This window comes from Ptychodera flava, chromosome 10, assembly GCF_041260155.1.
Source record: "Ptychodera flava strain L36383 chromosome 10, AS_Pfla_20210202, whole genome shotgun sequence".
NCBI lineage: Eukaryota > Metazoa > Hemichordata > Enteropneusta > Ptychoderidae > Ptychodera > Ptychodera flava.
The window spans coordinates 8,937,301-9,081,479 of record NC_091937.1 but is presented as its reverse complement, the minus strand read 5'-3'; the positions used below and the strand labels follow the sequence as shown (position 1 = coordinate 9,081,479).

The 144,179-nt window shown below is 37.9% G+C and overlaps 5 protein-coding genes across 6 annotated transcripts; 2 read left to right on the top strand and 3 right to left on the bottom strand.

Annotated features, from left to right (window-relative positions):
• The first annotated feature begins 8,727 nt into the window (after positions 1-8,727).
• On the top strand, positions 8,728-15,537 carry LOC139141924 (D-beta-hydroxybutyrate dehydrogenase, mitochondrial-like). Of its 2 annotated transcripts, XR_011554272.1 has the most exons (4): positions 8,728-9,251; positions 12,092-12,244; positions 13,810-14,960; positions 15,171-15,537. XR_011554272.1 is itself a non-coding variant. In XM_070711688.1 (3 exons), exons 1-3 carry the CDS (start codon positions 8,846-8,848, stop codon positions 14,295-14,297), a joined length of 1,047 nt encoding a protein of 348 aa, XP_070567789.1. In that variant the 5' UTR covers positions 8,728-8,845; the 3' UTR covers positions 14,298-14,980. The 2 variants fall into 2 exon arrangements, 1 of the variants encoding a protein (XP_070567789.1); XM_070711688.1 differs by lacking the exon at positions 15,171-15,537 and having other exon boundaries at positions 13,810-14,980.
• A 10,953-nt stretch (positions 15,538-26,490) lies between these two features.
• Positions 26,491-52,862, bottom strand: LOC139141410 (gamma-aminobutyric acid type B receptor subunit 2-like). The gene is made up of 11 exons (XM_070711033.1): positions 52,648-52,862; positions 47,594-47,657; positions 43,751-43,828; positions 42,824-42,974; positions 41,679-41,799; positions 39,739-39,846; positions 39,152-39,274; positions 36,391-36,537; positions 33,789-33,980; positions 32,336-32,503; positions 26,491-27,259 (listed from the first exon to the last, which is right to left on the bottom strand). Exons 1-11 carry the CDS (start codon positions 52,831-52,833, stop codon positions 27,113-27,115), a joined length of 1,485 nt encoding a protein of 494 aa, XP_070567134.1. The 5' UTR covers positions 52,834-52,862; the 3' UTR covers positions 26,491-27,112.
• Positions 52,863-60,270: 7,408 nt separating this feature from the next.
• On the bottom strand, positions 60,271-82,150 carry LOC139142986 (gamma-aminobutyric acid type B receptor subunit 1-like). The gene is made up of 8 exons (XM_070713178.1): positions 81,734-82,150; positions 72,312-72,478; positions 68,576-68,722; positions 66,626-66,796; positions 66,352-66,453; positions 61,656-61,724; positions 60,705-60,950; positions 60,271-60,276 (listed from the first exon to the last, which is right to left on the bottom strand). Exons 1-8 carry the CDS (start codon positions 81,792-81,794, stop codon positions 60,271-60,273), a joined length of 969 nt encoding a protein of 322 aa, XP_070569279.1. The 5' UTR covers positions 81,795-82,150.
• Positions 82,151-84,760: 2,610 nt separating this feature from the next.
• Positions 84,761-124,260, bottom strand: LOC139141922 (pre-mRNA-processing factor 17-like). Its single transcript, XM_070711686.1, has 12 exons — positions 123,990-124,260; positions 120,928-121,014; positions 120,081-120,210; positions 103,798-103,884; positions 101,159-101,301; positions 92,303-92,399; positions 89,603-89,817; positions 88,520-88,667; positions 87,556-87,671; positions 87,135-87,345; positions 86,516-86,660; positions 84,761-85,458 (listed from the first exon to the last, which is right to left on the bottom strand). The coding sequence occupies exons 1-12, from the start codon at positions 124,173-124,175 to the stop codon at positions 85,281-85,283; spliced, it is 1,743 nt and encodes a 580-aa protein (XP_070567787.1). The 5' UTR covers positions 124,176-124,260; the 3' UTR covers positions 84,761-85,280.
• Positions 124,237-142,875, top strand: LOC139141923 (actin-binding protein WASF3-like). Its single transcript, XM_070711687.1, is given in 7 exon segments — positions 124,237-124,370; positions 126,405-126,694; positions 127,296-127,449; positions 133,377-133,491; positions 137,415-137,903; positions 137,906-138,155; positions 138,776-142,875. Coding segments are annotated over 6 exon segments (1,440 nt in total). The 5' UTR covers positions 124,237-124,370; positions 126,405-126,426; the 3' UTR covers positions 138,940-142,875.
• The last annotated feature ends 1,304 nt before the right edge of the window (positions 142,876-144,179 follow it).

Below are 144,179 nucleotides of genomic sequence, written 5' to 3'. Positions count from 1 at the left end.
TATTGTTAATACAGTTTTGTTTTTTGTCTGTTTGTTATTTTCCCAAGGCTGGCTTGTAGGTTTTTCAAAAATCCAATTTGTCTTCAACGTGTCGGAATGAGTTTCAACTCTTTGCTGCAGTTCCGTGTTTTTAGGCTACACACTGGGAGGTCCCTGCCAGAGGAAACGTCGCGAGGCAATTTGTATCGGAGTTTGGATCGGTGTGCTAGTTTTGTCATAAGCTGTTCCCAAGGCATCCCCACTACCTCCATGACTGTAACAAGTACCATCATGATGATTGATGCAGAATTGTATACAGTAAACTACTGATATATCTACGGTCTCTCCGCAAACGGACCGTGATATATCACTGTGGCCCTAATCCTGGGGTTCGTGATGTGAGCAACTTTCTCTTTTTCACATCCATGAAACTGACGAAATATATTGCTAACCAGAACTCGGCCACTAAATTTGAAGATAGAGAAAAGAATGTCATGTCCCCACCAAATTTCTGTGACAACAACCCACTGTATATGAATGGAGCACGGTATGGCGATAGTATGGAACGTAATGGCAGATACATCCATGCATAGTGGTACTTGCTAATTGTGCAGATAAAGAAGGCCAAAACTACGGCATCTCCACCTTCTGGCTTGGACGCATAAAAGTGTCGTTCATCTATAGTTTGTGGCTGGAACATGAAAGCTCGAGACGAAAAGTGGCCTATCTAGCTTCCCGTCTGCAATGAAGCATGGAGGTACAAGCTTGTGGCTCCATTAATAATGAGACAATGATTTGATAAAGCGCATAGATAGTACCGAAAAGACCGTCTCTGATCAAAACCATCATTGTCGCCACATGACACTTAACGAACAAGTTTACATCATGCACAGACAATCGTTCACAAACAACAGGAAAATAACAATCCGACGCAGTCCCTGCATCGCCGCCTGTCTTGAAACACCATTTGTTTAAGGTGTGAATTACCCAGCCTGGATGGACAAGGCGTGATATTGATTTGTCTTCCCTTACAGGGCCGAAATTAACTTTTTTCCCTAGTAGTCCATTGGGCTACTATTTTCTGAAGTTGGTAGCCCTGTGACAAGGTCTGGTAGCCCATGCAAGAATGAAGATTTTTTGTGAAGGGTCCTTTTATTTATATCTAGACAATGAAATATTTATTATGCATGATTCTATCAAGGAAGTGAAGTTTCCACGAATGTGAGCGAACCGGATTTTAGCTGACTTTGCGCGACTCCAATTAAGGGTCTCATACACATTTCTGCGATTTACTCCGTTCCGTTTTTGGCAATGTATCGCAACTTCTGGAGAGTGTAACGTGTGGTGCCAAGTTGACGGATTAGCCTTATCTTTACACAGGTGGTAGTTAGTGACTGTTTCTACAAAACTGTATGCCAGAAATCCGATAATAAATATCTTGACAAACGTGGACAAAAGTCGTTATTTTATTCAGAATCCACCACTTCTCACTTTCATGGCTAATTGTGCAAAAACAAATCGGAGTATCAAACATCCACCAATGGCCATCACCCCCTCATACTTACACTTTTTAAGTGAAAAACTCAAACACACGCACGCAGATTTTGAAATATTCTTACAGTTTTCTTAATCTTCAATTGTCGAGTGACCAAAATACATATTACATGTCGGGCTTAAGATTCATTTTAATGGTGAAAAATCAAGTTAAAGATAAGTGTCTGCGAAGGCGGGTCTCCCCTTAACTGTGATTATACTTTGTGAGTAAATAATTATATAAATGAGTTTCCATTGGCCATCATTTCCCGAGCCTGTCATCTAAGTACATCAGTTCAGATAATGATATTTTAGTGATAGTTTGTCGCAACAAATTCGACTGCACTGTCGCCTTTTAACTTGCATAACAAAGTCATAGTCTCGCCTTTCTGTGTCCAGCTGGGTTACCTGTATGGGCGTCGATCATCTCACAGCGATCAACATCATGTCGCCTACCAAGTAATTTCATGTCCCAGGCTTTGGTAGTCCGTATGGACTACCATTTCATGGGTTTTGGTAGCCCAAGGGAAAAGTTGGTAGTCTGTGGACGCGGGACTACCGCTAATTTCGAGCTTTTCCTTATTCTCATCATCCAGGAGTTAACAACTCGATAAACTTGGATAAATTGGTCTTTGAAATTCACAGTTTAAAAAAAACATGAATGAAGTATTCTTTTACATGCCAAGTCAAAATTAACAACTTCGAAAAGGAGAAACTTTTGAATACTCTTTTCCTGATTCATGTAACATATTTGTACAGGGTGATTATAATCTTTAATATCTCCATTATACAATGCAGCAATTTTGTCACCTCTTTTACGTGATATATGCAAGTGGTGTATACACAAAACTTAAAAAAATTATGGCACGTTTGAAGTCTTCTGAAGGTAACACGGCCTCACGTTTTGCGATGTTTAACACCAACATCACGGAAAACGTGAAAAAGTTTAGATTAAAGAGGTGAAAATGACATGTAACCATAAACAGTAAATACAGTTTTACTGTCTCTTTTTACATCCACATAATATGCACAACCACCAATTAATGTGTTCGCTGTTGTCTATCCACACCAAGCTCTGTCACAGTCCTCGGGTCGTTAACAGACCTGTGATGAAGCATGGATGTACACAAAAAAATTTTACAACCATGGATGGGGTCCGAGACAGACTAGCCCGGTACAAACACTATCCATGACTACGTATATTTCCAAATTCAGAATAATCATTGACCCATGCTGTATTCTCAATACTTCGGTAAATTGTCAACAAATTCAAAGCTAAAAAGATTTAGAGAGCGGCGATGAAATCGTGTGCATCGTCATTTTCTTTCACCTTAAAAAAATATATTCATACTTTCATCATAGGCTGCAATGCATAGTGAATGGACATTTCAGTGAAATTCCAAAACAAATTTCTTGCACAACCATAGACTTGAAACCACTGTAGTCTAGTCATGAACATTAATACTAATAATTAGGTGTACATAAATGCACAGATTTACTAGTTGTATTTAAAAAATAATATTCACAGTTTCATCATAGGCTGCCATGCACAGTGAAGGGACATTTCAGTGAAATTCCAAAATCAAATTTCTTGCACAACCATTGACTTGAAACCACTGTAGTCTAGTCATGAACATTAATACTAATAATTAGGTGTACATAAATGCACAGATTTACCTAGTTTTGTACTGAGAAAAAATATTCATAGTTTCATCATAGCCCTGCCATGCATAGCGGATGGTCATTTCAGTGAAATTCCAAAAACAAATTTATTGCACAACCATAGACTTGAAACCACTGTAATCTAGTCATGAACATTAATACTAATAATTAGGTGTACATAAATGCACAGATTTACCTAGTTTTGTACTGGGAAAAAATATTCATAGTTTCATCATAGCCCTGCCATGCATAGCGAATGGACATTTCAGTGAAATTCAAAAAAAAATTTCTTGCACAACCATTGACTTGAAACCACTGTAGTCTAGTCATGAACATTAATACTAATATAAGGCTCAGCCCTTGGTGTCGCGCCAGGCGTTTAAATTAAACATGTTATTTGTATAGATTCATGATTAATGATCATAAAGGATAAAATAAAATTAATCGTTACTTTCTATATACGTTTGTACAAGTATGACCGGTTTACCCTCTGATGACAGATCACGTACACGATGTCAGACCATGTAGGTATAGATTTTCTGTTATGTGGAAAAAAGTTTTACATAAATTGCAATTTTACCATGATTACTATCTATTGTGTTTAACAAGGGACGTATTGTGCCATCATTAACTTTGCAATAGTAACTGCACCGCCCAACTTCCAATATTGTAAGCTGAAAATCAGCGTAACTTCTAAAACCGGGTAAATTTTGCACATAGTTATTGACACAGAGGGCGCCTTTCTAAGATTCAATCCCAGCATTCTTTGCGAATGTTCTCGTTCATATTCACGACAGTTTTCTCTCTTCTTGTAATTTTTAGGCGTGATAAGAAATTTTGTATCAGCGACAGCGTGGATTAGAATAATTACTCGCTAATAAAAATATATATCTTATTAATGGCATGTTATAAAATAATAGAGAGCACGTTTCGAATTTGTTTATTTACGAGCACTCAAAAAACATGGCGGCGCCCACAAAAGAAGGGTACACTTCCGGTTACTCGCATAGTATATTATAAGGTCACTATATACAAGCTTGTTTGAAATTCATAGTTTTGAAAAATTGAATGATTTTCTTTTACACGCCAAGTCAAAATTATCAACTTCGAAACGGACCTTGTATATTATGAATACGCGCGTGCGTAGTCAGTAAGCCGCTGGCGCGACTAATAATTAGGTGTACATAAATGCACAGATTTACCTAGTTTTGTATTGGGAAAAAAATATTCATAGTTTCATCATAGGCTGCCATGCATAGTGAATCGACATTATTGATGAAATCTAAAAATTACATTTTTGTAAATGCATGCACTTTTATCTGCCACTTCAAGCAAAGTATATTTACATGAATTATCACACACATATGATTTGATACTTTTTGGACAAAGCGTTATATCGGCCGCATTTTGCCTTCCTTTTGGGAGGGGACTTCAAAAGTATAGCAAGTAAGAAGGAGGTCTTGAACGCATTGCGGGTTTGTTTGGGGGGTTGTGAGTAACAGAGGAGGGTCACTTATTTTCATGCACGGATAAGGGGGAGGGTCACTAATTTTTGTGCATGAACTTTTGAAGGGTCATTATTTTGACGCAGCGGTGTTTCGAAAAACACCGGCCCACCCCCCCCCTGTAATTTATGTCCAGTCCCTAATAACCTGAAAGAGCGGTTGTTGCCTTGCCCCGTATGTACACAGTCCTGTGCAAACGCCAAAGCGTTTCCAGTCGAAACTTGCAAGATGACAAGCTGTTGTATCATGTCGATAAAGGAGGTTTGCTCCTACATGGTTGTATCTTGCAAAGTGTTTCTGCGAGTTTTGCTTTACGTTCTAGAATCAATTCTATGACTCGGTAATTTTTTTGTCCGATGATTTATCCCTGGTCTGCTCGGATACAAAGCAAATAAAAACACTTTTCAAGTCCATCATATGTTGCCAATAGTTTGTGTAAACAGAGGGAGCGAGACTTCTATTTGCAACAAAGTCAGAGTTTCGAGTAATTTAACTGGAAACTGGAAACACTGCAGCGTTCGTACAGACGCGTTCGGTACCTTGGTACAGGGAAGGCAAACCTCATTTAAATTCGGAGATTTTTCAAATTTACCGTCGCATGATCCTTAAGTAAAATGATAACGAAGAACAGACCACAGCATCTGCTATCGCTTTCAGAAAATACATGTACGTTAATGAGACTAAGAATTCAGTTGTGTTTGCAGGGATGTTCATTGTTTGAAGGGACCAGAGTATCATAAATCTTACAACAATTGAAGCCGTTCGGGGAAGTGAAGTCTTGCCCCTGTAGTGTGTAATGAAGACAGGAACAATATCCCGATCTTCGTTTTCCTATACAGTCTATAGTTCCTAGATCCATCACGACCACTCCACAAATTTATAGATGAGATGCCGCTTCGTCTAACAGTTGAGAACTCCCAAATTACAACATAATTAAGAAAAGGTCAGACTAGTGTAAGAACGATCAGTATGTGCCTGAATAGCGATACAATCGTAGAAAATCTGAAGTACATGAATATCGCAAAGCTCCCGCCATCGGCGGCGCCCTTGCGATAATAGCCGCTAGTAACCGGAAAACACAAAATACAGTCATGGTGTCAACATTCATTGAGCTACCGCAACTTCTAGGAGTCACTCCTTACATTTGCTATAGCACACCCAAGGTTAGAAATCGAGATTTTTCAGGAGTTTCTGATAAGGGTAACGACATTCTTTAATGTTGTGCGACGCAACCATATCGTAACTTATCTTTTCAGCCAAACACTTTGTATTTTCTGTCGTGATGTATGATCACAAAAGTATCAAGCGAAGTCAATATTGCAAACCAACATATGCAAATTGACCTCCGGTTTCCAATAACGTTAACGTTTCAACATAGGTGTCAGATCGTCAAATCATTGACTTTAAAAACGTTTTTAAAGTCTATGGTCAAATTGGACAAATAAAAGCACACGTATTGTAAAAGCATCGTTTATGTCGCTGAGTTATTCAACCATGGCGTCTCTTTTTTACACCCATCATTCAACTTTCTGGTATTTGTTACCGCTTTCAATTGTTACATAATTTGTTTGATAACGTCTTCATGCCGATAAGGGACCGTCTCGGATTGTCGCAGAAGTTCAAGAAACGAAATTTCTTCGTTTAGATCAAAACCCCCTCCCCCCTCCCCCTAAACGAAACTTCAAAAGTGCGAAATGTTCATGTCTGCCTGGGACTACAATGTTGCATTTTGCTATAGCTGCTAAAGACGTATGCCACAATCGATCAGATTTGAGTACTAACAGGGCATTTTACAGCATAAAAGTTTCATTTTATTTTATTTCCCCTTTTTGAATCTCTTGTGCTGTTCTTTGTCTTTGTGAACACGCAATTTGTACTTGGTAGGGGCGGTAATAAGCGAGAAACTTTGACAACGTGGCCCAGGCATGTTCAATAATATTAAAATGACTATGATCAGGTGCATTACAAGTGAGAATAAAGAAATCTAGGGGTTAGAGCAGACGCTTATAAATAGCACATTTAAAAAAATGATACTTTTGTCTTTGTATAATTTGATGAATGAAAGGTTTAGGGCCGGATACGATGTTACTATCGGTAAATTGTGTTTGTGGCACAAACGAGATGGAAACAGTTACAAATTTGTTGGCAAGAGTGTGCAGTTTTTCTTTAATTTAAAATAAACACACGAAAACTTGTGATCACAAAATACTAAAAGTGCGAAAGTGAAGTTCACTAATTGAATGGAGGTCAAACCCCCTCCCCCCCTAAACGAATGAATTTCGCTTTTTGAACTTCTGCGACAATCTGAGACGGTCCCTAACAAGACGTTGTTCTGTCGATTATGTCACTCCATGAATAAACAGTCGGTAAAGCCATACAGACGCTTGAGGGTCGAAGGAAAAGCGAAAACTTCCCTCATCCCGCGCGATCTGTGACAAAAAGTAAATGGTCGTCTGATGTTTAGTCAATGGCGGCGTAGAAAGCCAAATGGTTTATTTTACAAAGCCAGTTATTTTTAACCAGATCGCAACAAAATTTGCCGCCTTGAAGATACATGTAGATGCACCCTTTCTTCGGACTTTGAGGGCGCACATTTTTATGACCGGCTAGCGGCTATACATTGATTTGCCGACTGAATTTACTAGTAGTGCTTATGGTACTGCTTCGATGGCATAGCGTAACCAATGGAGGGATCCGGGGTCCAGACTACGGTCATACATCAACATTAAATAAAATCTGGAAGTGGGTTCTCTTATTATATTGAGAGATTTTGTGCCCTTTTCGTATACAGCTCTGAAAGTTCTTGCCCTGTGTATATGACACATATTTTATTCCTAGGTAATTTTTCGTTCTGCAGAGAAATATCCTCAACAGACCCTCCATGATCCAACCGTTTAGGCACAGACAAAAAGAAAAAAAACGGTGAGACTTCCTCAAAGATTGGGCCCTATTGTACCTGCGACTGTTGCGATCGCTGTAATCGGGGGCTTTCTTCGAAAGAAGCAAATTAAATGCAACTTTGCATTGGTTAAGGTTTTATTTTAGGGTTAGTTTTGGGATTTGTCTCAATTAAACGGACAAGCGAGAGGGAAGAGGAGGGCCTAAAGAAGTCTCCCCATAACCGCTGTTGTTGTCTCACAGACGCCAGCATGCTCCCCCAAGAAATTCCGGGGTTCCGTCGCGTTGAGGAAGGGTAGCGCGCCCTCACCCTGTTCTGACAAGACACAATCGTCTCAACGTTTTCGACTCAGATGCGTTGTGGACAAGTGCACGTGCGGGATTTTCCTCAAGGTTTTCCTGCCAAATTTTGTCCAAAAATGACAAAAAATCTCTCAAACGTTACAAATGGGCCATTTGTCATACTCTGAACAAAATCTACATGCAATCATCCCTCACAAGTGTACCAAGATTCTAAGCAATTAGGAAAGTGGTCCTTTCTAATGACTAAAAAGGTTGGTACTTAGACAGAATGGTGGACACACATGAGTGCTTACTCCTCATGGCAAAGGCATGCTTTATTTCATAAGTGGGATTGTATTAGAAACTTTTTAAAGTATCATTTATTGACTGTATTTGTAAACAAACAAACAAACACCGTTCTTTATTGACAAATATGAAAATACAACTCTATTGTTTCTTTATTGTATATGGAAATAATCATACGTAACAAATAAACAAACTCGCACAAACAAACTAACAAACGAACAAACAAACTGTGCACGGATGCAGCAACTTCTCCGACTCCACGCTGGCACCATACAGCCGAACGTTTCTATCTTGCAAACTTGGTTTCAGCAGCCCTGCTGATATTTATTGAAAAACAAACTTTTTTACAAATGTTATCATCACAACCAGCAAACCCTCCTCCCACTGTCAACAATATGCGACTTCCAATAAGTGTCATTTCGTAATTGCCAGTTGCGAACAAAATCGCCTCGTGCGAGAACACTGGAGAAAATATGATATTGCGCTATAGCCGAGGAAACCTGTTCCACGAAGAGCTTGGTTGCCCGCTGACCTTTTTGAACTTTGGCCTGACACGACTCAACTGTTTACTCGCACAGCTGACAGATTACAAAGATTACGGCAGCACATCGCATGGTAGCTTGTGACGACGTTCGTCAAAAACGGCAGCATTTTGCCTCGCATAGACGTTCCATCACGAAATGATTCCGATGAAGATTGCTGCGTTCTTAGCTTTCTGCTTGCTGTCCACAGCAATGCTTCCCACAAGTCTGGCTGCAAAACTAGGACTGGGTTTGCTGGCTGTCGTCGTTGCAATCGTGTTCAAACACTTCTCTCCCAGGGAACGTCTACCAATAGACAACAAATCAGTTTTAGTGACAGGTTGTGATACCGGGTTCGGACTGGCACTGGCAAAACATCTCCATTCTCTCGGGTTCTTCGTCTATGCCGGCTGTTTGTTGAAGAATGCTGGCGGAAACGGAGCGAAGGAGTTAGAAGACATCGACCCCGACCGACTTGTTGTTCTGCAGTTGGATGTCACCTCCGATCAACAAGTCCAAGAGGCTGTAAAGTTTATTTTGGAAACTCTGTCCGATAGGAAGCAAGGTAATTTCCGTTGCAACCCAGCCTCATTCCGTATCATACCTATATAGAATCGGTAATTACGTGGTTAAAATTATACAGTGTTTTCAATCGGGTTCGAACCCACAACATCATCAGCATCCATTGACCTAGTGGAGAACAACAGACAGAAATACTCGACCAAATCCACTACTGGTACACGCCAAACAGTATAGCACGATATTTTGCGATGCAGTTAAACGTGGAGCGAGATGATGATATGAAAACATGTAGTGCGATTTTTGTGCACGGTAATCGAAATACAGCCAAACCCTCTCCCCTAAACGCGGAAGTTACGTTTGCCGAGCGAGTGTTTTAATTATCCAAGATCCCTAATACAATACTGATACAGACAGACACAAGGTCATCAACTGTTTACACGTTGACCGGCTATAAGCCAATTCCCGACACCATAGGCATATCAAGACACATATTCTATAGCCAATACAAGGGGAAAATCAAAAGCTAGTGTAGGGAGGGAGGCTTGGGAATGCTCGAAGGTAGAAGAAAATTATGTTTATTAACTATGATGTGGCCTCGTCTCATGTCCGTCTCACATACAACCCGGAGTCTGGCCCTATACAATAAAACATAGACGGTAGAGGGGACTGCCTATGAATTCAACAAGTATTATTGTTCAGAACAACTTGGCTAGCCATATCTCGTGTCAGGATGACGTAATCTAAAGAGCGCTTTATAATGGAACCTCGGCCCGTTCAGTGGGCGTATCTTTACCACAATCACAGAGCATGTTCCCTCAAACGTGTTTTGGAGGGTCACTGCGCAAATTGGATCATCCTGCTCCGAGCGCACTCCTTTAGAAAGGTGTAAGGGTATGTGCCACCCGAATGGATCTCTCTTTCCTGAAAAAAATCCCTCAAGACACATGGGTCGACTTTCGTCAGGAAAACACCGAAACTTGGTGTAGACTCCCCATAGGACATATCCGCTTTCCACGAATTCGTCGCACAGAATACTGGTCTACTATTTGTAGAAGCACGTGACATGAAAGTACAAAGTACGTGTCCATTGTCCACTAAGCTTTGCAGATAAACGACTGTTTCACTACACCTGTATCACATATCTCTCATTGAAAGTGTTATCGGCTGTATCAAGTTTCTTATCTTAAAATACCTACATGTGACGTTAATGATAAATGATGCTGTCATAACTGTTAAGAATTGTTTGTACACAGTGTTTATATGTTGCTCGTGAACCATCTGCAACGTGCGCAGGTATGCTGTGTATCTAAGGCGTTATATTATGTTGAAACCAAGGCGAGATGTAGCATTACAAAGGAGACCACGGTTCACGGTTACTCTATCTCACTATGGGGTAGGGTAAAATGATCCACATCTATTGTCCCTTTTGCTACTTCTTATCCTTAAAAGGGCCAGTAATGCTAACTTTTGATGATTTTTCACTATTTGGTTTTCAGTGTCAACCATAATTTCTTATTTTACTGCCCAAAGCACGTGATATACACAGTATTCAGCTTGTCAACTCAGTCAATACAGGAATAAACTGCACTGGTATTTTCGACAAGTGAATTCTGGTCCTTACTAGTAGGCCTATTCAAATGTAAACAATAACAATGTTTTTTACACATATAAGCGCTATGTTCACAAGCTAAATAACGAGCGTTTCCAAATTCTATTGGAAGTATAATAAGAACTTGCTATCGATACACAAAATAAAAATGATGAGAAATCATCAAAAATTAGCATTACTGGCACTTTAATTTCTCCAATAATGGCCCTACAGCCGAGGTCCTTGTGCCAAATAACCACAGTTACTGTTGACCCTCTTTTGAAAGGAAAGTAGTGAAATTTATTAAAAAATAATAACTTTAATTTCTTTAATTTTAATAATAACGTCATGGCTTGATAACTGTAAATAGTTAAAGCAAAGACAAATGCACAAACGATGTTTTAAAAAAATGGAGTGAAAAAAACCATAATATCAATAATGCAGTTTAACCGTCAAAATTAGTTCAAGGTTCATCCGTTACCACCAAGTCTCACCAGACCCGAAAATTTGCCTGTAAGTTCTGTTGCATCATATTTTCAACATGTTTAATCACTTTTACTCCAAAGCTTATTTCTCAACTTTGGTAGGGATGTCTTATATGTTACGTAGATGTATTAGCTTTTGAACTTAAATAACCTTTTGCAACTTACTCATTCGACTCTCTCGAATAACCATTCACATAACTATTCATCCCATTCGGTCCTTTAAACAGCGCCCTCTTCGTTCAAATCACAGACGTTGTTGCCAGTGGAATCAACAGGTTTTCTAAATTTTGTGTATTGTATCCTTGTAGTGGTCACGAACGATAATGAGTACATTTCTATAATAACCATCCGTATATGATCATCCATAACATCGCACCGTACCTGGTCAGCTATGTGCACAAACACGCTGGTTATATTGACAAGCTGAATATTTGACACTCAAATTTGATTTGGCGGATGAGAGTTGGTGGCGATTAGAGCAGTATAATTTTCTAGCCCTGTTCCATTTAAAGGCCGGGACATTATACCCGGGATCAAGTTTGTTCTTATCTGCTTGTGGATTTTGGAGGTGTCACAGCCTTTTGCTTTCCATTGAAATTGTAATCTAGTAAGTAACTTTCATGGCAAGACAATATGACGTCTGACACAGGCCTTTAATCAGAATGGCACGTAATTTATTTGAAGTTCTTTATATTTTTAGTCTGTACAGCATGTAACTATTCAAATTTTCCCAGGAGTAGTGTCTATCCCCTAACATAGCCAATATTTGAACTTCACGTATTAAATTGTGCTATCTCTGTTTTATGTCAGGGCTATGGGCCGTTGTGAATAATGCAGGAGTATCGTCCTTCGGTGAAGTGGAATGGTGCACCATGGACAAATACAAGTTCATCTATGACGTCAACGTACACGGAATGATACGAGTGACCAAAGCGGTGTTGCCTCTTATCAGAAAGGCAAAGGGTGAGTGCATCGTCTTTCTTGAGAACCATTCTGATCCAACATCGATAAAGACAATTGAACAGACTCAACTAGCTTTTCAAATTTTGTACTTGGGTCATTTTACCCTCGTGTGTTTTGATTGGTTTTTAATACTGTGTGCTGCCTGGATTTTGATATATGTATTTTAAATTGCCATTTTCTTAAATTGATGTATAGATGTTTGGCACTGCCGCAATGCTTATTGCCCAAATGGTGAAAATACAGACTGTTGATTGATTGATTGATTGATTGATTGATTGATTGATTTATTGATCGATCGATCGATTGATCGATCGATCGATTGATTGATTGATTGATTGATTGATTGATTGATTGATTGATTGATTGATAAAGTGACGGTATCTGTAACTTTTGATAATTTGTAGTTGTATTTGTATTCTAAAACACCCATTTTCTTTCACTTTAGAAAATATCTTAAAGGCAAATAATCAGTAATATGATGTTGTTGTAACCTCCACAAATGTAATATCAACCACAATTGTAATAAAATGCACCCATAAATGTAATATCGCCCATAAATGTAACAAAAATCAATCATAAATGTAATAAAAACACCAACCACACATGTAATAAATGGTAACCATAAATGTAATAACAAAATCACCCATAAATGTAATACTTGTCAACCATAAATGTAATAAATCTATTTTGTCGTTGCAATTGAGGAATTAGCCCTTAAATATTGATCTATGTAATAAGGAAAGCAACTCCACACATTATTCATTTCTTAATGTTGGCCTTTAGTGTGTTTTGCATATTTGAAAGTGTGTTTTACGTTTCCCTGTTTCGTGTACAGAACTGACTGGCCATGGCTAGACACAGCTGTAATCTGAGTGTCAGTGCAGTCTTCATAACGGAAATTACACGCATAGAGAGCTCTGTTGATAAATTTAAGCTAGGTGTATATGTGTTTCTATATGATTTTCAGAGTCGAACAAAAATAATGTGAAATGCGTAAACAGTTACAGCTAACACAATTTCACGTAACGGTATACGTACATGTCTGTCTGTCTGTCTGTCTGTCTGTCTGTCTGTCTGTCTGTCTGTGTGACAGTGTCTCCATGGAGAGGACATGTTCAATATTATGTTGCTTACTCTAATGTTAAGTTTCTTTCTTTGATAACGATTATATAAAAGTCTATCGAATAGTCAATTATTAAGTGCTGATGAACTTACTTCAAGTATGTGATTTACACAGTTTCTCGTTCACGTGAAAATCAAGAGTGGAGTTAAGTCGATACAGGGGCAGCGTGGTCGCGATCAGCCCTACCGTATTGAGTCCGTTCCGAATCGTTCGTCATAACTTAATGATGAACTTGTACTTACTCACCCTCACAAAAATCAAATAGCTTTGGATGAAAAAATAAAGTATTTCAGATAGACCGTCTAATATACTTGTATTTTATTCACAATGTTTATACAAGTGGGTTTTTGCATTTCTTTTGGCCTTTTACATTATTTTGTCTGTCATTGTAAACAATACTAATTTCCAAAACGTTTGTGTCTCGGTCAATGCTACCATACAGGTCGTGTCATAAACATGGCGAGCGGCATCTCCCGTCATGGCGCACCATCAAGGTCTCTCTACTGCACTTCAAAATTTGCTGTTCAGGGATTTTCCGACTGCCTTCGCTACGAAATGCACCGATGGGGCGTCCACGTCAGCATCATAGAACCGGGGAATTTTGTCGCTGCCACTGGGATCTTGACGGAAGCCTTTATCGACAAAACAGCCAGGGAACTGTGGGATGGAATGCCGTCAAATGTACAATCAGAATATGGTAGAGAGTACTTTGACACGGCGATGCACACTATTAGATCGTATTGCTCAGCCGCTGACGGGAAGACAGAAATGGCGCCGGTCATCGACGCCTACACCGACGCAATTATTTCGAAAAGACCGAAGATTCGCTACTATGCAATGGACTTGTACTGGAATATCAGAAGACTTGCGTTCACTCATCTGCCGGAAAGAATATCCGACAGGCTCTATTACGGAATAAAGTACCAATGACTGTACTGTTCAAAACTTAACATCGTTCAATACAACTTTTATCAATATAAATAGACACAGAGTTAAATCGACCGCCTAAAAGATTATTTCGATCTTGACTGGCCGCTTCAGCAACTGTGTCTTTTTTCGCACGCTTGAAAAGAATAAATTTCAAAAATGACAGTGCGCTAGGCACGGCAGAAACTTAACGGTCATATATTTCCACTGAACAGATCTGAAAAGCGAAATTTTCGTCGTCATCTCTGGCAAGGAAATACTTCTGTTTTTCATATTCTGTATCTGCATGGTAATTGAATCATAAGCGAAAATGACATGACAAACTGCGTTGCCAGATTATTTTTGTCACATATCTAGGGTAAGAAACAAATTATTAATGCTGTTTTGGCCTAAAATAATGTGACAATTTTCAAACCCTTCACGGAATTTGACAACATTTTCCCCGTCATTTTAAGACAGAATGCAAATTGGGGGACTGATATTCGGAGCCTCAAACTTTTACAATAACTTTTGGTCAACCGCCAGATGGGGTTCAGTTTGAAACTGGGCGAGTGAATATAGTTTACACAGTCTTATTGCTTCAAAACAGAAACTAAATTTGTCCCATAGAATTAACCCCTGGGTTGACGGTCCTTTTGAATTAAAAATTATATTGGTATTTTTTAGGTAATTTATTTCTCTAGTACATGTAAACACGATTGGAACTAATTTGGGATAATTGGATTTTCCTATATTTTTCAAATTTCTCAACAGTGTGAGGTGCCCTATAGCTTAATATTGCAATATTGCAAATTAAAACAATTGTGTAGTGTAAAAAGAAAAGCAGATGAGATTACTAAATTGACATTACTTCACCATCCAATTATCCCTATTTAGTTCAAATCGTGTTTGTCCCAATTTTGCACTGTGCCAGCCCCCGACCCCGATTTTATTCTTGATTTGAAAGGGAATACGTTCAAGTTTCCTTGTGAAGATTACAAAAAAGTCCTTTAATAAGAGTTATATTTTGTTAGTTGCGTCCTCAAATAAAGACCAAGGACAGAAAATATATGAGTGGGACACACTCAACACAGTTCATCTTCAAGAGGCTGGGTTTACAAAAGAGGCCATAATTTCATGTTCAAGGCAAACTTTGAAAAGCGAGGCTACGTTGCGATACAGCATACATATGAAGCTTTACAACTAACTTTTAAAGTGTACTTGATGCGTTTTTAGAAATAAAATGAATTATGCAGTAATTCACAAAATGCTCTTTCTACCCTGTATGATGTAGTATTTGGTCGGAAAGCAATCATTTGGCTTTCTTCCCACTGCAGCTGACAAATTTCGGAGTTTTGATTCCAAACTTGTTTTGATATAAAACTTTCAGTGTTGGTACTAGTGACATGGCTTATTGAATTTTTGCAAACAATGAGATAAAATGGGCACGTCCATCATACTAATTAAGGTGCAAAGGTAGGAGGTCTTATGTGCAAGTGGCACTCATTACCCCAGCTTTGGGTGTAAACCACACTCCGAGCGGTGGCGGCGCTCTGAGCCGGCTTCCCCCATGTCACAGGTTAATCAATAGACTATCGACTAGGCCACCGTAATCGCTTTGCATCTGTCCAGACCATGCATGGCCAGCCGTGCTATAAATTTGCATGCTCTGGCATGGCGCACATACGCGGTAGTTATATACCGGGTACGTCAAAGCGACTACAGATTTCCCAACCACCAACGCGGCGTGACAGTCTACTGAAGTTCATGTCATAATGTTAATTAGCCCACAGACTACAGAAACTCAATATTATCAAAAGCACATAACTATTTTCACGCCCCACAAGTTGAAAGTGTTTCTCGTAAGAAAAATTGCAAGGTTTTTGCTTAATGTTTATGCTACAGTCCCATCGCGTGGATGGACTGCGAATATACGCAGCATGCCAGAACCTATTGTTTTGAATTTTTCTCTGGTCGCTGGTACAAAAAGCACCAGTCATCATACACTCACACCCTTTCACCACCATGGTTTGGCGGAAACCCCATTGTAAGTGTATACCATCTTTCCCCTCTACTGTCTATGTGTATAACTATTTCAGGGAATTTGGAATGAACAGATTAAATCTCCGTTCTCGCCAACTCTTCCTGGCTTTCAGAGGAGATGTCGGGCTTGTAAATTTTCCACTGCATTCGATAGAGGGTTCTGTGGACGGGTTTTTGATTACCAGTCTATCGTTTGATGAGCGTTTTTCACCCATGATAAAATCCTATAAATGTGCTGATCTCTTGTATTCTGGGAAATCTAAGTAGTCTAGATACACCACACAGGAAACATCAAGGGCTCCTTCAATAATACGCGAAACGTTTTGTCGTTATTTCTGTTTGCTCAAACCAAGGACACACTCAGCTTAATGTGCGCATGACATCTGTGACATTGACTCAAATTCACCATTGATTATGAAATAAGTCAATGTCACCAACTGTACCACTCAGATACAAATCTGTAAACACGCCAACAACACATGGCACTTCTTATATGTTTCAATGAAACTTCGATCGTTCTTCGCCAACTTTAGCTTCATTGTCAACTTCGTTTGTTTGTTAGCGTTTCCTGGCAGGTTGTCTCGGCTTGTCAGTGTCGTCGTTTTGATGGCTGTTGGCGTCTTGCTTGCGAGCATGAGAACACAAAACTGGTCATTCAAAAAACCACTTCGCGATGAATGGAAGAAAGTAGCTCATTTTATGCAAGGTTTACACGATCGATGAAGAGTACATGAAAGTTGTATCATAATGGATGTCCGTTATCAAGACAGAATATTAAAAACGCCCGCTATTGCCTCTTTGAAAAAGTACTGTTGTTAATAGTCTTCGATTATTTACACCTTTCTGTTTATAATAGCGTTATCGACATGCTACAGATTCGATACTGGACTTATTAAAAAAAACTGTTGTTAGAATTAACTTGCTCACAGGTATAGTGGCTGATTATTAAGTACATGTCACCTGTGATATTGATAGTTCACAGCGAGTCGAGGAAATGAATCTATTAATAGGCAGGCATCACTTAAATGGACAAAATCGCTTTTTTAACCTATTTGTGGTATTAAGATTACATGAAATACTTACACCCGCATGATGTCACTTACAACATCCAAAATGCACAAAATGATGACGATACATAAGTACAAAATGTAAAAAATCACCCTCTGCTAAATGCAGACCAATGATTTGGTTTGTAACCTTTAGACAGAGCAAACTTATATGCCATTCCGACTTGCTTTTCTCTGACAAATACACTTTGTCACAATGTAAGGGGCTAGAAAGGTATTATGAAACAAGATCTCATTGCAAACGCTTGCATGATGTACAAACTTTATGTAAGGCGAGAGAGGCAAAAGTATCTTGAACGGGGCCGATCGACACAGATTTCGTCAATTTCACAAATTTCTTGTGTGTTTTTTGATAAAATCTTCACACATGCAGTACCGTCCATGATTGTAACTGCAGACGCCAATAGCAGTGCACCACAAGCGGCCGCATCTAGGTTAGCATTAATATTTAACAAGGCTTCCCTGCACTTCCGTTGTACTTGTCTGTGACGGTTATTGGGAATTGATATCGGGTATTGATTCCACGCCAAATCATATAACCTTACATCGGTAATGTATTTGAGAAAGGTACAAGTACTTTAGACGATTCTGAAAAGTAAAGGAAAGTTCGAAAGTTCAATGGCAGTCATGAATTATGCACACATATATATATATATATATATATATATATATATATTATAATATATATATATATATATATATATATGTCTGTGTGTATATATATATACATATATATATATATATATATATATATTATATATATATATATATATATATATATATATATATATATATATATATATATATATATATATATGCATGTGTGTGTGTGTGTGTGTGTGTGTGTGTGTGTGTAAATTATAATTTCAGAATCTAAGTCACAAATTGTTTCAACCGGGTAAAATGTCAATCAGAAATACACCTGTCTGTAACCATGTTCAAGTTTTTTTTGTAACCATGAAAAGTACATAAACATGAAAAGCTTAAGTCTTACCAGCTGAGCTCGTGTTTATTTTTTGTCTCGTCATATGATAGCAAAGAGTTCCCACTGCGACGTCCACAATACAACCCTGCTCGCAAAATATATTTCATAGGTAGAAGAGGAATACAGGCTGTACAAATATCTAAGCGAACACCCCTGAGTCATTTACCGTGCACAACATTTTATAAGCGCCAGAATAAATCGGTTTTTCCCCCCTCTGGTTAGCATTTACTATTCACCATCTTGACTGTAAGAATTCTGAAAGTCGATTTCTATGAATCATTTACTGTCACATACAATGATGAATTTTATCGCAAAATCAAATGGTTTCATTTGAGAACGAAGGAAGTGGATTCCCAGAGGCGCGAAAATTTCCCGAAGATATAACATTTTAAATGTCAAAAGGCATTGGTGAAGTTCCCTTTACAAAGAAACTAACAGTATGCGTCTTCAAATATAATACCTTCTTTCTGTGAGTAACGTTAGACGTCTTGGTAAAAGCGGAGATTGGCACAGTTGTCGTACAATGGACACAGTTCGGTCGGCATGGCAACAGACATGAAATGATGAAGAACTTAACACCAGTTTTGAACGGAATATATATGATATGTGGCTGTTTGATAACGCCCTCCAATCTCTTCAGTTCTCACACGTTTGTGGCAAATCTGAAGGTATAGGTTGAAAGTCGACGTCTCCTATCTCGTTGATGCTATCGTTTCTTCGGTATATTCACCTTATGTAACCATTGATTTTCAGATTTATACAATTCTTGCCCATCACTCAAAATGAGAGATTCTATAACGCGAATGTGCCGTATTGTGGTTGTCAATATACATTGTACGGTCTGTGCACCACAGGACCGTGGACCATGCAACTATATGATGGCATACCATGTGCATTGTCATTTAGTGAATAATTCACCAAATCGAAAACACCGCACATTTTATGATCTGCATGTCTATACAAATTATTGTTTCTAACGTCGACCGCTAATTGTTCATTGTATTTTCCAGGCCAGGAGCCAGACAAAAATCTTTATTGACCGTGTGCTAGTGTTAAACTCTTAAGGGATTTACTTTTCAATTGCGTTCAAATACCATATGACGGTTTATATCCACGTATACTGGTAGCGCGTGAGAAACTGTAACATTGGGACGCTTGACGCCCTTTCGTCCCACCATCGACACACAATGGAGCGTTGAACATCGAGCTATAGCATGCTAATAAGGAAGCGTTCATTTACTATGGCAAAGGGCGGCCAAAATCCATGAATCATCTCCAATTCGAAAACTTAGAAATTATTTTTCACATAGCAGGGTGAGGCCAAAGCCTTGTATCAGTATGAGAACAACATGTTGCAGAAGAGATTTGGTTTGATCATGTGTCAACCCGCTAGTCAATCAATATTAACATTTGAACACAATGGGTATATATAAAGTAAATGCATTTTATATTGTTGTAACTATCTCAGAAGACTGGGAATTGTCATAAATAGATGTATAGTAAAATACATTGCAGTCGGTATCACGTTGCTGTAGCAAGACAGCCATCCCCCTTCTTATGAGCAAGCTTGATACCTGAACATCGTTGCTAAACTGTGTCTTTGCGTAACTTGAATGCACACGCGCCGGAAGTTCACTCTTCATCTCCCTTACCCAGGGGCAGAGTTGGTACCTTGGTCTGGAAAAGCAATCATGATTTTCGTGAGTTTTACGTGACCTTCAATGTTGGTACTTCGGTAGCGTGACGCCACCACTCGTGAATATTCTGTAATCTCCTAAGGCAGTGGGAAGCATCTTGTAGAAACGGGTTGGTTTCACTCGTATGCAATTACAGAGACAAAAAGAAAGGCTTGCATTAGAACTTCATGCTTCAAGCTTCGACTCTGCCTTTTTATTTGCGATGCCAGTTTTGTTGGCATGGAAACGAAGGATTTAAACTCAGCTCGAACAAGGAAAGTGATGGTGATACAGATTCAGACCCCTGTAATCAATGACACTCTGAATCGACAGTAATATGGTACAAAAAGTGCAGGATGTGGTCGGCAATATGCAAATCTGATGATAGTAGAGGCTGGAAAAAGGAAACTTTGATTTGTATGTTCCTTCATATGACCTAGTTCTGCATTGCATATATTGCCATTAACGTTCGATCTGCCACTGCAGCTTTGTTTCGCCAAATACTCACATTTTCCTGACTACATCAAGGTAAAATTTGCCTAGTTTTTGCCTTATAGTTTGGTGTAACGATATTCTCCAGATAAACGCACAAGACATACTTCAAATTTCTTACTAAGCATTCAATTTCAAGAAATGGGATCTTTAGGAAAAACATCTGCTTTTGTCAGTGTTTTAGTTCACAAACCAGATTTCTTAGTTCATGATGATAATGACTCTGTTAAAATTTGATTACTAGTAATCGGTAGTAAAATTTCTCTATCATATTTTTCACATTTCTTTTCCAACTTTTTCATTTTTTGGCTAAAATATATCTTCTGCGAGGCCTCTTCTGGTGTCCTTTTATGTAACGTACGCCAGGCATGTATTTGTTCTGACAAAATTGGAGCAGATTGTCAATGACGCTATTTTTGATAAACTAAGGTTGACATTGCCGTGCCCCAACATGCAGAAAGATGGTAACCGGTAGCCGATGCGTTGGGCCGTATTTTAGAAAGCTGTGTGATCTTCATTGACTAATGTGTTTAATTCATATAATCGCGTCACGTTCAGGGTCATCGTTGTGATGGCTCTGAAGAACACCCGAAGCTCATGAGTACTGCTTCTATTTGGGCCAATAGTTTTTAATATAGCCGTTTAAAGTTTGTGTGACCGCTAAAAATTCTTACGGATATACCTGTATTATATTGAAATTATGGAACGTGCTTGATTTAATTTCTAAATGGATAATTTATAGAAGTCATGGAATAACAGACTGTGTTTGGAACAACAGCCAAACTGCAGTGGTATCTGTAACTTGTCAAAGTCAATTTATGAAATAAATCCCCTTTTTAGTCACGTCCCGGTCAACGGTCTCATACAGAATCAAGCAATTAATTCATATTATACGATTCAACGAATACCTCTTATGACTGCTGCTTTGCCAAGGGAAAAATATTACAGATATACAGGCGAATCATTTTAGACATTTAGTTCCAGAGTTGTCAGGTGCGTCAAATGTATCTCTGTCACACTAATTACGCATTTATTATAATTAGTGGGTGGATCCATAGACCCTCCGAGGTCTATGGTGGATCTCTACAAAATGCTACCCCTTACCCATAATCACAATTGATAGCGTATTCAGGTATGATGGCTGCATGCCATGGCTATATTTGTGAAAGATTTACCAGTGTCTGTGTTGACGACAGTTTACATATACTAGAATTTCCTCCGTACAGAAGATACAACTTGCAAAAGGTTGCATGAGAATACCTCGAGCTTGGATTGCTTTTCGTCCGCTGATATGATCAAGTTCCACTCAAAGAAAAATACATCACCATTACCGATAACTCTGCAAACGTAAATGTAAATACCAGACACAGCAAAGAAGCATTTATCGTAAATGTCAGGCGCCACCAGCAGTATTTATTGTAAATATCAAGCGCCCCCTCAAGCAGCCTTTGTTACAAATCTAGGAAAAAAAAACAATTTGAATTTCATACGCCGGGGGCATGAGTTAACTAGAAGTTTGCTATTAAAACCTACTTCAGTCATGTAGGGCATTTTATTTTTTGCGATGACGTTTGCAGTCAATGATAGCATTTTAAAAACTCTGAATTTCAATGTGGTGGAACGTTTTAGCTAGTGTTACAGTCAACTAATATCACATGTACTATGGAAGTTTCTTGTGAGTAGCACCAAAACATGGACGAGAAAACAGTAATTGAAGGAACGCACACAACAATGCAGCAAGCCTCGTTTTCACTGATGACCATCTCTGCGTTAAGTGAGACAAACAAATAAATGAAAAAATGTACACAATGAAAATGAAGAGTAAAAAAGTATCTGTCATACTGAAGAAGACTTATTTGTTGCTGTTGTTGTTGTTTCAATGACAGAACACAATAGTACTGGTTGTTGGGCTTCCATATTACAGTGACATGGAGAAACTGAATATACAGAGCCGAAAGTCATACTTCTTTAGAAGGACTGTAGCGCTTTACCCAGTATCAAGCAATAACCACGGGACTACCGAGTTCCCAGAGTGTTAACAACGGCATTCATTATTTTCCATCTCACTCTCCTTCCAAATGGAGGACATTTCGAGAAATTCAAAGAGGGAAAATTGCGGGCTCAGAAGTATGGCATTGAATGTATCGCTACATCTTCCATCTATGCGTTGCTGGTCCATACAGAGATCGCGAGCAAAGTTGATTCCCTCTAGCAGTGTAGTTTGTCTCTTGAAATTGCACGAAGAACACGATTACAGGGAAAAGAACTTTTGCGTGGATGAAGTAAAAGCTATAAAAATTGAGACTATATGTAAGGTATTAAACGATAGCTTTGTGAGCGGCATATTTCCGCTGGTCATATAAAATTAATCTGGAAAAGTGATCATGTATACGTACGAGAGAATAGTGTGGTTTCACGAAATTTTCCCTTCGGTATATACATGGAGGATGTCCATGCCAGGTGGTGAGTACAATAGACACGAAGCCTTGAAAACTGACTACATGCCTGGCCGAGGAGCCTCACTGGATATCTGATAAAGGAAGGGCATCGAGAAAGAGTTTCATTGCAAGCCTCTATACTTTTTAAAGGTCAGACGGCATTTCCTTCGTAAGAGCCGTATTTGTAAGTGAACAAAAAAACGACTGAACAAAAGTATACTTTTGGACGAACGGCACCGATTATTCGAGGCAGAAACGGCATCGATGATATGAAAGGTGACAGGAAATGTTTTGAACATGTAACACCCACACTTAATGTCGTTTTGTCCCTTTTCTCAAGTTCATGGAGTGATTTTAACATATTTTGAAGAGTACACATACATCATCCACAGTCATGAGGTGGATAAATTTCATCACGGAGAGTGCATTGAAGAATGATGTGCACAAATAGTTCATATATTTAAAAAAATACGTTGGATTTCGTAAACGACTCGGCATTCTCAGACATCGGTTGATTGAACGACTGATGTGTATGTTCTGATTAAAGAGAGACTCTCTAAGCTTGCTGAGTACGTCACAGTTGACTGCATGGAAGCTGAGCCACCCGATGTAAACACAGGGTTGACGGACATTTTGATTTTCAAATGCCAGTAAATTTTAGCTAATTTTGTTTGTCTAGTACCAAATTTGCACGGTGACCTGTACTATCAAGAGGTCTGTTGCGAGTTTACTCGAGGAAAATTTAGCAAAAGTTTAACTCTGTCCGGTTTGAAGCCTGTTGAAGATTGATTTATCATAATAATTTTTTATCAAATCGTTACACAGTAATTTTGCGACGTAGTGTGAATGTTTTTTTTTTTTTGAGATTGCTATAACTCTTCCTCCATCATGAAACCAATTCACTGTTTTAGAAATACTGTATAGCTATTCTACAGGCAAATTCGTAAAACCAGTTCCTTACACTTTACATGCTGTAAAACAACGCCATAGATGATAAGGTCCAAATCGGCAGTTCAAATCACGTGACTATAGAGTTGCAATTTCAAATTGAAGTCAAGGAAGGCGAAAGTTGTCACTTATTATGTACTATCAGATTTATCATTTGTCACTGTGTCGAAATACCGACCATTCGCTCTGAAGTTTCGCCACCAGATAAGCGTAGAAGGCCAAAACGGCACAAACTGGACAAGCATCTTTCGAGAGTATGGACTATTCTTGAACGCGAGGTATCCGGTTACTCGCAGCTTCTTGCGTCACAGCAAGATGAAAACAGTATTGAAAACTCCCGTCCTGTGTTCAAAATTGACGTGCGCCACCATTTATGCGCCAACTGTCCTGTGTGTTATGGTAGCAGGACAATCTTTATCTAAATTACAAACAATCATATATACATCATTCGATTTCCTCGTAACTCTCAAATTGAGAGGACCAGTAGCTGTAACTTTTAAAGATTCAGTCACTACTATTTTTTTATGCCGGTAGAATGTTCTTATTCTGCTCCCAAATACATATTAAATCATTCACTATTTGGCATGCTAACACAGCGTTACAGGTGCAGAATGCATTGTTATTGTTTACATTTTGAATTCTAGTCCGGATCGCAGTTACCTTGGCAACAAAACAATGCAATCTATTATGCACAGACTTACTTGGCAAGCTTATACCGTGTATTTTAACGTGCTTTTGGAGAATTGGAAGAATCTTCAGTTGCGTGAAGTTGACATTAAAAACAAACTGTGAATGACACCATGAAAAGTTACATTTACTTGCCATTTATAAGGACGTACCGCTACCTTTGACATTAAACTTTATCGTACTTTTACGAAAGGTAAACGAACTTAAGGCAAAATTTTTCTGATTTTTCAATATAAGTATTCCGTATAGTAGACTGGAAAATAAATCTCAATAGTTGAGTATTAAGGTAGAAAGAAAGCCGGCAGCGCAAACGGAAGTATACACATACACAGTGAGGTCATAAGTTATAGAATAATTTATAAAACCGTTTCAATAATTTAGCTCTGCCCGAACGTAGCTGCTTGTCTAGTAATACACATGTGGGATTACTAAGTCATATATCGTGATATATGGCTTCGTTGAACAGGATAATGCAGGGAGTTACAAAAAGAGACAGCCTTCGTTGATCAGATCACATGAATTTTAATGTCCAAGGCAACCACAAGACGACAAAATAATAAATTAATAACTTTTGCTAGCTAGCGCTAAATACAGTAAAAGTCTCTGAAAAGTTCTTCTTAATAACTCTTCGCTTTCGTGTAACGTTGTGACGAGATCATACAAGAAGGATCCTGGATGACATGAAGGAAATATAAGACCATTGAAAGATGATAGCGCAGTCGAAAGAATTTCACTTGGGCTGAAGTATGCACGTCATACCGCAAACTATAGAATTCAACGCCAGTGAAAGGTAAAATACTGAAATTCAAATATCTACAATTCTAAAAGGAAGGGGATGTTCAAAGCTGACATTACCCATGGTGTTTTCACTGTTGCAATACATGTATTTACAAACGTTCCATTGGTTTGCTGTTGTTCCTTGCTGACCATTCGTTTGCCAGCACAAGAATATCGAGATCGTGAATTACTTAAGATATAAATAACAATTTAGCAGCAAGCTATAGACTTTGGCGTATTTGAAAATAAGCCATCGATTCTAAAATTCTTGACCTAAAATTACCTGAACGAGCAAGTGAGCGAACAAGAAAATCAGAGTACAGACGTAAAAAGGTTTGTACATGCGCACTGACTCAAAATTAAGCGACAGATACTATGCATTAACTAGGCTTTTTTATAATATTCGCGAATAATGTAGTGTACGCCAACATATTTCGGACACAGCAAATTAAAAAGATTATGTCGTTGTAAGTCATACTTCATAGGTATTATGTCATATTGTCTTTTTACTACAGAGTCACGATATTTTATAAATTTACTGACTCAGACAGTGTCAAGAGGATAAAAAACGTACAAGGTGATACGAAATGAGAAATGATTGAGTAATAAAATTAAACGACATTTTCCGGACAAGAAAAACAGGGTTTACAATTTACAAAAGACTTCAAATCGTTATTGTGTGAATGTATTTATGTAAAATTTTCACCATTTCATCTGTCAAAACCTTTCCACTTTGTTAGCGACTTTTCAAAGCCTCTGAATCAAGAGCGTCTTTCATATTCAGCTTCGATTTAAAAGGATCTCTCGCCATACAAACATCTTTGAAGCCATATACTGGCATTGTCTGCTCCAATTTTTCATTTTGAAGTTTTAACACTTCTTTGTGCGTATTCTCTGAGGCAGAAAATGCAAGTATTTTTATTCTTCGTACTACACCATGTAAATGAAAGGACATTTTCAAAATATCGTGAAATTTCATTTGAAAAATACAGAATTACAAAAACAATGACAATATATTTACGCTAACGTTCAAGTAAATATATGGACACCGTATTGCGTCTTACCTATTACATACAATTTGTACTACAGGTGCAAAATATGCGCCTCGGGGACAGATATTCAGACCTTCAAACATTTTACATTCCTTTTTGAGTCTATCACTTAAGGGGCTCAGTTTAAAGCTAGTGGAGTAACACGATTTTCATTGTCTTATTTTTGTGAAAATCGAAAATTTAATATTCCGGCATAGAGTCGACACAGGGATGGCAGCCACTTTGAATTATAAGAATCAGTAATTATTGGGATTCGAAGTTTGTTTCTCTCCAAAGTTTCCACTGTGAATGTAATTATTTTCTTTATTTCGAAATTGAATTAATTGAAAAATTCCTTGAGGAACGTTTGAGCAAAAGTTTAAGTCTGTCAATTTCGACGCGTGTACTGCCTTAAACATACACTTTCTTAAATATGATCACAAAAATCAAAGAAGTATGGTTTCTACCCTCCCGTAAGAAATGTCAAAGACTGTAGATTACACTGTTTGTCGTCTATTCCAACTCAAGTTGTACATTTGTGATTTCTGTGTTACTGTACTCAAAGAGTGTATGACTTCAGGAAATCCGAGCTAAGTATTGGAAATGTCATTCCGAATATGTTTCGAACAATTTTTTGACCCCTGAACTTCGATAGTGACCTCAGCTTTAGAAAATCAAATAACAAAAATACAAAATCAATCGGTACTGTCAACACTGTCAAATGCTGCTCCATAAACTCCACCGTAGTCAGGTAAGGTTTGATCAGTTCGAATGTTGAACTGCGTTCGAAGAAATAACTTGTTATTTGTTCTAGCTGCAGCTTCTATGTAGCTATCAGCCGGCTGCAAGAAAAAAATAATAAGAATATAATAGAATTAAACCTTCATTTTCTGCCATTTGTACATTTCAAATTAATCTGAGCGGGACGGATATTTTATCCAAAAAAGTACGAGAAATGGTTCAGAGAGGCAGCTCTTTGTAATTATTCACCACGTATATAAATTAGGGAGTTCGAATCGTATGCTACGCGATGACATGTATATGGTTTAAAGTGGGTGGAGTATTCAAGCTTTGCCCTATAGCGCTTGTCTCGGTTACCCAGCAAGCATTTGGGGCTCTCATCCGGCCGCACCCGCACAGGGGAGGAAATCTCATCCAAAAATCTCCAAGCTAAATAAAGTGATTAAGACGAATACGGAGCAACTAGTGCAAGCTTTGAAGCTATATTTTCCGTGACTTTGTCTCAAAAAACATAATTGGCACCTTTTAGATGGCATTTCTCAAGACTATGTGGACCGGCTGGATGAGAACCCCCGAGTGCGGTTTAGGTGAGGGAGACAGCTCATGCAAGCCTATACCCTTGTACTGCAGGCTTTCGTCACACGCTGTAACGCGATGCAGCCTTTCTTTGAAAGTCATATTTTTACGAAATGTATTTCGAAATTTCATATTCAGTGAGTCAGTGGTGAGATAATCTACAGTAGTACGATAAGCTTATGTACAAAATACGGTACGGACAAAATCTATATCGGACTTTGGCTCCTTGTGCGTGTGTGGAGCATGATGAACCTGTCTGCGTGTCGTCTTTGCGATACAGAAACCACCCGTCGATAAGTGACCGTATTTTGTGAAAAACCCTGATAACCCCCCCCCCCCACAATTTTCTATGTCTTGATAATGATGATAAAACAGAATTTGTATTTTTCTCTAAGAGTTTTGACTTTCATTCAAATCTTGAGCGAAGTCTCCGAATAGGTCATGCGCTGATTTCAACCCAATGTCAAGCAAAGAGCCTTGGCGTCATTCTCGATTCCAGTCTCACTATGAAATCTCATGTCAGTCATATTTGTCGCTCTTCCATGTTCCATATTCGACGCATTGCCCTCATTCGTAAGTACCTATCCAGATCTGCCACTGAACAACTTATCAATTCGCTTGTCTCCTCACGTATCGATTCTTGTATGGCTTACTACTGTATTTGATTAATCGTATTCAGAATGAGAATGTAGCAGCCAGAGTTATAACTCGGTCAAAGCGTTCGGATCATATTACACCATTTCTGCAGGAACTACATTGGCTACCTGTACAGCAGCGTATCATTTACAAGATTTTAATTATTACTTTTAAATATTTATATGGTGCTGGTCCACAATATCTGAGAGATTTGATAAGTTTTTATGTACCTAGGCGCAAACTTCGTTCTGCCAACGATTTTAAACTCAATACATTCATGACCAAGACAAAAAGGTATGGTGATAGGGCGTTCTGTTCTGCAGCCCCATTTTTATGGAACGAGCTTCCAGTAAATATTCGTTCTTGTAATAATTTTAATACTTTTAAACGTACGCCACCACTCACAGAGGAATAAGGCGTCATTAGTCATGGCAAGAGCGTAAAAATGTTATAATTATGAATTTAGTATTTATATCGTTATTGTATACTTACAAAAGTACCCTATTGCACTCAAATCCTGACACACCTTTTTAAGTTGGCTTTCTCTATTGACTATACTTTTTTATGATTTTGCTTGTTTTTAATTTTCTCGATCAATTATATTTTTATAAGTTATCCATTTTCTTATTGTATTGTATCTTTCAGCGGCTGTGATCACTTTTTCTTTCTGTGGAGTTTGTCGCTTTACAAATAAATTATTATTATAATTATTATTATATAAAAAAATTCAAAGAAGAAACAATATTACACACACGCGCGCACGCACACACACATACACACACACACACACACACACACACACACACACACATATATATATATATATATATATAATATATATAATGAGCACTTTAATTTCCCATGAGGACGAGTTATATATATATATATATATATAATATATATATATATATATATATATATATATATATATATATGTATAATTATATATAATCCCCCGTATTCCGAACGAGTGTGGCTGCGTCGCGGACGAGTGATTCCCCGTGTAGCGGCCGTATCCCTCCGAGCCGTAGGCGAAGGGGATACGGCCGCTACACGGGGAATCACGAGTCCGCGACGACGCAGACACACGAGTGAGGAATACGGGGGGATTATATATTTATCACATGCATAGACCCAGTTTTCCGTGAATAAACCTTCCAGGAATGATAATTACTGGGAAAAAACGAGAGGGAGTATTTTACAAGAATCATACGCTTGTGTTATGCGGTCGTGGCTGGGTCACAGCTGACTTGACTGCGGTCAGCTCAACATGTCGGGGCTGCTCCTTTTATAATGGATAAGGGACTGGTCAGTTTCTTCAGCCTGGGGGGGCGGTGGATTCATGGGGGTCACCCTGTTTTTGACTTTGGTGATAGGGGGGGGGGTCACCATGTTTTTGAAATGCCCAATAGGGGGGTCAGTGTGTTTTTGAATTTTGACACAGGCTCATCATTGCCTAAAATGTTAGTGTCAGCCACAAATTTCATCATTCAGTTGTATTTTTCGGCGAGCCCTTCGGGCGCGTAACTTTAATAATCAGTCACATTATTCAGCACGCCCAACTTTAACATATCAAGCATACATACATCAGAGATATCTGTATGTTCAATATTTTTCAGCGTGCTCTTCAAGCTAATTACTTTAATATATCAGACATTTTTCAGCATGCCCTTCAGGTGCATGACTTTAATATACAAGGCATATATATCAGAGATATCAGGATGTTTCATATTTTTTGGCGTGCCCTTCGGGCGCCATACTTTAATAAATCAGAGATATCTTGATGTTTGCTGAGTGAAAGTGTACCATTATGAAATCTGCATTTCATATGAAAAGGATGACAAATTCCTGATACTTTTCTGTTCTCTCTTTGAGAATTCAGTATGAGAAAGCAACATGCACAAATATTTCACAATATATATTTGTTACAGTGACTTATTTTAGAGATAGAAAAATGACAAGACATCTTTCCTTCTCATCGATGCAATTATTTTCCTTTGTTTCACAGGTTTTCTGTAGGAAGATGCTTTTTATGAACAAAATAACAGTTAAAAAAGCAGTTTTTGTCATTATTAGCTGTGCTTTTATGGTTTCAATGTTACAAGAAAAGGTCCTCTCAGACACTGTACACATCAGATTTGGCTAAAAAAGCTCTCTATGGCTCCTCAGGAGATTTAATTGGATGGTTGGCAAGTCTTAACACCCATCAAAGTTTTTGATTCACTGCTTTTTCCTCTTTGATATTAATGATTGACATCCATTTCTGTACAACAGTTCAGGACATCTGGTTTAAGCATAGAAAGTGTGAAATACATTCACAGCTCATTCAAAATACAGCTCATTCAAAATGTACTGTATTCAAACTTTAAGATTGACACTTTGAAATTCCTATCTTACAACTGACATGTCAACAATTTCATTAAAACATAGAATGACTATTTAAAATATAAATATATGTAAAATATATATATATATATATATATATATATATATATAATTTATAATCTATATATAATTTATATAATTTATGTCCACCTTTTGTTTTACCTATGTCGCGCTCGGGGGGGGGGTCACCCTGTTTTCGAAATTTGGAATAGGGGGGGTCACCCTGTTTTCAAAATTTGGTATAGGGGGGGGGTCAGCCACTTTTTGACGTCGGCAAAAAATAATCCACCGCCCCCCCCCCAGGCCAAAGAAACTGACCAGTCCCTAATTAGCGTCTCTCGTAGGGCTTTTTCTGTGCGAATCAAGCGGAAATAGGAAAGACTATGAATTTTTAATGCAAGGTATTTATTTGGTACTTACTATAACATCAATTTTAGTGAAAATTCATTCATAAAATTATTGGACGTACAAGCGGGACGTCGCGACACTCAGCCGCGGCTGGCGAGAACGGGTTATTTTTGTCAATATTCGAACATCATTCAAATAATTCTTCTTTGCAAAGATGTATGAAATTTTCAAAATTAACAATTATTATGTTTTACGAAATTGCCAATTGTATATTTAATATTTTACGAATAAAATGAGCGTGTTTAAATATAATGAAGAACAGTGTTCGGCTCTGACTCAATCGGTAAGACAACATACAAGCAACGAGTCTTTCTTAGCTCAGACGCGAGACGACGGAAGTTCAACAACAAGGTACAATACAGGAAACGTGATGCACAATATGCATGGACAAAACAATAGCTTGCACCTTTAAATGCACTGATAACATTGTGAACTCGTCGCTCTTGAAAAATATAATAGCGTTTCTTCTGATGAGTCTCAAGTCCGGAGTATCGTCATTGCTGTCAGAAATAATGTACGCTCTTTGCTTCATCGGCTCGCCCCGGGGGCTCGACTGGTTGACTGCCGCGGCAGCATTGATCGTGATGTTGAACTTGAAACCCGTCCATGTTGCTTCAGAAAACATTCTTACTGCTGTAGGGATGATTGTACGTGTCTTGGGTTATCGGCTATGCTTATTATGTTGTTTGATGGACATCGAGAAGGGCAATTTTGACGAGGTAGACAACACAATATGCTGGTAACATACCGTTAAAATGTCAGCGGTGTACAAATCAAACGTTTCAATCAAAATCAACGACGAAGAAACACAAAGTCATAAAAATTCTAGTATCGACGGTATTTTGTGTTCTACACATATATTTTAATACTCCATATTTCCTTATGTTTCATTACCCTCCCACTTTTGCATTTCAGGGATTTGAAAATAAGTTCTGAACTGAACAGCTGATTTTTGTTTACGTTTTAAAAGTAGTCCGGGTCCCATATCCACCACATGTGGAATATGGATTCATCGTAGTCATATACCTATAGTGTGACGTCATACTATAGGGATAACTGGGTCTATGTATGTGATAAATATATATATATATATATATATATATATATATATATATATATATATATATATATATATATATATATATATATATATATATATATATTTGACGTACCTCCGATCTGCTGCAAAGTGTCCTCAGTTCCTTTAATTCATTTTCGGCTTGCTGGCAACTTCCACAGGAATGCTTGAAAGGCACTTGCGCAGTTAATGTTGTAGGGGACGTGTGGACCCCATTTGTTGGGTGCGACGAATCTACGACAGATCTCTTGGTGGTGACAATCTTTTGGAATGAATAGCAGAGAAAACGTTTATGACATTCAGGTGGTATGTGCCTCGAAATTGAAAGACTTAAACTTTTGCTCAAACTTTCCTAATGAAACTTTCAACCACTCTCTTATCAAGCAAACAATAAAAATCAGGGGTCACCGTGCAAAGTTTGGCACTAAAAGCAGTTTGCGATATTTGAAATTCAAAATGGCCGCTACAATAACCCAATGGAGAAAAATAAAATTTTGGATTTTCGAAAAAACTTGGACGATTGACATTTTTCTTTCTCCAAGAGGTTTAAAAACAGCCCGCAAAGTGGTAGATCAGAAAAAGAATTGTAAAAAATTGAGTCCGATTATCTGTCCCCGAGGCTCGTTCTACCTTAAGTCAAGTGAAATGTCTAATGTCAACAATGCCGCCATGCAGCACTTATGGTAGTTTGCGCCACGTCGCTGAAAGACTTAAACATTTGCCCAAACTCTCTAAAGGAAACGATCAACCATTCTCTTTCAAAGTGAATAATAAAGATCGGAGACACCGTGTAAATATTAGTATAATAGAAACAAATGACCTAACATTTACAGACATTAGAAATTCAAAATGGCCGCCATGCATCAACCAGATGGGTTAAACATTGAATTTTCAATTTTCAAACGAGTAAGACTGTGAAGTTTAATTCATTCAAAGAGCTTCAAAATGAGCACTCACAAGCGGTGGACAAGATGTTTTGTAAAAACGTGAGATTCAGAATATCTGTTCCCGAAACGAATTCTTCCCCGATACTGAGAGTATATTGTTGTTACTAGACATAGTAAAATTTGATTGCAGGGGTATAAAATATGACACAGGAGACTGATTAGCCAATAACAGACAAGCTGTCATAAATTATAGTGTTAACGTACGTCCAATTTACCACTATGAAAAATTTCCTGAGGCAGAAGGCTTTTATTCAAATTTTGAAAGGTGACACGACGTCATTGTGTACTACTCAGGGTAAGACAAACTAACGAATTGGATGCTAACTTTCGATGCATACAGTCTATACTGGACAAGAAAAATAAGAATCTGAGTGTTATCCTCCCAAACGATGACTCTGTTTCAATATAGTTATAAACGTAGGTAGTATATTTTCCTCAATTAGGATCTAACGTTTGCTAAATGTAAAATATCACAGTAAGGCGATAAGAAAGAATTAAGGCTGAAACAGGTTTCAAATGAATATTCTGCGGTACCACGGCTGGGCACAAAAATACACATAAAGACATGAAAGACAGAGTTGTCTGTCATTTGTATCTTACCTTTGGAACAAACACAAGGCACAAGGTGACTGTGGTGCTGAATATCAGACAGAACGCTTCGATGCCGTACGTCAGGTCGCACTGTTCGGGCCTCAGGGTCATGATGGTCGGGATACCGAAGATGGCGAGTATTGACACGATGTACACAGAAGAACCGATGTACTTGGAATCGTTCAACTGTTTGAATTGTACCTATAGTTTGAGACAGAATCGTAAACTTCAATACTGTGAGGGTCAAGACCCTGATCCTACAGAGATGTGTCTTCTGGAGGAAGTTTCACAATTGTTTACATAAATTCATCTAAGATGCAGGAGCCATAACAGACAGGCAAACTTTCACTCTTACAGTGAGATTTAATAGAAAACCGATGTTCGACTATTTTTACTTTCATGACATTTTGCACTGACAAATTTTTCACAACATTTTTTTCTCCACTCTCACCGTGCTTCATTAATGGACTTCGTAAACGTTTTTGCTCAAGGGAAAACCGTTTCTGGAAATATCGATTCAGTGATTTTCTTTTATCCGATAAATTCATGGCCTTCGATTTTCACTTTCATAGCACTTCACTCAATTCTTTCTTTTAGCAAGGACAGTTTCTTGTTCAAATCTAAAAATCATGTCGACATGTATGTGATATACATCATTTTTTGTTGACTACTGAATATCCGCCGGATAGGACTTCACTGATCAATAACAACACTACGCACTATGCTTGCCTGGTTTTTTGTATTTTGACATAAACTGATATATAAGAAAGAAATCATTGCGAAACAAAAATTATGAAATTATCTTTAAAGTGTGTCGCTTGCGCAAAAATCTCTGTAAATCACTCCCTCCCTTCCCCGCCCCTCTCTCCAATTATGTCATATTCCTATAGTGAAACTAAATCTAGTAATTATCACATTGGAGTAATGCTTCTAACGAGATGCATCCTTTGAATTTCCGTGTTTAATGAGATAGATACCCGATGAGATCACAGTTCTGATGTGTCTGCCCCAAGGGACTAGGAATTTGAAAAAGATTATCTCATGTGAAAATTGTGTAAAACCTTCTAGAATGACCATGTAACCTGTTCATACTGTAAAATATCTCGATCTTGTACGATGGTGTGGTGAACGGTAAGATGGGATGATGAAATCTTGTTTGTTATTTACATGGTATTAAACACTGATAGTGCCCCCTAGATCCATTCAGAAATGCTGAAAGAGTTCGACGAGATTAAAACATGTAATGATTCCTCTGACTGCAAAATGCTGCTGCTTCCTGTTTAGCATTTTATCGGCGTCAAAGAGAATCGGTTCCTCAAATAGGGTCTATTCATTTTGGTTCTGTGTCGTCGTTTGTTTTGGAATACTATGAAAACGATTCTCTTGAACGGAAACAAAGACATGACGCCCATGTATCAAAATGATGCGGAATACGACAGGAGGGAAGTTTGCGTTTTTTAAAGAGTTTTTGACTCGTGTCTCGATTATTATCTTTTTTTCAGCAGAAAAGTACATGTGACATGCAAAGCTATACTCCCAACGGCGTCATTTAACAGACCTGAACAATTAGATTAAAAGTTTCTTAATTACTGTTACTGATTGTCTGCAGTATGACTGAAGTCGCCAAAAGCGAGTTGTAACATCACCGTTGATTGGTAGATTTGCCTTTTTTCTAATTCCACCAATGTCTGCACTAAGCTATACATTGGATTAGGCTTTTAAACACAGCCTGTCGTGTACACTTTATGGTTCGCATAAAAGGTAGATTGAGGTCACACAGAAAACAAATTGGCGATTTTAATTCTTGGTGACTTCCGTCATACTGCAGAAGAATAATAACTAAGAAACTTGTAACAAAAAAAAATTATGATTTTTTTTGAAATACGCAACTTATTCAATTATAGCTTGTTGATCCGAAGTGGTTTTTTTGTGTTTCAAATTGCAAAATTAATGTATTAATGAATGAATGAATGAATGAATGAATGAATGAATGAATGAATAATCCATCCATTCATTCATTTATTTATTTATTTATTTATTCATTCATTCACACATTAAATTGGCAAAAAACTGTTTCAGATCAGCAATCATAATAGATCAAGTTGCGCATTTCAAAAACAATAATATTTTTTTTAAGTTTGCCTTTCCAATGGCAACTGCCGAAAAATTTATAAAGCGATGAGCAACTATGTTTACTTTTGAGAGGAACCCCTTATAGCATTGAACTTTGTCAAAGACATACAAACAATGCAGAAACTGTGCCAATGACCGGTCGACCACAAATATCACTCACTTCTAATGCACATTCGAATCCCTACTTTGAACTACCACACTTATTGTGAGACATCTCTTTATGTTCGGCATATGTACGTTGTCAGTTTAAAAACCTGTGCTTCAGTACAAGGCTATTTTCTTGTAGTCTTTTTACCATTTATATTACTATCCTAGCATTATGATCGCGATGTATGTTTTATATTTTTATACAAACCTGCGGATGCAAGGATTTTTTCTGTCCCGCTTCTCTCGTTGCATTGTGAACGCGAGCAATAGTCCCAAGTCCCAACCCTCTGATCCACGAACGAGTTCAAGAATTAGCTCTATAAACGATTACCTTTCTGGTTTCCCATGCCAGGAAGACTCCCAGGAACAAGGTTATTCCTTTATAGCCGTACAGTATCCCGATCCATATTAACTGGTGCTCAGAAACGCACTTTCCAACCATGGCCTTCAACGCAAAGTCAGCGCCATTGATGTCCAGCTATTTGAGAGAAAGAAAGGAACATTTGATCTCCTGTTGCTTACAGGATTTGTGGGAAAGTGAACGTCCCACATATTCAAAAGAGCATAGGGGTTCGCCTACATATCCGTCCCAAGGGTGGGTATAGGTGTTTTGTTGTATTACTAATAAAGCTTTATTCTACCAATCTTTGGAGTTTTGGTCTTTTCTTAGCAATATCCTTGACAATCTTGCGTAAACGTTTTATCCCCATGTTACATCTATTATCTGAAGGGTTTGATTGCCTAATGCGCAAAAGCAAGTAGGTGTAAGTTACTAATCTGTGGACGCTGTCACCAGATTATCTCTGGATTAACTTTGACAAAGTCGATAACGAACGCGCCAGCATGCAGCAAGGTATAACAGAAGATTGCTGGTGCGTTCGTTGTTGACTTTATCAAAGTTAATCCGGTGACAATCTGGTGACAACGTCCACTGATTAGTAAGTTACCCTTGTTTACTTTGGCGAATTGGGCAATCAAATTAGTCAGATAATAGACGCAACACAGTGACCAAACTTCGCGTAAGATGTCAAAGGATAAGTAGATAGCATGGCAAGGGTGAAAAAGAAATCGTTACAAAACCAGTGCATAAGACAAAGACACCAAAGCTGCAAAGAAAGGTTGGTAGTATAAATCTTTATTAGCAATACATATCGTAGTCAAATGTATTAAAATAAAATAAACCATAGCAAGAAGAACCTTGTACTGAGACCAAGACACCCCACCCCACCCCTTCACCTGGGGACGGACTTTTGTGCAATCCCCTATGAATAGAGCGACCGATCTGAACCTTAAAAAGGTAGTATGCGCCTAGAAAGTGAATGACTTAAACTTTTACTCAAACTTTCCTGAATGAAAATTTCAGCCATACTCCTACCAAATCAAGAATGAAAATTTGGGGTCGCTATGCAATTTTTTGTAAGAAAAACCAATTACCCGACATTATTTTACAGACATTTGAAATTCAAAATGGCCGCCATCCCTGTTTTCATTCTATGGGGTAAGATAAGTTTCGATTTTCAAAAAAACTAAGACGGTGAAAAGTTTTCTCACACCAAGAGCTTTAAAATGAACCCCCACAAGTGGTAGACCAGAGAAGAATTGTAAAAGTTTGAGAGTCCGAATATCTGTCCCCGAGGCGCGTTCTACCTTGATCGGCTGGACTACTAGAATGCCAAATGAAATATATTACCTAGATACTGAAATTTTCAAAAATACCTAAAAATATGGTTGTCGTCAATTATGTTTGCATTTCTGTAACAGACATAGACTCGTTTCAACAATCCAAAACAGTTACTGCTTGTTATGATTTTCCTATTCATTGAAACGTCTTTAAAACATTTTTTCGAGATATTTTATGCTGATTTTTTTACGTCCAGTCTGCTGTGTTCCGTAGTGTGTTTGATGTCTTTTTTACTATATTGGGGTCTCCCATAGAGTTCTGTTTTGGTTGGCTAATAAATAAATAAATAAATAAATAAATAAATAAATAAATGTATTCTTGATTTTGAGAGAGAGAGAGAGTGGTTGAAGGTTTAATTTTAAAGATAATTTGAGCAAAAGTTTTAGTATATCACTTTGGAGGAGCATATTACCTTCACTTCAAAGACCCTGCAGTGAGCTAACTCTTGGCGGCACAACTTAGGAAATGCACGATATTATACTTTGCTAAGGTTAAACTGACATACACAGTGACATTTTGTATAGCTCTGTATTCTACCATAATTCCCGGCTAACACAGAATGAAAACTGAATGTATTCTTCATGTGAAGAGTTACCAGTATGGTAAAAGCAGTCAGCATGATGATCAACAGTCTTGGAGATAATAAATGTCTTGATTTGCCTAAAACCTAATTGACTGACTCGTGAGAAATATAATTCCTTGATATTGATTATAACTGTATACGCGTGCCGCCAACGAAGCTGTTCGTATAAAAAGGTGTTCGTACGCAGTTTTTCAGCGGGCGGGCAAATTTCAAGACTAGTCAGTGGGCGGGGAGAAAAAGTCATACAATATTAACAGAGGGCGGGGAAGAAATTTCAGTCTTTACAGTGGGCGGGGGGAAATTTCTGGCAGTGGATACCAAGAAAATAGGTTTCAGTCCAAAATTAACACTATCTATTGTCCTTTTGGAAAAAAATATATAATCTAGTAAATAAAAACGGGCGGGAGTTTCAGTGGTGGGGAGAGGGCAGTGGGGAGCTTGAACTGTTGTGGAGAGTGGGGAGCGGGCAGACCATAGACACGGGAAGGCAGTGGGCATCAAAATTCAGTGGGAGGGCGTATTTTCCGAATATGCCCATGGGAGGGCAGTTACGAACAGCTCTACTTTCCCTCCTAATTTTAGGTCAAGGTCAAGAGTATGTAAAATCAGTATATCAGCGTTCGACACGTGATGATTTTGTAAAATTGACGAAACTTACCTGTTTATCCTCGCGAATTTGTCAGAAAAGAATAGTTTTTGCTCAATTCTTTGACAATATAAAGCTTTTTACTCACTCTTCGCGATATTAACGGCAGCATTTACAAAATCAGGATTACATATCCGAAGACCTCAAACATGGGAGCAAACGATATGTGGGACGACACTCACCCGGACTGGCAGTTGTATCATTGCCAGTTTTTGTTGGTCCATCACAGTCCACACCGATAGAATAATGATGTCCACAAGCAAAAAGACGAAAACAAAACCGAACAAGTGACGGTCGAGTATTCTCTGAAAAAAAATTAAACGACAGAAGCAGTCACATAATTGATTAGCAATGAAAACACTACAATCACGTTTATGTAGAGTAACCAAGCTAAATCAATAAGACATTAGATGTGCGAGAATATATTAACATTTGATAGTTACCTATGTGTACAAGCTTTACATTCTCGGTAAGGTGTCATTATAAACGATTTCATGATTTCATAAGAGAATAACATTATTTCCTCTACCATGATGCATTTATTCATCAAACACATTTGGTCCGGTCACGCTGCGTTAAGTTTTAGAAATATTGCAACAACAATAGGAGTTAAGAAGCATTTAAAGCCACACTTCTTCAAAAATCGTCGAAAAACATTTACATCGGTTGTTTACGATTTTTCAGATGGGCGCAATTATTTGCGGAGACAGATTTGTGTGTCATCCGTAAGTTGAGTGACGTATTTGACCATTCGCCTTGACCTACTGACCTTTGACTGGGCCGTCTTATTGGTGAATATGATGTGCACTCGCCACGTTTTGCTGAACATGGCGCCAAACGTCAAAGTGAAACCGACAGCCAGGGTCCACGCACGAGCCTAAGTGACAATAACGTGTATAGAGGTATGGATGAGAAAGTAATCATATATGAATATTTTTTGGGAACATCTTGCAACCATTGATTCATCGGCACTCCAGTTAGGAAAACAAGTAGGGAAGGGCTGTTTGCTACTATAGCAATGATCTCTAAATATAATACCACTAAATGAGGTGAAATTTACATTGTTTGTAACAGATCGTCAACTGATAGTTATAGCCTGGCGGTCAATTACATGGGTTATACTTTCAGAGAATACACAAGGAAAACAAGCCGTATACATTGTTAACAAAAGCGGGTTGATAAGAAAGTTGCCAATTAGGAACATGTAAGACGTACTTCTTCCAACCTGAGACACTAATATAATTATAACATTACCACAATTTGAACACTAAAGCCCCATTAGCCGTATCTTTATTCATTTTTTCGCTTTGTTTAGAATGCCAACTCATGCAAGCTAAGTGCCCGAATTTAATCGACCAAAGCCATCAGCAAAGATTGGAATTGTGACGCTTTCAAAGAAAATAGGGTTTAATAACGGGAATTAAAAGTATCTCCCCGAAGATTGAATGTTTTGAGTAAAATGCAAAAAAAGATGTGCTTTATTGCGTTGAATATAGTGAAGAGCTGGTGACGGTAGTCCCCTAAATGTCATTTGCCACAATGGGTACATATAGCTTTTAACGATTATATCCGGTAGCGAGCTGGATTCTTACAAAATGTGACTGCAAAAAGCGATATCCAGCTGGAGAGGTACCATGAATTGACTCAGAGGTCACTCCACTGTTAAACAAACACCCACGTCACGATATCATCAGAGCAGAATTGCGGCGCAGACAAAGAGCACGTATTTTTTTAAAGTTTGAGCGACGAAGCATACATGTAGGAAATCAAAGATTCGGTCATTGATTTCGACCATTGATTTCGGCATGTTTTTTAGTTCATGCAACATTCAAAACTCTACCAACATGAGAGTCATTGATGGATGCGGAAATCAAGTTCTCGCAATAAAAGTCGTTTTTCAAAAGAATCACGCTTGCGTGACATAACGTGAATATTTCCCACTGTTGCATTTATTGTATACTAAGCTTATACACATATACACTGGGATTGTCTGAGCATAGACTTTTTGCTGTCTGCGCTCGGACAATCACGGAATTCTATCGAGTTTTTTGTTAAAATGAAGGTAAAATTATCAGTTATACTTTTCACTGTTTTAGAATTACCATGTATTATAAAATAATGAGGAAACAAAGCTGTGAAAAAAGGACTAACTAATAAAATTGTGAGTCGAATTTGAGTGAGCAGTGACCCAGTGAAAATCACGTGCACCACAAGTCAGTGCGGTTATGAAGATGACGAAATATCTCGACTATATTAAACAGTAATTCACCTATCGACAAACGCAAAAGGTATATTGCGAAGGAAAAATAAGACCAGAGAGAAATAAATATAAAACTGTTCCTCGCAATTGCCGGATCTACTTTTATCTGGTTTTGATAATAATCGACATTGCTAAATTATCTGCCGCATAAACTACCGCATACGTGCAGAATCAGGGAGTGTATTCACGATGTATTCACGCTGTTCCACTACGAAGTGTTCGAAATTACAGTACAACTTTTATCCACCCCATAATGTACGGACTATTACGCATTCAATGCCATAGAATTGTGAGAAAAATTCTGGTTAGTCTACGCACAAACATAATTCTTTGTCGACTCTGTTGCATCACAAAGACTATCCGAGGAACAATGTTTTTTCTTCTTTAACGTAAGAGCGGTGTTTGTAGGAATGAATATAATGGTTTGATCTGATAGCTGTCTTTCTTACCTGACACACTCCCTCGTTTTCTTTTGTCACATTAACCCCAAAAAGAACGGTTGTCAGGTAGACGACGATGCCGCCAGCTAGAATGACATTGTTGAGTTTTGGAGACGACAGCTTGATGTGTCTGAAAAAGGAAATGGGAATGGGAAGCAAGCTTTCAATTATGTCAGTCATTCTTTTCACAAATGTCGTGTTCTGAAGAAATTACAGCTATCATCATCATCACCAAGGTAATCCTCAGACCGTAATTTTATCATCTTGTGGAAAATTACTGAATCCTGTTGTTTCATCGGGGACTTGGTTTTTAAAGAGAACAAAACGTGAGAATTTTTGAGGATTTTCTCTCGCAAAACCATAAGGATTTGATGAGCGAGTGCAACAGGGTTAAAGTGCCACATCTCCTTTCAAGGAAGACGATACGTTCATAAACGCCTAACTTTTCCACTGTCGAAAACAAAACTAAAGTATATGTAATCTGTCTGTTCCTCGTTCGCGCAACTGGATATTGCTATTACTGTTCGTTCACTAAAGGTTTTCAAACGATACAATTTTATCCACGTCGAGGTAGCAGCTTTAAGTAAAAATCCTTTTATTTTTTCCATTTTTTTCTGAACATGATTACAGCACATGCTAATTGAGCGCGCCTCATTTCCATCACACTTTGACAGTCAGCATTACAGTGCTCAAAAGCAGAAATTGTAAATGATCATCAGTCATTGAAACACAGCTGTTTCATTATAAAATCACAGAAAACTGGGTGAAATCTGAGATTTTTGATTTCCGCCGACTGATTCGGCTGGGTCTGATTTCATCAAACCGCGGCTTCCTACAGCTGGTTTCCGCCATGCGTAAGACATGACATTTTGCGTATAAAATGGCTACTTGCTTGAGCCAGCCGAAGTATAGACTCTGGCTCTCTGACACCGGTCTGTTTTTGTCTTCCGTTCTTGTACGAGACGGAAGCATTGTGATATTTGTAAGCCATTACAATGTTTCCAACAAGATACCACGTCAAAGTTCAGGAGTTGATTGTACACAGCAAAAAGGGTTGATGATCAAGACGAGGCAGTAGCCAGGGCTAACTCGGATGTAACAGGTACACAAAATATTTTTAATGATATCTGAAACTGAAAGGATATGGACTTTACCTCTTGTTGCGGTTCACTATGTTGAACACCAGAAAAGAGACGGCCAATAGACTTCCCAGGGATGAAAAGACACATGTGCAATGGAAGAGTGCAGGCGAAGTTGAGTACACCTTGATGATGGTGCGTAGGTCATCTTCGGGAACCTGTCCATCTTTGCGAAACGGAGTTAATCACATTAAACTTAGCATACTCCTACGCTGACATATAATCGGACTCTCAAATTTTTCCAATTCCTTTCTTATCTACTACTTGGTAGGGCTCATTTTGAAGCTCTTGGATTAAGTAAAAGTTCCACCGGCTTAGCTTTGTGGAAACCAAAAATGGAATTTTCCCCATAGAGTGAACACGGGGATGGCGGCTATTTTGAATTCCAATTGTCGATAAATGTCAGGTCATTTGTTTCCCTAGTTTCAACGAATACCCTGATTTTTATCCTAAAATTTGAAAAAAAAATGGTTGAAAGTTTCCCCTAGGAAAGTTTGAGCTATTAAAAGTTGAAGTTTTTCACTCTCGAGGTGCATACTACCTTAAACTAATTTTCACTTTGTCACCGGCATGTTTTCTACTCAATATAACATATTCAGCCGCCATATGATAATATGTCCGACTTTGTTGATATTTAAATTACTTGCAATTGGTCGTCCATATTGTCTGTAAATAAGCTTAAAGGTATACTGTCACCTGTCCCAATTTTGCCAGAGTTACCATGGAAAGAGAAAATCTAACCAATCACAGATTTTAAGCGGGTGGCCGGTTTTTAAAAACAGCGCCCTAACATGGGCATTTTGAATACCAAGGAACGCCTCTTTGACCATATATGGGCATATTCAGATTACAGGTGACTGTTTACCTTTAAGTATTCTTTTGCGAAAGATGATATAAAATGACCTTCATACACGAGGAAAACTACGGAAGAACATGTCTTACTTTCCCAGATGATATCAGACACCCAGTTGAAAGCCTTGATCGCGCGATCGTACACACCGCAGAGCACGTACTCACCGTCTATTGAATAAGAAGACGTTCACGTTAGTTTTGTTTTAGCTGTGTTAAACCACTGTGGACATATAATGATTAAGGAAGAACGCACCTCGGGGACAGATATTTCGGACTCTCAAGTTTTTCAATTCTTTGCTGATCTACCACTTGTGGGGGGCTCATTTTAAGGCATTTGGAGTAAGAAAATTTTCTACAGTCTTAGTTTTTCGAAAATCGAAAATTTTCCTTTTTCCCGCAGAGTGAACACAGAAATAGCGGCCATTTTGAATTTCATATATCGGAAAATCTTTGGTTTGGTAATTTGTTTCTCTAATAATAAAATGTGCACAGTGACCGCCGATTTTTATTCTTGATTTTGAAAGAGAATGATCGAGAGATTCCTTGTGGAAAGTTTGAGCAAAGTTTGTTTTTCTCTTTCGAGACGCATACTATTGATGTTGTTCAAGATCATCATTCAATATGTTCTAGTATAAAAACGTGTATACAAATATATAGTGCTATCCGTCCATTGTGCTTTTAGCTCTAAATCACGCTTTCACCCTCCTCTCTGATCGGTCACGTCACACAATAAAGTTTTGAATTAAACATCGCCAACATTTCTTCCATGCTGAATTACGTTGCTTTCTGATGTGATCAGTGAGAATATTATGGCATGGGAAGCCGCAGGCTTGCACTTTACAGCACCTAGGATGACAAGCGTCGGACAGGGCTATCATTAGGAGCAGAAGCTGAAGTAAATTACTTCAGATGAAAATAGGCGATTCTACGACAATACAAAACATGTTGTAAAATGAGCTAGCAAAATACACAGGAGGCATTAGAGGAAAAAGGGTTCTTTCACGTCCTCATTATGCGTCGATTACGTGTGGTGTACCTCCGGGGTCCATTTTGGGTCCACTTCTGTTTTTGATCTTCATTAATGATCTTCCCCTTTGCCTCAACATGGGAAGCTTAGATATGTTTGCCGATGACCAAACTTTTGTGTTTCTGGAATTGACATTGAACAAGTCGAGGGGAGACTGAATGGAGATCTCGTGCCAATCTCAAACTGGGTTCATAACAGTAGCATGGCAATTAACACCACTAAAACAAATATATGATTGTTGCGTCTCGCCCCAAAATTTATCAATTAGCCGACTCTAATATTTCATTTCACATTCAGATCAATGATACTCTCATTGACAGTGTTGCTGTTCACAAACTACCTGGTGTTCAATTAGACAACATTTTATGCTGGGATGACCACATAGATAATTTGTGCAAGACTTTGTCTGCAAGAATTGGTGTTATAAGACGACTACGCCCCTTTTCTCAAAGGAGGGTTCTTTTGCTAGTTTATAACGCTTTGTTCTTGTCTGTAATTGACTATTGCTGTATTGTTTGGGCTAGTACGTCTAAGACCAATCTCCAAAGATTGTACAAACTCCAGAAAAGGGCTGGTAAGGTAATTCTCGGAGTTGACACGACTTTTCCTTCTCGAACAGTTTTTGTTAGTTTGCACTGGTTGCCCATAGATTTACGTATTGAATACTTTACAGCTGTTATGACTTTCAAAGCTTTAAATGGTCTCGCACCAAGCTATATTAGTGATCTATTCCAACCTCTCTCAGAAATGGATCGTTTAAATACTCGTAGTTCTAGTAATGGTAACCTTTACCCACCAATGTTTAGGACAGGCATGGGTCAAAGATCATTTGTATACCGAGCTACTAAAATCTGGAATTCCATTCCCCCAACTATCCGTGACTGTGAAGCCTTGTCGACGTTTAAATCAAAACTGCATTGTTATCTTTTCATGAAATATTGTAATGAAGGCTCTGACTTAGACTAGCCTATTTTTCCTTTGTCTTCGACATCTTCTATTCGTCTATTCCATACGTTTTTGTTTATTCGATGATTTGTTTGTGTATTTTGCCTTCTTTTCATGAGGGCTCTGATGGAAATTACAATTACTTTACTGTAATCAGATTACCCTCTTTAAATAAAGTGTAATAATAATAATAATAATAATAATAATAATAATAATAATAGGCCACATTACTTAAATTCTTTGTTTTGCGCTCCACCTCAAAATTCAGAAAGGTAGGCGATTAAGTGGTTAAGCCACACCCATGGAGTTTAACACAATTTAAATATGCTGTCATTTGACATTGTCTCATATAGCCTGTTCATGCCTTTCATTGTGTGCTCCCAGATGATACAATTTTACTTCACCATATGGTTCAGTGGTTGTAATATGACTGCTGTAAGAAGCATTTTATTGCAATGTAAAGTCACGACTCTGTTTTGCGACAGAATATCATTGACAGCTGATATTACTGCAAGACTTGCTTCCTATTTTTCTAAAAAAGGAGGGAAACTTAATTCACGAACTCGGGCCTTATCACATTCGATGAATAAATTAAATATCAAGTAAAAAATTGCGGTGAGCAACCTCTGGCAAAAGAGCTAAGATGGCTGTATGAGGACACTTACACAACGTACACATCTGAACGGTGAACTTACATCGTCGTCGTCGTCTAGCAAATTAAGTATCAAAATTGCTGTTCGACGCTCTGTGTTTGCCTGTCGCTGGTTGAATCGCGTGCGATCCATAAAAAAGAAAGAGCGAATTAAAATACCGCGTCGCCGCATCGTGTTCGAAACCCGGGTTCGAAATGGTGCGGCGGTGCGGATTTTTATATTCTATTTTCGTTCTCTTAGCTCACAGAATCTAACAACTGAAAGATAAATTTAAAAAGTATGGTCGACACTGCTTATCCGTAGCGATAGGGTTGATCAGCAATATTCTGACGATAAGTTCACTTTTAAGAAACGTACAGTGCGAATATGTGACCCTCGTAAAGCCGTTACGTTTATGTGTACTTCAGCCCCACTGACTTCAAGTATGCACATAACAGATACAAAACCTTCAAAAACACGCATGTTGGATAAAAAAATGAGAGTAACTTTATTTACTACGCTAAACATGGACTACTGCCAATTTTATTGCCAGAGTAAACGCCCCTTAACTACAAAATGTCCAAAAACTGCTGAACACAAACGTATCGGAGAGAAAGCATAGAGCGGGTATCTTTAAAGACCACATAGAGTAAATCATAAACAGCAAAAAAGTGAACTGTGTGCAGAGCAGTGGGAGGGCGGGAAACAGTATGGCCACCAAACACAGAGCTCCCACCAGAATGACAGAACGGAGCCTGTCATCGGGGCATTAATTGAAAGTGACTGCTGATTGGATGAAACAATGTACCTCGGCATCGCATTGGTCAGATGGTGAGAACAACGCTTCCTGCTGTCCTGACAGTGTCCTACACATTGCTCATTCAGTGCTACTACGTTTTATAGGGTCAATAGCTGTATCTTTTGTTTTTCACAATATTTGCTTTTTAATGTCAACTACAGTTCATTTTTCTTCTCCCCAATGAGTAGAGTGTATTGTCGATGTTGACACTGATATCTGGTCCGGACTAGATTTCAAATGTAAACAATAGTAGTGTGTATTTTACTTATGTAGATGCTATGTTTGACAATTACTAAATGTTGGATGTTTTAGTGAATATAACAAAAAGTTGCAATTGGCATAAAAACAAAAATGGTGAAAGTGACAGCTACTGGCCCTTCAAGGGAGCGTCCAAAATGGCTGACACGGTTAGTCAAGGTCGACGTGCGCTCGGATAAAAAACACAAACATTTCCTTTTTGGTCCAAGCCTGCGACTTTATAGTGTAAGAAACAAAGATGCATTCCTGGCCTTACTATAACATACACTTACCCTGGATTTGATAGACCACGAGTGGTTGACCTTCACGATCAGCCCCGTCGAATTCCACTTTCCCCTGGATCGGAACAAAACGAACACGAACACACAGAATCGTTAAAAGACATAAAACACTGAAAAATGCAAGAGTTCTCGCATCTCTGTGAATTTAGCTGCATTCGTTGATGCGCCCTCCTGAACCATAGCCAATGATATGAAAAATCTCGCACGATAGCAGGACGGTAAGGGTCTAGCTGGATGTTGAACTAAAGGCGCGCCAAAACTGAGGGATGTTCTGTTAGATCTCAGCAGAGGGTGGTCAGAATAATGACATGCAGTTTGTTTTGCGTTCAATATTGTTGCAAATTATTTTTACAGGATTTTATCAACGACATATGCGCTATTTCCAAAATGTAACAATCGTTGTTATCTGCTGACTCGCAAGTTAATAGTATTTACGCAATCATGAACCCCCTCGCGGCTCAAAATGGACGAAAGCAAACTTTGCACAATATAATGTACGAGGCGAAGCAGAGTACGTTAGGCCAAGAAAAATAAAATGTTTGTTCTCATCCTTTATTTCTGCTCATGAGGAAATAAAATGAAAAAACAAATAAACGCAAAAATACGCGACGATAGTGCATAACACAGTACTGTATAAAACAGAACTGTAAACAAAATAACTGACACTAACATTCACTGACACTGACATTCAAAACTGTACACATATGTCACTGTTATATTAAGCTGTCATAACTGTGCATTGCTGCACTTAAAGACAAAACGCAGAACTGTTGCTATACAAAAATACTAAAGCAACAATGCTGTGCATTTATCTCTGTGTGTATTCCTAAGTTGTTTTCATGTTTTTGCACGGTCTTGTTGGTTGAAGAATAAAAAAAATAGAAGAAAAAACCCGCGTCAGCGCATTATTTTTACAATATGTCTAGGATGAGAAACAAACTTTTTATTTTTCTTGGCCTTATGTGGTGCAAAATTTGCTTGAGTCCGTTATGGGCCGCCGCTAGAGGCTACCTTATGGCCACTATTTTATAGTTTTGGCAATACCAGAGAATTTAAAGATGTAGAAAATATCTAGGACCACAATACTGGATAATCGGTTACATTACCGGTACCAGTAATAATGGGGGGGGGGAGGGGAGGTGACATCACAAAATTGACCTTTTTTGACAAAGCAGTAGTATATTTATTTTTATCAGCATGACCTGCAAACATTTTTATAAGTTTTGCTCTGCATATCTTTTCCTAGTTTGGATTACTTTTCCAAATGTCTTATGTCCATTCCTAATTTTGATCAACCCTCCAAAAGATCCAATTTGCTATCCCTAATGACAGCCAAGTGAAATTTAAAAAAAATTAAATAAACAAAATCAATTTCAACGCAAATGTGATAGCGCTTCCGTCACTGTGGACTTGCAAGTTATAATTCAGTATGATATCCTAATATCGTTTTTGTGATTTCGATGTCTAACTTGAGAAACATTTTTGAAATACAGTAATCATAAACGACATCTGGAAACGAAGTTTACCATATATATTATCGAAGAAGTAGGCTATAAGGTATTATACTTGCTACATAATTGCATGTTGGACTCAAAGGAAAACGATTTTTCGGTTCTCAGCTCCTCTGCCTATGCAAATGAAAGCTCCGAAATTTATAGGTAGCTGACCGTAGGATTTAAACTGTCGTCTGGCTGCTCTCGTGCTCTTCTTAGAGCCGTTAGACTACTGGCATACAAGGATGTAATTTTGCCCCATGAAGCGCCATGTCGTGGCCTAGAATACCGCTCTTATTTCTGAGGGTAGCTGAGCTGCATGTGGGTCCAGCTATGAAGAGGGCGTTAGCTCATTACTTGTATTTTCATGGCTTTCACTCAAATAGATATAACAGTGAGGGAGTACACGACCATAGGCAGTTTATGTTGGTGTGTGACATCTGATATTTGGCGAGGGGTGGCCAGTATGCTGCTTTTCAGGTTGTTCTCACATCCCAAAATTAGACAAATAAGGGGATTTCAATCATTAACACTGACGCACTAGAAACGGAATTCGAATTTTCTTAATTTGGTGTCAACCCCTTCCCAGCATTCTGAACGAAGATCTTCAATGCGAAATTGGTTTCAGGAAAACTGTGTTGTTCAGTATGTATGGAGAATACGAACCTGTCTTCAACGCACACATTGTGCAAACTCTTCACATGAATATAGCTAAACAAACTTATTTTTACACTTTTCGACGTTCAAAGTAGTCTCTACTTTTCTATCCAACTTTAAATTATGTTTTTAAGTCCCCGCGGACGAAGTCCAGGGGACTTATGGGGACTTAAGATTGGACTCTGTCCGTGTGTCCGTGCGTCCACGCGAGATCTCAGATATGGCTGAGCCAATTCTCTTCGACTTTGGTACAAGGATAATGCATTATGGCATAAATATGCACGTATTTTAGGTGAGGCAAGCATAATTAGTGTTTATTTGCATAATAAGTGATTTTTGAAAAAAAATAGTTCTGTTTCCAGAGAGACTATGCCAAATTTGATGAACCTTTGTACAGATGTTGGTCACAAAGAACTCTAATGGCGCACAAAGGCATATGAAAGTATGAAAGTGTCAATTAATTGCTAATTTACATATTAAATAAACTTTCGTAATAAAGGCGATATTTTTGAGGCCAAAATTGATGGAATTTACTACAGATGTCGGTGTACCAAAGCCAAACTTATGTGCAAAGGCGTTTAGCAGGATTATATCAATTACTTGCTAATTTGCATATTTGGTGAAATTTCGTTATTACGGTGATATGTTTAGAAGTACTTGAGCAACTTTAATGAAACTTGGGCAACTTTGAGCAACTTATTACAGATGTTGATCTCTCAGTGCTGTAATAGTGTCCAAAGACATTTAGCAACATCATGTCAATTAACTACTAGTTTGCATATTTGATGAATTTTCGTAATTAGTTAAATGTCTAGAAACACTGCAACAACTTTATGAAACTTGGTAAAGTTATTAAGCTTACACTTATAAATGGTTTAAATATACTTTTAGCAGTATCATGTCAATTGTTTGCTAATCTGCATATGAAATGAACTTTCCTAATTAGTTAGTGTGCTATATCCAGAAATACGGCATCAAATTTGATGAAACATGGATGTAGATTTCTCAGTGCTATAAAAGCGTGCAACGACATTCAGCAGTATCGTGTCTTTAAATTGCTAATTTGCATATTTAATAAACATTCTTAATTCTTGTGACATGTCTAGAAATACTGCAGCAAATTTAATGAAAATTGGTAAAGCTGTTGATCTCATGGTGTTGTAATATTATGCAAAGACATTTAGCAGTATCAGTAGTGTATATGCATATGTAATGAATTTTTATAATTGGGGCGATATTTCCTGCGTGAAATTGGATGAAATGCAGTGCAGATGTTGATGTTACATTGTTTTAACAGTTTACAAACATGTCTATCAGTATCATATCAATCATTAATAATTGACATATTTAAATGACCTCTTGTAATTAGGGTGGCAGGCTAGATTTTCTTAATGTTTTCACCACCATGGTATGGACAAATTCTGTTCTAAGGTTTAACCTCTACGCAGGGAAAGAATGTTTGTAATTAGCGATCAATATCCTGAATGACTGCACTAAAGCTGATGGCACTTGTTGCAGATATTGATCGTACGAAGATTTAACAGTCAAGAAAGGCATGTAGCAGTATCAATAGCAAATTACAGTAAGTCTCCTCTGTGATGAACACTGGGGCGTTTTTGGTTCATATGGCGTAATGATTTTTTTATGTCAAGAGCCATTTCTCAGACTTGCTCGGACCAGTTCCTTACAGATGAGTTGAATTTTGACATATCAAGAGCATGTACAGGACATACCTAATTCTGTCCAACTTTGTGAAAGAACATAACCGCATTCATACTACTAATATTACAATCAATTATGGGCATCAGTCACAGACAAAGTTTTTGGTACCCTCATTTCTTTTTTTCATGCGCATCATATTTACTTCAGTTTAGTTACTTCGTCAATTGATTGTTATTTTTACTTCCTCGACAATACCACGACCCTCTGTCTGTCTGTCTGTCTCTCTGTCTGTCTGTCTGTCTGTCTGTCTGTCTGTCTGTCTGTCTCTCTCTCTCTCTCTCTCTCTCTCTCTCTCTCTCTCTCTCTCTCTCTCTCTCTCTCTCTCTCTCTCTCTCTCTCTCTCTCTCTCTCCAAAGATATATCAAGGGAGCTGTAGTTTTGGCTACAGCCATAATGGGCATGTAAACGAAGAAAATCTGAGAAGTTAGAACAAACTTCCCGTGCTCGCTAATCAACAATTTGAAGAATCTTGTACCTTTCGCCCCCAAACCAGCATTCCAAAACGATGGAAAGAAAATCACACTGCAGGGTGGACAGAATTGTCCCGGAGGCTGTCTTTCGCCCAGTTTAAGAGATGTATTCATTCCTTCGATAAAGTTTGTTAGCGATGTGTGATACTGAGTGTACGAGCGTTAGTGATTCATGAACTCTACAGCGGGTAGAGAGGTCGCAGTCAGAAAAATTGTTTGTTACTTCTCTTTTGAGAGTGGGGATTTAGCCGAGCGGTTTTGTCTGTGGCTTCTCCGTTAGGTGACTGAGTGCAGTACGTTGTGAGTTCGAACCCGATTGAAAACACCGTATCTCCAAAGAATTAACGGGCTCCCCCTGCCATCGGAGATTTTCTGAAGTACAATTAAACGATGTAACAAGTCATTAGGCACGATCCCCTATCTATCGTGCAAGATATCGCCTTTTTTGTGATTTCCCACAAGCCACCCAGAGCTCCTGAGACGTCTGAAAATAGGGTTTAATGTCAAAAGCGATTCACAATTTCGATATCGAAATCAAAATCTTAAATTTCACGGTTGCTGATCACAATTGCGACAAAATACGAAATCTGTTCATCTCAAGTGATTTCAAAATTTGACTTGGCCGTCACTCGGCACGAACTCTAAATATAGTTCCAATTCAACGCGCAACAAACAAAAAATTGTCGAAACGTTTCGCGCTTACCGATATCCCCTGAAAGCTTGTTCGTGACATCGCTTCAAATACGTGTTTGCCGATGACGCTATCGTAGTTGAAATCTGAAATAGTTATTCCAGAGGGTAAAACATCAATTGTATCATCAAGTGCCAAGGCCAGTGCCCAGATGGCATCGTACGCAGTAGGTGCGTAGTCCGAAGATGGCATTTTCATTTCTTCTCTGAGCTCCGTATAGGACTCTAAGAACTCCTGTGTCGTCTAAAAAAGATAAAACAGGATAACAAATCAAAGAAATATATCTAACAGGCCTTAAAACAAGATCTATCAGGCCCGTTCTCAGAACGTATGCTGATTTCATAAAACGAAAAGAGAAACAACAAAAAAGGTCAGTTTCATAATGCTGAAAATATCTTTTAGGTAAATTGTATAATGAAGTCTAGATATTGTGTCTTCGGAATATATATATATATATATATATATATATATATATATATATATATATATATATATATATATATATATATATATATATATATATATATATATATATATATATATATATGCGTGCAAAGTGCTTCTTGGTAAGGTCTACCCACTCTATGAAGACTCTGAGTTCCCTTGACGTCCGTTTCATTGTGTTAAAACACACTCCCTCCACACACGGGGAGTGTTGATTGAAATTTAAAAGAATATACAATATGCGTTCTGTTTCGCTTATTGTGATTGGTTAACATTTGGTGCGGAGTTGAGTATTTTCTCACACCATGTGTTAGGAGTTTTCTTAATTTTGCTGCATAAATAGTCTGCCTTAAAGCCCCAATAGCTCCGAATTTTATGCATTATTTTTATGATTTTATTTTCAAACCAAAGTTTGTTCGTGTAAATGTGCTAACTGAAGGACGTGTATAGAAGTATCACTGCTCGCTGATTTGGACCATGCCTATGCGTTTTAACAGGTTAAATAAAAAATGATGCCGCACTCAGAAAATGGCGTCCCAGGGAAAAGTACAACAATGCAGTATTTCCTGCACATACACATTGTTATAATCATAAAGGAAACAAGCATGATGCTATTTACTTGAATGCACAACACACGAAGGCCAAACTTTTGCTGTTGTACTCTTTATTTTCTCTGTGTCATGATTAGTTTTTGAAAATGGCGGGAAATCTAAATTAATGTTAAAAAGTTTGAATTTACATGCTACTTTCGACACTTACGGCAGTGTGATATACTTTTTCAGTCATTAATGAGTCTTATAGAAAGACAACTCTTGAAAAAGGGGATATTTTGAAGTGGGTTTACACATTCGCAGCTATTGGACTTTGAGTATGTCCCGTTCTGTGGTTTCGTTTCTATCATGAAGCACAAACATTAATGGGAAACTTCAAAAAATAGACAATAGGCATTACAATTTCGTGATCAGGCTAAGAGCGAACACTAAATTACCAGTATTCAAATCAACAATATATCGCCGTTCATTCATTGAGTTTCCGTGGATTTTACAGAATTTGTCGACATTCATGCTGGAATTCGCTTTGGGGACTGATATCGTAATGAAGTAAAAATAATCACGCTTGTGAAGATTTTCAACTCCGCTACTTAAACGCTATCACTTTGAATATGTGTTGCCGGTGACATTTGCGGTCCCAAAGAAGTGCACGCCCGCAGGCTGCATGAGTGGTTATACATTCGTGCATGCACGCCAGCTCGTGGCGATCCAGCCATACAAATGCTGTCGTGATTTTGAGCAAGTTTTTGAACCACAGAAAGACGTTGTCGGTTATGCGGGATACCATTTCGTCAACATAACTTCATTTCAATTTTCGTGTAGTGCTCGGAGCGGTTTTAGCAACGTACACTCATTGACTTCGTGAGCAACGTACGATAGCGAGTGTGTATTTGCGAGTGCCTCATGAAGTTTACAGCGCTCTGAGGGGGTCACCGTCAGAACTGCAGTAACTTAGCTCGGTCGCCGAACCCCTTTTACAGAAGCGGGGATTTGACCGAGTGGTTCTGATGGATCATATCTTTGCAAAATGAATACGTACATTAGCTCGTGATGTTCGAATACAAACTAGAATCCGCCGTTCTCAATCCCAGGTTCGCGCATTAGTGGGTGCTCCACCCTGTCAACATAGTATCGTTTTCATTGTTTTGCGTCAAATGCCGCTATATTAGTAGATTTACAAACATAAACTATTCACGTCGAATGTCGATGGGCGCGTTGGAATACGTACATTTTGGCATTAGGTGTTTTCACCGTACGTGGTGACAACAGATTTCACCGATTGCAGTGTGTTGCTTGGCGCCGGATGCGGACTGATCAGGATCCCGATGCGGACAGTGTCCGCGACCAACAAAATTACCACTTCAAGTCAATATGCTGGTATGCAAAACCACGATTTGCATCGCGCGAATATCTCAAATTCTTAGAACTAATATTTTGTTATTATATTTGGAAACATCTATGTCAAATAAGATAAACGAATATTTTCTGAAGCTGAACCCGTAATCCCGACGTACTCAACCAGCCAAAGTTATGTGGCCAAGATGGCGGTCGGAAGTCAGAAAACAAGCCCAGATTATCATGTTTTACCACGGTCCGTCGTGGTTTTACATTATTTCCCAATTTGTGTTGCGAGACTTCGTTTGGATTGGAACCAAAAAAGTACAAAAATCAGATGCATTTCCAAAACTCAGACAGGAAATCTTATAAATTTCTCAGATGTAGAGAACTTGACCGATATGCAGATCGGAACGGCATCGCGTCGGTTATCGTCATAATATCGATGGCACTTGCACACATGGATACGTCGTACGCAGTCAAGTAAACATTTGGTTTATTAGAGTCATGGAGGTACAAACGACACTCCATGGGAGACTATACACGGATACCGTACCGCTTCACACCTCTGTTCGGTATGGAACATTTCCTTGATTTGTCATTCGAGTTTAGCATCATAAATTTGGCAATGACAACGCGTCTGTACGACTCCGACTCTATCGGAAGTATTAGGACATCCTGGACCGGACACACGCTTGGCGTGATGAGCGATATTTGACCCGAAAACAGCATCTGATGCAGGCCGAAGACGTACTCGTCACAAGAAGAAAATTGATATGCATGACTAATCTCGTCCGATCGTTATATCCAAATTTGCCCGGCTTACCGTACACGTTGCCATCGTCTGGTGTAGGGTAGAAGCACAGTCCGGACTGTGGTAGAAGCCACAAAACCAACCAAACCAAAAGACCCTTTTCAGGGCCACCAAAATTTCCAAAAAAGAGTACCCGATAATACATTTTCTTCTTCATGGTTATCAAGATGTAATAGACTTGAATGTAGTCTGAGTCACGTTTTTTTAATCCCCAGAAATGTGGCGGGTGTGGTACAAAAGTTTTAGAACTGTGAAGAAACTATTGCGCACGTCTTTCGACACTGCAAATCTTGAGACATATATATTTATAAATAGTCACCGCTAGCAGATAAGGCGAACGCTAATAGATCCAGCTAACTCGTGTCTTACTTTGCACAAGGTTTGATTGACAGTGATATTGAAAATCCTCATCGGCGTCCATCGGTCCACGTTCTCACTGGCCACGCTCAATTACTCACTAAAATTGGCCCGGAAACTTATCGCTTCTAAAAATATGGAGTCGTTATGTATTGATAAGGTATTCATCCTGCTGTTGAGCATTTCCGTTTCATAATTTTTCATCGCAAAACAGCGCAATCTCTGGAGCTCTCAGATCAAGTTACTCGTACGTCTCTTTGCATAATGAGCGTCCTTTCATGTAATCCGGTATTTATAACCAATGGGCGTTTTTTAATTGTATTTTACCCTTACCCAGTCTTTTTACCGCTTTTATTAGTCGATTCGCTTGAAGCGTCGATTGACATCAATTTTGGCTCACTATTAGGCACTTAGTTCTGTCACAATTGCTCAGCACTTGGAACTTTATACATCAAGCTATCACGAATATCAGCAAGTACCTGGACGAACATTAGCTGCACGTCAGACAAATTGCTTTATTAATATTTATCATTCTTGATGTGAATTTATTATTTATCTGAACACTCCTGTGAGTACAGTGCTGTTAACTCTTATCACCAACAGTTAAAGCAGGATATCATGATTTTCAGCTGATATAGCTCAATACCCGTATTACTTGATAGTGAAATTCCCTATTTTACAGGAACTCAATAATTTATGCTGTTTCAAATTTTACATCATTACTGCTTAGTTACAGATAGAGGTGATACGGAGTTTTTTAGATAATGTCTTTTGGAAATAGAACAGATATCCTTCTTCGATTGTATGTTTTCGTTTACCCTGTAATTGCACGGGATGTAAGAAGACAGTGCACATCTCGCCTTTGATCTGTATATCACAAATATGTGTTGCTTCTACAAAACTTCTTTTTGAATAATTCTCTGAAGGCATATCTCAGAAATATGTGTCATCTGCCAAAATATGGCAATAATTGACGGAAGCTCATTTTGTGTAATTAACTATCATATTCAAGGCGCAAGACAATTCCTAAATTTGCAGCAAATAACGTCCGCATCCTAGGGCTGGTGGTGCGTACATCACAGCGCTCTGAGAACCAGCAAATTTAAAGACACTTAAAATTGGTAGTTATAGCAACCAGTACCTATCAGAATCAACGAAATCAGCTCACATTCAATTCTGGAATTAAAAAGTCATTGTTGCCAATTATACATCATTGTCGTAGTTTATCTGGCGCCCGCTCACTTCAAAATTTCATTTCCCCCAAAGAGTTGACACAAGGACGGTGGCCATTTGAAATTTCAACTGTATTGGGCAATATTCTTCCCTAGTTAGCGAAAATTACTCGATGATGCCTGATTTTGGACATCAAGGACCGTAGCAATGTCCGTGTGATGTGTGTGTCATTCCATCTGTCTGTACGTAGATGGATTTTGTTCCAGTCGTAACCTAAACCCAATGATCAAAATGTTATACAATTTGGTACACCCTATAATGATAAGAAGAACTAGATCTAGCTAATTAGATTTTGGTAAGCGTCGCCTGCATAATTAATGGTCATTTGCATAATTAATGACTTTCTGCAATGGAGTATATCTTAAGATTTACTGAACCAAATTTTATGCTGAAAGGTAAATTAGCATGGCATTCTTGATCATTTGCATAATATATTATGTGTAATTAGGCCATATATCAACATTAGATATGCTAATTTTAACAGGATAGCTGAGATTCATTGATCATACTTAGATTTAGATTACTTATGCTGAATGTTAGATAGGCTGGACATTCCAATTAGTATGTCATTTGCATATTTTATTAGCTTCTGTCATTATTAAATTATATTTGATTATTTATTAATTTCTGTTATAAGTATATTATTCCCTAATATATATATATATATATATATATATATATATATATATATATATATATATATTCCCTTAAATTTCTTTCCGTTCAGTGAAGGAATATATGAGTGACGTAATGACCGTGTCATCACGCGTCTTCGACGCGTGGTGACGGTCATTACTTCATGAGTATTTTCCGAGCTGAAGGAAGGACAATATTAGGGAATAATATACTTATCACATGCACAAGCCAAGAATTCGTTAGTTTTTGCAAAGTACAAGAAGTTTTCCCGTAACGATTCCGCGTTTAAACTTTTGAACTACTTTAGGAATAATATCAATACGCCACGGGCTACTTGTCAATCATTTCTGGTCGTCCATCGCGTGAGTGAGGAGTACGGCGTTCACGTTCGTGTACGGAGCACATGCCAGACAACCTCTCGGTCTACACATACCTTCCGTAAAGTCATACACTATTTAAAATAGCATAAGCCTTGAAATTTACCTCAGACAAAGTTACGCTATTTTCCGAGAACAAAAATCGACTGAATCTCAACGGCGTGAACACAGTGTAACGTCGCGCCTGACCCTGGTTACAGTGCTTACAGAACCCACGGTGATTCCAACAGCTTCGAGTTCGTTGTTTCCGCAAATTATTCACCTAATTCCTTCGGAATATACAGGCGGTACACTCTTGTATACACCGCACTTGACCCTGACCCCCTTGAGTTGTACACTGTGTGTCGAAAGTTCAGGCGGCGGCGGGGTCTATACGAATACGAACCCCCATATTGGCGACAAAACTATAACACAAGGACTCAAAATTTGCCAAGTTGATGTATTTTGTCAGACTCCAATAATCATGACAATTTTTTTACTATATTTTCAGTCAGACACATTTTAATCAAGGGGAAAATGCCGGCCGCCATGTTGTCTGTTTACATTTACGGGCACACCGAAGCTCGACGCAAAAAAGGTCCGACACGCAAAAATTGATGACGTTGACGCGAATTTTCGTGGCGTAGAACAACCAGAATATAAGTTCCCGTATTTTTGTTCAGAGACGACAAGCTTGGCTTGTGCATGTGATATATATATATATATATATATATATATATATATATATATATATATATATATATATATATATATATATATATATATATAATAGAAATAACATAAGGGACGACGCGCTGACCATTAACGTTTATTTATGGGCAAGGGTGAGAGGAAAGCCAAAAATTAACGGGCGAGGCTTGCCGAGCCCGTTAATTTTGGCTTTCCTCTCGCCCGCGCCCATAAATAAACGTTAATGGTCAGCGCGGAGTCTGTTATTTCCATTATATTATCAACGAACCCCCAAAAACCGTCAAAATTTACGAAAATTTCCCAAGCGAACGACAACTGGGCCCCAGAACTGAGCAATATGCGACGCACTGTCACGCGCGCTGTAAAAATTTGGCAAATCCGGAGATGTTTTCAGAAATAAAAGTATCTGAACTTGGCCCACAAATGCTCTGTTTTATTTTGTGATTGATATGATTTACGTTTCAGCTGTAAAGTTACGATACTTTGAGTTATTAATCTTATTATTCATATTCACGGGCATGTAAACAAACCATTACTGTGTATTTGTGGTCAGTCAAGTGGTTTAGCTCGACCTATCAAAATGCGACGGGTGAGGCATGGTAATATAATGACTTGTGTGTAAGTAGGCCATACATCAAAATTGAGCGCATTGAATTTGATTGGATTTCTAAGATACCTAATTTGCATATTTATGAATGACTTTCCACAATATCATCGAAGCTGAAGGCATGTAATTTGAATAGGTACAACATTCATGAATCGCCAGTGTTCACCTGAAACATTATAAGCATAATAAGTAGTGTGAAGGTTGTGTAGAGTAGAAACAATTTTTTACAAACAACTGTATTTTGGTTATTTGTGCTTCTACACCACGTTCCCTATGCATTTCTTTTGACAACCGGTGTCCACTGAAATCTCACTGTGATTATTCCTGATTTCGAAAGATGTTGGTTTCAAGTTTCCTCATGAAAAGTTTGAGCAGAAGTTTTAAGTCTCTCAATTATTCATGCAAAACATCCTCCGAAATGAAAACGGCGTCATTCGAACATCTTGATGAGAGACATTCTTCCCAGATTGCAGTGCGATTTTCTGGGTCTTAGGGTACACACCCTAATGAGCTATGTGTGTAAAAGAGAATAACCCCTGTTCATAATGAAATGGGAAATCGTTGGCTCCTTGTCATAAATCACTCAATATACTACATCTGTAAACAGAGTAATCAACATGATCAGTTTAATCAGGTAAAAGGTAAGTAGTATTTTAGGCCTACAGTGTTACTTCAAAGAGTATGAAATATTCACTCGCAATGCGCATTTAGATATGTTTTTGCTTACACTTTGCATATGGAACCCTCAAACAATTCACTTTCGAAACCAATGATATAATCAGGGGTACCTGTAAAAGTTGTCATATTACCTAATATTAACCGTCATTTGAAATTCAGTATGGCCGCTATCCCTGTCTTAACTCAAGAAGGAAAAATAGAATTTTCGATTTCACACAAATTAGAAAATAACTTTATCCAATTCGTCAGCTTGAGAGTAAGAACCTAAAGCTTCAGACCCCAAAAGTACTGAACAAGTTTGAGAATCAAAATATCTGTCGCCACGGGATGAACATTTGAGGTCCTACCTGTCCAGAAACTGGTAAAACACTATCTGTTCTCAGCAGCTGGCTATCGATAGATAGAGATCCCTCAGCTGCCATAGCAATCTCTTCCAGGGTGCAGGACAGTGCGTCTTCATCATCTTCCTCTTCGCTCTCCTCATTCTCGTCTGAGTCGTGCAATGTGACGTTTTCCCACCATTTCACGTTTGTCGAGTGTTCGGTGATTGTAATCCAAATATACTTTGGCGCGATAGCTCCCGCTTTATAAGCCTGAAACGTACGACATAGATATAAGTTTAAAAAGCCCATAACAGCTGCTATTTTTCTTTTGAAAAAATTCATCTCAAAATTGCGAGAAACAATCCAACGGTTAATAAATGCGATTAAACCTTTGCATGTTGAAAGCATCCATCCGTTTGTATATCCTTGAATTTCCTTCACTGAGCTGGAAAAGTGTAATATTGTACATCTTTCTGAGAGGTTTACGCAATTTTTTTCATTTAGTCTTTCCACAAAAGTTCAATCTCCTCGAGATGTAATGTATTTACAAAAAGCCAACATCACGTGGAAAACAGTAAGCCAAAGTGATGTTGGCGTTATTCTAATCTTCAGCATCGAAAATTATGTGAGGACATTAGATGTTTGAATATGTTAAAGAATTTATTGCGAAAATTACAACAAAGATAAAAGATGTAAAGACGATTTAAGGAAATAACCCTCATGACATTGTCTAGTCTCTGCTTTTTTAAAAGTACAGAAGTCAACAGATTTCTAATTACAGATCTGCAGAAGAACTCAGGAAGCCATGAATTTTTTCCGTTAAGAGTTTCTATAGAGAATTGTGAAATGATTCTGTTACGCTGAGGGGGAGCTCATTCTGTACATCAGCAAGATATCGTACAGCTTTATAATGGAAAGCTGCCGACCACGAATTGTAAACGAAGACGTCTTATAAGACAACAGATGCAACCTCACCTCACAGAACACCTGTGGCTTGTCAGACGCACTATCGAAGAAGACAATGTTGATCCGACCATTCAATGCCTGTCAACGATATCAAGTCATATTACAAATGATCACGTTAAAAAACGGGTTGTTCAGCATCAAGTCAGCTTGAGAAGCAATACACGGGTATGACTGCTTAAAAGATGGTTATGCGGTAATAGTTGGTGGCTAATACCCAACACACAGAGTTTATCTTTCTGAAAAAAAAACTTCACATGCAGAGGATGTGAAAATCGAACTGGAACCCAACTTTAAATAATCCATGGGCTAACAATCAACGATGTGATGTCCGCGGGCTACGTAATGCAATGGAGAGAAAACTCTCCTGCCGAGGAGTTTCTTGCCATTACAATACGTTAATGTTGTGCGTTTGGTATTTTGTATCTTAAAAGTATTATCCATACTTTTAGGAATGGAAACATCAGATTTTGAAATCCAGCATCGTTGTATGATATTTCAAGCATTGCAAACGATTGTAGCATGTCGCACTCGGCCTGACATCATTAGTCGAACTGACGACGTAAAGTGATAATTTTGATATGTTGAAACCGTATGTAACTTCCCCTGTGGATGGGTCTATGAACACAGTTTTAAGAGTTTACACTATTGGAATTTAAGCGACAATGCTTTCAATGTAGTGATAAGCTGTATAGCAGTGTTGAGATAAATGGATACTGGAATATTTTCACTTTCAAACAAAGCAGAAAGGTCAATAAGGGATTAATATTTGGAAAGAGACGGTCAAATGACAAAAATGTCTACAGAAAAATTGTCAAATAAACAATTCGAAGGGGACATAGTTTGTCATGCTACAGTCACGGTACAAGAGCTCCCCAAGTTTTAGTAATTTTATTGGATTTTAGCTTGTTTTCGAACTCCATGCTGTACACTGAGGTTCGTGAATACCCTGAGTACATTGGGAACGTCAAGTAAGCCTGTTTAACAGTTCCCTCTCCGGGGAAACTGTTTTCTGATTTTGGAGTATTTCTACAGGGAATAACCATTCTTGCAGAGGATTGCAGTGCTATTCTAATTATATGCGGCTACGACATCCTACCATCTGTAGTCATCATTGTACTTAGTGGATTGCAAAACTGCATTGCATAACAATCCCTCACAGGATTGCTCAATTAGCAGCTTCCATAGGAATTCACCCGTACACCAATGGAGGCCAACATCTTGTTGTTATTTGCTACATTTGCAGGCTTACTTAGCATAGAGCCTTCCGTCACAGATGTCGTCTACAGACACAACAGAACTGCATCTGTAATAGACGTGATTCCTAAATTCAGGTACCGGTACAAATATGGAGCTCCAGTTCATTATTATGCTAATCACACCTCTACCTTTAACATTATCACCATCTCAGGTGATGTTCATCCAAATCCTGGACCAGCTACAACCCGTGGTGTCCAGCACAATCCAATGCGTGTGTATTACCAAAACGCTCAAAGTTTAAAGAACAAACTTGATGACATTAAAGCAAACAGTGAATGCTTAAAATCATTCGATGTAGTCTGCTTTTGCGGGAGATCATGAACTGCTTGATGAATTCCAATGGTTCAGGCGTGATAGACCGGGAGAAACAAGAGGTGGAGGTGTAGCTATTGGAGTAAATCTCTCTCTTGGAGCCAAACGAATTACACACTTTGAATCTAACTGTGAACTAATCTGGGTTGAAATAAAAATGCAATATAGGAGCTTACTTGTTGGAACATATTACAGACCACCGTCTTCAACAGTGCATGACCTTTCCGAACTGGTGTTGTCATTGGAAAATGTGCAAAAGTCTGGTCTCCCATACATTGTTGTTGGAGATTTCAATATTCCAAATATTACATGGAAATCAACATCAGAGTATGTGTGTACAACGCCGAATGATATCAGCAACTTCTTTTTGGATGAAGTAATTTCAAACTTCAATATTGATCAGCACTGTTTACTGCCAACAGGGAGAACAATTTTCTTGACCTGTGTCTGTCAAACATTGACAAAGTAAGTGTTGAGGTCGGAGAAAACATCATTACCTCTGATCACCAATCCCTCTCTGTATTACTGCAAGGCATTACAAAACCTGTAAAATTTGCCTTTGCGCAGAGGGAGATGTACAATTTTAAGAAAGCCAACTGGGAAAATCTTCAATCCGATCTTGCAGCTATTCCATGGATCGATTTACTGACAGCTGGTACCGTTGATGACTGTGTGGAGACTTTTTATGATTTAATTATGCCAGCTATTAAAGACCACGTGCCGCAAATCAAACTTCGTCGCCGCGTCCCCCCTGGTATGATGCAGAGCTTATTGAAGCTTTAAAATTGAAAGAACTTAGACATCGTGCCAAAAGACGTATACCTGTGCCTGAGAATATAGAACTTTTCAAGCAGGCTCGTACCTCATTCCAGAAACTGGCGAAATTGAAATACAATGATTATGTTGCATCTGTTTCAGCAGATGTCAAGTGCAACCCCAAGCGATTTTTCTCCTTTACTTCAGCTTGTATGAAAGGGACAAAATCGCGTATTCCTGGTACTATAGAGTTGGATGGACATGAAGCTTGTGACGAGCAAGCTCAGGCCGATATTTTCAATACCTTCTTTGAATCTGTTTTTACAAATGATGACATCATTACCATTCCTGAATTAGACACTCAATTACATGATCCTTTGCGTAAGTTCACTATATCTGTGTCAGAGGTGAAGTTGGAACTTTTAGCCCTAAATGAACATAAGGCAATGGGTGATGATAATTTGCCAGCGATAGTTTTAAAAAAATGTGCTGATGCACTTTCCATTCCACTAACTTTCATATATAATCGGTCTATCCATGAGGGAGTTTTCCCGACAAAGTGGAAGAAAGCTTGGTTGTACCTATACACAAGAAGGGTATAAAAACTAACGTTAGAAATTATCGCCCAGTGTCCCTTTTGTCAATTCTTTCGAAAATGTGTGAGAAAATGATTTCAAGGCATGTATACAACCATGTAAAGTGTGTTTTGTCTGAACAACAGCATGGTTTTTTGCCTGGGCGATCATGTGAATCTAATCTATCTGTCTTGCTTAATGAAGCTCGTATTGTTGTTAATGAGACAAGACAGTTGGATGTTATATATACAGATTTTTCCAAAGCTTTCGACAAAGTAAATCATAAATATTTAGTTTACAAACGTAGTAAGTATGGAATACAAGACGCCCTCCTTGACTGGTTTAGTAGCTACCTAACTAATAGATCCGAGGTAGTTAATTTTAAAGGGTGTAGATCAGAGCCTGTCTCAGTTAAGTCCGGGGTTCCGCAGGGGTCACAACTGGGACCACTGTGTTTCATTCTTTATTTAAATGATATATTTGGTAATTTTAAATGTGGCTCCTTAGGCTTTGCAGACGATCTGAAGTTGTTTAAGATAATACGTAGTGTGAATGACTGTTCAATGTTACAAGAAGATATCAATTACTTGTCCACATGGTCTGAGAAATGGAAAATGCACCTTAATTATGACAAATGTGTAGTACTTCGTCTTTCATTGAAAAGATTGCCAATTGAGAGGGATTATAATATTGATGCTCACAATTGAAGACTGTTTATAGTTACAGTGACCTAGGCGTGACACTAGACACAAAGTTAACTTTTTCAACTCACGTTGTTTCAATTGTCACTGATGCTCGAAGACTACTTGGCATGCTAAAAAGGTTTGGCAAACGGTTGTCAGTGGATGCATTGCTCGTGGTTTACAAAACATTCATTGAGAACTAAACTCGAGTATGCATCAGTTGTTTGGAATAGTATTGACAAAGTGTACTCAGACAAACTGGAAGCTGTACAGCGTAACTTTGTTAAATATTTGTGTTATCTTGTAAATGTAAGGTTTGATGATTATTCATATGATGATATGTGTGTTATGTTTAATTTACCAATGCTGTCTAAACGGCGCACTTATTTTGACCTTGTTTTTCTTCACAAATCAATTAATGCCCTTCTTGATTGCCAACCAATTTTTAATTTACACATTCCTGGGCGATCAACTAGACAGAAACGGACATTTCATGAACCTGGTGGTAGAGTTAAATTTATTAGCAATTCACTTTTTAATCGCATTCCAAAGCTATATAATAGTTTTTATCAATGTCTACCAATTTTTAACATTCCTGTTTCGAGTTTTAAAAGAAAAGCTAAAAGCATTTGCTTTTGAATTTTTACTTTGTCCTTGTTGTGCATGTCATTTGTTTTAACTTGCTTTCTTGTCCTGTAACATCATGTTATTTGTATTTTTTACTAAAATCCTCCTGTAAGTGCGGATGTATATGGTTTTTAACTGTATCATATCTGTGTTGGAGTTCGAAATAAATAAATAAATAAATAAATAAATAAATAAATAATAAATAAATAAATAAATAAACAATTCAAAAATTGTATGTAAAGTTGGAACGAAATATAATACATGATGTGCAAAATTAAAAAAAAATCCAAATTTTTGAACCAAAAATATGTCACCATCGTGCATGACCTCCCCATTTAATAATTGTCCATATTTTACATAAATATTTCACTGAAATTTACATCAACCCTTTGTTTAAAAACGACAGAGAAAGTACAAGCTCGACATTTCTATGTTTCTCCAATCAATGACATGTAAATCGCACGTACGTCTTGACACCTCTTGTTCACAACATACCTGCAGTCTTCCCATGTATGCGCTAAGTTGTGATGTCAATGCCTCCGCGTAGACGATTGTTATGTTTTCGTCTTCAAAGTCTTCCAGTAACAGCTCTGCAGACTGGAAAGGAAAATGGTCATAGTGGGCAAAATAGACACATCTGATGATGAATAACGTTTCTATATCTTTGGTTAAAAGGTTCAAACTGACAATCAATACTTACTGTAGAGTAATCTATCTGCTATAGAAAATGACAGAATTCATTTAAAATGATGTCCATGCCAACACCTACCGGATGAAATCCTTCTTTGTCGATATCCAGAAGAGAGACACGCTGCCAGTTGAAGAATTTTAGCAGAGCCACAGTGACTTGATTGAGAATGGGAAGAGACGTACGGGTGCGAAAGAAATTGGGAAACCTTTCGCGGTCGGAGAAATCTTCTGTTGATGCCATACTGGAGATCTACATTTGAAAAGTAGAACGACAGCACAACAGTGATAGTCTGTGAGATTTTGATCTCGTTAGCGGCTCTTTTCGTTAGCACGTCGTCAGAAGCTACAAAGCTTGCAATTGAAGTCCTGCCGGACTTAAATAGTCTCACCAGACTCTGTAATCCTACCATATCATTCACATTTATTTTACTAATATGTACACCTTTTATCATCTTTAAAAAGATAAATTTGTTTAAGCAATGTTTACTAGTATCTGTCGGAAAATAAACTATTACTACTTGAAGAAAAGCCTGGCTTGGGATGGATGATTTGCACATGGGTGGGACAAAACATGCATGGGGCGCTTTTTTGTGGCAGGTGGGAAATTTGAGGAGGTATCCTGCTAAGGAAAGGTGAGAGAGTGAACGTGGTTGGCGGGAGAGAAAAAACTTTACAATTGTATTTGAGGAAAGTTGCGATTACTTTCATTTTCATTCGAACTAAATTTTGTTCATAATTTGTCAGCTAGAATAGCATAGGAACTATGTGTGAAAGTACTTCTTTTAACTATTTTTGAAAAGCTAACCGATTGATTGCCCTTGTCAAGTGCTATTATGCGGCAGTCAATAAAATCGAAATTCATCGAGAGTTCCATGTTGCACGCAGTAGATGTACCCTCCTCCATCCATTGCCATATTGCACATCGTCACGTATTATTAATACCGGGGCGATGCAAAAGAATTTACAATAAACGGCAATTGAAGTTTTGACAGACTGGAAGTAAGGGTCATGCCGTTTGCTGGCGTATTTGTTGATTGGGAAGATTCAATGGACCTCGAAATATCTTCACTGCAGTAATTCTCACTCGAAAAGTTGGCTAGCGTTTGGAGCTGTAAATTGAAATCGATCTATTCGACGCAGGTTCCCTTAAAGGATAATTTGAGAACAAGAGATCTATGTTATGTTACGCTGACATTCACCTTTATCACTATGAGGACAAAAATCTAATGATTTTTGATAAATCTAATGTGATTTAGGACCAAACTCACAAGGTTTTGGCGCAGAGATATCGTATATTTGGCGTTTCATCCGTATCAGTATCACGTGAAATTCGAAACATACGCATGTTCACGCCTCCAGCCTATCGCTGTAAATCTGATCTGGGTCATCTTCACGGAAATAAATTAATTCACAGCTTCGGAGTTTACTGGATCCCAGAGCCTCAAGCTCCCCGGGGGAGCATCACTGCCTCATATTCGACTGTGAAAACGGTTGCCATGGGAACTCCTCGCTGAATAATGTGTTCGACGAACAGCTGAATGGCACAGCACTAACAAGTCATTGCAAGCATAGTAACTGTTGCCTCATGGGGCTCTCTCCTAATGAGTTCTACTTGCTAAAAGAGAGAGACATGTGAACGGTTTACTTCTGAAGACAACTTTACTTTGAATACACCGATGTTTCCACATTTTCCTTTTTTCCCACTTACCATAAAGTGTTACTTTTGTCCTCTGTTTATAGTTCTGTGAAGTGAGTGTCAGCGTGACAAGAATCTTTCATAGCCCCTAGCTTTATCTGCACAGTCTGTCCCAAACTGTTCCATGTTCCCCTCAAGGAGGGCGAGCTGGCCACAAGGATGGCACGTGCCCAATAGTATGTCAGCTTGATATGCCAGCTACACTGTAGCTTGACTGCAGGGCCCGGGCAAGAGAGGGACACATTGTCAACGGATACTGTGGGAGAGAAAAGGCATGTAAGCGTGACATGCCTTTTCTTGATTAACAAATAAAAGCGCTATATATTTGCTCACCTGGACAAGATTCCAATATGCTCCAACCTCGAAGACGACCCGACATCCTGCCGAATCGTCACTGTCTTCTTCGCATAGTGTGGCCAACTTTTTAGGACCATTATGTATTTGTTCGATAAAGCTTTGCATGACTATTCCCTCTTGACTCTGTCAGAGAGAGAGAGAGAGAGAGAGAGAGAGAGAGAGAGAGAGAGAGAGATATGGTGGGTTACAAAGTCAGCAGAGTCATACAGACAGACAGAGCCCTCAAGTAAGCGGAAAGAACAGCGGAAAAATATTCAGGGGTTGATTAAAAAACAGAAACAATCGTGAGATCGGATTAAACTAAAGATAGCACATCTACAGGCTAAAAAGGGCCTGGAACAAGGTTTTACAATATTCAAACCTGCAGCTGTATCACCCCTATTTGTAACAATCAACCCTATTTGTAACAAAACCTAATTTTCAAAAAAACTTTGCCGTATTAGTTGAAATCTCAATGAAATATGCATACTTGTATGTTTGGGGGCAATTTTTCTTTTTTTTCCTTGTCGAAACTCATTTTTTCCCTGAAACTGCTTTTGATACAAATTGGGTTGATTGTTACAAATAGGGTTGACATGTCAACCCTATTTGTAACAATCAACCCTATTTGTAACAAAAGTTAACCCCATATAGGGTTGGTATGATTTCTGTCAGAAAACAAGATTTTTTGGACATTATTGACCGAAATTTGTGAACATTGTCCCGAAACAAACTTTTGGCATGTATCTGCACAACCTGATTATCTTTTACGAGTAGACCTATTATCCCAAGGAACATGCACAACGAAATTTAATCTAACGAGCAGTTTAAGAAAAAATGAGTTTCGACAAGGAAAAAACAAAAGAAAATCGTTCCCAAAAATACAAATATGCATATTTCATCTAGATTTCAACAAATACGGCCAAGTTTTTTTGAAAATTAGGTTTTGTTACAAGTAGGGTTGATTGTTACAAATAGGGTTGACATGTCACCCCTATTTGTAACAATCAACCCAATTTGTAACAAAAGTCAACCCCATATAGGGTTAGTTTGATGTCTGTCAGAAAACAAGATTTTTTGACATTTTTGACCGAAATTGGTGAAAATTGCCCCGAAACAAACTTTTGATTATATCTTACGAATAGCTCTCTTATCACTATAGGAACTGCACAACGAAATTTAATCTAACGAGCAGTTTCAGAAAAAAATGAGTACGTCACCCCTAATTGTAACGATCAACCCAATTTGTAACAAAAGCAGTTTCAGAAAAAAAGAGTTTCGACAAGGGGGAAAAAATACCCCCAAATATACAGATATGTATATTTCATTATGATGTCAACAAATACGGCCAAGTTTTTTTGAAAATTAGGTTTTGTTACAAATAGGGTTGATTGTTACAAATAGGGGTAATACAGCAGCTCGTGTATCACTGGATGGTAAATACCATAGTATAAATCATGTCTGCCCGTTTCATCGAAATCCTCTTTGCAAAAAAAACGAAAAACATTTTAATTAGATATTATTCCCTAATATTTTTCTTCGTTAAGCGAAGGAAAATACGAGTGACGTAATGACCGTGTCACCACGAGTCGAAGACGAGTGGTGACACGGTCATTACGTCACGAGTATTTTCCGAGCTGAACGAAGAAAAATATTAGGGAATAATATACTTATCACATGCACAAGCCAAGAATTCGTTATTTTTTGCAAAATAAAATAAGTTTCCCATGACGATTCCGCGTTTAAACTTTTGAACTACTTTAGGAATAAATATCAGTACGCCGTGCACAAGTTGTCAATCATTTCCAGTCGTCGGTAGTGTGCGTTAACGCTCACGTTCGTTCGTGTGTGGAGCAAATGACAGCTCTCGGTCTACACGTAGGCTACCTTCCGCAAAGTTATACTCTATTTCAAAGATAGTATAGTCCTAAAAATTTATCACAGACGAGATACGCTATTTTTCGGGAACAAATATCGACTGAATCTCGACGGCGCGAACACTCTAAACGTCGCGCCTGACCCTGCCTGCAATGCGTACGTACGGAACCCACGGTATACGCGACCAGCTTCGAGTTCGTTGTTTCCGCAAATTATTCACGTAATTCCTTCGGAATATACAGGCGGTACACTCTTGTGTTTACATTGTTCGGATTAGTAATGTCGTAGTCTGTGAAAATATCGATTTCATTACTTTTGATGGTGAGAGAAACATCGGCCGCCATGTTGTTTGTTTACATATTTACGAGCACACCGAAGATCGACAAAAAAAGGTCCGACGCACCAAAATTGATGACATAGACGCGGGTTGTCGTGACGTAGAACGACCAGAGAATAAATCCCGTATTTTTTGTTCGGAGACGACAAACTTGGCTTGTGCATGTGATAAGCATGCTTATCACGATCCCCTGTGACGTATGATTTCTTTTACACCTCGTATTCGAACGCACATTATTGTGGCATCATAATCCAGTCTGAGGATGACGTTCGGCTAAGTAAAAGTTTTATGTTAATTTTATGGGTAAACCGATCAAATCTTCATTAATATCACATCGGGTAGGGTAGAGTTAAAGTATTACCGATTTTTTTTCTTTCTTTCTTTATTTACTTATTTACTTCTTTACTTGAAAGGTAAAATGAAGTCTGTCGCTAATGTTTTCTCTAGTTTAGCGCCGAAGCAAGTGGCTCATATATTGGCTGATTGGTAAGTACATAAAACAAATGTTTTGTATATGGGGAATTGTCCCCTTTAGTTGCAAGTCGACTGGTAGTTTACATTCAGTGATGATACGAACCGATAAGTAAGTTTTAGAAAACACAAAAGTGTAATGTAAATGTAATCAATCGCTCAGGGCATGAAAATAGATTACACAGGCGTGCTATCTAAGTTGTCCAACTGAGATCGTTCGATTCGCGGCACGGGTCGTACTGTTGTTCACCAGCGCAGCATGCAAGCGAAATGCGGCAAGCTACTGGCGGTGGTCGACCTTTCATTAGCCAAGAACCCACTTTCTTGTACGACCAAGATATATAATGAAGTCAGTAGGAGAGTAATAGCCGTTTATGTAAACAGTTTTAAAAAATATCAATTCTACTTAGTAGGGTTCGTGGCCTCCTGCACTGGCGCAGCGTGCGAATTCTGCTGTAGGGCGTTTTAACAAAACCTGTAATTTGTAGTCACGAAGATGGGAACCCAGCAAGATATCGAGTCGTTTAGTCACCAGATAGGTAACAAAAAATCATGTTTGTTCAACCTCAGCGTGCTTTTTTTTCCGTCTGAGAAAAATGTCGCGAGCAGTATTTCCTTCTTATTCAGATCACTCGGGACTACACTTTCACATTTTCCCCGAAGCATGATAGGTAGTCACCTCAAAAATCGGGATAAAAATAAATCTATAGAAATAATACGATCGGAACTAATTTGGAATAATTGGATGATGAAGTACTGTCGGTTTAATCTGCAAATGTAAGTTCATCTGCTTTTCTTTTAAAGTTACACCCTTGTTTTTATGAGTATTTGTAATATTTCAACATTCAGCTTTAGGGCACCTAACGTTTTTGAGAAATTTGAAAAATGTGAAGATCCAATTATCCCAAATTAGTTCCATTTTCCCCCTTTGCTTGTTCTTTGTTGTTCTCGTTAGCTGATGTTATGTTCTGTTTTTCAAACTGTAACCTTCTTTGATGGTTTTCTGGCACTAGAACCTACGCATGCGTAGAAGGACTGGAGGCTTACCTTGGTGTCGTTGACTTCGAACTCTAATCGATAACCGGACAAGATATCGGATCGGTTATTCACGTGCCGCCGAGCCAATTCAATCGCTGGGAATATGCCAGCGGCCCAAAACGAATGTCGCCCGGTGATCGGAAGCATGCAACCGATATGGATAGGGACGGTATCGTCTAGAGAAGGGAGGAATATTGTGTGTTACAACATCTGATCAAGTTTATTTAGCAATAAATGTAGAGTCATCTTAGCGAAACAAAATAACGTGTTGTGTAACGTGTTGCCACTACTGGAAAATGTCATTTTTCATAACAAATACTTCTGGAAAATTGCTTACAATATTCCCCAAAAGTCATGGAAATCACTCCACTTACCATAATTTGTTTCAAAAGCGTACATCACGATTGATAGAAAATCGAAAATCCCCGAATATTAAAGACATTAACTACTGCATGACGTGACTTGTATACGTTTGAAGTATAGAATATATAGATGTCGTACCGTGCAAATTATAGCACAGCAGAGAAACATTACCAACTTCACGATCTAATTAGCGATCAAATTGAAATTTTAGAGAACGGCAAGGCAATTTGTATGAATTATCTATCTTTTCTTAAAATACGCGATGGCCCGGCAGTGTACCATGCACATCACTTAAGGTAGTATGCACCTCGAAAGTGAAAGACTTAAACTTTTGCTATAACTTTCCTCAAGGAATCTTTCAATCATTCTCTTTCAAAATCAAGAATTAAAATAGGGGGTCAAGTTTCACAAGATTTACCGGTATTAGAAAATTCAAAATGGCCGCCATCCCTGTGTTAACTCTATGGAGAAAAATAAAAATTTTCGAATTTCGAAAAACTAAGCCACCGAAAAGTTTTTCTTTACCAAGAGCTTTAAAATGAACCCCCACATGTGGTATATCAGAAGAGAGTTGTAAAAGTTTGAGAGTTCGAATGTCTGTCCCCGAGGTGCGTCCTACCTTAACCTGCCTTGTATTGACTATGATCAGCTGGTGTGCGTACGGTACACGTTGACGCCTATGGGCTGTGCACAGTGCAACGCACGCGTCGGCCTACTAAAAGTCGAACTTTGATATATCGTGAAGTTTCTTCGTGAGAAGAAGTCAGGCCATTGCCTACAGAAACAGTTTAAATCCGTGTAACAACCTTTGTGCTGTTTCTTGGTACGCTAAAAATTGATCACACACTTTGTGATACATATCCGAACCATTTCAGAAGATGACAATATTTTGCAAAGAAAGAGTAGCAATTTTCCAAAAAGTCGCCGACGCAATCGTGAGAGGTAAGCTTACTGGTCAATATCGCCGGCTGCCGGCTCTGAATGAAATCCCTGCTTAAGGTAGATTGCGTCTCGGGGAGAGATAATTGGACTCTCAAACTTTTACAATTCTTTTCTGATATACCACTTGTCGGGGTTCATTTTAAAGATCTTGGTGTTAGAAGACATTTCACCGGCTTAGTTTTTGGAAAATTCGAAAATTTTATTTTTCTTCATAGAGTTAACACAGGGATGGCGGCCATTTTTAATTTTAAATATCGGTAAATTTTGGGTTATTTGTTTCTGTAGTACCAAAACTTGCACGGTGACCCCCTATTTTCATTCTTGATTTTCAAAGAGAATGGTTGAAAGATTCCTTGATTAAAGTTTGAGCAAAAGTTTAAGTCTTTCACTCTCGAGGCGCATACTACCTTAAACGACGTCATTTCGTTCAGACTGTCGCAAGGTTTTACTTTTTCCAAAGGAATTTTCTCAAAATTTGTGTTACTTATAACGTGTTGACGGACCCATAACAAGTTTAGGGTCGGGGCGGGGGAGGGGGGTTAAAATAGGGTAGGTCGGGTTACCTGAACCACTCCAATTTTTTTTATTGGCCTGACGCCGCTATTAGGCTTATTTTGCAAAAATTCATTCGATTTTCGATAATTTGTCAACCAAAGATTAAAATATTGGTTGATTTGCGTGTTAACGTGACAAGCAGTCGTAAGTGGGGTGAGAAAGAAGTGGGAAATTATGCAACCATATGCAAATCACCCGATTTTGCGGCTGTTTTCTCCCGTTATCAACATTTCAAAAGAACATAACTTCACCATAGCCAGGTCAAATTGCGAGAAATTTTCAAATTGTTGATACACTATACAACAAAACGACAATTTGGTATTGCAATAAAGTTCTTACATTTGGAATGAGAGTAATTTCGAATTTGGTAGTCATGCTTTTGATAACTTTTTTGGAATGTCAGTCATTTAATTCCTGCCATTTCAGAATGAGAATAGCTAAAGCAAAACAAAATTGTTTTTCTATATCATCTCTGGTTTCAAATGGGATATGAAATTTCAAAAACGTACTATTTCTTTTTGACATCAAATAATATACCGGTATATGATTAATACCAAAATTGGGGATTATACTGCAGGTATTTACCCCTTCGTCCTTTGAGAAAACTATTGCTGACATAGTAAGCGAAACATTATCTGCTTCATGAAAATTTAAAGTACGAACTCATGCCACCTTTTATAGGAAATACTACTTTGAAGTAAGTGTTGTTTACAACGCCGTCCGGCGTGTAACGCCATAAATTCTCTCTTCGCGCCACAACCTTCTGTACCAGACAATCGGAGTAGACAGCTCTTATTGTGAACAAAAATTCTGCCATAATCACGCCGTGTTCGCCTACAACGCCTTTCATAGGCCTACGGGTAAGTAAAAGACGAAATGAAAAATGACGCTTATTTAGGGGTTAACTTATATTTCGCTTATCGTCTCTAACCACGATGCAAAGGTTACACCACAGAAATCATGGATACGAATAATATTCAACCAATGTCTAGATATCGTTTTGAATGTCTGCCGTTTAAAAGAAGCGCTTAGCAGATTGAATTTAAAAGACATGTTTCATCAATTTATCGGGATTTCAGGGAAACTAAACTAAACTAGTTTTCGCACTTACGAATTTAAGTGGAGGGGAGAAGCTTCAGACAAAACGCTATGAGATTCTTTGCTATGCGGGTGTTTCAATTATCTACGAGCCGTACGGCTAGGAAAATACCGTTTTCCCCGTCGCGGGTATCGTCTGTCTGTCGTAATAAACCGACCATCGTCTTTCGCATTGTCACACATAACAAATGGATTATCCAAAGTCGGTTTATTTTCTATCCATCATAGCCTGCTTTAAGAAAAATCCAACACATAAATCAAAAACGAATACTGAGTAATATTTTGTTCATTCTGATAGTTCATGACCACAATATGAGATGCAAACATGTGACACAAGTAAGTCGCTCAACAATTTGTGCCTTTAACATTGCCGCCGGCAGCGTATAAAAACAAAAGTGAAAAAAAAAACCAAAACAGTAACACCAAGTACAAACAATATATCTATATATTTTAAGGTACGAAAGCGCTTGGTATCGTAGTCCCGGAAACATTTGCAAATCAACAGAAACTAAAGTTTGTCTTTGTTAACAGCTGGCGGAAAACAAAACAACAGGTTTATTACACTTTATGCATAATCAATGAAAAATAAAAAGGAGACATATATAAAAATATTCATATTCATTCACGTCAGAACATTTTTAACATTTTTTAAATTCTGGAGTCAACGTAGAGATGGCGGCCATTTTGAATTTCAAGTATCGATAAATCTTTGATAATTTCTCTAGAAGTAACACTTTCACCGTGGCCCCGAATTTGATACTTGATTTTGAAAGAGAATGCCCCATCAAGCAAGTTTCAAGAAAATATTTATTCTTTCAGTCGCATTTTAATTTAAGTGCATAAAATTAAGTACCTCATAGACACGACACTACATAGTTTCTTTTCTATCAGGGTGTTATCAAATTGACGTCTCGTGAAATACCCAAATATATATGCCCTTTGCAAAAGCAATGTCTAATTGCAAAATATAGACTTAAACTACAATACTACGTTGGAAAAGACAAAAAGCACAAACATGGAAGGTCTCGAGATATCAAGATATATGTTTTTTTATGTATCAACAGGATAATAAACAGGCTTAGATTTCAAAAACGTAGATTGAAGATAATGCCTTTCAGTAAGCGTTGAAAAGTCCGTCGGGATACACAAATTCAGATGTTTCACAATACGAGGTACACACTTGCATATTTTCTCCTGTAATACAGGAAGAAGTACCTTTTACCCGTCACCCAGTGACGCAAGGTGGAGCAAAATGCCTTGCTAAATTGACAAGACGAGTCCCGAGCTCAACAACTGCCCATGAGCCCGTTGCCTTACTGCACAGCGTCACGGTGCCTCCTTGAAAACACCATAGATGTATAAGGAAGTTTGAGGCATCGACATTCAATCAGCAATTGAATATAAGAAACATGACGTCGGTATGACGACAGACGCGCCATTGACATTTACAACCAAACAGTTGGGACCATGGTTCAGAATCTCTGGGACAGCAACCTCCTGTACATTCCAAATCCGCAAAATTATAGGCTACCTTAACTTTAATATCAGAACGAGCACAAATCATCTGGTCTGAGAATAAACACAAGTCGGTATAGTTCAGTACAAGCTACTGTAAAAGGTTTTCGGACGACATGTTTAAGTTTTGTTTCAACATAATTTTGAGAATGACCTACTTGTGTTACAATCCTCGATGGGAAAATGACAATCCTGTTTGGCGAAAATCCCATGCGTGGAGAGCTTCGGAGAAATCGTTATGTTATCAATATCCAGCATGGCAGGGGATAAAAGCGGATTTGAAAATCTTCTGTCAGATTAGAATGGAGGCAAGTTTTAAAACTTGAAAAAATGTTTAACCCTTCATATTTTTTCCTCCCTTAATCTAATGAACGGATAAATATGTGATCAATGTAATGCCAGCGACAGACAGACGCTCTATAGAACGTGAGTTTTGTAGTATAATTAAATGTCATACCCTTCCACATGTTTTCAGCTTTCGGCAGATAAATTTTGCAAAGTGCATCATGTTTCACTTTATACCTGGAAGACTACTGCCAACTGTTTAGGATGTGTCGTCATTTTGTGACCTTTAGGTATCATGGCTACCTTAATCTGTGTTCCTCCAATATCGTGTTTTTTCGGCTATACCAACAGCAGATGGGCCTGAACGTATAGAAATAGCTAGGGAACGGTTTTAATGTTGTTCGCGCACGCATACCTTTCGAATATTAAGGAAGTTAATGATATTGTGTATCAAAATGAAAAAGCGTACAACTGATTGGGAAATCAATTCAACTTTGCGTATCGCTCGGAACGAACCTCGTTTGTTGTCAGATATAGATATTCACGGTGCATGACAACATTGAAACCAGCTCACTATAGCAGGGGCGAAAAACCCTGCTGATTGCCTCTGAAAACTAACTTTGGAGCTTGATATCAGATAATCGGCCCAGCATATTATTGGGATGTTATACAACAGGGAACTTATGTGGAATCATAAACAAGTAAACAAACAAACAAACAAACACAGACAAATAACATAGAAACCAAAGAAAAGAGACAACAAAAGAGACAAACAAGTACACAAATAAACAAAAGAAACAAACATCAAAGTGAGTGACTCTAAATAAGAAGTGACATATGTGCAAAAAGGGAAAATTGAGAGACCGAATCGATTAAAATATTTATCTGCTTTTGAATGAAAATTTCGGTTAGCTATCGACCGAGTTCACTGAATATCGCCAGCTTTGGTGTGTTTCTTGATATCCCACAAAAGCTGAGGTGTATGTCTTCTATTGCTGATTTATGGGTACTCTGAGAATCGTAGATATATTATGCAAATTATGGGATGTGCGGAAGGAGTTCAGCCCTAGTAATTTGCATCTTACGTGGAGACAGGTGTACAGGTGGTCTTGCTAATAGATTAAACTTTTGTCTGATCTCGAGGGATCTGCTTTTACGCGTTAAATGTGCCGACATCCTCCCGGCTGTGACGGCAGATCATGATGCTTTTGTAAGCAGCCTATTTTAAGGGCCCTGGGTGATTAAGCTTGTTGAAAGACGTCCACTGTAAAAGTACTATGATACATGTTATCAAGAAAACTGACTAGTTACAATATGATCGACAAAAGAAAACTGCTCGATCTTGTGAAAATCGAAATAAGAGAAGTTTGCATTAAATATGCGAAAGAAAGGCAAAGTAACCGTAAAAACCGGCGAACAATTTTGCAGGGCAGAATCATTAAGCTTGAAAATGAAATGTTTACGAATACGGATAATCATGGAGTGATCAAAGAGTATGAAGACGCAAAGAATGAATGATATCAGATATGTTTTAACAGACTACGTGGGATACAAGTGCGGGACACGGTAAAGTGGTACGAAGAAGGGGAAATAAATGTTTGACACTTTCTGGTGTGAGAAAAAAAGAGATCAAGACGTAAGCAAAAAGATAAAGTATTTTATAACGATGGGGCACTGCGGTTGCACACACAAGTGAAATATCAGTGATACGAAGGTGAAATCATGTATTAAAGGCATACTGTCACCTGTTCCAATTTTGCCACAGTTACCAGGGAAATAGAAAATCTAACCAATCACAGATTTTAAGCGGGTGGCCGCTTTTTAAAAACAGCGCCCTCATGTGGGCATTTTGAACACCGAGGAACGCCCCTTTGACCATATATGGGCATATTTAGATTACAGGTGACTGTATACCTTTAACTTTCTCAAAAAGAAGAAGCATCATGAAAAGGAACAATAACAGAAAAAGAGTCTGGAAAAAGCCCCTTAATCAAAATGAAAAACAAACAAACAAACAATAAAACACAGGGTGCCGATGAATTCCATCGAATTCTCCAAGACATTTTGGCCAAATTTAGGAACTACCTTCTTAATGCTTTCACTAAGAGTTCTAATAGCGTATTAGCATAGGGGTATTATCACACTAATACACGAAAATTCAAGGTTAGAAGAAAAAACAAACAAACTAGAGACCAATAACTCTACTGAATTATGGTAAAAACATTTTATTATGTATTTTTCTAACAGGCTGAAAAGGGTTTTGCCTCCAACAATAAACGCTGATCAAGCCGGCTATATGTTAACTTTCAGTGGACAAAATACAAGTTCTGTACAAGACGTTATCGAGTTTTCAGAAAAGAAGAATAGGGCGATTTTTAGACTGTTGTGAGCAGTCGACACAACAGCTGAACACAATTTTAAATTTGCTGCTGAGGGATATTGTTTTGGAAACGATTTCATCAAATGCATACGGATAATTTATGCTAAAGGAAACAGTTCTGTTTACAATAATTGATAGATTACGCTCTCCTTTAGAATACAAAGTGGGATCAGATGGGTGCCCGTTGTCGACCATCTTCGCTCAGGCAATAAGAAATGATGACGACATAGATTTTCGAGTGAAGAAACATCAAAGTTACACAATTAGCAGACGATATGGAAATGTTCTCGGGTTGAAAAGAAAAATATCAAAGATGCACAATTAGCAGACAATTTTTTTCTCATTTATTTATTTATATATTTTTCACAAAGTAGTAAACAAAACAGTATAAAATAATACTAACTCAGATTAACAATAGCAAATTATAAAAAAAAACTCACGATCAAAAGCAATTTGTGCGTGGATCCACGCAGAAAAGTCTTAAGACTTATTTCCACTGCGGTCCAAAATAATACACTACTTCAAATGACAGTGAACAAAACACACGCATAATTGACAATTAACAGAGAACAAAATAATACAAGAAAGAATACCAAAACACGGGACAAACCTAACAGAACTCATTGTTGGATATTGCTACAAGAACACTGTGTAAATAGTTCTTTACTTTTCGTTTGAACGCACAATTTGAGACCACATTTCTGATGTTACATGGTAATCCAGAGTTGCGATGCTGAGTAATGAAACCCATTTTGAGAGACTTTAGCTGCAAATGGTATATAGACAGACAAATTTCCACGTCGAGTGTTATAGTTACGAACATTTTGCCTCATGATTACAGTTGAAGACAAATAAGACAGTCCTTGACCATGAATTACCCAATGCATCAAGTTTAGTTTTAAATATGCAACCCTTTGTTCAACTGGAAGCCAGTCTAATGAGCAAAGGTTTTCTGATTAATAAGAAAAACGTCGTTACACAAATAGCGGACGAGATTCAAAGGTTTTCGGGTCAACCAGAAAAAACATCTGTGAAAAAATCACTAGTCAGATTACTTAATTTGATAGATTACACATGGGAAATACTCTGGTTTGAAATTGAATAAAGACAAAACGGCAGGTTTAAAATTTGGGAAACGGATAGCAAGGTGTGATTTAGGTTAAATCTCATTGTCAAATAAACCAATCAAATTTTAGCGGTCTTTTTAAGTTGTAACTATGAAGAAGTGAAAAAAAAGCTCAACTTGGATATTACACTTGACAAATTTGCAACATCACTAAACACAGTCTTTGAAAAAAATTATGTTGTTAAGAGTTAGCAATGGCGACTGATTTGGCGTCAAAGATAAGTACGTCAACACTGGAATGTCAAATCATGTGAACGTTACATAAAAGTTGCACTTATTTGTCCTTGTAAGCCTGTAAAGTTTCAATTTATCGTTAGAAATAGATATGTCGATAAGCGATAAACAGAAAAACAAAAGTGCACATTCTGCAGACCGTAACAGTTGCTGGTTGCCGTCTGGCAGTTTGCTATTGGCTCAGAAGGTTGTCGTCTGCAGCTGGCGGTTAATATTTCTGACTGTCACTAGAGACCGGTCCCTATACATAAATGTCTTCAGTCCTAACACGTGATAATGTCACTCTGAGAGCTAAACTGGGTGCGTGGATGCTAGCTAAACGGGAACTACGATTGGAATCGGAAATTAGTGGCTAGCGTGAACGACTCCGTGGTGCAACTCGATATGCTGTTACAATCAAGTAAGTTTTGAAGGCACGTGCACAGACACTGGGTTTTGTCTTTGAGAACGGATGTAAAAAATTAACTCCGTTCTACCCTGACGCTAATGTGGCAATTCAGGTACATGGATACTAGGCTAACCAAAAATCTGCTAAACGTCAGCGGCAGGCGATAAGCAATTTCCTTTTTTCTCTCTCGTCTGAGTCGAGTACTTTCGAGCGTTGTATAAACTTCACGCAGTTTGCTAACGAAAGTCTACATCTTCCTATCCGGAGATGCTCATCGTTTGCTCTCATCCACACGTACATTCCGTATCCAGGCTTCAGCTCATATGCTTGCAAAAATGAAATCAAACAACGACAAAACGAAACAAGAAACGACAATGTCGTTGAAATGTCATACAGAGCCATCATATAGGGGTACATCGCGACGGCATAATTTTAAAACAAGTGTACCGAAGACAAACTCATCAAGTCTCAGAGCACTTACACAAGCAACGTGAAGTTTTTTCATCACTCAATAATAGAAATGGAATAAATAATGAATCGCTTACCTGACGCCCTTAAGGTGTTTAATATAACGAGTATTAATAGGCCGCTACTTATGATGTGCATGCTGGCCAAGACTAGGAAAATGAAGAGAAACTGGTGTTTGATATCGTTTTGTATTCATGATTTGGAATAAACCATTTTCGGTTCGGGGAAGGAGCTCCGCCAGACACGTTACCCCTGCCAGATTTAACTTTCGTTTTTCAAATTTTAGAAGGTATCCTTCCGACGTCCGAGAACCATTATGGCTTAATGGAAAAAAGGGCCGCGAGAAGACACTATTAGACTGCCTGACGATGTGGAAGAGTGATGACATTTTGATGGTGTGCTCTTAGGGTACCATGCATTTTTTATTGATGTTTTCAAAGAAAAAAATGAGACATTCAGCAATTCTTGATACACCTCAACGGTTCATAGACGGAACAATTAATGTATACCATCACGCTTTATGCTCTGTTATGTGAATATCTTAGATTATTGGTCGTTCGTAATAAGTTTTCCCGAAATGCACCATTTACAGAAATCAAAAACTGCTTTGCGACAAAGCATGTCATTGGATTTTGGCACAAAAATAATGCCATCAAGAAGCAGCAGAAGTGTAGAGGTATAATATTAAACTTGATCCACTGGACACCTCCATGCCTATCACCTTTTGTAATCGAAATAAAATACCAGTACATTTTCACAAATATTTGCCAAATACCACCAAAACATGATTCATTTTATTTTACACAAGGACGGTAGATAATTCATTGGAACTAATTTTCAAGTGCCGGATTTACATGAAGTAAATGAATTCAACAAAAGAACATATCAGCTATCTCATATTAAGGTAACAGTATAGGTTTGGTTCCCAAGTTTGGGCCTGAGCGTCCCCCAAACAGAGTCTGTTAACTGAAACCTCTGCTTTTGGGCGACTGTAAGGTTCCTGGGAAAACAAAAGTGTGCTCTCACTACTCTCATGCATCCACACCCCTGGGATTTTGCACAGGTTGAACTGCAAGAGCAAACTAACTAGAGAGTTTGATATTTAAGGGATGTATCCTGCAGTGAGACATTGACCTAGCTGTATTTTTATTACAACTTTGGAGTATCTGATATTTTTTCGGTGCTTTCATTGAACACTGTGCATTTTGAGAAAAGGATCCCTCTTTATTTTCATAGACTGTGATGATGAGAATAAAACCACCTTTTACGTCCATTTTCCGTCAGAATGCAACCTGCCAGATGTGTCATCATTTATTCCTTGAATCACGTACCTACTTGTACAGGGGGATATTTGCTTCCAATTAATGATCTCAAGAGGGAAGGCTATCCTTGCTCTTTCAATAGAGTATATTTTTGCAAGATTTTGCCGGCCCACGGTGTTCGCAGAAAACTCTCATGACAAAGGCGGAATGATGCTCCATTGACCAACACTGCTGACAAAAGACACAAAAAGAATCTTCACTATCTAAGTCTCGTGGGATGAGCACTCGGTCGGACATACATGTGGCTTATACAAATCACACCAAGTTTAGGAGGCTAGAGGACCATGAAAGCTTAAATGTGCTAAAAGAGCATTTGTGAACAAGAATGCTTTTATCTAAGGAAGTATGTGCCTTAAAATTGAAGGACAAAATTTCTGTTTATATTCCTGGGGAAACTTTAAATCATTCCTTTTTTGTATTCGCGAACAGAAGCAGGGGTCAAAATGGAAAATTTACAATATAAACAAATTATCATATATTTCGCTTGAAATTGAAAATAGCCGCCATCCCTATGTTCACTATATCAGGAAAAATTGAATTTTTGATTTTCATAAAAATAAGCTGGTGAAAACTTTATTCACTCCATTTAGTTTTCAAATGATTTCCAACAAGAGGAATATCAACAAAGTATTGTTAAACTTTGGGAATCTGAACATCCATCCCAAGATGCAGCTTGTACCTGAACAGGGTTAACTTAGGGACCGTCTCAGATTGTCGCAGAAGTTCAAAAAGCGAAATTTATTCGTTTAGGGGGGGAGGGGGTTTGACCTCCATTCAATTAGTGAACTTCACTTTCGCACTTTTATTTTGTGATCACAAGTTTTCGTGTGTTTATTTTAAATTAAAGAAAAAATGCACACTCGTGCCAACAAATTGTAGCTGTTTCCATCTCATTTGTGCCCCAAACACAATTTACCGATAGGAACATTGTATCCTAAACATTTCATTCATCAAATTATACAAAGACAAAAAGTATCATTTTTTTAAATGTGCTATTTATAAGCGTCTGCTCTAACCACTAGATGTCTTTATTCTCACTTGTTATGCACCTGGTCATAGTCGTTTTAATATGATTGAACATGCCTGGGCCCCCTTGTCAAATTTTTTCGCTTATTTACCGCCCCTACCAAGTACAAATTGCGTGTTCACAAAGACAAACAACAGCACAAGAGATGCAAAAAGGGAAAGTAAAATAAAATGAATCTTTTATGCGGTAAAATGCCCTGTTAGTACTCAAATCTTATCGTTTACTTTAATTGTAATGTGGCAAGGGGAATACGTCTTTAGTAGCTATAGCAAAATGCAACATTGTACTCTCAGGCAGACATGAACATTTCGCACTTTTGAAGTTTCGTTTAGGGGGAGGGGGGAGGGGGTTTTGATCTAAACGAAGAAATTTCGTTTCTTGAACTTCTGCGACAATCTGAGACGGTCCCTTAGACTGGCCCCAGTCGACTGGCTATTCTCGGCAGCATTTACTCTTTGGCCAAGCGTGCGAGTGGGGCCAAGGCGTTCACCCCATAATCTCTGCAACAGCCTACCACTTAGCATTACAGTCTGTTTATTCCTTCAGTTCATTCTGTTTTGATATTCAATGCCCACAGACTTAGAGCAAGTCCAGGTAAGCTAGCTGCAATGACATACATTCTGAATATGTTCATCTTTCAGTGTAGTCATACCGGAAGCAACTGTATGACTATCTGTGGGCTCAAGAGCTACATTGAAGTCAGGAGACTTTGGCAAGTCATCCTTAATTTCACTCATGAAAAACTTAGATGGAGATCAGTTTTTACTTTTTTAATGATAAAACAGTTTATTTTAGAAAAGCATCACTTAAAAGATGGATCATCGTGAAAAGAAATTCCATCAATCTTGGTCAGTTTCTAATTCTCTGAAGTTAATTTCAAGTTACAGACTCATATTATTGAATGTATATGTTCTGACAATCAACACTTGCTATTGGTTGGTGGTGACTTGTCTGCATGTAGCAGGATAATCTTGTTGGAGATTATCCATTCCCTTGTTGGCTTGATGACAACACAAACTGATAATGTCCACACCTGATCAGTTGGACTGTTACAGCTGACAAAATTCATGGAAGCGGCTCATTCAAAGAATATTATATACACTGAATTGTCATTTGCAATGCTCAAATCATGTCAGACAATAGTTTGTTTTCAGGGACTCAAACGAATGATATATTTTCACTGATGATACAAATGGCAGATCTTCGGCATCTTCTGAATGATGTCAAGACACTGCCGGTCTATGGAAAGATGAGAAATACTTCATTCCCAAAATTCTAATCCCAGAGTTTGATGAGTCCATCCCATCCACAGGTGATAACTTTGGAGGTTTCGTGAGGATGCCAGATACAACCGATACAAACTCCATCATGTGCCTTCAGTTTGCTGTACAGCTTGGTACTCTTCCAGTCCCATATGTTCAGTTTACCATCAGCATCTCCACAAACGACATAGCTAAATAGGAATAAGACAAAAAAAATTACAACCTTTTTACAATAGTGTACATGATTGTACTTTATTGTTGAGGCAATACCGGTATGAGGCTAAAAACAAAGTTTTAAACTTAGCTTAAATTTCTTCAAGGAAAATCTAAACTATTCTTTTTTTCAAATATAAGATAGATAATGGTTGAAAAAGATTCCTTAAGGAAAGTTTGAATTAATTTTTTTTAAAACTTCCCCTCAGTTTTTGTCGTTTTCATTATTCTCAATCAGCTGTATTAGATTTTTAACCAATACCACACAGATATCAGTTTTTACGTGTGAAGTATTGGCCGCCTGTTATGACTACATTTTGTCGTCTGCCACACGGTTACGCGTGGTTAGATACATAGCGGCTGCCACGTGATATGTGTCTGCATACCAGGCTGCGGCCGCTATATATCAACCAACCGTAACTGTGCCGATCACCTATGCGAATTCTGGTGGAATCAGCAAACTTTGTTTTCGTTTACTTGCCGAGTCAGTGAGACTCGGCTTTCTCCCACGGGACATAACCGATCACTGACGCGAGTGGTACTGTGGCGTACAGACAGCAGCGTCAGCGTAGACTCATACTCCATAGCTTTGTTGACAGTGGCCCAAGTGCCGAACGTTAGATGTTCGGAAGCTGAATTTAGGTGGGCCACCGGAATTCAAACTTTTACTTTTTGAGGACATGTTTTTATCGATATCTTGCGATCCGGGCGCAGTTGCCACGTCAAATATCGACCGTTTGTATTAAAAAAATGTTTTTTAAAAATTTTACCAAGTGGGAGTGCCACTTTAACATGTTATAAAATGGTGAAGGATAAAAAATGTGGTAATGTTTCCTTTTTTCTAAAGTCTGTTTACATTAGCAAGTGTCAGCTAATTCACAGAAAAAGCGATTTTTTCTATTTGGATAGCAAATACTGTGGATGTGAAATAGTATGTGTGAAAAGCCCACTTATTTGGACAAGCCTATAATATGTAATTATGTGCAATACACCTTCACAAACATATCAAATATACAAGGGCTTATCAATTAATACCTCATGTCTGGGGCAAAATCCATCTGACATGCATATCCTGCGACCATGTGACCTTTGAAGATCTTCTTCCTGTTTAATTTAAACCGATTCTGAGCAGAAAATATGACAATCTGATTATCCATGGACTGGCAGCCCAACCACTTTCCTGGAAAAAGAAAGGGATATACCATGTTATCAGATGTATATGCACATAGATGTGTAGGGCTCATTCCTTTCAAAACTTCTGACATAACTACATATTTGTATGCATTTCTTTCTATCACAGATTATGTTTGATGTCATGTAGTAAATTCATTATCAACAGACAGTGTGTTTGTCCTAATTATTGACTTTCTCTGTGTGTGTTTGCCTTTTGCACACTAATGGTTAAGATCATAATTGTGGGATTTCTATAACTGAACACATTAATATACTATAGACCAGCTTTCAATTTTACAACAAAATCTCTCCATGTAGTTAAATGTACTGTATCATCTCTCTACTTAATTGGTATCGACCAAAACTGGGTGTGCAATGCAGCTGTGTTTGTGAAACAGATTCTGAAAGACTCTTTCAAGACAAAACTGTGCCTGTGTACAGTGGGGAATCAATCAATCCAACATGTTTCCGATATACTCACCATTTGGACTGAGTGTAACACTTGGCATCGAGTGCATGCTGGGCTCCGCAATGTACTTAAAATCTACTGGAATGTCCCACTCCCATACACGCAGACTCTTGTCGTCTGATGTGGAAACAAACCGTTGGTTTTCGTCCACAAAGGTAATCGTGTTGACGGCACCAAGATGTCTGTCGTATTCTTGAACAATTTCCCCTGAAGCGATGTCCCACTAGTTTGCGTGTGATTGAAAATAGAAAAGGATGTGAGTATTGGCTTGAAAAGAATGAATGAAATACTGTCGACAGGGATAAAACCCAGGCACATAAAAGAAAAATAATTCATCCAAAATTCTGACAGCAGGAGTTACTTACTGCAGTTAGTGCAATGGCAATGAGCCTGTCTAAAATCAGGGATCAATGTAGTTACTTATGACATTTACCTGTACAATTTTCTTGTCAGACATTCCCGCCACGAACAGGTTCTGTTTGTCCTCAGCTGGGTTGAATTTCACGCAATATGGCACTTTGCGATTTGTGAATCTTGATATGCACTTGCCTGAAAAGAAAGCATTGATGTCTCAGTTCAAGGAAATTGAGTATGGCAGTAAACTAGTAATGTTTGTAATTACATGGAAGCCACCATAGGGGAAGATGATCACTACACCACAGAAGAATTTGGCCAAGTCTAAGCATTTCACTAGAATGAATAGTAGAAGGTCCATGCTAAGCTGTAGGACAGTTCAACATTGACTAACAGGGCATGTTGCATTTCATTCACCACTAAGATTGCATGAGCCCAAAACTGAAAGACATAAGTTACACTTTTGCTTGAACTGTCCTCAATGAAATTCAAAACACTGTCTTTCAAAATCCTGTCAACACATCTGGGCTTACTAAAAGCAAATTGTGGTACTGGAGACACAAATTACCTACAATTTCACTGACATTTGAATTTCAAAACTCTATGGGGAAAAATCAAACGTTTGATTTTGATTGTTTCAAGGACAAGGTTGCAAAATACGTCATTTACTCAAAAAGTGTTAAAATTAGTCTGAAAAGCAGCAGATCAGATATCTATCCCTGAACCACATTAAAAGCAGCCTACCACAAGGACTGCACAATATAACCTAGTATTTTCAAATGCGCTCAGTATGCTTCGAATGCACCTATGCTTTGCTTTTTTGTACAGTCACAAGCACTTGGAGCTAGCTGCCTCACACTAGTCATCTAAAGATTTAGCAAGCTTGGCTATTAGAGACCTAAAGCAGTACAGTAGATGCAAAGTGAATGAACAAAGAATGATTTCACTGTGAACAGAAATCCTTCAACAATTCCCAGAAGCCCACTTTCTCCATGAGTTGCCTTGTCGCAAAGACTTTTCAAGGAATCTTGTGGGTTACTCACCAGTTTCTGTGTCCCAAAGCTTGAGATATTTGTCGTAGCCAGCACTGAGAAATTTTGTGCCATCATTGTTGAAGCAGGCATCTCGGACTGCTTGTTTGTGACCCAAGAAAGTCCGGAGTACTCTTCTATTGTTGTAGAACTCCCAAAGCTGACAGAAATATTATGTTAGAATGAATATGAGTGTGTATTCCATACCAAATATAGAAATTTGAAGTTCAAAGTTTAGCAAGTCAACTTAGAACTGAGTTTAGACAGTTTGAAAGTTAAAAACTGTTTTTAAGATGAAGGCTTTGCTATTCAAACGTCCAGTTATCCACTTCAAAAGTAAAACTTTGTGACTTCAAACACAAGAACAACTAATCTCCTACTTCATTTCAACATCAAATGGATCAAAACTTTCTTTTCAAACCAAAAAGATTCATCTCAGGTTGTCCACTTTCCAACAATATAACGTTGACATCTAGCAACTTCAAACTTAAATGGTCTATTAGTTGATTAACTTCTCATGTAATTAAAAACTTATGTTCTAATGCTCAACTGCTTTTCAAAACACAGCTTTAACTTTCAAATTGACCTGTTTAAATGAAAACAGAATGCAGCAAGTCTTGAAAAGACAAGCATAATCATCAAAAATTCATTTCTGCTTTCGGCACACATCTGGTATGTGTTCCCTCGTTTTGGAATGGTGCCAATTTTCAAACCAAAGTAATTATTGCTGACTGTAGGTCTAAGGTGTGTGTATATGAATGTGAATGTCTATGAACTATGAACCCTTTGGGCGGCAAAGTCAATTTTTGCCACCTTTATAAAATGTAACTCTCACAATTTTTTTCAGATTTCTTCCAAAATTTTGATCAAAAACTGTAGCCGATGAACAGTAATGTCCATTTGGTCCAAAATTGTCAAAAAAATTACACAAAATTGGTAAAAAATTGGTAAAATTGTGCACAAAATTTTTGGCGGGAAACTTTACAGCACTCAAAGGGTTAACTGACAAGTTATAATTTGTATTCCATTCTTCCATAAAACAATTTTATTTATCTTAAATGTAGCAATTCTTTGATTGCTCATGAAGTGACCCACCTTTATTTTAGTGTCCATGCCACATGACAAGAGGAGATGTCCAGATTTTGGGAAAAGTCTGATTGCTGCAACACCTTTGGTGTGCCCAGTCCACGTATGGATGTGTTTCTTTGGAATGTAGCATTTCTCCGGTGGCTCCAGGGAAAACACATTCGTTTCCAGATCTTGAGGAACATGCAAGTACGATCTGCCTTGGTAGTCATAGGCATCCTTAACTGTGTAGATTTAAGCAAGATGGCAGAGAAATTTGACCAGTTTACTTCAGTTTTTTGTTATTCTGTATAATCCTAACATGACTACAACTTTGCCTTTAACTTCAAACCATGCTAATGACGACAAAAGTGACAAATTGTAAATGATAGCTAATGGGATAAAATTCAAATAACTCCCTTTTTAAGATTTTCTGAACCTTACATTCACTGCTTACAAAACTTTCTTTGCATCAATTTTATCACTTTTTGTCTCCACAACAGCACAGATTTCTCAAAGTAAATTGTATCCTTGATGAAAGATTGTTAGAAAGATGGAAAACCTTCAGGGCAACGTCCAACAATCAAATCATTTTGGTAATTTGCGTTGCATGAGAAAATGTCAACAACATGCAGAGTTCGCGTTTACGCAAAAATCGTGCGTATATACGCATTGAAATTGACTCTCTACGCATTTTTTTCATCGTTATGCGTTTTCTATACGCAAAGGATAACACCGAAAGCACTCCCCACGACTGAGCTTAGGCGACAACCAGACTAAATTTGTTGCAACACATTTCTGTCAATCACTCATTTTGTGTGGAAAGTTTCGGATCCTCCAGACGTTATCTGAAAAATCGGCATCGTAGTCCACACGTTATCACGTTAGGCACGTTATCATGTCAGCTGTGCCTATGAATTACGTTGCTAATTTTCAGGCGAGCGATAGTTTCTGAAAGTGAGTGATTGACAGAAATGTTGCGACAAATTATATAAATGCCAACCGTGCACGATCATCGCTGTTCCCCAATTTTGATCAAGCACACATGCAGCATGGCGTCGAAGCAGACAAATCTGTTTTCTTTCAACTTTGCTCTACGAGTCCGTGAAAAAAATGATTCATCGGTAGAGCTCGTCGGAATCCCGATAAATTTTGAACACTGCAGAAGTGTCTGGATGGCAACTGGTCGTTCCGGCACCAAGTCGTTTCGGCCCAAGTCGTTTCGGCCTCTCAATTTCCGGCCTAAGTCACTTCGGCACTGCAACCCAAGACGTTTCGGCATCTGTGTTTCGATTTTTTTTCAAACTATTCAGTAATTGACTGATCCGTCATATTCGTAACCGTGACCTTTGCGTTCTGACCAGTACTTTATGTGCATTTTGTGTGAATTTTGCCGTGCTGTTTCGTCACCGCTTTCAAACTTTTGCCGTGTCGGCGGCTATTGATATCGATAAACTTGTGTCACAGATTTGAAAATGATATGAAGTTTTTTTTTTTACGGTCTCTTCCCATGTTCTCACAAATATTAAAGCATGTACGTGAATATTAGTTGACACTGTACTTTTTAGTACTTTGATTTGTAACATTACGCTCCAGCACTAGTTCCCACAGGTAGCCTTCAGCGGTGCCGAAACGTCTTGGGTGCGGTGCCGAAACGTCGGACTTGGGGCCTGAAATTCGAAGGCCGAAACGTCTTGGGCCGAAACGACTTGGTGCCGAAACGTCCAGAAACCGTCTGGATAAGCTGCCATAACTCAAACTTTTGGGTTGCCCGATGTGTTTTGACGGTCGCATGTCTAACCTTCGCTGTTACGTTTCAACATTGTTCAAGTTGTTCGTTAAACTGTTTTCATTAAAATAATGTTACATCGTACAATCCGAATATGTAGTGTAGGTTTATTCAACGGCACATTGTATTTTGCAGTCAGTTTTTTCATCAATCGAGTGCGGAAGTGAAATTACGCACTCAAATCCAGCCATTACGCAATTTTAGCAGACTAATGCGTATGCCGTACGCGAGGAGAAAAAAGTCACCGCGAACACTGTCAACAACTTGACTAGAAAGGCTTGGTTATACCGTACAGTGATGTCTTCTCAACGTTTTTATATTTCAGAGGAGTGATTTGAAACATTCGTATTTTTAAAGTGAACTAGTTCTCTGACTAGACTGCTTCAAATTCGCCTAGTTTTAGCATCGGGCATACTGTTTCAGGTACGGATGCTAGCAATTGCGTTTAATATTTTTACAGTGGAAGTGGATCATACTGGTGTATTGAATAATGTATCGGTATATATGAAAGTAAAAGGATAAATGTACATAATTCATCCATTGAACAAGTTTGAAATATATGAAAATGAACATCGAGTATTTGCAGTGTTTATTCTATCATTGAATTATCTACATCTACTCTCCTTTCATTTAAACAAAGCTTTATATGCCCTATTTACTTTGTATCCTAGAACATTCTCTCCACACTTTCTGAGAGAGCATGCCAGACAGAAAAAGCCCGAAGCTTGAATTTCCATGTTGAAAAAGCATGGTTACATGGCTGAATTTGGTCTTAATGTATGAGTATGCTGAAATCATTGTCTTGAGCTACCTATATGTTATGAAATCATGTTACAGAAAATTTGTTTTTTGATTCAAATTATTTATTTTCAAACACAAAATGAATAATCCAGAAAAGTGTGATCTGGTGACATCATGATTTGGTTTTTTTCCTGTCTTACCATGAAGGGTTGATTTTTCTTCCACCGGCTTCTCATCAGTCTGTCTGCCCTTTTTACTTCTTTTTGCCAGAATCTCATCCAATTCTTCCTGCTCTTCCTGCAAGCAACAAAGACAAGAAGTCTTCAGATTCAGTCTTGCACCAAGACTCCAGGATACGAATGTACAGAACACAGCTTGGCTGCAACAGCGCTAGTCACGACTTAAATGTTCCTTACTAAATATAGCAACATAGATGCGACATCTACTGCTGTTGGCAGAAATTCAACAATTTTGTCTTTGTGCATGTATGTTTTTGATGCTGTGATTACAGCCTTTTTCATTTGATTTTTATTTGTTTCCATGAGAACACCTGTGTATTTTTTGTACAAATTCCCCAATGCCCGCAAGCTTGAATTAGAAGTCTTGTCAAAAAATTTTGCAAAATATTCACTTTTTCATATTCATGTTAGAGCTTTTTGCATCATTATGAATAAGCCCTATTCAAATTGTATGTTAGGAGACATGGGAGACGCCATACAAGGAATACCGTACATTCTTCATCCTATTACATGATAGTCTTTTTCGTGCTGTTAACACTGATAGAATTTGGGAAATGGTGCTTGCCGTAGTCATGATATTCATACTGAGGTCATGCATGGACACATTGTTGCTTGCACTTAATTCTGTGCAGAATCTATCGGAACAGCTTCACAAAAGTACATGTAATGGTATTGGTATTATCACTTCAAAAATGGGATATGTAGCATACCCTACTGGTATACCACTATGGTGAATCTGTGATCAATTTTATTTTGCTCAGTTTTCTCACAAGGGAGGAATGTCCCATTCTGCTTGAAAACTTGGGGGAATTGGTTCTGATTGAGGGGTACCATGATAGATTATGCAAATAAGCAATTAATTGACATGACACTGCTTAAAGATCCATTAGCTGTAACTTTAGTCATTTTTTAAATTTTGTTTGTTCTGTGTATCATCTGCAGTTTCTGGTTTGAATCCCTGAACCATGGAGAAATTACTAATATTTAGCTCATAAACATACCCTATATGAGTATAATCTGCATTGTTATTGTTTTAATTTTGTATTCAGGTCCGGACTAGAATACATTTATTAACAATAACAATGGTCATTTCACATACACAGGCTGTGTTGGCAAGCAGGACACCGGGCATTGGTCATGATGATCGCATTATAGTAAAATTCTGTAGTTGATACGTTGAACCAGAGTAGTGAAAAATTAGTCAAAAGTTACAGCTAATGTCCCTTTAATGTCTTCCCTCAGTATTATTAGAGTACTAAGAGATATACATCTGTACCATGTTTCATCAATTTTGGTGCGGTATTTCTCAACATGACGCACCAAGTTGGAAATTTCATTAAATATGCAAATTAGCAATGAGTTGACATGATAAGTACTGCTAAATACCTTTGTTCACTATTACTATACTGTATGCTAAATATCCGTACAAAGTTTCAGCACATTTGCTGCAGTATTTCTTGACATATATCAGCTGAATCATAGAAAGTCATCAATTGTGCAAATTAGCAATTCATTGACAAGAGTAACCTCTGAACGTTTGAACACTGTAAGAGGTTTCATGACATTTGCTGCAGAATTCTAAACATATCACCTTAATTTAGACTATCCATCAAATATGCAAATTATCAGTTAATTGACATGATACTGCTTAATGTCCTTGCACACTGTTTCGGCTCTTATATGAACATATGTACCATGTTTCATTAAATTTGGTTTGGTATTTCTTGACATATCACCCTAATTACAAAAATTCATCAAATATGGAAATTAGCTAATTAATTGTAACAACGTAGCTCGGTCATTGAACCTATCTTTTTGTGAGATTGGGGATTTGGCCGAGCGGTTTTGTCTGTGGCTTCTCTGCAAGGTGACTGGGTACCGTAAGTTGTGAGTTCGAACCCGATTGAAACCACCGTATTTTGTACCCTGGGTTGATAGCTCTGCTGGTGGACAGAATTGTCCCCGAGGCTGTCTTTCGCCCAGTTTAAGCGTTGTATTCATTGCTTCGCTAGGATAAAGTTTGGGTGCGATGTATGATAGTGAGGGTATGAGCGTGAGTGCTTCACGAACTCTACAGCGTGTGGAGGGGTCGCAGTCAGAAAATTGTAACAACTTAACTCGGTTATTGAACCAATCTTCATTCTCATTCTCAAAGAGAAAATCACTACTGTACCGTACATGTGACCATTGCAACAACCACGACGTGTTCTCTGATCAGATAGAGTCCTATCAGAAGTCATTGTCCAGACTGAATGACAAGTATAAAAAATTAAACAAAAGTAAATCTCGTGTGAAGGGTGCTGCCATGCTCCAGTCTTTTTTACAGGAGATCTATAGATTTCCAATCAGATCTGAAAACATGTGCTCTCAAGCCCTGAAAAGGAATCAGCCATTTACCAGCGCAAATAATCAGCACTTTGCAGAACAAACGTATTCCAACGTTTCTTCTTCACTGGCAGCTGAAAGATTTAAAGACCACTTTGACTGGTATGCAAGACACCATAACTCAACAAATAGAAGATATGCAGGAAATGTCATCAAAAGCAATGTCTCTGCATAGTCGCTATCGGAAAAAAAACCAAGATTTGAAACGTGCAGCATCAAGAGAGGATTACTGGCGAAACAAATGTGCCAAAAACAAACAAGGAGAAGAGATAATGAGATGACACAACTGAAACAAAGATTATTGGTTGTAGAAGAAGAAAATCAAGTATTACAGGAAGAAAGAAGTGAAGTAGTGAATTTGTTTAATGAGGAAACAAGACAGTTTGAACCGGAAGTGCGTGTGTGTGTTTATACACTTTTTACAATATCATGTTCCAGCCAAGTACCGGTATGTAGGGCAAGTGATAGAAGCATGCCTGAAGTTGGTCTTGAAGAACCCAACAGAATACCATCACCATCAACTGTCGACAAGTTGAACATCGAAAGATCCCTCATCTCCAGATCACAGGTTGCCCAGGACTTCAGTAACAAAAGAAACACCACATTACAGACAGATGAAACTAGCAAGCACAGCTATAAGTATGGTGCATACTCGGCCACAGACAGTGACGGTATCAACTCTGTACTGGGATTACGAGAGCTTGCCACAAAATCTGCTGAACACACCATGAAAACTTTCACCACCATCCTAGAAGACATCGACCAGGTATCATAATCGACAGACAACACAACATCAAAGAAAATCCTTTCAAACATCCAGAATACTATGAGCGACATGGCTGCCACTGAAACCAGATTCAACACCATTCTACAGGAATACCGACTCTCCATCCTGCCACAAGTCATACCAAACTACGGTGAACTAGATGAAGGAAGTAAACAGGCTCTCGACAAATTGAACAACTTTTTCTGTGGGCTACACACCCTAGTCCACATGGCAGATGTAACACAGAAGGCAGTTTTACAGGCTGAAGTGGGTCATTTTGAAGATCAAATACCATGTTTTTCACCGGAAGTAGCTCAAAAAAAAGAACCAGGAACACTGCGACTGGTGAGAACTGCCTGCAAGGCCTTTGCACGAAGAGGCGACGAAAAAAGTGGATGCCATGGTCGTTTCAAAACATACCTCAGACAGTTTCTCAAGGATAATTTGATGTTCACCCTACAAATGTACCTGTAGCACCGTACAAAGGAAATCGCTTCAATATTCTCTTCAGTAATGCCGGTCACGTTTATTTTCTTCACTCAAAAATGCTAGAATTCCTTAACAAAGCAGGCACAGAAGGAAATCGCCTCCTTGCAGCAGTTCTTTTCGATCTCAAGGTGCCATTTTTCATCGATGGCTGCAAAGCACTTAGTTTAATTTCAAAATTCATCACAACACCACTTTGGAATATAATCGAAGACACAGACATCCCCATCTCAGAAGTGCATTCATATTACACCAAGCTCTATTTCTACCTGCGTGACGTCACACACAACTTGGAAGAATTCATTGAAGGCAAGATGCGACTGTTTGAGTCCATTCCTATCAAGAGAGACACCATTTATGACATATTAATTCAGCCATCAGACTATGATCACCGTACCATTGTCATTCTCAACATGGTCATACCTGCAGGCTGCCATAACACAACTCATTCAGAAAGATTTCAAGGATTTTCTACCTACAGGAAAGTACACCACAATGTCGGATGCCATGATTGAATCTACAAAAAGTGCCGCAAAACACAACAAACAACCAGAGGGAATGTTCGCATATCTTGATAATCTGCTGACTGCAAAGCCCAACATTTCAAGTCTCGCTTCAGAAGCATACATGATGTTTACTGTAAACCAAACCCAGAAATGGTTCTAAGACACAAAAAGTAAAGATGAAGTGACAGAGCTTAATGAGCAAGGCCACCAGAGAAGTAAAGAATGAATGGAAGAAGTTCCATGACAGAGAGGAAGTGATACACACTATCCGCAAAGCACAGATAGAGGAAGCCATTGCCAAATGCCAAAAAGCTGAACAAAATCAACTACAAGCACTACAAAAGCAAACAGAGGACATTGTGTACTATGGTTTGTGGCAGTCCTGTATACAGGTACAGTAGACTCCCAACTGACAGCGCTCCCTGACAAAACATCCAAAGTAAAAGCACTCAAGGCACAGCTAGGATTTAGGAAAAATCTCCTAAAACAAACATCTGCCAACAAAAAAATATACAACTTCACTCAACCCTCTCCAACCCAAGCAAATAAACGTGTTGACCTAACAGTGGAACGACTCGCAAATAATTTAAAACAGTTGATAACAGAAGCCATGGCAACCACAACTGTGTCTGATGCCCCTGACATCCTTGTTGGCAAGAGGGTAAAACATCAATTTAAAGATGATGCTGGAGTTCACACCTGGTATACAGACAAGGTTATATCGCAGGTAAAATGTCAAAACAAAGCAAGGCTTCTGCACTGGTAATGATGATCATATAAAGTGACGCACGTGAATTTTCATTAATGTAAAGTCAACTGATAATGCCATACCACCGTAAAGTATTCATGTAATCTGCAGGTAAGAGTACAAAAAGTGTGTTGTAGTGATGTTTCATGTTCAATGATTATAATATACACAGTGATACTTTTCATGTATTCTGTTGGCTATTATCTACCATGACCTCTTTATCATTTATCATTTCAACACATCTAATATACCGGGTACATGACAATATTAAGTATACTTACACACTAATGCTGATGTTTGTTTAAATTTCAGTGTACAGATATGCCAGAAATCAGAGCACCTGATACGGCATTATCTTTCTCCTATGCCAAGGATAACTCAATTGAAATTTTTTTCTTTGGCTTTGGTTGAACCTAATATATTTTCAGGTGCCAGGCTACAATTTATGGTACAACATAACCTAATGAGGACACGGGTGAAGATGGCAGTCCAATTGTTTATACCTACAAATTACTGGAAGATTATCAAGCAGGAGATTTAGAAATAATATTATAACCATGTAAGTATATAGGTCTAACAATTACTTCATTACATGTATGTTATTGTGAAAATGTTATATCCTTCTGTGTATGTAGCACATTATACCAATATATGCAAAATATGATGTTACTTTAGACGTGCCATAGACCATCAGAACTGAGCATATCTAATAATGGTGTGTATGACAGCAAAGTAACCTCAAAATAGTATTTCTGACTGAAAACATTCAATTTTACATGTTACTGAAGTATTCAGTTGACAAAGTCATGATTTGAATGATTTTTTTTGTTATTTTACTCCAATCTCCTCAGTGAAAATGCCATTGATGTAAATATTTTGCTTGTGCAGGTCCACAGAAACAAAGTGAACATCAAATTATTTTTCCAACCTATTGGTGAACAATTGACAAGATTTACAGCTGTCTAAGTTCATTTGCATATCAATAGGCAGCCATTTTGTATTTTTCCAGACTGCGCTTCACAATTGAACATACAAGTTTGGGTCAAATGATACCATTTTGGTGACAAATTACGATTCTATTTTGCATGTCCTTCTTAAGATGACTTAAATTCCCACAGGCAAGTGATTTTTTGGAGGTTGAAGTCTCATTTTATAATCAAGTAGGAATCCTAGTAACACGTAGAAAATGTCTCGCAAGATCAACAGTTTGGAACAACTACATTAATTTGTAAACAAACTGGGTCGACCGCCAAAGGCCGTCTTGCTCCAGGCCGGAGAAGGTCACAACATCAATGGTTTAAATGGTCTTATTGGTAGTCAATCGCTTGAAAATCGACAAAATACACTTCAATTTAAGCAAATCCTTACAAATTTCTCAATCTTGCACGTTTTGGGCTTTGAAAACATCAACCTCGGGCTCCATATCAAGATTTCAGCATCACACAATGCCGCCATTTTGGCTGCCGATACGTTCAAAGTTAACTATCGTTATCCATTTGGTCAGCAAATCACATCATTTTTCCGTAACATTTTTAAAAAAACCCTGTAAAATCTGCCATGTCTATCATCCAGCGGGCAGTAGCTTGGCATAACATATTCGTCTTCCATGTCTACGGCATGGTAAAGCTTTTGAAATGTGTTTCATTCAATGCACTGTGGCTGCATCCGCGTATCCACGAAGCTGCAGACCTGATTAAATATGCATGAAAAACGCTGACCTTTTTACAGAAAGTTTGCATAAATTACCAGAAATTTTGATTGTTAGGCTGCATGATGTCATTATTTCAGTCCTTATATGGTACTAAACTATGTTCAAAGGGTCAGGAATATCCACCCTTCTTCCAGCTGAGTTCGGCAGTGTGTAGCTAAGTTATGCATAATCATAGAACGCAACCGCTGTCCGTCTATATACCGACGTGGCGCTGAGAGCGAGAATGCCATGTCGGTTTATAAACCGACGTGGCACTTTAAGGTTTAACTGATTCACTCTGCACCGACATTCTAAGAAATGGCTCTTTGTAGGACAATGGAACAACAACTTAAAAGTGTTGAAAATGTACCATGAGAAACACAACCAAAGCAATTCATTATATATAAAGCCTCTGCCTGTTTTATATTCTCTATGGAGACTGTCATATGAATAATTTTGAATTAGTTTTCATGAGTGACGTTGAATGCAAGATAATCTCCGGCTAAATTAAATATTAATCTACCGTATACTTATCCCCCAGACTAATCATGAATATGCATGAATTCACACAGGATCAATCCCTGTTCTTTTGCATAACTATCATGGATCCTGGAGGTTTGTGATGTTGTTTACACCCTCGCGCTGACTTTTATCCAAAAATCTCGCAACATATTTACATAATGATTGTAATTTCGAAAGAAGAAGAAAGACAGAAACGCCTCATAATCTTCTTAACTCCTCTGTTAATCCCAATGCCGGGCCTTTTCGAGCCGGGGTTTAAGTCATGTTTTCTGAAGAGTCTTGAATAATGAAAAATCTGGATCACTGCAAGAAGCTGCTTCTTGCTGTAATCAAGACTTTTCATCACCTGTAGCTGCTGGCAATGGATGCATGTGATGAAACTCACATTCTTACTAAAGAAGGAATGGTAGATGGCAGGCTTCCATCTCATAAAAGTGTTCATCTCTCAGAGGTATTGCATATGATGGTGGCAGTTCTGTCTTTATTTCCCCTATTGTCAATTTGAAGTTTGTCAGTGGCATAACTTGAAGGCTGTTAAAATGCTCATTTCAATTTATCTTGACAACCATGCGAGGTAATTAACAATCAAAGATACTCATATAAATAGATCGGACACATTCATCTGAATTCCCAAAAAGCACCATTGTTATTAAATATCATCTAATTTTGGACATGTGCAAACTTTATTCAGAGGATACGTTGGCTATGAACTTTGCCAAAGGTTTTGCAGAATGAATGGAAAAAGTAAGATTTCAGGGTCATTTCAAAATTACCATTTGAGATGCACATGGTGTATATGGGCTTGACAAACTAGGGTTCACTCTGCACCATGCACATCCATGATACCTTTGGTGCAGACAGGCTGCTTTACCTTAATTGTACACTGTACATGTTTGAAATAGCGCCTTAATTGTTGAAAATATTACCGTAAATATTCTGATATTTTTCTGACCATTCAACATATCCTGATCAATTTGACAGGTAAACTCAATATTTTTCTTCCAAAAATCTTTGGTACAAAATTCATATAAATTACTGATGGCATAACGACAACGAACCTAAAATTTGACAAAAAGTGAAGGTACTTTGCACAGTAGTTGAACTCTGAAATATATTTGTAATTGACAGACTACAACAGTGACGCTGTCTGTGCACAAACATGAAAGCTAGTGCATGGTGATGTAAAACTCATTTGGCTAAAAGAGCTATTTTGACCCATGTGTTAAACATTCACTTGACCCCAGAGTAAACAAACACTTGACTCCTGTGTAAACACACACTTGACCCCTGTGTAAATACACACTTGACCCCTGTGTAAACACACACTTTACCCCTGTGTAAACACATACTTTGCCCTTATGTAAACACGCACTTTTCCCCTGTGTAAACACACACTTTGTCCTTATGTAAACACACACTTTACCCCTGTGTAAACACACACTTTACCCCTGTGTAAACACACACTTTGCCCTTATGTAAACACACACTTTTCCCCTGTGTAAACACACACTTTCCCCGTGTAAACACACACTTGACTCCTGTGTAAACAAACACTTGACTCCGGTGTAAACACACACTTGACCCCTGTGTAAACACACACTTTGCCCTTATGTAAACACACACTTTTCCTCTGTGTAAACACACACTTGACTCCTGTGTAAACATACACTTCTAACAAATGGTTACAGCATTGAACATGAATCAAAATTCTTACCGCTGATGGTTTCATTACTCTTTTCTCATCAACAAATGTTGCCCAGGGCCCCTCAAAGCCTTCAATATCAGAGGGATCATTAGCTGTGGCCTTTTTCCTCTTGTCTCCTGCCCTCTGTTTTGTACTCTCAAATACTGTTCTCCCTGTGGGAAAAAATGACAAAAAGGAAAGCTGAAATTCCAGAGAACAGACAGGCTTGCTGCAAATTCATAGTTTACAAACATATGAGCAATACAAATTGGTAAAAATTTTCAAAATGGCGAATTCATCATTTTCCAACATGGTGCAATGGTTAGGAAGAGAATCAGAACTAATAACTGTTTTGAAAATAATATCACTAGAATCCAAAAAGAATTTTTTGTTTTAATTTTGCATCAGACAATTTACACAATTTACAATGTGTACAAAAACTGTGAAATCACAGACCTAAACTTGTAGTAGACTGTACAAAATAAATAAATGACTCTGGTAACAGACAATAACCACAATTATAAACACTGTATGTTTGGGCTTATTGGTTGATACGTTTTTTTAAATGTTTGAAAAAATTCCATGGGGTGATCATGAACATGCTGCATCATGGTACAACATGCAATGTCCATAATCTCAAAGTCTACAGATGCCTGGAAGCCACCCGGCTCCTTGTGTACTGTACGACATCACTAAAATAAATCTGCTCTATAACAGACTTGATTTGCCGGATTCATCCAATTTTGCAGTATCAGCCAATCACAGCGACTGACACATGTCACTGTTATTGGTTTGACATCCTGTTGATTAGGCCGTGCAGCCAATTTCAGTTGTCTCACAAAAAATCATCCCCTTGGCTACTAGTACATGTGATACAGAGTCATATCTCCAGACTGAGTAGGGAAAAGGTGCATCTTTTAACATGTAAAACACACCTATGTTCAGTTTGTTTAATCATGTTGGATTTACTTCAACCTATAAGCTGTCTAAAAATTGTGAAGACACTGACAGCAGTAGCTGTCCAGATCAGACAGAAGCACATGGTGGCCATTAAGAAGTTGATGTACTGAATGTACTGACAGACAGAAAAACAAGTTGAAGTCCATTGTAATTACAAAAGTAAAACATAAGTTGCCCCAAAATTTGACCTTAATTTTCACTGAGATGTGTTTGTAACCCGCCCGTAATCAACATTCTGATGATTGTAGATTGTTTTTGATTGTCGCTACCGATTGATCCATTTCAATCCCACTAGCACTATGAAACTCGATCTGTTATTGAGTCTGCTAAGTGTAACTCTCTCAAGCTGTAGCATCAATATTTTTAGATGCAATTAAAATGTCCATTAATAATTTTTGAATGTTCATTGAACTCTTGAGACAGGGTGTAGATACAACTATCAGCCCCATGTTGAAAGGCATATTGTAAAAATAATCTACGAGTAAGCCATACAAAAAAGTATACATGTCTTTATTGGAAAAATTGAGCACTTTTGTCAAATAAACTAATGAATTTAAACCGGAATTCGTGAATTGTTAAGATTTTAAAAACCATAGGAAACTTGGCGACTCCCTAAGCATCTTCTCTAAGCATGTTTAGGTAAACAGTATTCAGCTTGTCAACTCAGCCTGTCCATGTGTAGACTGTGTTGTCATTGTTGATAAGTAAATTCTGGTCCCGACAAGAATTCAAATGTATACAACAATGTCACATTGGTTTGAACGATTAGACGCTGTGTTGAGAAGGTAAATAGTGGGTTTTCATTATGCTTTGTGGAGCATGACAAGCCCTTGCAATTCACATACAAAATAACAATAGTCAGAAACTCGTTCAAGTTAAGGTTACTAGCATTTTAGGGTAACACGCACCTCAAAGACTTAAACTTTTGCTCAAACTTGTTCAATGAAACTTCTTTAAATCAACAATAGGGGTCACTAAGCAAAGTATTCAACTCCAGAGAAACAAATTACCAAAAATTCACTGATATATTTATATTCAAAATGCCCACAATCCTTCTGTAAACTCTATGGGGAAAATTGAATTTTTGATCTAATTAAATGGATCTTTATTTACATGATGAGTTTCAAAAGGACCTAATTTATATACCGGTATTTCATAATAAGGGACCTAATTCAAATAGATCCCTTATATACCTTATAATAGAGTCAGTGTTACAAAGAGAGGGTTCATTGGTCGCATTTCCCGCCTATTTAATTTACCACGGTAGAAGGACTGTGATATTACTGAACAGTAATATTGAGATCTTTTGTGATTCACTGCCACTTCACAAGTTTGTGGTCTTGCCTACATGTGATTTTAATCTCTTGTATGTCTATTGTATGTAGTTTCTTCAGTATCATTTGTCTTTTATCAGATTTATATTTCATACTCTATATTTTAACTTGTCAGTACCGGTAAATGGCGACAACTGGCGCCGTTGATGAGCATAAAAGAAAATAAATAAATAAAATGAAATGAGTCCACACAAACAGCACACAAATATTGTTTTGTAAAAATTTCAGAGTCTAAATATCTGTCCCTGAGGCACATCTTGCCTTAAAGGCATCTGTTTGGTATACAAGAATGCCAGAGGCATCGGTCTACTCTGTATATTCAGTCTAGAAGTTACTGAATGCTGCCGAAGTGTTACTGAATATTTGCTACATTACCTTCTGATTTCTTTGCTAAGTCAGTGCTGCCCACGATTTGAGAGCCTTCCATACCAGATCCATCCACTGACGGATCCATTGCATAACCTGTGAAAAAAATTCAACCAAATTTGAGAAAAAGTATACTGTAACAGGGTATGTAACTTTCAATACTATTGTCGTAATTGTTCTAATTGTAATTGTATAAACATTTTTTGCTTTTTTTGATATAAAGTATATCAATTTGCAAAACAGTAATATAGTTTAAAAAATGTAGTCATTGACACTGTCCTCCCATTTTACAGAGATACTAACTACTAGTACACACATGACATTGCATTCTTACAGCTTGACTAAGAAAATTCCATTGCAAGTCCACATTAATCTTATACCCAAGCAATATGAAATGCTCCATCTCATAATGACTTTACACATCTGACAGAAAACAACCCTTAGGACTCGAGACTATCATGTTTTAAAGCAATCCAACAAATACTTTTGGAGAAAATGATTTTTTGACAAAAAATGGGGAAAATTGCACCAACAATACAAATATTAAAATTTCACCACAAATTGACAAATCTAACAGAAGTCAACCCTTCGATCATGCATACTAAGTTTCAAAGCAATGGGACGAGCAGCTTCAGAGTAGGACATTCTTTTACCAAAAAAGGGGGAAAATGCCCAAAAAATAAAACTGTAAAAATTTCACCATAATTTGAAGAAATCTAATTAAAGTCACTATAAAGAGCCTGCATACCAAGTTTCAACCAAATCTGGCCAGTGGTTACAGAGTTTTAGCAATTTGCAGGATTTTTCCTTTTTTCCCCTTCATTTGCATATTTTTGACTTTGACATGTTTATTTCAACAAATTCACATCTCCACCCCTGGGTGCATCTGTCCACCAAATACTAAGATGGTAGGTGCTGCGATTTAGGAGTTTTTAATGTGGACGGACATACATCCACACATACTAACTAACATACATACATACAGACAGACAGACAGACAGACAGGCAAACAGATAGACATGCATACATGCATACATTTATTGTTACAGCTTTTAACCTCCAACAGCCGACCAACTTGTCAATATCAGCTTGTTCAACTTAATACTACTGCTTGTAATAATATAAAAGAGAGTTAATTACTTTCTAATTAAAGTAAACAAGACTTGCTTATCAAGATTTACGTCATAAAAAACAGCATATCTGTCAGGTTATAAAGAATCTTCAGCTGGCTATCTTTATCAGTATTTTCATCCTATTAACCAAGCACATTTTAACTTTCAAATTAACATTGCAAGTATGTTCTGTTGAATAAGTTGAGCCTGTAGGTACTCAGAGAAAGCACACTGAAGAGACAAATGTTTGCAACTTAAGAAGTTCAAGGTCATCAAAAGCATTATAAGGAATCATGTAACATTTTCATTGCACTGTTTACACAGATTGCATAATTGCTATAAATAGCACATGAGGAATCTTACAGCCCAGCTTTACCATAAAAACCCTATCACTTTACCACTCTTTTAATTGACCACTCTATTTTTTTCCTCAAAAAGTAATTTTATTTTATCCTTACCAAGTCAACCATAAATGGAAATTGGAACTTTCTCTATCTCTATTTATTTGACCACCTATCATGACAAACTATTATGAGCAATTTCTTTTAGATAACATACAGAGCACAATATATGACAGTTCAGAATATGTCAAAGTTGGGATTCAGGAAAGTTGCCTTCACATGTTTTAATCCTCCAAGATGGTAAGCATTTCACGTTTAACTGTCAAAAAAGTTGAACTTTTCTGATAATTCTACACTAAAATTACTTTTGGCTTTGTTGATTTCCTAATTAATTCAATTATTTAAAATCATATTAATTATTTTTTGGGAGGTGAATGATAGGGTTTATACAGTACAAGAGTTACATACAGTGTCAGTCAAATTCAGTTAAAACATCAATTACCGTCTAACATTGCATCATTCCTATAAATAGCACCTCAGCCTGGAACAGCACAATCATAATCTGCTCATTCAACAGGCAGTACTTGACTTTGAATGAATGACCTACTACATTTCACCTGTGTACCAAATTTGAAAGCATGACAAAAAGTACCACAAAATTTGCAAATTTCAGCTGAGTTCAGAGTCATCTTCAGGTCACTCCTAGGAACCTGCACATCCAATTAGAAAGTAATGGCATACACAGTTTCAAAGAAGATTTTTTTAACCAAAAATGGCAAAAATTGCCCAAAAATAAAAATATGCAAATTTTGCCATAATTTTGATGAATTCTATTTTGAGTTATCACAAGGCACCTGCATGCCAAATTTTAAAGCGATCCAACCATTTGTTTAAGAGAAAAAGATTTTTTACTAAAATGGCAAAAAAAGAAAGAAAAAAATCATTAAAAATAGAAAGCATCAAATATTGACATCAAATCTATATGTTTAAATGAGTTAGGCCTAAGGTACCTGAAACCCAAATATGACAGTGATCAGATGAGTAGTTCCTGAGTTATTGATTTTTGACCATTTTCGCTGTTTTTTCTACCTCATTTGCATATCTATGAGACTAAAAAGTTCATTTTAACAACGGCACATCTACACCATATTTAGCATCACTACACAAAAAATCAGCTTAATACGTGCAGCGGTTCGTGAGTTTTTGCGTTGGACGGACAGACATCCATACATACATACATACATACATACATACATACATACAGACAGACATCTCACATACAGACTTTTTTCAACCATATAACCTCCCAATTGCCATATATGTATGGCAAATGGGAGGTAAAAATCTAGCCATTCTAACGCATCAATTGTGTACAATGTGCATGTTATTATTGATTGACAATTGAATTCCTATCCAGGCTATTTGACCGTCAGCAATAACATTGTAGCCAAGATGTCTGGGATGCCGGATGTAAACTTCTTTGCCAGGTCACTCAATATTGTACGGTATGTTGTGTACCAGTATGTGAGTTCATATCTGGTGGGGAATTTACTGAATCAGGCATTGTACACATACAAGCTGTATAGTATTGACTTGATGAACGCTATGGATACTGATACAAACCTGTATGACTTTGGGAGTAAGAAAAAACCTCTAATGTGCATACTGGCCGGATGGCAAGAAAACCTATTACAGAAGTTTAAAGCTGATGGATCTCTAAAAGTTTAACTCTTTCATCAATATGGTTTGGCCTAAACCCATTGTTATCAATGGTGAGTTTGGATCTGTTTGAAGGAAATTGGGGGGGGGGGGGGGGAGTAATCTAGTTAACAGAAGAAAATGAATGCTAAACATGTTTCTTTCTTCACACTCAAAAGAGACCATTCCAAGCTATACACCTCCATGTGTTTTAGCAGTTTGTTTTTCCTTTTGAATATGAAGGTTTGTAAACAATGAGACATTCAGAAATAAAGAAAAATACCATCAATGTTGACTTTCAGGAGAATGAACTACTGGCCAGAAGGACAAAGAGTACAGAGAAACTTCAGGTCTGTAAAAGTACGGAGAAACTTCAGGTCTGTCGGGAAAATTGATGGTCCTTCACAAGTTCAGACTAAATACAAATGGGTTAAAATTATTTCAAGGCCTTTGACGTCTACATTTTGATGAATACTGGTAAATGACATGAGACTTTTCTTTAATTACAAGACAGGGACGATTAAACTGATGTTTATTTTGAACTTTCGTTTAGGTACAAACAGAAACAAAAGTTACAAGCCAAATAATTGAGTAATACATTGCATTGTAATCTGACTCTAATCATGCTGCCATGTATTACACAATGACGGTAGCACCTGTTTATCCATCGATGATGATAAATAAATAGATGAAGATAAATATCTGGTTATACGTTTCCTTTTGTTTCTTTTTAATCACGATGATCACAGAGATAACCTGCTGCATGGTACCTCCCATCAATAATGTCAGTATGTCGCAGCTTTGCTTTTCCCAGTTACAGAAACATGATGTCTTAGGCATTTCATGGCAGGTTTTGACACTCAGATTTTGCGTGGGCAGTCAAGGTTGAAGATCTATTCATTTCAAAAAGGTGTCACGGCAAATACTCAAGGCAATATTTTATCACACTTTCCTCCCATTAAAAAATGAGTTTGAAGAGTGGATTAAGGTAGAATGTGCATTGAGGACAGATATTCAGACTCTCAAGACTTTCTTTTCCTTCCTACCACTTGAGGGGTTTATTTTAAAGCTCTTGGTGTAAGGAAACTTTTCACTGTCTTAGTTTTTCGAAAATCGAAAATTTTATTTTTTTCTACACAGTTAACACAGAGATGGCGGCCATTTTGATTTTCAAATATCAGTAAATCTCGGGTAATTTGTTTCTCTGGAACAAAAATTTGAACGGTGACCCCCGATTTTTTATTCTTGATTTTGAAAGAAAATGGTTGAAAAATTGCTTCAGGAAAGTTTGAGCAAAAGTTTAAGACTTTCACTTTCAAGGCGCGTACTATCATAAGGACAGGCTCTAAGGTAATATACCGGTACATCAGAGTGACTCATCCAATCATACTCAAAGCAGCAGTGTACACATTTGTAAATGATCATTATGTTAGAATCAGAGTCTTCGGAGAAAACAGAAATAAAGATAAATTGCCTCATTACTTTTGAAAAGGTCAAAAATGATTAGGATAATAGGTATATTAGCTTTGTCGCACAACATTTAATATGTTTACATGTATCTCTCTCAGTAATATACTTTTGGCAAAGGAACTGTCTACATTTGCAATGGCACAGAAAATGTATGGCTGCTGTATTAACCTGTAATTGGAAAGTCAGGGAGGCTACAGATGCATCTGGTATTTTGGCCTCATAACTGGAACAGCATGTACCAATAGCATGATACTTTCACTGCAACAGTGAAAACAGTCACGCTTTCTTTTTCAACAAAGTACAAAATGTAAATTGCGACATCGCCTCCTATGCATCTGATCAACCATCTACCGGTACTTCCATCTGGAGAAGAGCCCGGCATTGTTTACATCTGTTTCCAAAACTAGCAAGGATAGGGATTAAATATCTGCTTGAGATGTGCGCTTTGGTTTGCAAAAAAAACGTTTGATTGACAGCAATTTTCAATTTATGAACGATGCTTCTCGTCGAAATTTTCATACAACATTATTGAAAAGTGTGCTTACGTGAAAGCATGTAAGATTACAAAAATAAGTGTTGTCATCAGTTTTTTGACGGTGCCTTTCATATAGATCGAGGATTGGTTTTCACTTACATTGAACAATGTTTTCTTGTCAAAGGAAAGCAAGTTGAAATGGGAGAAGATCATTTTGCCTGCAGGTTACAAACAAAATAATTTGTTCGCATTCCGCAAAAAGGGTAATGTTTGACACTTTTGCAGTTTATATATCATCATCATTTTGTGCAATGAGCGATTTTGTATATTTTTTATATCACAGAATACTGTACTCGTCCGAGTATAAGCCCCCGGGTTCGGCAACACTAAACAGAGGTAAAACTAGGGGAGGGGCTTATACTCGAGCAACCCCATGTTATCTGCCATTGACGCTTAATTTATGCTAATTTAATGCACGATTTTTTTCACACCACTCGATCTTTCTATCGCTTTCTAAATCGACTTACACATCCAAAGAAATTGATTACACAATCTCTGAATACAGAAGTGACATTTTGGTGAAATTTCAGCGTTGAAAAAACCCCAAACTTGAAAGAAAGACGTCGTGTATGCTGCTGATCAACAGTACACTCAGTGTGACGGTTTTCGGACGACGTCAGTTTTCAGACATTTAGTGATATGCTGTTAGTTACACTCACTTCGCTCAGTATCGATAGCGTTTTACAGGTCATGTGACCTCATATTAGGTCAGGTGATACTGTTGTCCCGTTTTCAATAGCTTTTTGGTAGAAGCTATTGAGGGCACTACGAGCGGCGGTAACAAATTGTCGTCTGACACGGCGTCAGTGATACTGTCAACATACTGCCGTCAGGTCAAAGTAACTGCAATTTTGACTAAAGTCCTGATTTAGCATTGAATTTTGAATGTGGGGGCGAATAATGATGTTGAAAATATTCTTTCCATTGTTCGCTACAATTGCATGTAGTTTTAACGAAAACTGCGCAGTTGTTTTGGGAAAAAAGTACATTTAAGGAACGTAAGAAGAGTACAAGTTTTCGGACAGAAAATATTTAGCATAATCCTGTGAACGTAGTAAGTGACTTACTGCGTAAAAACTTGACAGGTAGATAATTCCATACGATGAAATATACTGGCTATTTTTATTTAATAATTCCTGTGCGATTCTAATACAAACAAAATATGCGATGGAAACAATTATAAGCAATACTCACTGAACAAAGTTAGCGAAGTTAGCCACACGGTACGATACAAGGTGCTAAAAGCAACACACACAGCCATGTGCGGTAAAGTAAGCGCTATACACGTCGAAATATGGTTGAGTCGTCCATGGATTAAACATAACTAATTATCATGAAATATTCTTATATACAGCTTTCTAAACACATCGAAATTAAAAACCGGTGGTTTGAAGTTTCAAATTATCAATACTTAGCTCCTAATCACATTCCAAACACGACGTCCAATTTCTGGGATTGCAGTCCGATTACTACGCCATCGACATGGGGTCAAAACTTTGGCAACTTTGACCCCGAAATATCACTCCCGTCGTATCAACTGAGTTTGAGAATAACCACAATAAAGTTTCGAAAGGTATAGTAATAAGATTTCGTATTGCTGGTCCTTTACGAAACGACTTTAGGCGAAATTTACTACCCTGTCCAAAAACTGTCACACTGAGTGTATAAATGTGAACTGGCATGCATTGCCTACACGGAAAGGCAACTCAATATTCCAGTATCAAACTGTCTACATCTTGTGAAAACAACAACATAGCAGTGAAAATTGTAATAGTCACCAGGCAAAAATCTTCACAAATGAAAGGATAATTGCTTCAAACAAAAGAAACTGCATGTTTAGAGGACGAAAACACCGTGGTCCTGAATGAAAGTAAACAATGGCGGACGTGAGTGAGACTATTCCATTTAGGCGATGGGGGTGAGCAGGGTCAAAGAATCAAGAAAGTACTGGAAAAACGTGTCATTTTTCTTACGATGCTGTCAAGGGAACTCCAGTTTCCCGTTGTTTTAACATCTTTAATAGTTTCTTTATTATCTAAAAGTAATTTTACCAAGTTTAATGACCAAATATATTCTCCTAATCTTTCTGTCTTCGAGTTACACTAGGGTAGGGGCTTATACACGGATGTAATGCATTTTCAAAAATCCTCTGAAATCAGTAGGGGGGCTTATACACGAGCAGGGGCTTATACTCAGACGAGTACGGTAGTAAGATAAATAACCTTGTCCCTTTAAGGTAGATCGCACCTCAGGGACAGATATTTAGATTCTCAAACTTTTACGATTCTTTTCTTATCTACCACTTGTGGGGGGGGGGGGGGGTCATTTTGAAGTAAGAAAACTTTCCAACCTCCTAGTTTTTCGAAAATCAAAATTTTTATTTTTCTCCATAGAGTTAACACACGGACAGCGGCAATTTTGAGTTTCAGATATCAGTAACTCTTGGATAATTTGTTTCCCTGGTACCAAAATTTGCATGGTGACCCCAAATTATTATTTGCGATTTGGAAAGTGTTGAGGAAGGTATGAGCAAAAGTTTAAGTCTTTCATTTTTGAGGTGCGTACTACCTTAGGCAAAAAAAACAACCATGGTACACACTATGACTTTAAAAGTGAACAGAAGTGGTTTGACAGAGAAAAATTAAAAATTTGTAGCAAGTAACTAAACAGCTAGAATTGGGCTGACACCAAGTCATATAGCTTCGTCACGATATGTAAAGTTTGCAGAGAAAGGAAAGGAGAGAATGTAAAATGAGAAAATGTGAGATTTCTAGAAACCAAACTGATTTAAGGCTCAAATAAATGAGTAAGTATAGAAAGGAAAGGAGAGAATGTAAAATGAGAAAATGTGAGATTTCTAGAAACCAAACTGATTTAAGGCTCAAATAAATAAATGAGTAAGTATGTTTCAGTATCATCACTTAACTGGTAGGGTAGGTCGGTCAGGATTTGTGTTTCTCAACTATATATCCGTGGCTTCAAGAAGTCACAAAGTCCACAGTCACAATCTAACATGCTCTCTGTAGCAGATTGATTACTCATTAATAATTGACAATTGAACTCAGAGAAAATGGATATAGAATGAAGGTAAATTACAGCAAGACTTTGGAAAATGTAAAAAAATAATTAGGATAAACGGGTATACCAGATTACTGGTATCATATGTGTCACAACAACAGTTGATATTTTGATTTTGCTCTGTACTTCTTTTTCTGACATACAGAGAACCTATCTGTGGCTTCTTAATGTGATTGAAAACTAAGAAAGTCTACAGATGGTATTTTGGTGGCATTGTTCATACAACATATATCTGTAGTGAATTACTGCCAAATAACCAATCCGGTGCTCCATTTCTACAAATTACTGAATGTGTAAGATGTTGCCGTAGACGTATCTGAGTGTAATTTCTTATCTGAGCGTAAAGGTTTGGAAACAGATAGCATGAACATGAAGACCAAAACGTTTATGCAGGAAGTAGAAAAGTTGGATGCAGGAAAAGGAAAAGTTCAACTTTCTTATCACTTTCTTTCATCAAACTAGTCAGATAGGCAGTGCTGCATGATACACACTGACTTATAAGCTTTATCCCGATACACATTGCATGAAAGGGGCTGCTCAGTTGCTAATGGAAGATCAGGGATGGAGATTAAATGTACCGTATGAACGAAGTATTGTTGTCGGCGACAGCTTGGCAAAGAAACTTAATATATTCCAAGTTAGATCGTACAAAGAAACAACAGCAGTTACCTGTCCCATTTTTCTTGACGGTCTATGGTTTCAGTACCATCACTACACCATTAGGGTAGGGGTAGGGTAGGGTAGGTCGGACAGGGTTTGTGTGTATTTTCAACTACCGTATACCGGTATATCTCTGGCTTCAAGTAGCTGCAAATTCCGCTGTCACATGTTCTGTGTAGCAGTTTGGGTGCTCATCACTTATTAAAGGTATACAGTCACCTGTAATCTAAATATGCCCATATATGGTCAAAGGGGCGTTCCTTTGTATTCAAAATGTCCATGTGAGGGCGCTGTTTTTAAAAAGCGGCCACCCGCTTAAAATCTGTGATTGGTTAGATTTTCTCTTTCCATGGTAACTGTGGCAAACTTGGAAAAGGTGACAGTATACCTTTAATGAGGGAACTCAGAGAAAACACAAATAAAAGTAGATTACAGCACAACTTTTGAAAATGTAAAAATTTATTTAGGATAACAGGTATCTATGGTTTCTTGACGTGATTGACAGCACAACTTTTGAAAATGTGAAACGAATATTTAGGATAACAGATATACCAATTTATTATTACACGACTTTTGATAATGTCAAAGAAACAATCAGGATAATGGGTGCATCAGATTACTTGAATCATCTACCGAGTCTCCAATTCTTCTCTTGCTGCAAAAAAGGTCGTTTTTCACTTCCTTCAAAAGTGTTCGGTATGTGACAACAACATTTGATTTTTACTTGGCTCTGTAATATTTTTCTGATGGAGTGATGGAGGTGCTTGCTACAATTATAACAAGTCATCGATGATGACACAGTCCCCACTTATTCATGGGTACTTTGATGACCAGTCCTCAGAGAGGATAGAGTCCTGTTCAAAAAATGGGTCTATGTATGATTAAAAATTCTGCAATACAGATGGGGCAAGAAATACATATGCGCATACTAATGAGGTACAAGATGTGACATCTTAAGGTCTAATATCCTATCAGAATTGGAGGGTATAGAACTTGTGGTTACTGAGTTATGCATATATATGTATAATCAAGGTCAAATGGTCATAAGGTCACATGACATTTTGAAAAAAAATTGTATTGCTAATTAATCCCTATATGCCAAAAATCAGACCTCTAGCTCTATTCCCTTGCCCAGAATTAGATGTGTGCATAATTAATGAGGTAAAGCATGTGTTGTCATAAGGTCTCCCACCCTACTAAATATAAAGGACATAGCACTTGTGGTTACGTATTTATCGACATAAATGTATATTTCAGGTCAACGGTCATCGAGGTCACATGACATTTGGTCAAAAAATTTCTATCCTATGGTTATCCCTATATACCAAAAATCAGACATCCAGCTCTATGGGTTTGCTCAGAATTAGATATACGCATAATTAATGAGGTACAGTATGAAGCATCATAAGGTCTCCCATCATACCATATATGAAGGGTGTAGCACTTGTGGTTACTGAGTTATGGACAAATATGTATACTTGAGGTCAAAGTTCACCGAGGTCATGTGACATTTTGTCAAAAAAATTGTGTTGCTAAGTTATCCCTACATACAAAAAATCAGACCTCTAGCTCTATTGGCTCGCTCAAAATTAGATATGTGCATAATTAATGAGGTACAATATGTGGCGTCATAAGGTGTCCCATCATACCAAATATGAAGGGTGTAGCACTTGTGGTTACTGAGTTATGGACAAATATGTATATTTGAGGTCAAAGGTCACCAAGGTCACGTGACATTTTGTCAAAAAATTGTATTGCTAAGTTATCCCTATATACCAAAAATCAGACCTCTAGCTCTATTGGCTTGCTCAAAATTAGATATGTGCATAATTAATGAGGTACAGTATGTGGCGTCATAAGCTGTCCCATCATACCATATATGAAGGGTGTAGCACTTGTGGTTACTGAGTTATGGACAAATATATATATTTGAGGTCAAAGGTCACCAAGGTCACGTGACATTTTGTCAAAATATCTGAGATATCTGTCGTTAACAGATGGACTCACGGATGGACTAACGGACGGACATGACCCAATCTATAAGCCCCCTGGACTTCATCCGTTGGGACTAAAAACTGTGTCACTGCATCCTTTTTGCAATATGAATACGATGAGAAACTAAATTTTTATTTTCTTGGCCTTATACATGGGAGTCTATGGACTGCCTTATACATGGGAGTCTATGGAGACTGCCTTATACATGGGAGTCTATGGAGGTGAAAACTAAAAAGTCCTCTAACACGGCCAAATTTAATCGCATTGTGAAACAAATCGACGTGCATCTGTATGGGATAGGGTACTATCCTTGTGCAAAGTTTGAAAGAAATTGACCTGGGCATGTCTGAGATATCTGTGTGAACGGACGGACGCACGCACGCACGCACGGACGCACGCACGCACGGACGCACACACGCACGGACATGACCAAACCTATAAGTCCCCCCGGACGGTGTCCGTGGGGACAATTATAATGAAACAGAGAACCTATATTCTTGATGTGATTGACAACTCAGCTAGTCTCCTGAAGGAAATTTGGTGGCATTGTTCATACAGCATCTATCAGTAGTGCATTAATACTAAAAACCAATCCAGTGTTCAATATCTACAAATTACTGATTGTGTAAGACGTGGCCGTGGGCACATCTGAGTGTAATTTCTTATATCTGAGCGTAAAGGTTTGGAAACACATAGCATGAACACGAAGACCAAAACGTTCATGCAGGAAGAGGAAAAGTTTGATGCAGGTTAGGGAAAAGTTCAACTTTCATCTTTCATCAAACTAGTCAGATAGGCAGTGCTGCATGATAAACACTGACTTATAAGCTTTATCCCGATACACATTGCATGAAAGGGGCTGCTCAGTTGCTAATGGAAGAACACGGATGGAGAAAATGTAGGTTACAGTTGGCAAAAATAAAAGTATACAGCTGTTGCATGAAGTGTATGAGAACATTAAATTTGTGCAAAATGTGCCCCTGACTTTTTACAAAACTAATCATTTTCATAACTGGCAAATTTTAGCCAACAGCCAATTGTTTTTCCCAGCTCTTGGCTATTTCCTACATCCCTGAATTACCTAGAAAAGACAGAGAAATGGCTAGAACACATTGCTCTAGAACTCCAGAATTATTTCAGTTAAAGTTAAAAGAATCCTGGGGCGACACCTCCCCCCCACTCCCTATACTCTTATGGTTGTCAGAAGCACTGAACTCCAAATATCAGTACACCAACAGTGGCATACGGGTCCGATGACAATTGTGACAGTTGCACTGTGAGGCCAGTGTCATGTTAGGTGTTAAATATGTTAGGTTGCAAATGGTCTGTACAGTTTGATCTGAGACACTGATTAGAAAGTTTAAAAGCCACAAGCTGTACACTCAGTGTGACAGTTTTTGGACAGGGTAGTAAATTTCGCCCAAAGTCGTTTCGTAAATGACCAGCAATACGAAATCTTATTACCATACCTTTCGAAACATTATTGCGGTTATCCTCAAACTCAGTTGACACAACGGGAGTGATATTTCGGGGTCAAAGTTGCCAAAGTTTTGACCCCATGTCGACGGTGTAGTAATCGGACTGCAATCCTAGAAATCGGACGTTGTGTTTGGAATGTGATTAGGAGCTAAGTATTGATAATTTGAAACTTCAAACCACCGATTTTTAATTTCAATGTGTTTAGAAAACTGTACATAAGAATATTTCATGATAATTAGTTATGTTTTTAATCCATGGACGACTCAACTATATTTTGACGTGTATAGCGCTTAGATATCGGACACGGGCTGTCTCTGTGTGTGTTGCTTTCGGCACCTTGTATCGTACCGTGTGGCTAACTTCGCTAACTTTGTTCAGTGAGTATTACTTATAATTGTTTCCATTGCATATTTTGTTTGTATTAGAATCGCATAGGCATTATTTAATAAAAATAGCGAGTATATTTCATCGTATGGAATTATTTACCTGTCAAGTTTTTACGCAGTAAGTCACTTACTACGTTCACACGATTATGCTAAATATTTTCTGTCCGAAAACTTGTACACTTCTTACGTTCATTAAATGTACTTTTTTCCCGAAACAACTGCGCAGTTTTCGTTAAAACTACATGCAATTGTAGCGAACAATGGAAAGAATATTTTCAACATCATTATTCTCCCCCACATTCAAAATTCAATGCTAAATCAGGACTTTAGTCAAAATTTCAGTTACTTTGACCTGACGGCAGTATGTTGACAGTATCACTGACGCAGTGTCAGACGACAATTTGTTACCGCCGCTCGTAGTGCCCTCAATAGCTTCTACCAAAAAAACTATCGAAAACGGGACAACAATGTCACCTGACCTAATATGAGGTCACATGACCTTGAAAACGGAGCGAAGTGAGTGTAACTAACAGCATATCACTAAATGTCCGAAAACTGAGGTCGTCCAAAAACTGTCACACTGAGTGTATCTTTTAGCATTATTTTTGTGATTTTACTTTCAAGCTAAAATAAGTTTGTGAGAATGTACCAATTTAGGTGTGTGTATACACTTACTTTAACAAGTTAAAGATTACACTGTAATTAGCTGTTTACCAAAACATTAAATCGCAACCCATGATGCGGAAAAGAAAAAACCGTGGATACACTGCATACCTGCAGTGAAATCTTCACGTAAACTGCACAGAGTAGTCAGATGTATTTGCATATTGGTGAATGTTTTCAACTGTAACATTGTATGTTCCTTTTCCCATGTAATATTACCAATTTTTGAAAATGGTGGGAAATCAAAATGACCATTAAAATTTGAATTTACTTGTCAAATGTTTCACAAAGCAATGGTTTCCTAATGCAGAAAAAACCCATATCCATTCAGAGGGTAGAGTTCAGAGTAAACCAGGAGAGAATAGGAAGATATTTTGTGGTCAACAAATTTCAAGAGTTACAGCTAGTGGGGCTTAAACTTTTCTGTATCCCCTTGTCCAACTCTTCCACTTCCTATGTTCCAACCCTTCTGCTTCTTTGTCAACTTCACGGTTTCATTTGTTTGACCTTTTTTGGAGTTTGACATTGGATGTATTCTGTTAAAATGTTCACAGACAGATGTAAAAATTTGTGGTCAGGCATGCTGGCTGTGATGTCTCATTTTGCTGCAAAGGAATAAATCACTGGATTGGGCAGTATTTTGTCTGTTTCTTGCAAACCCAGAACATCTCTGTTAGACACGAAATCAAAACTAAGCATATCCTTCTGTGAAAACAGTTACAAAGTGACTGCCAGAGGACATGATTTTGCTCTAAAATTAAAATACAGGTTCTTCTACATTTCTCAGTGGTCAAAACAGATTATTTTGCCAACGTGTACAATGCACGTGTCAGATTCTAGATTAACGTGCACCATGAGAGTCTGAGAGTCCCCGAGCCGCATTCTACCTAAACATGAAGTAAATGCAGTTGTGTACTTTTACCTGTCAATCATGTCTTAAATGTATACTATTGTGATTTGGAAAAAGCTAGCTACTCTGTTTAATGGGTAGAATTCAAAGAATATCCAAAAGCATTGTGAGATACTGTACTTGCAGTTTGACTTCAACAACATCTGACTTAGAAGAGTATTTGAATAGAATTGCTATACTCTTCATCATCATTCATAACATTTCTATTTGCACAGATGTTGATAGGAATGTCGCAGCACTAAATATGCACTTCTATTGCTAGCATTTCCTATGCTTGGTGAAACCGAATCTTTATTGCAACGCTCAATTGTGTATTAAATAATTTTTTGAATAAAATATGTCTTCCAGGAATTTTTCGAACTTTACTGTCTATGGATAGTAGCTGATGACTTTGACAGTTTGTTTGCTCTCTCAGAAGGAGAAATCATTTTTGTTATTTGACTTTTTCAATTTTACTCATTTTGAATTAAAGAGATTCAGTAAGACTTCAGTTGTGGCAGTCTCACTTACAGCACTAACTTTCTGCGTGCATCAGCAAAGTTAAACACAGTCCCCTGAAGGAAGTAATCTTGCGAGCAATAAATACTAAGAGGCTATAGATCACCATTCACATTTGGTCTTGAAACGTATTTGTTTAAAATTCTGTCAGAAGTTGAAGCTGCAGACACTATTTCAGAAATTTATTGCGTCGGGGAGAAGTTCAAATCATATTTTCACCATCATATTTAAGCATAAAAATTTCATGTATGCAGTGTCTTTGTTAAGGCAAGCATCCCATCCCCTGGTGATGTGGCCAGGGTCTTTTTTCAAGTTGTAGACTCATCAGCGCTATGCTTTTCATACTGAGTTTTTATTCCTTGGAGATCACATATTCAACAATTTGAAAGTAAATAATCAATGACACTGTATGCTACATCGGCTGGTAACAGTAAGTAGGTACATTATGATATAGGTAGCTCACATTTGTATCAAAGGTTAGACAGTCTGCGACGGTTAGATCTATTAGAAGAAGAAATGATTAGTCTGCTCAGGGTAGCTACTTTGCACAGTTTTCACTCACCCATATCTCATATAATTATAACACAGTCCCTCCACCCGCAGTGCTGATGAGAGTGATATGCACCTATAGAGGGCGCTACATGCAACATTTGAATCATTGAACTTGTGGCTCTGGAATTCTTGTCTACTTCATACTCATTTTACAGTCGTGTTGACATGACTTTTCACGTGGTAGTGGTCAAGCCTGCTATCAAGATTTCAAAACAACTCAATATTTCCTATGTTTTCCAAAGAACTGGGTGCAACATTGAATATGCATAAAAAGATTATCATAGTCATACTGTCAGGTTTTTTATGTTTTTGCTGTTTAACTGTATCATCTGGGTTATCGGCACATTTTGCGTGCATTTCAGAAGTATACGAGTATGATGTACATGCAAATGTAATTGGTTAAGTTTGTGAAGTGAAATCTGCAGATTTTCTTTCTGATGGCCCTACAACAAAGGTGCAATGCAAGCTCTGTGCAGGGCTATTAAATCATGCATGACACACTTGTTTTTAATGTTTTCCCTTATATAGATTACTGGAAAATTTTTAGGTGACTGAGTGACTTCAAATATTTGTAGTTTAACACTTTAAATGCATGTAGTGCTGCCAAAGCATTGTCATCTGTGAGTGATCAATAAAGTGGCTGGGTAATTCTAACTTAACGTACATGTACTATTACAATGGTCATGAAACAAACAAATTCTACATAATAGTGATTTAGAACACTGGAAGTCAGCCTTGGAACAACCATGTTTAAGGTCCATACGTAGATATACACAATGACAGTACAATCAACATATTAGGTTGTCCCTTAGTTTCTGGCAATGTATAGAACAACATCCGTCTATGTGAGTTAACCTGTAGAGGGCGCTGTAAGGACACAAGGTGACCAGTATACAGAAAGTCAATATAGCTCACCATAACTTGTGAACGTCCTCCTTTGGTTTTCAAATGTGAATTCATTAAAATGAGCTGGTTCAATGTATCCAGCTAGCGAATTTTTCACAGCTGCCTGCTGTCTGGTCTTAAATGGATTTTCTGGTCCAACCTGGTAAGAAAAACGAAAGTCACTTGCACATTCATTCAACTAAAATTTTGTTTGCAGAAATTGCCATTTTACTGGTGCCAATACACAAATTGTAATAATCAACTTGTGTGAGAAGACTTACTGATACTCTTAATGAGGACAAGCAAACTAGACTTCACATATTGCAGAACTTAGAAGACAACTAGCAGGAACTTTTGATTTTTCACTATTTTTGTTTTTGATGTCAACAACAGTTTCTTCTTGTTCTACTCCCCAAAACATGTTGAGATACACAGTGTACAGCTTGTCAACTCAGCCTGTACGTGTGTAGACTGCGTTGTTATTGCTGCCGAGTTAAGTTGTTATAATTTTCTGACCACAAGTCAACCCACATGATGTAGAGTTCATGAAGCACTCTCTCGCAAATACTTGCTGTCATACATCAGACAGAAACTCAATCAAAGCAATAAATACAATGCTAATATGGGCTTTAGACAATTTGTTAAATTCTTGATCGTATTCCAACTCACAACATATGGCACCAAGTCTCCTAGCAAAGACATCACCATCAAAGCTGCTCGGCTAAATCCCCACCCTTAACCCTTTCACCACCATGGTTTTACCCAAACCCATCGTTATCAATGGTGATCTTGGACCTGTTTACAAGGAATTGGGGTGAACAGGTTAAAAAGAATGGTTCTAAATTGGTGAAAACAGTCTGCAGGAAGAGTTCCTTACCTGAGGAGCAAACATCTGTTCATACTGTGGATTGTACATTACTTCTTTTTTACTGGGATCAATATGCTGTACTGTATCTACAGACTCCTACAGAAAGGAAGAACATCAAGTTTTAACTCCAGGTTTGTGACAAGAAAATTGTGCATCTTTTTTGTTTTCTAGCTACAGCTGTAGCATGGTTGGGCAGTGTTGTCCTTATGTTTGAAAGTAGCCCGGTAATTTAAGAAATTAGCCAGGTGGACTGCGTGGAAGCGAAGCGACCGAGCAGCGAGTGAGCGTAGCGAACGAGGGGATGGGGGAGAGCGCGAGAGGGGGATTTCCCATCTCGCAAGGCGAAAAATGAAATTTTGGAGTGGAAATGGTGTTCTCTGGTGGCATCTGAGGTGACATCTAGCTGAGACTGAAACAGAACTTTTGTTGTGTGTCTTAGACGTGGCCCACATACAACAAAACAAACAAACATGATTTTGTTTTGTTTGTATAATTTATGACACACTTATGGTTTTATTTGCAGTGAAGATGTAACATTTAATCTTAAATCACCTGCTGTCTGCTTACATTGCTCATTTCCCATTCTTCATTACCACATAGTAGTTTCCCCAAAACCATCAAACTCATTCTATTCTAATCAAAACACATTCGCTTTTGTTAAGAAAAACATCGGTAAGATAATTCACTGTAACAGTGTTCGCATTTACAAAAAAAATGCATATATAGAAAACTCATAATAATGAAAAAATGCGTAGAGAGTCGATCCAATGCCTAATAATTTTACCCATTGGATTGAGTCTCTACGCATTTTTTCATTGTTGTGTGTTTTCTATACGCAAACGATGATAGTAAAATGTTTGCGAAATTACTCTCTGCTACTGAGCTTAGGCGACAATAAGACGAGATGAGTGCCCGCTTAACATTAAATTTGTTGCAACATTTCTGTCAATCACTCATTTGTGTGGAAAGTTTCGGATTCTCTGAGCGTAGTCTGAAAATCGGCATCGTCCAGTCAGAGGCACGTTACCATGTCAGCTGTGCCTATGAACTTACTACGTTGCTAATTTTCAGGCGAGTGATTGTTTCTGAAACTGATGACACAAAAGTGAGTTATTGACAGAAATTTCGCAACAAATTAAATGCAAACCGCGCACGATCATCGCGTCTCGCTGTCCCCAAATTTGATCGAAGCAGATATGCAGCAAGGCGTCGGAAGGAAGAACTCTATTTTCTTTCAAATTGGCTCCACGAGTCCGTGAAAAAAAATGATTCAGAGGGTCCATCGAAATACACTATCGAGCAACCCAACCTGGAGAACATGGAGAGGCGCAGTGAAATTGAACCCATGCCAGAATCCACGACGTATTGTCCTCTTGTCTTAAGCAACAGTGGATCAGCGCCACTGTGAAGCCGTGAGCCGTGATGATGATGCCCCGGTCGGCAACGGTCGGCAACACACATGCCTGTCACCGTGGATTCTAGTAAGTATATATAATCAATGAAAAAAATACCCATTCAAATAAACAGTTGCTTCTAAATAAATAAGTTCTAGCTCTTTTTTTTAAATCTAGAAAATGCGTCGGTATTGCTCTGAGAATAACTTGATTTGTTGAGAAGATCATACTCATAGTGACCATGACGTTGGCAGCCAGCGCGGCGGCGAAAAACTAGCTGCAGTCTCATAAACTTTGAATCGTCGATCAAAATCACATCTTTTCGGCGCATTTTTCTCACTAATTCAGCGAAATTGAAGTTTTTCATGCATAAACTAAATATATTTTTGGAATCAAGTATACCTTTCGAACGGGCTTTCTTCAGGAAAAAATATTCCATCGGCAAGGTGCCAGTGGCCGACGCCACATTCTTTTTGACGCCTAAGATTACCTTCATACTAATCAAACCAATTACACTGCTCGTAAAAAAGACAACACCATAGGCGCGTACATCAGCCAATCACACTATTTAACAAATAAAAGATCAGGCTTGAAAAGCCACACACGGGTATTTAGCAACTGTTCTATGTTTGTGCAGTTCCATGCGGGGAAAGGGGTCGCAAAACTGCTAATCGTACATGTGTCGTCTAACAGCTGGCAGTCGATCCCGAAATTACAGGTCTATTAAATAATCTAATGACGTTAAAAGTAGCTGGGAAAAAATGCAAAACAGCCGGGTTATTTACCCGACACCCGGCTTCTAAGGACAACACTGGTTGGGTAATTGAACATTGATAGGCAAGGCAAAGTGATGATGTTATAAAGCTACCCATAAACGATCAAGGATTAAATCATAAAATATCACAGGCCTGAAAAGTCTTCCAACTAGAAATTTTCATCACTACATTGCCAAATAAGTCAACTTTACAATGATTACTTTTCAAGTTCGGCCCTTATCCCGTCAAGGTCACATGTCGCCATCAGGTCATGTAGGTGAACAGTGAAAATCAGAGAGGCATAAAATGCCCCATACTGGTGTTGCATTTTTAACATAAAATTGGCCACTGAAAACACAGATACTTGTTCAATACTGCTTTTTACAGACTTGGCAGATGGGGGGGGGGGGGGTAATAACATAAAACAGCCGACAATGTATCCATCCCGTTACAGAGCGTCAATTTCATTGTTATTGTTGGCACTGCAGCACCGCTAGACTATATGTCCCGAGTCATTTTGAAGTCTTTGTTACTTCACGACATTCATAAACAATCACCTATTTTAGCTGTAGGATATTTCTTCGGAAATCCAGGTTTGCCGTCATGTTTTTGTAGCAGGTAAAACTTCAAAAAAACCGCGAAAGAATCCATGGAACACACTAACAGTGAACACATCTTAGAGTCACATTTTGCAGTTTGTGAACTTGTATTATGTTTTCAGAGTTCATGTGTTTGGCCGAATTTCCCCTCTCTATATCTGAAATTTGGTTTCAATAAAGCATAATTGGTCGAACCAGTCCTACAACAAATGTACAAACGTTTAAAATACGTTCAATATCGTTCATTCCAATATCAATGATCATTCCACGTTTCATGTGCGTCAGACTGACAAGGGTTTCGTTCAACTTCAAAACTACTGTACCTTCAGCTCCACGAGAGGCGCCGCATCAAGTTGTAGTTGGTTTTGGAGGGATTGTACCGTTTTTCCTTTGTCTAGAGGCTTAAGATGAACGGTAGATTCTGGCTTCGATTCTTCTCGAGTCTCGGAGTCGCTCTCATCGCTACTTTGATCACTTCCGTACGCTTGCAGAGCTGTGATCGCCGCCATACTTTCGAACAACTTTAACAGCGCCACCTACGGTAACCTCAAATTTGACTCTTTCGCCTTTTCCCAAATCGAGGTTGAGGTCGGCCATATTGAGCTGGGTTTGTCTTCCTGGTCGGATATCCTTCAAGAAAACACCGCATTTCGGAGCACGTTATGCGCAAATGCTATTCACGAACGAGTTCAATACATAGTTAGGTAAGTTATTTGTGTTATTTGAAATGTCTCGATATAATTCATTAGAGTCAACAAAATGTTCAAGCAGTAAAAAATTCCTATCTTACCACCACGTACACACACCCACTGTCATAGAATTCAGAGAGACGACCTGTCCAGTCATACAATGTTGCATCCGTAAGGGTTGGGTCAGCGAATTTCCTGGTCAAATACACGTACCATCAGAGCCCGGATGCGACACGAAACGTATAATTTAAATTCTTGATATTGCCAATTCTGATTATTTAATATATCGGAATTGTCAGACTTCATGGCATCAGTGTTGACCCTGTGTGTATCTGATGTTGCAATGCCAATGTTGCCGATTTGTTTAGACAGTGGCTGCGTACACTCGATCAATAAACAACCGAGGACAGCTGGGCCTCGAGAAGTATCTGTATCCTTGGCACGAGGCCAGACTGCTCCTTATGCGATTATTTTTCTCTCGATATGTAATGCTGTGTGAATTTTGGTTCAAGCGTCGGTTGTTATGACGTATGGTCTGTTGTGGGAGGAGATTAAAAACAGTTTGACAATTTCTAAATGCTTCGGCTTAATTACGTGGCCATACCCGCCATGTTTTAGACCCTAGGGCCTATTGCTTATCTTTATATAAATAGCATGGTCGACGAATTTGACAGGAACAGATTATAAACGTACATTTTCTTAAACAAAGGGTAATAAAATTGCTTACCCTGAACACTGTCTGAACAAGGGACAGATTACATGACAAGAATTCTGGAATCGAACATTCAGCAATTACAAACGATATATTAACACAACGAATTACATTCAATATCTTATAAGCAGGTCTATCAAATGAAATCTCACTCTTTTTCATTGCTCTTATGAAATTGATCATTGATGTAAATTATTGATTGGTTTCAATGCAATGTTCTGTTTAGGCACCATCTCACCATAAGTTAATAAAGACAGCTCTAGCTAACTATTGGTAACTATCAAATAGAAATGGCTAACAGGTAAAAACTAGTTTGAGGTGAAACTCGTGTTGTAAAAAGCAAATAGAACAGTAAACATGCCCCTAAACTCCACTCTGTGCGAATGGGAAGAGAAAAAAGTTTTCTTCTCTTCAGGGGTAACTCACCAAAATGCAATATTTGCTTTGCGATACACTCACATTCAAGGGGTTACTGGCATTATCTGTAACCCTTTCCCTGCCAAACAGAATCACTTCCCCATCAACCAACTCAGTGAAAAGTGGTATTGAGCCAAAATCATAGGTATTTCCCACCCATTTGGTTTGGTCTGTTCCAAGAGCTTTTGTCCATAAAAAAACATGTTTACATTATCTGTGATTTCAGGGGCCTAAAAAATGTTCAATTTTTTTGTTAAAATGCACCAAAATGGACATTGTGTGCATCACTAGTTTTAACGAACTTGACCTGATGCGGTGAAATATGAACTTTGCAGGGAAAGGGTTAAACTTGTAAATTTGTTTTGCAGGGAAAGGGTTAAAGATAATGCCAGTAACCCCTTGAATGTGAGTGTATAACAAAGCAAATACTGCATGTTGGTGAGTTACCCCTGAAGAGAAGAAAACTTTTTTTTCTCTTCCCACTTGACGAGAGTGGAGTTTAGGGGCATTTATAAAGTGTGGTGTTGATTGTTCTATACCTTTTTACAACATGAGTTTCACTTTCACCTCCAACTAGTTTTAACCTGCTAGCCTTAACTATTTAAATTTCAGTCTTTTTTGCTCTGTACTTTCTGTATATTAATGTTTATTAGTGAACAGAGGGTCTGGTAAACACACATTTTGCAACGTACAGATGCTCCACATATGTAATGATAGGGTTGGAGACAGATATTGTTGAGTATGTTTTAAAAGATATTGTTGAGTATGTTTTAAAGAGTATTGCAAATACAAAACTGTTGTAAGTCTAAAGGAAAGGATGAGACAACTTTTTGAAATTCTACATTTTAAAGATGCCATAAATACTTTAAGTAACTGATGTGTGTATTTATTTGTAGTTTGTGTCTCTCTTTTTTTTGCAGTCATGTAAACAAAGCAATCAAGATGCCATTGATCAAGCGTCAGATAGAACCGGTACATATAAGCCGGGGTGTCGTATCGGACCATATCACTAATGAACTTGAATGTGTGACTAACAACACATTAGCCGGTGTGATAAAGCAACTCAGCAGCCTTAGCAAACATGCCGAGGATCTGTTCGGGGAATTGTACACTGAAGCAAATTCACTGTACGGGAGAACGAACTCCCTCCAGGACAGAATTGACAGGTTGTCGGTCAAAGTTACTCAACTTGACTCAACAGTGGAAGAAGGTAAGGATTTGTAGAAAGCACCGCTGGGACATATATTTGGACTCTCAAATTTTTACAATTGTTTTCAGATCTACCACTTGTTGGGGCTCATTATAAAGCTGTTGAGTAAGAAAAATTTCTACCGTCTTAGTTTTTCAAAAATTGGAAATTTTATTTTTCCCCATGAAGTTAAATATTGGTAAATTATTGGTAACATGTTTCTCTAGTACCAAAATTCACACCGTTATCCCCGATTTTTATTCTTGAATTAGTAAGAAACTGGTTGAAAGTTTCATTGAGGAAAGTTTGAGCAGAAGTTTAAGTCTTTTACTGTCGAGGCGCATACTAACTTAAACACAGCTTCTTTTCAGGCATGGCAGCCTGATTAGTGTATCTATGAAGTTCATAGTGCCCTGCCTTTTCCATTCAATATCCCAACCATGGACTCCTTTGTATGTTTGTAATCCTTTGTATTAAAAGAAACCTGACAGCCAGTGCTATGGTTCAGTCTTATTGATTGCTGTAGATAAAGTTGACTAAACAGAACGAGAATTCAAATGGGGATAGGCCTGGTGTGCTTTTGTCGTACTTTCATGTGACTCATTTCTCTTGTCTCTTTCAGTTTCCCTGCAAGACATCAACATGAGAAAAGCCTTCAAAAGCTCTGTTCGTGCTGATCAACAAGTGGTGGCCCGGTCCACCATGCCTTCTGCCATGGCAGAAATTTACAGTCACTGCGACAAACCCCCAGCTTTGAATGACCTCACACAATACAGGTATGTACCTCACATCTCTGCTATGTTTGGAATTTTATTGGAAAATCACCTGCCAGAAGACTTGTCTATTTTGACAGAACACAACTAGCATAGTTATCTAACCCTTATCAAGCCAAGTTCATATATTATCATCAGCTCAAGTTGGTCAGGACCAGTGAGGCATGGCATCTTGTAATTAACAGAAACTTCATTTTAAGCTTGAAAGCCGTGAATACCTAGATACTTCAAATATGATTTCAGCAACTAAACCTATCACATGCCATGCCAAATAGGTGAAAATACATGTAGTTTTTGCTCAATACCGCCGCTTTTTACTGACTCAACACATGGGGAAGTGATATTGTCTAGCAGGATTAGGGTTAAGATTTTCATGTAGATTTCTGTATGTAAAGTTCCGACTTTGCCAGTGAAAAGCATAGGTAGGGTGATACCAAAATCCATGCCTGAAACGTTTGATGTTCAGAAAGTACATGCATATTCCTTCATGGTAGCAATGCTTGGAATCTTAACTCCCCTGTATTTCACACGTGCCATAAATGACAGTGTGTATCAGAAACAACTATTGGACTGTTGCATACAAGTCTTTGTGAAAATTTCAACCGCCATTGCTTTAACTGTGTATGACTCGAAGTCATACAACCCATAAACGACTGTGTCAGAAGCAATTTTACTTTTGACAGTGCAAACAACTTGTAGATATCTTTTTATCGCCACTGTAAGACCTTTGAAAGAAATAAGTATAGCATTGATGACGTCTGTGTCATAATTGTGTCACAGTTTTCTTCCCCTTCCAAACTTAGACCACACCCAGTTATTGATTCTGGTATGGCCAAGCAAAGGAAACTAGGGGTCAAAGGTCAAAAAAGGGACCAGATTGCCCATATCTGAAATGGGTGGACCATAATAAAGCATGCAACAAACAGATATGGATGTGAAAGGCACCTTGTAAATGGACTTTCATTTCCTGAAATTTCATCGCAGTCATCGAAACACCTGTCTGCTAATTTTTTTTGTTCATTTTGATAGTGATTATGTCAATCAAATGTAATTTTGATAAAATTATGAAATATTACTAGTATCTTGCACATCAGGAAAAAAATGCTGTACATGTTGTTTGAATTCATAGTGCCTGTTTAACTTCCACATGAATGTTATACTGTGCCTGCTGAAAACAAACAGCTCTTTTGTAAAGGTTTTATATTGAATCAGTCATGACATAACAACTTGTTCATGAATGCAGAAGTCACAGATCAGTGTTTTTGTATATGGCAGTACATTAACCCAGGTAGATTTTGCCAGGATTCCCCGGTCATGTTCCGGGGATTCCCCATCAATGTGTCAATGCAGTGATATCAGGAGACATTCACAACAGCATGTTGGTTCACAAACTACGTACCAATGTACCCAAACTGAAGCTTCTCATACTGATGTATATTATATAATTATAAGTGCATTCAGCACTGCATTTGTGAATAATATCATGAGATACACAGATTATGCTTCAACCTGTTCACCCCTATTTCCCTGTATACAGGTCCACACTTGCTGTTTTAACCCTTTGAGCGCTGTAATTTTCTCCTGCCAAAATGTTACCAATTTTTATGAATTTTTCTGTAATACTTTTGATAATTTTGGACCAAATATGCATCACATTCCATTGGCTAGTTTTTTCTCAAAATTTTGGCAAAAATCTGAGAAAAATGACAGGGGTTTATTTTATAAAGGGACAAATTAGACTTTGGCGCTCAAAGGGTTACTGTTGGGCTAAACCATGGTGGTGATAGGGTCAGTGTGTCCAAACCAGCAAACATCTCCTTTATGAAACAAGTGTAAATAAAATGAAATTATAGAAATTCTTTCAGCTTTTGCTACATCTGCACTGTTCAACTGAAAGTAATTTAGCTGCAGGCAAGTTTTGCATTTTGACTGTATGAGTGCATTATTGATGGCGTAATAGATTCAAATTAAATTAAAAATTGTGCAAATGTAACTTATAAGGGTAGCAATATAATGAGACAGCACTATCATCTCATTAAGATTCAATACGGTACAGTATTTGCAGTGTGACAGAACCAGTTCTAAATTTGCAGTTTTGATAAATGTATATTACTTTGCGTATGTATGTACATCAGTGAGAATGATGACAAAGTGTACGCTGTCCAGTATTAGAAATTTCTAAAGTCTGTCAAAGTTTGTCTTCAGACTTCAAACTTTTGCTCAAGCTGTCTTCAAGTAAACATTAAACTATTCTCTTTGATAATCAGGAGTGTGGTATCACTGTTCAAAGTTTGGAATTTTAGAAACAAATTGCCTTAAATTTATGGATATTTGAAATCAAAATGGCTGCTGTCGACTGTTTTGCGGGTAATATAATTCTATTTGGAAAATCAAGTATTCAATAGGTACAAAAACTAGAATGAAAACATCTTCACCCCACAGGCTTCAAAAGTAATGATCCTTGCCAGTAGTAGACCAACAAAAGAACCAATATCATAAAAACTAGAGATTTTGAATTCTCTGGGTCCCAATCATATCCTTGGTAGTACAAATGTTACAAATATTTACATTCGGCAACAGTTTAAGTTTTACAACAGTGGTGTTTCTAAGTCAGGTTTTTATCTTTTCTGTATAGATAGTATGTACCTCACAAGTGATATACTTCAACTTTTGCTCAAACTTTCCTCAACGAAACTTTCAACCATTCTCTTACGAAATCAAGAATAAAAATGAAGGGTCACCTTGCAAAGTTTGGTACTACAGAAATGTTTACTGATAATTGTGATTCAAAATGGCTGCCCTCCCTGTGTTAATTAACAGAGAAAAATAAAATGGTTTGATCTTCAAAAAACAAGGAGACAGTGAAAATTTTTCTTCCTCCAAGAGCTTTATAATGAGCTGTCACAAGTGGGAGATTAGAAAAGAATTGTAAAAATTTGAGAGTCTGTATATCAATTCCCAAGGCGCATTCTACCTTAATAAGGATTGTTGATTGCAGCATAGACTGTGATTTTTCACATTGTAGATTTTAGGAGGGCAGATCGAAACATATTGATTTCCTTTTGAAACAGATCATATGTGAGACTTTCCCATGCTACCAAAACTAGTCAAGTAATTTGCAGCTGTACCCATCTGACAGTCTTTCAGCCAAATACTAAATAGGTATTCATGTGGAAATAATAGGGTCATGACATGCATATTTTATGACATTGAACAGCACTTGATACATCATTCATTTGGTAAAAAAGTGCAGCACATCACAAAAATCTTCAAGAGAGAAAACAAGATGGCTTCACCAGGAAGTAAAGTGGACGGGCCAACAGAACAAAAATCCTGTTTTTGAGTTGGAAGCCATTGTGCACATTGTTCTCAGTTGTCAGGAAATTTCCTCAACTCTAGATTACAACACAAGATCTGGCAAACATGTCGGCATGATTCTGCCACTCTCTGCATGGTGTCATATGAATTTCAGGAAGTTAAGAGTTTGCTATTGACAAAGTGGGTTCAGTTGCTTGTACATGTCAGGTAGAAGGAGCAAAGGTCAGAATTCGTCTGAAGCATTGCAAACAGCAAGAGGTTAAAGGTCACCAGTAGCATAAGTGTCAGCCATTTTCATGTACTTTTCACAGGATTCAGCAAAATCCTTGTTAAGACTGATTCTAAACCTAACAATCCCCAATACAAGTTTTTTATTTATCATAGTAATATCATTCAGTTTTTGGTAAGCATTTCATGTCAACAAATTAATGGTGCTTGGCATGATAATCTGACACCACCTTTTGCCTTGACATTGAAGTCTGTTATATGTATTAGTGTAAAGGTTATGATTACTCTGTGACCCAAATCAATTCCAGACTGATCAATATGCAAACACAGTGCAAGCTAAGCATATTCTCCTAGCAAGTGGCCTTTGCTGATGACATTAAAAAGTAGAGTAACGACCGACCTGAGTTCAGGCATAAAGCATTTTGACAGTCACTGAGACCATACAAGATAATTTATTACACATTGAATTTTTAACTGCCTCAGTGCCAGCCGTGGAGTAACAAATTTTATAGATTATGTGTAGAGATGATAGTTGACCTACATTGTCCTACATTCTGGTTTTGGTGGATAATGTCTTACATACATGTTAAGCTTGTCCACAGGAAACCATTATCCTTTATTTCATTGAACTTGTCATATCAGAATAGGGTAAATTTTAACCTCTGCTCTTGAGTGTGTGTATACTTCACTTCCTCTTTTCAATCACTGGCTGGACTTACTTTGTTTCAATGCTGTGGCTATACTATAGGGTTCATTTATTCTGAAAGTTTGACCTTTATTTTATCCAGCGTATAAGGATTAGGCAACAAAACATGGTACAAAAATTGTAACAGAGTTACTTTTGGAATTTGTGCACTCAACGTCTTCAGGGAATACATTGAAGACGTGACACAATTTAATAGAGTCTTGTCTTTCCTTTAGACACCCTGAGACTATGTGTAGGGTACTTTTTAATTGTTCTACAGGTACATGGCACTTGCCATACATCTAGTGCTTATCTTCATTCATGTCAATCAGAAACAATAGCACCAAGCCATAATTTAAACCATAGTCATAACACAATGTAGAAATGTACAGTCACTAGTGTATGGCAATGCAAAATGACCTCCCTTTGAATTCTAAAAGTGCTTTTCTATAAAACTACATTTCTTAAGGCCTTGCCAGACACTACATTATTTATTATCTGCTAACAGTTAGATCCAGTAGTGAGTTGACGGCATGTAATTATGTACAGGCTACAGTAATTAAAATGCAATTTAAAACCAGATATCATTATCAGCTTTCATTTCAAGAAGTGTGAAATTAGAATGTTTGTTACACGTACAGTTCCCCCTTTAATTCAATTCTGTTCCCGTTCAGAAAAAAATGAAACCATATATCCATCAAAACAGAGACATCATTTAAAATAAATAAAATAACGATAATTACACAAAAAAATTGTGTGTCAGTTATTCCTGCTATTCTGAACTAAATGCCGCTGTTAAGCTGTTAATATACTTTTCTGGAATGTTTAATATGTTTTCTGGAATTTTTGTTAAGTTCTGTAATTAGAGAATCTATTTTATGCCTTTAGCAATTTTAATTTAATTTAGATAGTTGTTTTGCATACCCGGTAGTTGACAGGGATCGCCTATATGGCATCCATTGCACTGACACCTGGTTTTCTTATAATATGTAGTTGGTTGATTGATTCATTACAATGGAAGGAATCATCGGGTCATGGGATGTCTTTCATAATAAATGAACAAAAATATAACCTGAGGATAGTCTAAGTCTTGAATAGTTATATTCAAGACTAGACCCTAGTTTTTGTCAGACACTGATACTAGAATGGCTCAAAAAATGCCCTGTGATGGACAGTGTACGGAAGATCTTGTTATCGAATGAACAGTCACACTCATTGCTCTGTGTACAGATCTGTCAATTTTATTTAAAGGCCTATGTCAGGCGTCAGATTGTCTTCCCAGGAAATTTACTCACTAGATTACAATTTCAATGGAAAGCAAAACACTATGACACGTTCATATTAAATCCTTTTACAGACAAGAACAAACTCAATCCAGGGGATGGAGTCCCCGGCCTTTAATTAGACAAAAACTTGTTTGTTGACAGTCTACATGTACATGCAGCTTAAAAATCTAAAACAGTTTAGGTAGAGTATAGCTCAGAAGTCGATTTCATGCATTCAGTCTTCACACCCAATTAGGCTAGGACCGTGGGCTAGTCTTAGAAAAGCTCTAACAATAAGCTTTAAAACACATCCAGTTAATCTTCTGTGAAGCACCTTTATGTTTCAAATACCACACAAGTTGCTCATCTTTTTAGATGCACAGTTTCTGAGTGTACTTCAGACTGACAAATGTAACTTTTTCTCTTGATTGCAGAGATGACGGCAAAGAAGGGCTGAAATTTTACACAGATCCAACGTATTTCTTTGAACTGTGGTGCAAAGAAATCAAGCAACAAACAGAAGTCTTGGCCAAGAAAAAGAGGAAGAAGGTCAGTTTATCCTTTGTTTTCATGTTGATTTGCCATTCATAGGGCAGTATTCAAAGGGGACAGTAGCTGTAACTTTCTATGATTGTGTCACCATTCCACTCCCATTTTCCAGTTCAGAGTTCCACATTTGCCGTAGGTAACGATGGAATTAGGCCAACCCACGGTTTTAAAAAGGGTTAAGGTATATTTGTTCAAACATTACATGGTGCGTGACTTCGTTCCAAAATATTGAAAGTTAATTTCAATATTTGAATTAAAAACGTTTTCAGTTTGTTGAGCATATGAATATGTGTAACCGTAAACGTATTTTCATGAAGTATTGAAATTCTAAATCTGAATTTATTTCTGACGAGAACATTAGAACGTAGGGTGTTGGTATGCTAAATGTCAACACAGCGTGCAGGACATTTTATTGAGCAACGTGAAAAATAGTATGCGCCACAAAAGTGAGACTTAAACTTTCGCTCAAACTTTCTTCAATGAAACTTTCAACAATTCTCTTAACAACACGAAGTATAAAAATAATGGGCCATCGTGTTAAGTTTGGTACGAGAGGAACAAATTACCTAACATCTACCGACATTTCAAATTCAAAATGGCTGCCGTCCCTGTGTGTACTCTATGAGGAACACTGATTCTAGAAAAGCTAAACAGAAAAAAATTCCTTTTACTCCAAGAGTTTTGAAATGAGTCCCCACTAGTGGTAGACCAGAAGATTACTATAAGTCCTCCTGGCTCATTCGATATACAGAGCAAGTACGGTAACACAAGATAAAATAGTGTGAATTGTAAGTTCATCGAGTATGGAGCCAACATGTGGCTGACCTTATCTATGCAGTGTAAACTACACTTCTGAAACAAACTGTTTGCAAAAATTGTGTACTTTTCCTCTTTGAGGCATAAACTTTTTTTCTCAACCAACACTTGAAAAGCCTTCAAATTTGGACCCAGAGAGGTGCTTTTATTACAATATTTCTACACACTTAAGAAGTTGCTTAGGCTTTCTTGATGAATGCTTTACTACAGAGCAAGATTGCACAAATTCTAAAAAAGCCATGTTGCTGTACGGTTGTAATGTGTGTGTGTGCAGGATTACCCTGGCTCAAGAACGGCATGAGATAAAATCGCACATAAAAAAAAACTGTGGGAAATTTCAAAGTCTGTGGGAACCGGACCTAACTTTCCCTGATTTTCTGCATATTGGTTAATTTGCATAACAATACACTCAGTGAGACAGTTTTTGGATGACCTCAGTTTTCAGACATTTAATGACATGCTGTTCGTTATACTCACTTCGCTCCGTTTTGATAGCGTTTTACAAGTCATGCTACAGCATATTAAGTCAGGTGACGCTGCCGTCCCGTTTTGGATTTTTTTTGTAGAAGCTATTTCGGGCGCTACAAACTTGGTGAAGTTAGCCACACCGTACGATACGAGGTGTCGAACGCAACACACAGGGACAGCCCGTGTCCGATATCTAAGCGCTATACATGTTGAAATATAGTTGCGTCGTCCATGGATTAAACGTAACTAATTATCACGAAATATTTCCATATAGTTTTCTAAACTCATCGAAATTGAAAATCGGGGTTCGAAGTTTCAAAATATCAATATTTAGCCCCTTATCACATTCAAAATACGACGTCCGATTACTGCGATAGCAGTCCGATTACATGCACTCAACATGGGGGCAAAAATTTGGCAACTTTGACCCCCTAAATGCCACTTCTATCGGTGTTAACATTTTGAGGATAAACACAATAAAGTTTCGAAAGGTATGATAATAAGATTTCGTTGTGCTCGTCATTTATGAAACGGCTTTGGGCGAAATTCACTACCCTGTCCGAAAACTGTCACACTGAGTGTAGTTGTAATCGGAGGCGATCGAATCCATACTTTCTAGTGCGGGAGTAACGGAAGTACAGTAGTCCAGAATAGTGCATTTTCGTTTTTTCTTCGCACTACCACTCGTACTGGACACGAATGTTCCTTCGAAAGCGCCATTTTGAGCGACGACAACACACTGTACACCAGCAATGAACACTTGCTGTATCGACTCCAATGATATGTCAATGAACGCAAAACTTCCTGTGGGCAACCAATCACAAACGCTGTTGAAACGGGTAACTCTGCAACAGCCTTTTTCTAGCGTAATTATAGCGCTCTCTACGGCGACACAACGAGTGGTTCTGTACTGAAAACCTGCCAAATATTACCGATGAATTTAGATCGCGTAAAGGTATCACGTACGCGCCCATTTGAATTATCAGCGCGACTTTTTTGCCCAATTGATTTTTCTGAATGCGATTTTTCTGATTTTTGAGCATAAATATCGCGTTATCGCGCCCCAAAGTGATCCCTGTGTTTGTGTGTGTGTATATATATATATATATATATATATATATATATATATATATATATATATATATATATATATATATATATATATATATATATATATATATATATATATTTGTATGCTGGTCAATAAACTTGTCAATAAACATGAATTATCGAAGTTTGCCACAACTTCAACAGACACTTTGAGTTGTAAACTGAAATAAAACACAGAACACAGCCTAGGCAAACAGTGATAACTTCAATGTTACAAGTTATAGCTTGGACAGGTGAAAGGTACATGCGTAATTGACTGATTACAGTTACAATGCTTTGTTGCCATGGCGTTTAGGTATCTCAGTGTATTTCTAGGTCATCATCGAGCATGTCTGTAGAAGCAAATTTTGTTCATGTGTTTTTAATCAGCAACTTTATTCAAACTTCAGCAAGTACACTCAGACAGAGTCCGGATGACAACAGTGCTATAGTATTGCAGTGGTTGCAGACATCAATGGCAATCTCATTTTGTTTATAGATTTTAGTGGTTTTTTTGCTCAAATAGGACCCCTAGCTATCTATATATTGCCAGTTTGTAATTCTTCGTTCTTCTAGATTATTGAAACTTTTATCGCTTTCACCGTTAATTACTAACAACACACATTGAGCAACAATTGAAAGTCTCAGTGGCTTTTAGCACTGACATAACATATAAAGAGCTATTTTTATTTCCATTTTAGCCGGTATTAAAGGAAACACCAAAGGGTGTAGTTCTCAAAGTTTCCGTCGTGTTTTATAACTTCAGTGCCCTTTGTTTGTAACCAATTGATCTGAGCTGCTCTGAAATTCAAAAAAGTTAGAAAGAGATAACAGAGTTTACTTGATGCTGACTTACATTGTTGAGATGTATAACAGTTCACTGTACTTGGGTGTCCTATCTTGTCATTACAAATCCTAGCGGCAGATACACTTTAAATTTTCAATTGAAGATATGCATGTCTTGTACTTCTGTATATTATTGTGGTATAGTTTGACAGGGGGAAGTACAGTGCATAAAAGAGGTGAAATCCAAACACACGCTTTTCAGAAAATCTCTAAAATCTCTCCAATACCACCTGCCCTCGTGTTTAACTGGTGATGTGTTTAACTGGTGATGAATGTAGGACTCAAGCACAGTTAATCAGGAAATGTTTTGTTGCCAGGAAGTTCTGTGTGTCAGCAACTAAAATAAGAAAATTTCGTGCCACAGACGTTTCCTTCAACTGTTGTTCAAATAAAGACAATGTTGTGACATAATGAAAATATTACTTTGTGTGCCATGTCTTTAGTAGATGCATTTCTACAAGTGTTATGGAGATAACATTGTTGATGATGAAAGGAAAATTTTGTATACAATAATTTTTGTTGAAAAATTCCTGCAATTTCAAAAAAAAATTGCTCTGAAAAGTACGGTTTAGGTCACATTCAATATATATGTACCGGTATGTATGGTTCATTCAGGCTATACAGATATGATAAAGCTGGAAAAAATAGAATGTTGGTCACTTTCTTATGTAATTATTAAATATTCATTATTTTTATCATTGCAGCAAAAACGACCGGAACCTAACCGAGACCTTCGAGTGCGCAAGCCAAAAATAGTGGACTTCTCAAAGCAGAAACATGGTTATGAGCTAAGCCAGCTGCCCTCGAGTTCAGCTCCTTCCCTCGCGGGTTCAGATACTCCGACGAGACCCGGAAGCCTAGATTATCCAGAAAGCGGATCAGACCATGGGTCATCACACAATTACACCACGAGGGAGTATACCAATGACTTTGAAGAGTCCCTTGAGAATAGGAGCAGGAGAATGCGGGAATCCACTAAGAGACCTGATGTTCCACCACCCCCTCCGCCACCTCCCATGGACAATAATATCAACGGTCCCCCACTACCTCCAGAACCTCCCGCGTATCCTGGACAGCATGATCAGGGGCATCTCATTGGCAATGGAAGGATTAGTGGCCCTACCGAGCTGCCTCTCCCCCCAACTACTATGATGGGATCGGTACCCCCTCCACCCCTCCCCCACCCCCTCCATCTGGCCCAGCACCAAACCTATTGGCCCCAAGTTCCAAGGTGACCCCTGCTCCCAGCGGAGGCCCTGGTGGCCCCCCTCCCCCTCCTCCACCTCCCCCGCCTGGGAGTCTCCTCACCGGCGCTATTCCGCCGGCACCAGGCTCACCAGCAGAAAAGGAGGTCACGTCGCCCAAGGTAGAATCACCCAAGGCTAAGGAACCCCCACCCAAAGTGGATGATGGCAGGAATAACTTACTGGAGGCAATTAGAACAGGTATGGACTACTATAGTACATGTCTTTTTAGCTAGAACCCCTTTTCAGCAAATTTATCTAAATCTGCAAAATTGTATGATTTAAGATGCCACTAATTTATACTTTGCTGTATTTACTCCGGTCAGGATGACTTTTCCGCCAGATTAAAACCTGCTGATTTCAATGAGAATCGAAAAAATGCAATAATGGTATGCAAAGTAGCTTCCAAAATTTGGTACACATGTCACATACACAACTACAGCTAATGTTGTGCTAATTATTTCATTTATGCACACAATAAGTGTCGTTCCTTGAGTCTAGGATGTTGAATATTTGATAAAAATTGTCATCAAATTTGCGATATGTGTGTAAAGTAACATGTAGCATTGGGTTGCTACTTGGATCTGATGGCATCTGTCACTTATAGACGTATCTATGTACATTCTAGGATTTGTGTGTTTGTGTGCCTAATACTGAGAATCACTGTATACATCGCTTGATGTTTTGATAATGTGTATAGGGTTTGAAAGAATGTTTTTCAGAAAACCAGTCGGATAAACTGACCTGTACACTGTTAAGGTCTCTTGAAATCTGTCCATTGACTGATTGTAGAAGTCCGGTCTCTTTTCCACCATTCCCAGGTATACAACTTCGGAAAGTTCAAGTCCAGCAGGAAGAGAACGACCGGAAGCAGTCTGTGAATCCCAACTCGGTGGAAGCCATCCTGGCAAGGCGTATCGCTGTTGAAATCAGCTCGGATGAATCCGACGGGTCATCAGAGTTTGACGATGATTGGAGTGACTGAAAGCCATTGCGACAAATCACCCAATGTAAAGAAAATAGTCGTAAGGTAATATTTGACCATTTAAACACGGTCGTCCATTTATGGATGTCTGAAGTTACTAACATGGAAGAGATTATGACTGTTTTCCTAATTATTTTTTAACTAAAAAAGAATTTGTACAATTTCTAGCTCTCAGTCGAGCCTACAAATCAACTAGAACCTATGTAATTTACTTTATACTTTTAGCCATTTTTGGTCATCTTAAGAATATTTCCCTGCGGATGTATACTGTGACATATTTCTTACAAGCTTTGCTTTTCCCAACTTGCGATTAGGTCTCTGTAAAGAATAATCCAAACTGTTTTGTCCCTCTTTTTCTACATTTTTGAATATCGTACTTTTTATGACATACATCAGGGTAGATATCAGCAAATCAAACGTAACATGTAATGGTTGTATGCGTATAAACCTTTTTAGGGTATATGCATGAGGGAAAAATCATCAATAAGTTTTTTTTTTCCTTCAGTTTAGTTTCTTTTCTCAAATACAATGGGTTAGTCGATGTTTATTCGATGATCATGATGAAATACTCTTAATGTTCAATTTTCCAATGTTCGTTTGTTGTAATGTACTTTTCCCAGAATCCAAGCTTATATCATATTAATGTGAGGTTATATCTTATTAGGGAAAATTTTGAAAATAATATTCTACGAGTGAAAAGAAAACAAGTAATAAACAGTAATCATGCATTTCAACATTTTTGAAGATATATGCAATGATATCATTCATTGGTCATACTTTTCTGGTAATAGTTTCCCTAGCCAATCAGGACTGACCATAGTGTCACATGATCCATGGCTCACTCAATATTAATTATCTTCCTGGCCAATTGTAGCTGTTGTGTAATTTCATTTTCAAGTCTTGTCTGTCATGCAAGAAATGCCACAATGTTGCTCATTTTAAATTGTTACAAGATTTCAGAATATTTGTCACAAATGTTGTAACAGTAATACAAAAATAGGAGTAGTCAGTCTGTTGATATATTTTTATATAAGGGAAGTTCAAAGGAAAGAAGGGAATTTTGGCTTTCAGATGAATCTGCATTCCTTCACTCCATGGTATGTACATACAGCCTTGTAGGATAGTGAGTGAAATTTTCACTTCGATGTAATTTCTGCACAGCTCCCAGTTGCAATGTATTAAAGTATTATGGTAGAAACAGGCTTTATCAAGCAGAGCATGTCGTATTTGAATTCTCAAATTTTGTGATTTATTTTGTTGCTTTGTGATGAAGGGTTAGGTTTGTGGAAATTATGACTGGCCACAGTTAGCAAAGGTGTTTAAAATTCTAAGAAAAACATGACAGTTGATCATCAGTCACTATTTTCTAAGTATGTTGCCGGCTAGTCTCTCAAGCACCAACCCCACCCCTAGCACCATGCCAACAAAGCAGTTTTGTCCTCTCATGCCCTGTTGAGCTGGTTTAGCCTGGCTTAGTGAGCTGGCCATGCTCGGCTTCACCAGTCGATTTTTTTTTGTGGCTTGCCCAGCTAGACCACTGAGGGCAGTAGTGAAGGTAACAGATTAGCAGCTGAGTAGCAACTAGACTCAAAATTAGGGGGCTGTGAGAGACTGAAGTGGTCGCCATATCAAAACATTTCCTCTCTGGTATCCATAGCATGGACCAAATGTGTTACTTTAACATTATGCAGAGTAATAATCCACATTTAGTAACTATTTTTTTCATTTTCATATTCTATTCACTTCATGCTTTACCGTTCATTTCATCACCAAGGCAACTCGTTGCACTTTGACCCCAGAAATATGATACAAACAGTAAACTATGAAAGTGTCATTAATCACCATGGCTACACCACATACTACAAACATCATGGCAGGTCAAACATTTCAGTGTTCAATATTCAGTGGATTCGTCAGTAAGCACCATGCCCTTGAACCGTTCAGCTTTTTTAAAATCCTGAGACAATGTAGGAATTTCTTGCAAGTTCCTAAGTCAACCCTCAACAATACTCGTAATGTGTAAAAATTTCCCTGAGTCAACCTGAACTACGTTCAGACATGCTGTTAACCCTGTCACCACAATGGTTTGGCCCAAACTCACTGTTATCAATGGTGATTGTAGACCTGTTTAGAAGGAATTTTTTTGTGAAAAGGTTCGTAGTTTAAGAACATTTATTACAGAAATTCTTATGTCATGTAGTTGCCAGGTGTTAATCCCCTAGGTGAGTTTGTGAAAACTATGAAAAGAAATTGGTTCCTACAAAAAAGTACTAGCAGTCACAAGACTGTAAAACAGCATTGTAAATTAGCCCCATTCAGACTTTATAAAATCACACATTTAAATTGTACCATACTTTTGGTCAAGATTTCTAAAACTTCCTATTCAAGTCCCATCTTTTTAGAAAATAGATGATAGTGTAACTCAATTGAAAAAAGAATCTTTTCCACTTTCTCATCAAGTGCTGAATATTGTTTCATAGACTAGAGAAAGAAGCTATCTCGTGTAAAAAGCTTAAGAATATTTTGACCTTTTGCCCTCTCACTAACGTTGTGTATATGCTAAATATCACTGAATGGTCCATGGTTCAGGCCAGCTGTCCAGTTTTGATAAATTGCAATGCCAGTTGGACTGTTATGTACATTTTCCTTGTTCTGGTATGTCTGTAAAATTTCCAATAACTAACTCAGGCAATTTCATCAAGCCAGTAGTAGAAGAACAAATACGGTACAAGTGCCCTTCCAGAGTTTAACTCCCAGTATCTGTACTATGGTATGGTAGTGTTCACTGCGTGTGTTTCAATTCTGTGAATATTGTACACTAGGTATTTGCAATGCTGGATACCAATTACTGTTTACCAGTTTGGTCTTAACCCATCATGGCTTTTTATCAAAGTTGATATGGTAGGGGAAATTTTCTATAGGGATAGTTCTTGCAATAGTGAATAAACTAAAATTCCAATTTCCTGTCAGGTTTTGATTATGAGTTGTACATACATGCTTTAGAACTCCCTGTAGGCACGTCGTCAGTATGACTTCACACAGCCAGTATATGTGACGCATATCTGCTTTTTGGAAGTCATTTAAAATTATTCCTACATCGTCAATGCATCAAAATCTCGCTGCGGACATTCAGCTTCGAAAACGAGAAAGATACTGATTTAGATACGAATGTGATTTGTAAATTTAGACTCTGTCCATACACTGCTGTATGATATTAAGAGAAGTATTTGTAGTATCTTTAGTGCAAGTTAACTGGTAGCAGTCTTTCCGCTGTGTTTCAAGGCCTGTCTGTCCGTCTGTCTGTCCATCTACACCCACATTTTAGAGAGTAATACATAAACATATTACACATGTATTCACAAAACTGAGCAATTTGCAGAAGGATATTGGCAAACATGATTTTTGTGGAATAGCTTCCTAAAGCACCATCACATTTCGATTTTGGAACCTTGTTTCAACAACCATGACCATAGTGTGTAGTTGATTTTCATGTACATTTCATTCAATACGAGCTTCAGAAAGAGGTGAAGAAAATTACAGTCAAATTTAACACATCCAACAATGCATTATCTCATAAAGATACACACTGTTGTTCACAGCTACACACTCCCAGACTGTACAATTGCTCCGTACTTTTTGTTGAGCGCATGGAATTTTTCTCAGCACTGTATCATTTACTTCCATAGAGGGCAGTCTGTCCTGTACAGAGCATTCTTACTTCACTTACCCAAAACATCCAAGTAGTCATATGGTTGTCCATTTTATGTCATTCACTACTGATGTAGGGTAGTAAGCCAAGATTCCAGAGTATATCTTCTCCAAACAGCTTTCATTTAGCCAATTTACAAATGTTTCTGATAAATTCCAAAGCCGATATTTTATCGTCTTGTAAGGTTCAGTCATCATCTTTGCCCATTACAAATACATTTCAGGCCAGTCTTTCTGTTTGCTTGTTGATTGATTTTTTTTTAGCATGGGTAGTTTCATTTCGCTATGTACTTTGCGTGAGTTTTGAAAAGAGAGGTCAAGTTCACAGTCTGTTTTTTGTTGCATCCATACACACGATTCATACAGATTCATACACACACAAACTGACAATGGGTCATCAAGAACAAGGAGCTTGAGATGGTGATTATGTGCATCTTCACTGTTGAAAGCAAAACATCCAAGTGTGTCTATATCCCATGTTACATGACAGAAAATTTCATCGTATCCAGACTTAAAATGGGACTGCATATCACTGTACAGTTTTGATATAAAGAAATGTTCTTTTTTTGTTGTTCTTCAGTTCCAAGTAACGGTCAAGTACAAACTTGGAGAGATGTAACATGTTCCTTTATGTTTCAGAGTTTCAAAGCTGACATATCCATACTTTGTCCTCAGGTCATGTACACCATGTTTCCATGACATTCAGTTCCAAGGTTCATTTCCATCAGTTTTCTAAGTTCATCAGGATCTTGGGGATTTGTTTTGCATTTTGTAATTAATTTTTGTTTGTGTTAAGTGACATTATCAGCACAAAAATTTGGAATGGTCATCAATTGACAAAAATTCCAAATTGAACACATGAACACAGTCGTTCCATGACAAGTTTGACAGTCACATGTCACATACCGGCACTTGTGTGTAATCCACATTCAAGAAATTTAGTCTGTTTGGTTTTGTCTCAATACATTGTGTAAATGCATATGAAATGTTACAAGTCAAGTCGTCTTAACCTTATCCGGCCCTGTCTGTCATTTCCCCTCCTGCCAAGTCAGTAAAAAGCAGTATGTAGCCAAAATCATACATATTTTCACCTACTTGGCTTGGTGTGCTATAACAGGTTTAGTGAGTAAAAATCATGTTTACGTTATGAATGGTTTCAGGGCCTTCAACTGTTCAAGTGCATATTGAAATATAATATATGGGATGTGTTATGGATGCCTCATTGGTTATAAGCAATGTGACCTGAAGAACTTAGCAGGATAGGGATTAATAAAACTCATGCATGATCATGTTTTTGTGAGTGTAGAATGCCTGCACGCAATCCATCCATTCATTCATTCATTCATTCATACCAATGAACAGATAGATTCACAGGGCAGGTGTAGTTTGATGAACGCAGGACCACATTGAATGAAATGTCAGTAAACAGCTGTTTACCATCCACGGTGACCTCTCACTACCATGACAGTATAGTGAAATTTTCAATTATGCATACAGTTTGTCATCCTGTGTTTTGTGAGTCTGCTGAGAAA

Excerpts from the sequence above, each read along its gene's own strand:
- LOC139141922 (XM_070711686.1), bottom strand. The coding sequence starts at position 124,175 with ATGGCGGCGATCACAGCTCTGCAAGCGTACGGAAGTGATCAAAGTAGC. Across the intron at positions 120,211-120,927 it reads AACAGATGTTTGCTCCTCAG|GTTGGACCAGAAAATCCATT; the intron begins GTAAGGAACTCT and ends TTTTCTTACCAG. Across the intron at positions 88,668-89,602 it reads GCATGGACACTAAAATAAAG|CTTTGGGAGTTCTACAACAA; the intron begins GTGGGTCACTTC and ends TATTTCTGTCAG.
- LOC139141410 (XM_070711033.1), bottom strand. The coding sequence starts at position 52,833 with ATGAAAATGCCATCTTCGGACTACGCACCTACTGCGTACGATGCCATC. Across the intron at positions 39,275-39,738 it reads ATAAGACGGCCCAGTCAAAG|AGAATACTCGACCGTCACTT; the intron begins GTCAGTAGGTCA and ends ATTTTTTTTCAG. Across the intron at positions 27,260-32,335 it reads CACTTTGCAGCAGATCGGAG|CCGGCTGATAGCTACATAGA; the intron begins GTACGTCAAATA and ends TTTTTCTTGCAG.
- LOC139141924 (XM_070711688.1), top strand. The coding sequence starts at position 8,846 with ATGATTCCGATGAAGATTGCTGCGTTCTTAGCTTTCTGCTTGCTGTCC. Across the intron at positions 9,252-12,091 it reads TCTGTCCGATAGGAAGCAAG|GGCTATGGGCCGTTGTGAAT; the intron begins GTAATTTCCGTT and ends GTTTTATGTCAG. Across the intron at positions 12,245-13,809 it reads TCTTATCAGAAAGGCAAAGG|GTCGTGTCATAAACATGGCG; the intron begins GTGAGTGCATCG and ends GCTACCATACAG.
- LOC139142986 (XM_070713178.1), bottom strand. The coding sequence starts at position 81,794 with ATGCACATCATAAGTAGCGGCCTATTAATACTCGTTATATTAAACACC. Across the intron at positions 66,797-68,575 it reads CATATTGGAATCTTGTCCAG|ATCTCCAGTATGGCATCAAC; the intron begins GTGAGCAAATAT and ends TTTCAAATGTAG. Across the intron at positions 66,454-66,625 it reads ACAAAGAAGGATTTCATCCG|TCTGCAGAGCTGTTACTGGA; the intron begins GTAGGTGTTGGC and ends TTTCCTTTCCAG.